Raw genomic sequence first — 144,179 nt, 5'->3', positions numbered from 1 at the left:
TTTACATGTATGTGACAGGACTTCAGGTTGAACAAGCATTCCTTATCTGTGGATATCACATTAGAGGATGATGTTATGAATGTGTAGCAGTAAACTTCAGATATATTATACCTTCTGCATGTTAAATATATACAGGTGTAGCCTGGAAATTCACTGTAAATATGCAAAGTGGGAAGTCTAAACACATAGACCATACGAGCCTACTCTCCCAGAAGTTGTGGGAGCCTCACCAATTATTGGGTAAAACCCCACACCCCCGGTAGAGTAGGCACTTCTCCCCATTCTGCCCACTTCCTAGTGAAATGTGCAGTATGGGGAGAATTTTCAAGGAGATCGGGGATCCACAAACTTACCGCAGCTGTAGGTAGTGCCCTCGCATGCGCTGGTTTTACGAATGTAACAGCGCATGCACAGCACTGATTACAGTTGCGGTAAGTTAGTGTAGAGAGGGATAATTATCTATTTCCTGAAAAGCTGTCATCGCAAACATGACAGTTTTTCGGAATAGATAGTTATAGGGAGGAGGAAGGATGAATCCTCTGGTAATTTGGTAGAACTCCATGTGAGTTCTAAACCTAATTACCTCCAGAGAAAGTTTAGGTATGATGAATAGGCCCCTAACAAACATAAAGTTTATTGTTTGCGCAAAACATGGTATGTGTTGAATTCACACCCAGCTGTAATGCTCGTACAATGTTACTTGTGCTATTATAGTCTTAGCGTGTTTATAAAATCCCTTACTTTTTCCAACAGATTGGCACCAGTATCAGTATGCTTCTTAGTGAAGCCAGTGATACAGAGAGTAGCCTGCTTGTGAATGAGTTGGCATTGAGGGGCCTATTCATCATCGGGGACTGTATGGCCCCCGATGATGAAGTATTCACCTCGCTGTGGAGAATAATTAAGTAACCATCTCGCTTCAGGGAATACTTAACGCCGGAGCAATTCATCATTGCTCCGGTGCAGGGACAGTTGCTCCGAAAAGCAGCGGTCCCTGCGATTAGTAACATTGCTACAGAAGTAGCAGCGTTACTTACCTCCACACGTGGCCAGCTTCTGCGCATGTGTGACCTGAGGTCACTCATGCGCAAAGCTGCTTGGGAGCCAGTAAGAAGGCAGAGGGACCTGCTTGGAAGCCTCTTCGCATCCCTGGAACCCCTTCCCATAGGAAGAAGCGGGATTTCGAGCACCATCTTCACACTTGTTCTTGCAGGCATACTCCGAAAACAGTAAGTTTCCAGAGTACACTGATTATCAGGTGGTCCTATCGGACCCCTGATGATGAATGGCCCATTACCTTTTATATATACGGAAACTAGCGTTTCCACATGTGTTTATGGGCCATTTAAGTTATGATGAATAGACCCTGAGGGCCAAATGTAATAGGTAGTCTGTTTTGGTAAATGGCGAGTTTGGTGCTAAACTCGCAATTTTTCACAACTCTCCAATGTAATAGGGTGTCTGTTCACTAAAACTCGCATTTTTCAGAGTTAATAAAACTCTCCATTCTCAAACTCGCATCCAGATGTTTTCACATTGAAAACAATCAACTCGCCCAATGTAATAAGGTGTCTGTTTCAGACTCGCAAAAAAAAGTTTACCAAAAGTCCCCAAATAATAGACCTGCTTCATGCTAGCGAGTACATCCTGAGCAGGTCAGATTAACACTGAAACAAGCACATATCCATGAGATATGTACATGTTTCTGTGTGTACTTATGTTAAAAGTTTTTAAATAAAAAAAAAATGACGTGCACCCACTGCCCAAAAACATAACCAGCCCCGGGCTTTATAAAGAACGCATAGGAGAGGTGAGTATGGATTTTTTTTTTTCAGGTACACCCCTATGGATTACTTCGGATACTAGGTGAGTATGTGTGAGTGTGAGTGTATGTTTTAATAAAATTTTACATTCATGGTGTATGTTTGTTTATTTACGTATTTCTTTAGTTGTGGAACTACAAGTGCCAGCGGGCCTGTAATGCCCCGCATGCTGGTATTTGTGGTTCTCCAAATACCAGCATGCAGGGAAGGCTTGCTGGTACTTGTGGTTCTACAACTAAAGACAATATGCAAACTTTATTTTTACACTTTACACTATCAACCCGGCACCCACCGCCCTAGGGTGCCGGGGATAGCCCCGGCTATCAGTCTAGGCCTGGGGTGCCCTGGAGAGGGGTACCCCTTTATTGGGGGGGTACCCAACTCCCCAGGGATCCCCGGCCTGGACTGACTAGCGGTCAGGGGTAATGCTTTGGCCAGGGAAACCGGTGAAAGGTTTTCCCTGGCTGTGGCATTATCCCCCCGCTAGAAAGAGTTCGGTGCTGGTTCTGGAATTTTCAGGGGACCCCTACTCGTTTTGTCCCCTGATTTTCCAGAACCAGGACCAGCTCAACAAAGCCCTGTGCTGGTTCTTAATATACAGGGGCCCCCTACGCATTTTGGCCCCTGTATTTTTAGAACCAGAACAGGCTTTATAAAGCCCGGGGCTGGTTATGCTTTTGGGGAGGGGGTGCACGTTTTTTTTTCTTTACACACACACAGAAGCCATCACGGATCTCACTGATCTGTGATGGCTTCTCTAAAACTCGCACCTTTTAATGCTACTAGCATTAAAAGGTGTCAGTTTACATAGTCCTAAACTTGCCTGCACTCGCAAATGCAGTAGCCTCGAGCTGAAAAGTTCGCAGGCTATTGAATTTGCGAGTTTCAGTACAAACTCGCACTTTTTAAAAGTGCGAGAAAGTGCGAGTTTGTACTGTTACTAAAACAGACTACCTATTACATTTGGCCCTGAGTGTTAGATACTGCTGCTGAAGGCAATACAGCCACCCAGTTTGCTGTCACAGCCATGTAATCTTTAGTCTGACTGATACCACTTGCTTGTCAACATATATTTAGTGAAGTGGATAGTTGGTACAATGGCATTTTCTAGGCAAGCAATATCTCTTTGTGTAACATACTGGTACAGGTGAGGACTTGCTGTTGCTGACCTCAACTAATTGTCTAAAACCAAGTGCATTGATGGTGGATATTGGATGCCAGGGACGCCACAATATTTAGTTGGGGGGAGATATAATTTCATTTTGGCGCCCCTAAATTGCTGATTGTTGCTCCCTCAGGCACAGCTGGAGTAACCTGCATACGGAACATCGTGATGCATCTGCAGAAGTCACATCTCACCATATACACCATACAGGCAGCAGCATGGGGGAGAGCTGAGCTGCCTAGCACCAGGTGTGGGTGCAATATCAGACCCCACACATGTACTGTCACACTGAGCCTGGCACTGATACACCTGGTGCTGCATCACCTCTATTGCCCAGTCAGTGTCAGATCACTCTTAGTTAAACTGAAACAGTGCATCATGTGTACAATTTTAGAAAACACTTTTCTGATGACTCCTTCTTTTCTCCACTTTGCCCTAGGTATATTCCTTGGACCCTCACCATTACTTTGTGTACAAGTGCTCCTCACAGGGATTGACATAAAGTAGCACACATGAAATCGGTGCTCTGAATCCCATTTGTGTGTAGCTGCTGGCTGTGCAGGGGTGATAGGCAGGGCAGCTCCTCTCCTCCGTGGTTTTTGTGCCACAGACATCAGATTCCTGCAAGCAGGGGCTGATTGGCAACTTTTAGTTTAAGGGGCAGACACAAGTAAGTGGCCCGGATTTTCTACCAGCGCATTGCAATGTAGTGATAATATCCTCTGTACAATTATGCCCAGCTACATCCTTGCCACTTGCATGGCAAATCGCGAGCAAATACATTCACCCGCGCCTCATAGGAATGCATGGTGCGATCGCAGTTTGCTCCATAGTGTACCGTAGTGTAAGAAGGTGCGGGAAGTCGCATGTCGCGATGCTTGCACACATTTGTGGCGCGATCAGCAACAATGTAACTGGGTGCATTTGTAGGTGTGGTTTGTCTAATTTGGGTGTGCTTTATATAGCCACTAAAATTGTTATGTCAAAGAGCTATATGCAAAGTGCACAGTCTGTCGAATGTTGTCAAATGTAGTGGGTCTATACAGGGAATCAGTATGTAATACCAGCGGCCAGATCAAATCCCGACACGAGAAGCCCGACAGCAGAAGATCCTGATGCCAGCTGGTAAGTACCCTGACCCTCCCCTCTCCCCCCGTAACACTAACCCTCCCTTAAGGGTGCCTAACCCTAAAACTTCCCCAGGGGTGCCTAAACCTATGCACCTGTCCCCGCACCCTAAACCTAACCCTCCCAGGGGGGGAAGGTGCCTAGCCCAAACCTACCCCTGGGGGTGCCTAACCCTAACCCTCGCCCCTAGGGATGCCTAACCCTAACCTTCACCCAAAATCTAACCCTAACCATGCTACACTCCCTAAACCTTACCCTCATCCCCCGCGGCTAACGCTAAGGACACCCCGGACTTACCTCGTTCGGGCTGTCGTCCTTCGGTGTTCCGGCATCAGGATTCAGATGGGCATTGGTATTTTGTGAAGTCCCACGTCGGGCTTCTCATGTCAGGATACAGATCGGCGGCATTTAGTCTACCAGTCTATAAACTGCAACCCCTATACGGAGCAGGGAAGCTGTGTAAGGATACCCCAGCTGGTCAGAACGGCAGCCAATCCATGAAGAGGGATAGTGCACCACAAGGCACTCAGGGTGGCCCTCAGAAAGCAGGGACAGCAGTGCAGGCAGCATTTGTGTCTGTAGGTCTTGCAGAGATGGCCGAGGTCACCAATAAAACAGGGACTGAGGCAGCTACGCATGTGCCAGGAAAGCAAGTGGCTGGGGCCCAGGTATAGTGAAGAACCTGGAGAGAACTTTGGTTCCACCAAGGGGAAGAGTCACCCAACTCCAACAGCCAGGAAGCAGTGTAATTAATTTCCAATTCATGACAGGAGCATTCTTACCATAGCAGGTAGTGTGGGAGCAGAGCGGATACCTAGGGCCAGGCAGGGGTGAAGCTAGTTGTCTCCCTCATGTTAGATAGTGGTCATCATTGGCCAGCTTGGATATAGCTGTCAACATTGTGAGGACTGTAGGTTGAGGGAAATTTTTAGTGCCGTTAAATTAAGGTGCCAGCGCCTGCTGCATTTTATCTGTGTGTCTGGGGTATCTACACTTTTCAATGGAGCATGCATTCAATGGAACTGCCTCACATCAAACTCAGTCTCTATAGGTAATGCTGGGGTGTCCACCACACCAATGGAGTCCTGAGCGGCACTCCATCAATTATGCAAGACAAAAGAAAGAGGGACACTCACCAGGCTTGTAAAAATATTAATCCAGTTTTATTTCAGGCAATATATCATGCTCAACGTTTCGGTCACAACTTGTGACCTTCCTCAGGAGAAGCAGCAACAGATAGCAAAACACAGCAACAGTAGCAAAGGATACAGGAGTATACACAGTATATATATATACATAATTTTATATATATATATATATATATATATATATATATATATATATACATATATACAGTATATATACAGTCAAGTGCACAAATATTGGGACATTGACAGAATTTTCATATTTTGGCCTCTAATCACCACCACAATGGCTTTGAAATGAAACAAACGAGATGTGCTTTAACTGCAGACTTTCAGATTTAATTTGAGGGTAATTACATCCAAATCAGGTGAACGGTGTAGGAATTACAACGGTTTCTATATGTGCCTCCCACTTTTTAAGGGGCCAAAAGTAATGGGACTATCAACTCAAAAGCTATTTCATGGACAGGTGTGGGCTATTCCCTCGTTATTTCATTATCAATTAAGCAGGTAAAAGGTCTGGAGTTGATTCTAGGTGTGACATTTGCATTTGGAATCAGTTGCTGTCGACTCTCAATATGAGATCCAAAGAGCTGTCACTATCAGTGAAGCAAGCCATCATTTGGCTGAAAAATCAAAACAAACCCATCAAAGAGATAGCAAAAACATTAGGTGTGGCCAAATCAACTGTTTGGAACATTCTTAAAATGAAAGAACGCACCGGAGAGCTCAGCAACACGAAAAGACCAGGAAGACCACGTAAAACAACTGTGGTGGATGACAGAAGAATTATTTCCATGGTGAAGAAAAATCCCTTCACAACAGTTGGCCAAATCAAGAACACTCTCCAGGAAGTAGGTGTCACAGTCAACAATCAAGAGAAGACTTCACAAGACTGAATATAGAGGGTTCACAACAAGATGTAAAACATTGGTGAGCCACAAAAACAGGAAGACCAGATTAGAGTTTGCCAAACAACATCTAAAAAAGCCATTACAGTTCTGGAACAACATCCTATGGACAGATGAGACAAAGATCAACTTGTACCAGAGTGATGGGAAGAGAAGAGTATGGAGAAGGAAAGGAACTGCTCATGATCCAAAACATACCACCTCATCAGTGAAGCATGGTGGTGGTAGTGTCATGGCGTGGGCATGTATGGTTGCCAATGGAACTGGTTCCCTTGTATTTATTGATGATATGACTGCTGACAAAAGCAGCAGAATGAATTCTGAAGTGTTTTGGGCAATATTATATGCTCATATTCAGTCAAATGCTTCAGAACTCATTGGACAGCGCTACACAGTGCAGATGGACAATGACCCAAAGCATACTGCAAAAGCAGTATTTTTAGCCTTAAAAAGAGATTTTTAAGGCTAAAAAGTGGAATGTTATGCAATGGTCAAGTCAATCCCCTGACCTGAGTCCGATTCATGCATTTCACTTGATGAAGACAAAACTGAAGGGAAAATGCCCCAAGAACAAGCAGGAACTGAAGACATTTGCAGTAGAGGCCTGGCAGAGCATCACCAGGGATGTAACCCAGCGTCTGGTGATGTCTATGCGTTCCAGACTTCAGGCTGTTTTTGCCTGCAAAGGATATGCAACAAAGTATTAAAAAGTGAAAGTTAGATTTAGGATTGTTTAGTTTTTCGCATTACTTTTGGCCCCTTAAAAAGTGGGAGGCACATATAGAAACCGTTGTAATTCCTACACCGTTCACCTGATTTGGATGTAATTACCCTCAAATTAAATCTGAAAGTCTGCAGTTAAAGCTTGTTTGTTTCATTTCAAAGCCTTTGTGGTGGTGAATAGAGGCCAAATGATGAAAATTCTGTCAATGTCCCAATATTTATGCACCTGACTGTATTTGTGTAGTGCCCTGGAGTGATTTGGCTGAGATGGTTTGGGTGTCCCCCATGCCCCAGACATTAACCCCCATAATGTTAGGGACTTACCCGATGAGGTTACCTTGACATTGGTGGGTAAGCTCATAACTTTGGCCAAATTTATGCCAAAAACCTTGTATATGATGTATAATTATTAATGGTTGTATGTTGCATCTGCTCTCCCCCTTTTTTTCTATGCTGTAGTTCTAAGTCTCAGCTAGGTAGTACATCCCATTTAGAAAGAGCTAGGGTGTGCAGTCCAGGCCCCCTTCCCCTAAAACAGTGGTTCTCAAACTCTGACCTCATGACCCCACACAGGTCACATTTTCCAGGTCACCGAGCAGGTGCACAGGTGTATTCATTACTCACTGACACAATTTAAAAGATCCACAGGTGGTGCTAATTATTTAACTTGCGATTTTGTGAAGAGACCTGGAAAACATGAACTGTTTGGGGTCCTGAGGACCGAGTTTGAGAACCTGTGCCCTAAAACATCCCTAAAACATATTCAGCTGATTACTAATGCTGCATACACACGTAAAGATTTTCTGTCCAACCATCCAACTGGTAACGTATGGGAGTAACTGATGATCAGCAATTTGCACCTAAATGCCAGAAAACAGAGGAAAATGGACGTTCAGACAAGTTTGTTAAATGTTTGATCTAAACAATTTGTCCAAACAACAGTTTTTGTCCATTTTCCGGTGTTTGGGAGCAAATTGCTGATTGTCATTTGCTTTCATACTTTACCAGATTTTCATTCCAACCAATCAACTAGTTGGATAGTTGGACAGAAAATCTTTACGTGTGTACCCAGCTTAAGAGGGAGGGGCAGTTTAGGAGCCCTGCAATGAGGTTTTGCAACAGGTCCAGTATTTGCATAGTCCAGCAATGGTCTATGATTTCCCCATTTCTTGTGCACAGAGAGGTAAAACCTGGCACTATGAGTAGCAGGTCATTACACTAATTTGCTAATTTGTATATGGGGACTGGGGATAGTGTTCCACCTCTGATATACAAAGCAACACATTTTCTGTTTAACAGATATATGCAATGTGAAAAATCAAAGTAAATGTGCTGTAAAGTAAAATAATGTCCATTAAACAACAAGTATATCGAAGAATAATGTTTTGGTAAAAAAAAACAATTTTATAATTAGCTGTGGTCAGTAGCGGATTTACTGTTAGGCAATCAAAGCTGACACCTAGGGCCCGACTGGACGCAGGGCGCCCGCCGACAGGGCTGAATAATGGTGGAACGCAAGCTCCACCGAAAATGCACAGTGCTGAGCTGGCTGAATACTCCCTGCAGGCTGCCAGTGATTAGAAAGCTGCCGGGTGCCGGCTCCAGCACTCGCCTGAGGGTGCGCGGGTGCATCAGTGACGGGGAAGGAGGGTCGCACTATGATCACAGCAGGGCACCCAGCGGCAACTGTAGGAGAACAGCTAGTGGGGAAATGGGTCGCTGTGCAGGCAGCTATGTTCTGTGTGTGGGCGCAGCAGCGGGGGCGGGCGGATACGTCTTTGCTGCAATCGGGGCCGTAACTAGGGTAGTGTGGCATATGCCACCGCAGAGCGCAAGGCAGGGGTGGGCGCCAGCTTAACAGAGCAGCTCCGTCCTCACTGAGATCTGGATTCCCCCCTCTATCCTTCCTTCTCCTTCTCCCTGTCTCTGCCCCCTCCTGAGTCATGTCCGGGCCTCTCACAGCAGGTGGCAATGTGTCATGCCTGAAGCAGCCCCTGCACAGCTCGCCTGCCCCTGCTGTAACACTACACATACAGCGCACCACGCAGACCCCGCTCTTATTGCTGTGAACCCTGGCAGAAAACGATCCACACAGGAGCCGGCAGCAGGCATGAGACTTGCTGGGGACTCTAGTCAGCCCCAGCCATGGACAGCTACTGCACAAATGTGCTGCCGAGACCCCGCCCCCTCCCCTGGCCTGTTCTATTCTGGCTGCTCCCCTGCAGCAGTCGGTGTGTGAGGAGAGCACAGCATCCAGTGCAGGCAGAGGTAAGTTCCTGGGGTGTGGGGGCTGTGTAAGCTTATTCATGTTATCTAAGGGGGAGGGGTAATACTAATAATACCTGGGCGGTGAGGGGGGGGCTGTATTAGTGTATGTGTAGGGGTGTATATTAAGGTGACCGAACTTGGGAGTTATAGTAATGTGTGTGTGTGTACACTAATATTACTAGGGGGGAGAGAGGTGAGGTTAGGGAATGTCTTCTTGTATACTAATAACTTATGGGTTTTTTTGGGGGGGGGTTGCAGTAATGTGTGTGTGTAGGGGGAAGGAGTGTACACTAATATTTCCTAGGTGGTGTTGTGGGTTGGGGATGTAGTAATGAATGGGGTGTGGTCTTCTTGTATACTAATAACACCTGGAGTTTGGGGGGGTGCAGTAATGCTTGTGTGTAGGGGGAAGATGTAGTAATGTATGGGGGGGTTGTATACTACCCATGGTATGATTATGGTTTGTTTTTTTTCAGTGTGCTCTGTTTTTCATTGTATATTTAGACTGGGGGCTATCTCCTGCATAGTATGATTTCTGATAAACTGATTATTGATGCTGTGTATTGATATGCTGTGCACCTTGTTGTAAGTTTTCCTATATGTACATTTGTCTTATGGTTGTGTATAGATGCCCTTCAGTATTTGTACCTGGAAGTGACAAGGAGTGAGAGCGGAAGTGCAGTTGCCCATAAAGGCCACCACAAGAAGAAACTTGTCCGCTCGCCACACTTCGGGCTGGTTTATATTTCCCGTCCATGTCCACGTGGATAGTAGGGAATGACGTCATGTTGGACAGTAACTGATGACGTCAGGGTACATCTACGGAAGGGGATCTATCCACAACCTTTGTCTTATATTATGGGTGTCATGGCAGCATCTGCATCTTGTTGTGACATCATTGCTAGGCACAGCTGATGCTTAATATGTTTGTTTGCAATTCTAATGGAATTGCTGATCTTTTTCGTGTTTCTCAGCGCATTGTGTAAAATATTAGATGAATTTAGTTAGGTGTAAATCTTTAAAAAAAAGAATAGACCCATCAAATTCAAGTTTATCCTGTGGCAATTGATAATTTACCTAATGGGTAGAAAATAGTCATTTCATCTCCCAAAAAATGTAAATCATATAAACAATAGTCCTGATGTGTGGTCTCAAATAGGGTAGGGCTTACATAAAGGAAAATAGGAGTGCCATGCCCTCTTAATGACCCTATTTAAAAAAATTGTGTGTGTAGGGGGGCACTGATGCGCTTTCTGGCACAGGGCACCAAAATGTCTGTTACGGCTCTGGCTGCAATGACTACCCACACATTCCTGACAGCAGGGCTGTAAACAAGAGAGTGCTTACTGCCTGTCTGTCAGTGCAGGGACACAGTTCAATTAATCAGCTCCGGCTATACAGTAATACAGTATATACAGGGCAGGCTGCACCGTGACTGTGTGCCATGCCCAGCATGTGTCCCCGCCCCCATCAGTGCTCACATGGCTCCCTAAGCATAACCCATTCCCTCCTGTCAATAAGCAATGGGAAGAAGGGAGGTTTTCAGAGGTGCTGCTAGGCCCCGCCCTCTTTCCAGAGGCTCTGCCCCTGTATCAAGGTCTTCCATGCACACTCACAGCAAAGTTGGGAGGTATGCATAGGGTTTTAAAATGAGGTACAGTAAGCTGTCATTATCTTTACTGAAGTGTAACCATCCAAAAATTATTTTAACTGGTATTTGTAAACTGTAATTGGTTTGACAATTAAACTAGTCTGTGTACTGATATAGGAGCATTAAGGTAACAACATTATTTTGTAAACAGGAATAACACATATTTTTGAGTGTGAGGGATCTTGTTGCCAGGTTTGAAAAATCATGTCACCAATGGTGATAGGGGGAGGGGTTTGGGGGGGATCTTGCCTCCAGGAGCCACAGTTGAAGCTCTATCCTGGATAATATGAAGGGTGATGATCAATCATCACCCTTTAGTTCAGCGACACTGTAGTGTGGCTGTCTCCATAATATTTTTTTTGCAGGCTGTGTGTCTGGCCCCACACATTCTGTGTAATCAAGCTGAAGAGCCTGCCTGAGTGAAGAGACAGTCAAGGACTGTGACATCCTCTGGATGTATCCCTGTACAGCTGCACAACCATACCATGGTAAAGAGGAGACACACAGCGCTGCCCATAATGGATCTGTACCGCAGAGGTGGGACGAGGCCGGGGCTCCACTAGTGCTGGACCCAGAGTAAGTTTCTGGCTGGGTAAGAGGGGCCCTAATTCGGTGTATTGCTTAGGGCCCCATGATGTCTAAATCCGCCTCTGGCTGTGGTAATGTTATTAGCATTTACTTACCAGCTGGTGTACTGTACAATGCATCAGGCACTGCTCTTAGCCTCTGTCCTATTAAATGGACAGATGTGTAAAGCGACCTGTGAAATAATGAAACAGACATAAGAACAGTGCTAGATATGAGTAGGGGTGAGCGGGTTCGGATTTCTGAAATCCGAACCCCCCCGAGCCCCCCCGATCCGAGTCCGATCCGAGTCAGGCTCGACTTTTCCCGCCTGACTCGGATCTGAAATCGAGGCAAAACGTCATCATCCCGCCTTCCGAGTCTCGCGGGTTTTGGATCCTATATAAGGTACCCGCGTCGGCGCCATTTTCTCACTCGGCTGTGGACAGTGAAGAGGGAGGGTGGGAGTTACTGCTGGCTGGGCTGTGTAGTGTAGTGTAGTGCTGCTGTTGTCCACTACTTCAAAGTCCATAGGGGCTGGCTGTGTTGTGCTGTGCTGCTGTTGTTAATAGGGGCTGTGTCCACTACTTCAAAGTCCATAGGGGCTGGCTGGACTGTGTTGTGCAGTCAGTTCTCCATAGGGGCTGTGTCCACTCCAAAGTCCTGTGCAGTGTCCCAGTCCTAAAGGGGTGCTGTAGTGTTGTCCAGGGGGTGCTCTGTCCATCAGGGGTGCTCCCCCCAAGTGCTAAAAAAATAATATATTTTCTGTGTTTGTGAATTGTGTGCGCAGTAGCCGCACGTGCATCAACAAAGTAGTGCCAAGCGTGCGCCTGTGTCATAAGTAAAGGGCCGGCTGGCTTGACCGTTAAAGGGTGCTGTAACCCCCAAAGTACACTCCAGTCCAAACCAAAAAAATATATATTTTCTGTGTTTGTGAATTGTGTGCGCAGTAGCCGCACGTGCATCAACAAAGTAGTGCCAAGCGTGCGCCTGTGTCATAAGTAAAGGGCCGGCTGGCTTGACCGTTAAAGGGTGCTGTAACCCCCAAAGTACACTCCAGTCCAAACCAAAAAAAAAATTATTTTCTGTGTTTGTGAATTGTGTGCGCAGTAGCCGCACGTGCATCAACAAAGTAGTGCCAAGCGTGCACCTGTGTCATAAGTAAAGGGCCGGCTGGCTTGACCGTTAAAGGGTGCTGTAACCCCCAAAGAACACTCCAGTCCAAACCAAAAAAAAAATTATTTTCTGTGTTTGTGAATTGTGAGCGCAGTAGCCGCACGTGCATCAACAAAGGAGCAGCGCCAAGCGTGCGCCTGTGTCCCATGAGTAAAGAGCCGGCTGGCTCATTTCTTAAAGGCTGGTGTAACCCACAAAGTGCACTACTCTCCAGCAAAAATAAAGAAATATTTTCTGTGTTTAGCCGCACGTATATATCAAATCGATATAACATAAATGGAGGACCAAACTTTCTCCGATAAAAATAAAATAGAGAAAGATCAAGAACCACTTCCTCCTAGTGCTGAAGCTGCTGCCACTAGTCATGACATAGACGATAACATGCCATCAACGTCGTCTGCCAAGGCCGATGCCCAATATCATAATAGAGGACACATACAATCCCAAATGACAAAGTTCAGTAAAATTACCTTGAAAAAAACATTTAAATAAGCTGAAGAGAAACGTAAACTTTCCAATATGCCATTTACGACACGGAGTGGCAAGGAACGGCTAAGGTCGATCCCTAGTATGTTCATGACTAGTGGTTCAGCTTCACATGACGATGGAAGCCCTCCTCCCACTAAAAAAATCAAAAGAGTTAAGCTGGCAAAAGCACAGCGAAGAACTGTGCTTTCTAAGAAGATATCACAAATCCCCAAGGAGAGTCCAAGTGTGGTGGTGGTTGCGATGCCTGACCTTCCCAGCACTGGACGGGAAGAGGTGGCTCTTTCCACCATTTGCACGCCCCCTGCAAGTCCTGAAAGGAGCACCCACAGTCCACTTGCTGATATGCAAATTGAAGATGTCACTGTTGAAGTACAACAGGATGAGGATACTGGTGTAGCTGGCGCTGAGGAGGAAGTTGGCGAGGAGGATTCTGATGGTGATGTGGTTTGTTTAAATCAGGCTCCGGGGGAGACAGTTGTTGTCCGTGGGATGAAAAAGCCCATCACGGTCATGCCTGGGCAGAAGACCAAACATTCCACCTCTTTGGTCTGGCAATATTTCTATCCAAATCCGGACAACAACTGTCTTGCCATATGTACCTTATGTAAAGGTGGAATAAGTAGGGGTAGGGACGTTAACCACCTAGGAACATCCTCCCTTATACGGCACCTGCAGCGCGTTCATAATAAGTTACTGTCAAGTTCAGAAACTTTGGCTAAGACCGTAAGCAGTCCAGGGACACCTAAATCCCGTTGTCCTGTTGTATCCAAGCGCCTGCAAACCACACCGTCAACTCCCTCCTCGTCAATTTCCTCCTTAGTCAGGATCGGAAGTAGTCCTGCAGGCCATGTCACTGGCATGACTGACTCTCCTATCCCGGATTCCTCCGAAGGATCCTGCATTGCTACGCCTCCTGCTGCCGCTGCTGCTGTTGCTGCTGCTGGGAGTCGTTCATCATCCCAGAGAGGAAGTAGGAACACCACTACTTTTACTAAACAATTGACCCTCCAACAGTCCTTAGCGAGGAGGATGAAGTACGACAGCAGTCATCCTGAAGCAAAACGTATAACTGAGGCCTTGACTGCTATGTTGGTGTTAGACGTGCGTCCGGTATCCGCCATTAGTGCAGTGGGATTTAGACAATTGCTGGAGGTAGTGTGTCCCCGGTTCCAAATCCCGTCTAGATTCCACTTCACTAGGCAGGCGATACCGAGACTGTACAGAAACGTCAGAAAAAGTGTCCTCAGTGTCCTGAAAAATGCCGTTGTACCCAATGTCCACTTAACCACGGACATGTGGACAAGTGGAACAGGGCAGACTAAGGACTATATGACTGTGACAGCCCACTGGGTAGATGTATCACCTTACGCAGCAACAGCAGCAGCGTCACCAGTCGCAGCATCTCAGAAACGCCAGATCGTTCCAAGGCAGGCTACGCTGTGTACCACCGGTTTCAGTAAGAGGCACACCGCCGACAACCTCTTAGAGAAACTGAGGGAAATCATCGCCCAGTGGCTTACCCCACTTAGACTCTCCTGGGGATTTGTGATATCTGACAACGCCACCAATATTGTGCGGGCATTACATCTGGGCAAATTCCAGCACGTCCCATGTTTTGCTCACACAATAAACTTGGTGGTGCAGAATTTTCTGAAAAGCGACAGGGGTGTGCAGGAGCCGCTTTGGGTGGCCCGAAAAATTTCAGGCCACTTTCGCCATTCAGCGACTGCGTGCCGAAGACTGGAGCGCCAGCAAACACTCTTGAACCTGCCCCGCCATCACCTGAAGAGGTTGTGACGCGGTGGAACTCAACCCTCTATATGCTTCAGAGGATGGAGGAGCAGCAAAAGGCCATTCAAGCCTATACATCCACCTATGACATAGGCAAAGGAGGGGGTATGCACCTGACTCAAGCGCAGTGGAGAATGATTTCCGTGTTGTGCAAGGTTCTCCAGCCCTTCGAACTTGCCACACGTGAAGTCAGTTCAGACACTGCCAGCTTGAGTCAGGTCATTCCCCTCATCAGGCTTTTGCAGAAGCAGCTGGAGAAAGTGAAGGAGGAGCTAAGACGGAGCGATTCCGCTCGGCATGTGGGACTTGTGGATGAAGCCCTTCATTCGCTTTGCCAGGATTCCAGGGTGGTCAATCTGTTGAAATCAGACCACTACATTTTGGCCACCGTGCTCGATCCTAGGTTTAAAGCCTATGTGGTGTCTCTCTTTCCGGCCGACACAAGCCTTCAGAGGTGCAAAGACCTGCTGGTGAACACATTGTCAGCAGAAGCGGAACGTGACACGTCAACAGCTCCTTCTTCATTTTCTCCCGCAACTGGGGCTGCCAGGAAAAAACTTAGGTATCCTAAGCAACCCGCTGGCGGTGATGCAGGGCAGGCAGGACCAAGTTTGGACATCTGGTCCGGACTGAAGGACCTGGCAACAATTTCTGACATGTCTACTGTCACTGCATAAGATACTGTCACCATTGACAGAATGGTGGAGGATTACATCGGTGACAGCATCCAAGTAGGCATATCAGACAGTCCATACCTGTACTGGCAGGAAAAAGAGGCAATTTGGAGGCCCCTGTACAAACTGGCTCTATTTTACCTGAGTTGCCCCCCCCTCCAGTGTGTACTCCGAAAGAGTGTTTAGTGCAGCCGGGAACCTTGTCAGCGAAAGGCGTAGGAGGTTGCTTCCACAGAATGTGGAGAAGATGATGTTCATCAAAATGAATTATCAGCTCTTCCAGGGAGACCAGCCTCCAGAACGTACAGAGGGACCTGTGGTGGTGGATTCAAGTGGGGACGAGTTAATACTTTGTGAGGATGAGGATGTACACACTGAAGAGGGTGAGGAATCAGTGGATGAGGAGGATGGGGATGACATCTTGCCTCCGTAGAGCCAGTTTGTGCAGGGACACATTAATTGCCAGCTTGTTTTGTGGGGGCCCAAACGAACCAATCATTTCAGCCACAGTTGTGTGGCAGACCCTGGCGCTGAAATTATTGGTTTGTTAAAGTGTGCATGTCCTGTTTATACAACATAAGGGTGGGTGGGAGGGCCCAAGGACAATTCCATCTTGCACCTCTTTTTTTTCTTTGCACTATGTACAGTTTGGGGCCTAGTTTTTCAAACTGCCATCCTGTCTGCCACTGCAGTATCACGCCTAGATGGGTCACGTGTTTGTGCCGCCCACTCGTGTCGCTAGCATAGTCATCCAGCTACCTCGGTGCAACCTTTTGGACATAAAAACACTATTGTGAGGTGTTCAGAATAGACTGGAAATGAGTGGAAATTAAGGTTATTGAGGTTAATAATAGCATAGGGGCAGAAAAACCTACAAATTCTGTGATTTTAGCTGTTTTTATGCTTTTTTAAAAAAAAATACAGATCCAAAACACAAAACCCAGAACCCAAAACACGGAAGGGTGGTTTTGGCAAAACCAATCCAGATCCAAAACACGAAGAAAGATCCAGATCCAAAACACGAAAAGTGGCCGGTGCACACCCCTAGATATGAGATACATAGATATTAGATAGATAGATAGATAGATAGATATGAGGGAGATATGATATGAGATAGATAGATATGAGATAGCTATATAGAGATATATGAGATAGATAGATAGATCATAGATAGATAGATATGATCTAGATAGATAGACATGAGCTAGATAGATAGATAGATAGATAGATAGATAGATAGATAGATAGATAGATGGATATGAGGTAGATATGATAGATATATAGATAGATAGATATGAGATAGAGAGATAGATATGGGATAGATAGATATGAGATAGATAGATACGATATGAGATAGATAGATAGATATGGGATAGGTATGAGATAGATAGATACGATATGAGATAGATAGATATGAGATAGATAGATAGATATGGGATAGATATGAGATAGATAGATACAATATGAGATAGATATATACAATATGAGATAGATATGGGATAGATAAATATGAGATAGATAGATAAATATGAGATAGATATGGGATAGATAGATATGAGATAGATAGATATGGGATAGATAGATAGATATGGGATATATTAGATAGATAGATAGATATGGGATAGATATGAGATAGAACGATACAATATGAGATAGATATGAGATAGATATATATATAATATGAGATAGATATGGGATAGATAGATATGAGATAGATAGATAAATATGAGATAGATATGAGATAGATATGGGATAGATAGATATGGGATAGATAGATATGGGATATATATTAGATAGATAGCTATGGAATAGATAGATATGAGATAGATAGATATGAGATAGATAGATGTGAGATAGATAGATAGATAGATATGGGATAGATAGATAGATAGATAGATAGATAGATAGATAGATATGGGATAGATAGATAGATATGAGAAAGATAGACAGATAGATATGGGATAGATAGATAGACAGATAGATAGATATATATGGGATAAATAGATAGATAGATATGGGATAGATAGATATGAGAAAGATAGATAGATATAGATAGATATGAGATAGATAGATATGATATTAGATGTGAGATAGATATGGGATAGATAGATAGATAGATAGATAGATAGATAGATAGATAGATATGGGATAGATAGATATATATATATGGGATAGATTGTAATCTTGCGAGCATGGCCTTCCTACCTATATATCTGTCTGTTATTACCCAGTTTTGTTCTATTAATGTTTACAATTGTAAAGCGCAACGGAATATGCTGCGCTATATTAGAAACTGTTAATAAATAAATAAATAAAATAATAGATAGATAGATATGGGATAGATAGATATGAGAAAGATAGATAGATAGACAGATAGTTATGGGATAGATAGATAGATAGATAGATAGATAGATAGATAGATATGGGATAGATATATATATATGGGATAGATAGATAGATAGATATGAGAAAGATAGATAGATAGATAGATAGATAGATAGATAGATAGATATGGGATAGATATGAGATAGATACAATATGAGATAGATAGATAATGAGATAGATATATACAATATGAGATAGATATGGGATAGATAGATAGATAGATATGGGATATATTAGATAGATAGATAGATAGATATGAGATAGAACGATACAATATGAGATAGATATGAGATAGATATATATATAATATGAGATAGATATGGGATAGATAGATATGGGATAGATAGATATGAGATAGATATGGGATAGATAGATAGATAGATAGATATGGGATAGATGAGATAGATAGATATGAGATAGATGTGAGATAGATAGATAGATATGGGATAGATAGATATATATATATGGGATAGATAGATTGAGATATGGGATAGATATGAGATAGATAGATATGGGATAGATATGAGATAGATAGATACAATATGAGATAGATATATACAATATGAGATAGATATGGGATAGATAGATATGAGATAGATAGATAGATATGGGATAGATAGATAGATATGGGATAGATAGATAGATAGATATGGGATAGATATTAGATAGATAGATAGATAGATAGATAGATATGAGATATATAGATAGATAGATAGATAGATATGATATGAGATAGATATGGGATAGATAGATAGATAGATATGGGATAGATAGATAGATATGAGATAGATATATACAATATGAGATAGATATGGGATAGATAGATATGAGATAGATATGGGATAGATAGATAGATAGATAGATATGGGATAGATATTAGATAGATAGATAGATATGGGATAGATAGATATATAGATAGATATGGGATAGATATGAGAAAGATAGATAGATAGACAGATATGGATAGATAGATAGATAGATAGATAGATAGATAGATAGATAGATATGAGAGAGATAGATAGATAGATATGATAGATAGATAGATAGATAGATATGAGATAGATAGAAAGATATGGGATAGATATGAGATAGATAGATACAATATGAGATAGATAGATATGAGATAGATATATACAATATGAGATAGATATGGGATAGATAGATAAATATGAGATAGATATGGGATAGATAGATATGAGATAGATAGATAGATAGATATGGGATAGATAGATAGATAGATAGATAGATAGATAGATATGAGAAATATAGATAGATATGGGATAGATAGATAGATAGATATGAGATAGATAGATAGATAGATAGATACGATATGAGATAGATATATATGAGATAGATATGGGATAGATAGATATGAGATAGATAGATATGGGATATATATGAGATAGATAGATAGATACGATATGAGATAGATAGATATGGGATAGATATGAGATAGATAGATACAATATGAGATAGGTATGGGATAGATAGATAGATATGAGATAGATAGATATGGGATAGATATACAGTCAGGTACATAAATATTGGGACATAGGCAGAATTTTCATATTTTGGCCTCTATTCAACACCACAATGGCTTTGAAATGAAACAAACAAGATGTGCTTTAACTGCAGACTTTCAGATTTAATTTGAGGGTAATTACATCCAAATCAGGTGAACGGTGTAGGAATTACAATGGTTTCTATATGTGCCTCCCACTTTTTAAGGGGCCAAAAGTAATGGGACTATCAACTCAAAAGCTATTTCATGGACAGGTGTGGGCTATTCCCTCGTTATTTCATTATCAATTAAGCAGGTAAAAGGTCTGGAGTTGATTCTAGGTGTGACATTTGCATTTGGAATCAGTTGCTGTCGACTCAATATGAGATCCAAAGAGCTGTCACTATCAGTGAAGCAAGCCATCATTAGGCTGAAAAATCAAAACAAACCCATCAGAGAGATAGCAAAAACATTAGGTGTGGCCAAATCAACTGTTTGGAACATTCTTAAAAAGAAAGAACGCACCGGAGAGCTCAGCAACACCAAAAGACCCGGAAGACCACGGAAAACAACTGTGGTGGATGACAGAAGAATTATTTCCCTGGTGAAGAAAAACCTCTTCGCAACAGTTGGCCAAATCAAGAACACTCTCCAGGAGGTAGGTGTATATGTGTCAAAGTCAACAATCAAGAGAAGACTTCACAAGAGTGAATATAGAGGGTTCACCACAAGATGTAAACCATTGGTGAGCCACAAAAACAAGAAGACCAGATTAGAGTTTGCCAAACAACATCTAAAAAAGCCATTACAGTTCTGGAACAACATCCTATGGACAGATGAGACAAAGATCAACTTGTACCAGAGTGATGGGAAGAGAAGAGTATGGTGAAGGAAAGGAACTGCTCATGATCCAAAACATACCACCTCATCAGTGAAGCATGGTGGTGGTAGTGTCATGGCGTGGGCATGTATGGCTGCCAATGGAACTAGTTCCCTTGTATTTATTGATGATGTGACTGCTGACAAAAGCAGCAGAATGAATTCTGAAGTGTTTCGGGCAATATTATATGCTCAAATTCAGTCAAATGCTTCAGAACTCATTGGACGGCGCTTCACAGTGCAGATGGACAATGGCCCGAAGCTTACTGCAAAAGCAACCAAAGAGTTTTTTAAGACTAAAAAGTGGAATGTTATGCAATAGCCAAGTCAATCCCCTGACCTGAATCCGATTGAGCATGCATTTCACTTGATGAAGACAAAACTGAAGGGAAAATGCCCCAAGAACAAGCAGGAACTGAAGACATTTGCAGTAGAGGCCTGGCAGACCATCACCAGGGATGAAACCCAGCGTCTGGTGATGTCTATGCGTTCCAGACTTCAGGCTGTAATTGCCTGCAAAGGATTTGCAACAAAGTATTAAAAAGTGAAAGTTAGATTTAGGATTGTTTAGTTTGTCCCATTACTTTTGGCCCCTTAAAAAGTGGGAGGCACATATAGAAACCGTTGTAATTCCTACACCGTTCACCTGATTTGGATGTAATTACCCTCAAATTAAATCTGAAAGTCTGCAGTTAAAGCACATCTTGTTTGTTTCATTTCCAAGCCATTGTAGAGGTGAATAGAGGCCAAAATATTAAAATTCTGTCAATGTCCCAATATTTATGCACCTGACTGTAGATAGATAGATATGAGATAGATAGATAGATAGATAGATAGATAGATAGATAGATAGATAGATAGATATGGATAGATAGATATTAGATAAATAGATAGATAGATATGAGATATATAGATATGGGATAGATAGATAGATAGATAGATAGATAGATAGATAGATAGATAGATAGATAGATAGATAGATAGGTAGATAGAGAGATAGATAGATATGGGATAGATATATAGATAGATATGAGATATAGATATGAGATAGATCGATATATAGATAGATATGGGACAGATAGATATGAGATAGATAGATATTGGATAGGTAGATGGATAGATATGAGATAGAGAGAGAGAGAGAGAGAGATGGAGAGGGAGGGACAGGGAGGAAGCTAGAGAGAGGTCATGAGCGAGTTAGAGAGAGAGGGGGGGAGGGAGGAATGGACAGTCAGGATCACATACATATTTCCCTACCTCTATTTACAGCGACAGGCAGCAGGGTAGGCTACTAATGGGGGCAGGCACTTCACGGCATCCTCTGCTGCTGTCACGCTGTGTGCTGTCACTGCAGTGCAGTGCTTTATGCTGCCGAGCCTGCCGGCTGTGATCAGGAGTCAGCCACAGAGGGACCATAGTGGCCCGGAATGTTTGTGGCAGTGAGGGGGCCCCCAATGTGTGGGGGCCCCTGGACGACCGCCCCGTCCACCCCGCCTAGAGTCCGGCCCTGTTCTTTGGAATGTAGTAATTTGTGTATTATGTGGTGAGTAGGTATTTATAGGCTGTATGCAACTGTGGGCCTGATTCATTACAGATCGCTATTGCGATCGCAGCTGCGATTACACACGCAGTTCTGCTGCAAAAATATGCTGTTTGCAACTGCTCAGCCAGCATAGAGATGTCCACTACCGCTTTCTCACATCCGTAATACCTTGCAATCCTGCGTATACATTGGTAACATAGAGTAACATCGGAGCCTCATGCAGAATTACAGCAGGTCTGACCTGCCTCAGATATTGCAAGCAGGGGCGCTGAGAGGGGGGGGAGCGGGTACAATTTTCCCAGGCACGGGCTTCCAGAGGGGCCCGGCGCCGGCCCTCCCTTCCTCTGCAGCAGCCCAGCACAAATGCTGGGATGCAGTGGGAGATTGCTCGAGGCTGCTAAGCAGCAGCCACAGCAATCTCCTATGCCTGAGGGGGGGAGCGATCACACTGATCGCCCCCCCCCCCCTGGCTTTGCACCGGGCTGAGGGGCTCACAGCGCTCCCTCCCCGGCGCTCAACGCCGCAAAAGTATTTTTTGTGGGGATTTTTTTCAAGGGGGCGGGGCCACGCCTCCTGCGATTAGGCCACGTCCCCTCTTTACCGGGGCCCAGCGCCGCTCTCTATGCCCCTGATCGCAAGTCCCATCGCACACAGTGAGTACTTAAGCTGTGAATGCCGTAGCTAATTAATGCACGCCCAGGAAACGATGTTCAAACGGACAGGCACGTCTGCATTCCCAACCACTCCCCCGTCACCACCACCAAATGCTGATGTCCCGTCACTAACTCTGCGATGGCTTTGTATCTGCGTGAGTGATCGCAGTGCAATCATAATGCTATCATGCGCAGGTGCACTGCAGTGCATGCGCAGTACGCACCATCGACTGATCTGCGTACGTGATTGCAATTGTGATCCATGCTGAATCAGGCCCTATATCAATACAGATGACAGTCCAATATCTTGTTTTATTTCTCCCCACACAAGCAGACAGGTGACCTCCTATGTAAATCACATTAAAGCAGAATTACAGGCAATAAACTCCCTATGGTTGATATGTACCCTATACCTTTCAGACTTAACACATCTAAAAACTTATCTAAAATAAACACACGGACAACAGGAGTTGGATTTAAAATTAAAGGTCAAATTTATTTGACATTAGATTATTAATAATTCATATAATATTGAATTTGGGCTATCTAATTAGATAATTAGAAGTTGCCAATCAAAATTGATTGTGAGCTTAAAGTTAGTATGGTGGCGGACAACAAAGAATGGACTCCCACAGACACATGCAGACCAAACACATCACCGTTGGTGTTCAACTCTCCAGCATAAAGCCGGACGGACTGTGTCATTTCCCAGTAGGGACGTTTCTGGCCTATCATTGATCAAGGAGAGCGCACCTAGCTAATTTGTATAACTAGAAGCACATTACCGTTCTTTCCGCCAAAGCAAGGCAACTCAAGCCGCAGCCTGCCACCAAACAAACTAAACCAACTCCACTCTCACCTTAAACAAAGCCTCCACCAACATAAACAAATCGACCTCCGACAGATGGTCCCCGTCAGACCAACAAATGTTCGTCTATGAATCTGAGAGCACTCTGAAACCACACTCCACCATCATCTCCACTTAAGTGCACGATCACACCATAGGCCGACCAAACAGTCGCACCGTAGACATAGACGTCCTTTTAATACTCGCCACCCCAACAAATGGTCCCCTTCAGACCAACAAATGCGCATCATGAATCTGAGTGCACTCTGAACCACAACTCCGCCATCATCTCCACTTATGTGCACATTCAAAAAACCGTAGGCCGACCAAACAGTTGCACCGTAGAAAGACGCTCCATCATTCACGCCACAGCATTCCTCTAAAAACCCAACCACTTAACACCATAGGCCGAAACAAAGAGCTTAAGCCATGCACAGCGGCCTACTTAGCGGCCCAATAAAAGGAATGACTTGTCAATAATCCAGACTGGCCTGTCATCGTAAAACCAGTAAGAAAATAACATAGTTATTTTAGAAAGGTATCGAAAACACAACACTTGAACCACACCACGCACACCTGCAAACCGCAGACAGGACGACATAAAACAACAATAACGATGTTAGTGACAAACACAAGCATGCCAACCAGGCTGGAGGTAAAAACAAAAACCTACTAGGATCTTTTCTACTTATATGGGGAATATTTGTTGCCTCCGTAGGAAAAATAAAAATCCCTCCAAACCCCTGAAATCGAGTAGTCTAAACCCCTGGTTAGCATGCCGAATAGTGCTAGCAATCACCCTACCTGTACGCACCACCGACGGAATGCTCCGGAGTTCCACCTACCCAGAGAATGAATCTCTGACACTGAAAAACCGGAAGCGGCAGCAGATGTAGCAGGCCCCATTCAGAATGAATGAGCGCCATATTCACGCTAAGGTAGACCAAGATCCGCCATACACCGATGCAAAAACTAACCAAATTGTTATTTACCAACTGGAACCCCCATCCTGATGCACCACCACACTTCTCCACATTCTGAGCGCAACTGCAAATATTCACACGCTAAAAAACACACCGGCAGGTCCCGGGGTCCTGACAGTTCTGCAAAGCTAGCCAGCAACCCCGCCCAATCTGGTAAGTGTTAGAGCGACGTATCCTGCGTAGAGATGGGAAATCTAGTTCATTTTGATGATTAGGTCATTATGATCTAGTTCACTCTGAAGAGTAGTTCTAAAATTCACTGACTCTGATACACTGCCAATAGAAGGGATAGGAAACGGAACTCTATTACACATACAGTATAGCATTTCTACTAGATGAGTCCTGTTCAAATGATCAGATATGTTTAATATGTCTGATCTTGTATTATTTAAAAGCAATCACTTATACTGCAAAGTAGTAGTGACATGTTTAGCTCTGCAATGTAAATTATTGTCGAGAAAGACCCAAATTAAGAATATTGTGACATGTCACTTTTTCATGCTTTGGAAAACACAGTTATTGGGAAGAAAAACAATTATAGGAAAACCAAATACCGTTACCCCATCTTTTATTTAATTGCACCCATTAATGTCACTGGATGCACACCTGTGCTAGATTAAAAATTAGTGGATGGGATTACAGCTCCAGGCCTACACATAAACGTAGATCCATCATTACAACATTATGATGCACAGTTTGTTATAAATCATAATAGTATAATTATTATTATTTATCATTATTATTATAAGTATTCTAATTGCATTTCTGTTTTCCTCTCTAAATTAACCATTTCTCTATTTTACATTATTTAGTGACATATGGGTGTTATAGTGTAGGGGTAGTATATGCCAGCTTCTGTCAATTATCTAAAACTGTCTATGAAATGACGGAAGTCGATTGGTTGCTATGGGCAACATTCCCCTTTGATCTTTCTGAAGGTTTGATACATCTCCCCCCATGTCTTGTAGAATAAACAAAACTACAGCATATAGCATGCAGCACTCAGCACGTGTCTTTAGCTGATGGGGAATCCCACGTGTTGTAACTCATGATGAACTGATCATTGCCAGAGCTGTGAACTGATTGAACTAGTTCATTTTCAAGATCAGCTCATTTGAACTGATCATTTGTGAACTACTCATAACTAAACCTGCGCAACAGAGGTTCCTTGCTGCACAATACGTCCCGACAAAGCAGCGCAGATGCCGGAGTGCGTGCGGTGCCAACAACTCACTAACCCGAAATGTGCCATTGCAAATGCCAATTTGAGCAAATTAAATTCAAATTGCTATAAGCACACACCTTCGACTGCCGTCAATAGTTCAAGATCTATCACCTATCATTTCCACCCAGCTAATGTTACTCATTTAAGCAACACAACCAATCTATTCAGCAAACCACCGCGTCATCAATCTGGTCAGCAGAGGTCACAGCCGCAGCAACACCTGCAGAGGAGGGAGAAGGGAGAACAGGCACAAAATCCATATCCACATTCGCAGACGTAGAATGAGAAACCAAAAAGCGCAGCACCAGGACTTAGCACCCCTATCAAATGGTAAACGCGCAAAAATGGACTCGTGATTGGGTTGGGGGGGCAAAGTTTCCTGCAAGTGTGCAGACGCCTGCACCGACACTTGGGAGGCTGACGAAGACTGCGCTGCCAACAAAGATGCCAAAACATCTGCCAAAGCCACTGCATTAGTGGCTGCTGCAAGATCCGTGTTTGCTTCAGGTAGGGAAGGCTGCGAACCGGGAGGAGCAAACATAGGCGCGGAACCCGTGAATAAGGGGTGGAAGGAAGGTAATGGAATAACATTAGAGGCCCCTCTGCCTGAGGCCTTAGCACCCTTGGACCGCTTGATGCATAAGCATGCACATTAATACTAAGTACCCAGCAATTGTCTTACGTGCCCAGCCAGCAGTATGGATTATCCTCCCCCATTTTGGGGGCAAAGGTCATTAAACACTATAAAGAAGTGGCCTGATGGTAATGTACCATCAGGTATATAATTAATTAATACTAACATAATTTGTAGTGGCAATATCATCCAGCTACACACAACCAACTTCTACATCTGTATGCTAATTGGCTGTGAGTGAATATTATTACTAACTGTTACATTCGCATGTTACTGGCTGTGATGGAATATTATGCCACATCTCTGCTGCTTATACTCCTGCTAATAAGAACGGCATTCTCTATGGTTATGTGTACTCAGAGCCGGATCCGCGCTGTACAGATATGTGTCATACATAGTGACCAGCGATCACAGCAACCCATTATGTGTCATAGTGACTAGCGATCACAGTAACCCATTATATGTGTCATACATAGTAACCAGCGATCACAGTAACTCATTATATGTCATACATAGTTACCAGCGATCACAGTAACTCATTATATGTCATACATAGTTACCAGCGATCACAGTAACCCATTATATGTCATACATAGTGACCAGCAATCACAGTAACCCATTATGTGTTATACAGTGACCAGCAATCACAGTAACTCATTATATGTGTCATACATAGGGAATTGGTATGAAATACCGCCGGCCGCGGCAGCCCGACATCAGCAGAGATCCCGGCAGCGGAAGCCTGACAGCGCTGGAAATCCCGATCGTGGATAAGTAAGTATTGTCTAGCCTATCCTAACCCTATCCCTCCTTAGGGGTGCCTAACCCTAACCTCCCGCCCAAGTGCCTAACCCTAATCCCCCCTCTAAGTGCCTAACCCTAACCACCCCCTTCCCCGCTGCCTAAACCTAAGTCCCCCGGGGGGGTGCCTAACCCTAAGTCCCCCCCCGGGGTGCCTAACCCTCCCTCCCCTAGCCTAACCCTAACCCTCCCTGGGGGGTGCCTAACCCTAAGTCCCCCCCCAGGTGGCCTAAACCTAACCCTCCCCCCCCCCCCGCGGCTGTCCGCTCGTGGCGCCCGGCATCTCTACGATCGGGATGCCGGGCGCCGGTCTCCCATCGTAAGGGAAATGCCGGGCGTCTACATCTAGACGCCCGGCATTTCACCCTTGCCAGGATATGACAGTCGGGAAGCCGGCTGCCGGTATTTAGGCAGTCGGCTTCCCGATTGCTTACCCATACATAGTGACCAGCAAACACAGTAACCCATTGTATGTCATACATAGTGACCAGCGATCACAGCAACCCATTATGTGTCATACAGTGACCAGCGATCACAGTAACCCATTATATGTGTCATACAGTGACCAGCGATCACAGTAACCCAGCACAGACGGTGTAATGGTTAGCATTACTGCCTCACAGCACTGAGGTCATGGGTTCAACTCCCACCACGGCCCTAACTGTGTGGAGTTTGTATATTCTCCCTGTGCTTGCGTGGGTTTCCTCCGGGTACTCCGGTTTCCTCCCACACTCCAAAAATATACTGGTAGGTTAATTGGCTCCCAACAAAAATTAACCCTAGTGTGTATGTGTGTGTGCATGTGATAGGGAATATAGAGTGTAAGCTCCTCAGAGGCAGGGACTGATGTGAATGGCCAAATATTCTCTGTAAAGCGCTGCGGAATATGTGTGCACTATATAAATAACTGGTAATAATAATAATAATTATATCTATATGTGTCATACATAGTGACCAGCGATCACAGTAACCCATTATATGTGTCATACATAGTGACCAGCGATCACAGTAACCCATTAAATGTGTCATACATAGTGTTAATATGTAGAAGGGACTAAAGCACCCTGCTGCGCCACAGTTGTGGCGTCACTCAGGGAAAGTCGCCTAGGAAACGCACGCGAATTACGGAGGTGTGCCCGCCTCACTCGCTGCGCCAACAGAGGGGGGTTTGTTTGTGTGACCTAGCGCAAATTACCAAAAGCCGCCCTCCCTGCAGCCACCACCTGACTCTACAGTGGCACAGGGAAAGACATCTGGTTGTGTGCAGAACCCATGCCCACCTGCGCAGTAGCACTCTGCAGCACTGGGGGCTCAGAGCCACCCTGACCAGCATGTTGGTCCATGTGGGCCACAGTGGGGTTCTTACTCCTGCTCCCTGTCCTATTGCTCCTGCAAGCTGGGGCAGCCGCGCTCCGGAGCCCCGCCCCCATGACCCAACAGCCAAAGGCCTAACAGCCCTATTCGCACTAGCAGTGGAGGGAAGCGGAGGTCCCACTGACCCCTCCGCCCCCATTATGCAATGCCCCTAGAGACGCACCCACAGCAGCCGCACGGGCCGTGTCTCTCATCATTAAACTGCGCTACGGGGTCCATTGATCGCGTAAAAGCCGTCGTGAGGCTGGCTGCTGAAGCAGCCTCCAAGCCCAGCGCTGCTGTCACGGTAATGTCTAAATCCCCTTCACCGAGAGGACCCTAACGTCATTAGCCAGTGTCCAGCGTCATTCTCTGCCATCCAAGTGGGCATAGAGGGGGAATATAAACATGTGGCGAGCGTAGCGAACCACCGTGCCCGAAGCATGGCGAGCGCAGCGAGCCCGCGAGGGGACAAAAAATCTGTGTAAGTGGGGACAAAGTACCTCTTTAGCTGGCTGTCATGGGCAGGAACTGCACTTCCGCCCTCACTCACGTCACTTCCAGGTCCCTAGCGTGAAGGGGAAATACAGCCAACCCTGCTGTCACCGGCGGTGACACGCACTGCGGACGGGCCACGTGACCGCCAGCCACGCGGCTCCCGTCTGGTCCCGCTACGGCAACAGAAGCTGAGCGGGCGGCAAGGCATGGCACTAGGGCAGGCAAAGATCTCACAGACGAGGGAGGGGGGGAGAAAAACAGAAAAGGGCAATCTTAGGGACACTGGAGCAGAATAAGGAAAAATCAAGAAATAGAAGAAATAAAGGAATGACAAGAGATGACGTAAAGAAATAAAGAGTAGGAGAATAAAAAGTAAGAAAAAAAAAGACAGCAATATGCACTGATAGGTCACTATACACAGACGACCTGCTGGAAATTTCCAGAAACAAAAGGTGCGTACACCTGGGCGATATTACTGAGCGATTGCACGATTACGACATCGTAACCGTGCAATCGCTCAGTAATCATGCACAAATCGTGCACTAAAATGTAGGAAACGACCAGCGATGCACGCGCCCGGTGGTCGTTTCCGACATTGTCCATCGCCTGAACATGCAGGCCAATCTGCCGATAACGACAGATTGCCCATGTTCAGGAATGATGGAGTGTGCCTCCACTGAACGACTGATCGTTCAGTGTAGGCACTGCAGGGGATCAGGAACGACGGTACAATTACAATGTCGTAATCGTACTGTCTTTCCTGATCGCACAGTGTGTACGCACCTAAAGAGGAGGAGTCTTTGGATAACAGACCTAATATACCAGCAAGGCCAAGCCCCCAAGGCAGCCTATAGGCCAGTGTTGGCTAACCTTGACACTCCAGCTGTTGTGGAACTATATATCCCAGCATGCCCTGCCACAGTTTTAGCATGCCCTAATAGCAAAACTGTAGCAGTGCATGCTGGGTTATGTAGTTCCATAACAGCTGGAGTGTCAAGGTTAGCCAACACTGCTACAGGCTAACACTAATGACTGACACCAACATAACTCTTAAAGGTATACTGCTCCCACAACCACGGTGTTTAAACTGGCTCAGTCAGATTGCACTTGCCTTATACTGTCCTACTGTATATATCATATGATATTTGGTGTAACTGATCTGAAATGGCAGAACATATATTTTTATGCCCACAGGAGCATTTAATATGTGCTACCTGTCTATTCATGCAGTTACAATCTGGATAAAATCGCCACTTGAATGCTAGCATATTTTAATAAATTGATCTAATGCAGTTGTGCATACAAAGGCGTAGCAAGGATGGAGCCAGTGGAACTCATGCGCTAGACACCTGCTTCGAGCCAGAGTGCAATCTGCAGCTCTTTAAAAAAATGAACCCCCGCAGTCACTACAAACTGCCTAGGACCACAACCACCGGGCACTAGGACCCAACGGCTCATCACAGAGACATAACATCCGTTATGCCCCTTCTGTGCATATCACCCCCTCATCTTTCCTCCACACAGCACCTCTGAGGAAGAGTCAGAGCATGCAGGGTGTCAAAGATGGTAAGTTGGAGTTTGCTGGGGAGGGGGTTGGCTCTTGAGGTGACACAGGAGGCTGGAGTGACAGGAGGCAGAATGCTGGAGTGATAGAGCAGAAGAGGCTGGAGAGATATTGGGCAGGAGAGGCTGGAGAGATATTGGGCAGGAGAGGCTGGAGAGATATGGGACAGGAGAGGCTGAAGAGACATGTGGTAGAAGAGGCTGGAGAGATGGAGCTGGAGAAGCTGGAGTGACAAGGGAATTAGAGGCTGGAGTGACGGGGCAAGAGAGGCATGGGGCATGAGAAGCAGGAGTGAAGGGAGCAGGAGAGGCTGGAGTGAAAGAGGGCAAGGGAAGCTGGGTGAAAGGAGGGAAGGATGCTGGAGAAACAAGGGGCAGCATGCTGGAGAGACACGGGGCAGAAGGATGGAGTAACAGGGGACAGGAGGTTTGGAAGACAGGGCAAGAGAAATGAGAGACACAAGGCAGGAGGCTGGAGTGGGCATAGGGAAGAAGGGGGCATAGGGGGCACAAGCCTGCTTGAACCTCTGCTGTAATATGAGATTGGCTATATTTCTACACAAACAGGCATCTTCTTGACCATGTGATTTACATGAATATTATGTAAAGACTGAAGACACTGTCTGTACAGAAACCACCATATAGGTAAGGCGTATTTTTATTTTAGTACACACAAAAAACAACACAGATTGTTTTTAAAGGAGGCTTCAAGGGACTTTTCACCTTGGCCTATACTTGGTCTAGAACCTCCTCTAGATGCCACCCATCCAGGATTGTTATGGTTCAGAGTTTCCCAAACTCCACCATTACAATGCAGATTTTAAGGATATCCATGATTGAGAATAGATAACTTAATTAGTACCTCAGTGAATTTGATTAACCATCTGGACTCAAGCTTCGATATCCTTAAAACCTGGACTGTAATGGTGGAGTTTGGGAAACTCTGTTCTGGAGGGTTAGCAATTCCAGGAGCCTCCTCTGCCCCATCCCATCTCCACCTGGTTCTGACCCGCCTACCCCTAGGTCTGTTCCACCTTTTAAAGGTGAGGTCGGTCGGAGGGTTGATCTCCTGTATGCAGCCAGGACTGCATACAGAAGCTCCCGGCTGCATAGAGGAGTTCAGCCATCTGATGGAACCCAGCTTTGCAGTGAGCCAACAACTCTTTCCCGTGCTTACAGGCTTAGGATTAATACCAATAACGGAGAACAATTATTATTGTTATTACTAGTGCCTCTGATGTTCATTTTTATCTCCCTTTAATTTCCCTCCACATGCTGGGCACAGCCCCTCACTGGCACACCTCGGGTGTGGGAGTTGCCATGGCATGCATGTGCTCCTCGCTCCATGGCTACACGCTACTCTGGGTGCATATCATTTTCCCAAAAGATATCGCGATGCCCCGCAGTACCTCTGTTCCCCCAATGGTGCTGCTCTCTCCAGTAGTGCTACTTTCCAGTCAGTCTGGTTTCATATTCTGTTTGATAATCCAGCAATCCTGTGTTAATTATCTAATTATTCAGCTATGGGTTGCATCTGTGACTGTCATATTTAAACCTGCTCCACAGTTCCATCTGGGCCAGATCATCATGTCAGGTTCTAGTGCTATCCTGGAAAACTGCTCCAGTATTGCTTCACAGCTTTCTGCTCCAGTGCTATTCAGAAAACCTGCTCCAGTATTGTTTCAAATCATAATCTGGAAAACCTGCATCTGTGTTTCTAAACTGGACATCTTGAAAACCTGCAGCAGTGTTCCCTCATTGGATATCCTGAAAACTAGCATTTATTCTTTAGTGCTTGCATACAGGCAATCCTATAACTCAGCATGTTTGCGGACATATCTACAGCAGTGAGTTACATTATAATTATGTTCCTGTGTCTCTGACCTGACTGAAGTAGCTCAGTATTGTATAATTATCACCACCTGTTTTTGGACTTTTAACTAGAGGCAGGGCTGGTGTGATACTGTAAACTGCCACCTTCTCCATTTGCCAGGCACCCGCTGAGATTTTGTTACCAGCGGGTGCCCGGTGGCTCCTTCACTGCATCCAGAGTCTGGAGCTCACTCCTGGGCTCTGCCTTCATGCTCCCTCAGTGTGTTTAGGGAGAAACATCATGACGTCTCTCCCATAGTGCTGAGCACAAGGAGCTTTCAGATGGTGGTGGGCCAGGAGTGGGGCTTCAGATAAGTAAAGTGTTTTGAGTCTGTGTGTCATAATGTGTAAGGGGCACTACTACTGTGGGCATTATGTGTAAGGGGCACTACTACTGTGGGCATTGTGCAAGGGGCATTACTACTGTGGGCTTTGTATAAAGGGGCACTACTACTGTGGGCATTGTGTAAGGGACACTAACACTGTGGGCATTATGCAAGGGGCACTACTACTGTGGGCATTGTGTAAGGAGCCCTACTACAGTGGGTATTGTATAAGAGGTACTACTACTGTGGGCATTATGTGCAAGGGGCACTACTATGGGCATTGTGTGCGGGGCACTGTTATGGGCATTGTACAAGGGACACTACTACTAAGGACATTGTGTAAAGGGCACTACTACTGTGGGCATTGTGTATATAGGGTCACTACTATGGGCATTATGTGTACAAGGGGCACAAACACTGTGGCATTATGTGTATAAGGGGCACTACCACTGTGGCATTATGTGTATAAGGGGCACTACCACTGTGACATTATGTTTATAAGGGGCACTACTACTGTGTGGCGTAATGTGAATAAGGGGCACCACTGTATATCGCAACGTGAATAAGGGACACTACTATGTGGTGTAATGTGAATCCGGGGCCTTTTACGGGCTCAGAACCTCCTCTTCTGGGCTCCTGGACTGCACATGTGCCCACTCCTGAGACTCTCCTTGATGCATTATTGGGATGTCTTTGATCTGTGTCTAAATAACCATGGCTGAATTAGGGCACTGAAAAATTCTGATGCAGGGTGACTTCTGTGCCGCTCACTAATGGCGCCTCTAGGCACGTGCCTCAAATGCTTATTGGGATATCCAGCACTGCCTATACTACAGTAGTGCTTGTATTATGCCTTGCAGGGGCACATACAGGGGAATTCCCAGTGACCTGACAAGGAGATCCCCCTGTTCTGGAATATTAAGTGCTTATTACTTATTCACAAACCTTGCATTCAGTACCACACACACTGTTAGCATCAATGCTAAGCCTCGTAGGTCTAATCCCACATTCTATACTGCAGTTGATAAATGTTAATCACGTCACAGCAAACCCTGATATGCATTTTACTGACAATGTTTTGTCTTGTGCTATAAAAATATATCAAATATTAATGTCATAAATCCTCGGGTCCACTTTGTTTGGTTTTGGTACAATTAAATTACCTAAGGTGTCTACAATTGTTTCAAGTACAGCCATAAAATACATTATTCTGTTCAGCTGGGGATATATTAAATCCTTCGGTGATATATTTTATTCGATATTACGTCACAGTAATCTGCCGTTTGCTCCCAAATGTCAGAAAATGGACAAAAACGGTTGTTCAGACAAATTGGTTAAATCAAACAGATTTAACTAATAAATGGTCTGAAAGACCATTTATATCCATTTTCCAGTGTTTGGGAGCAAACGGACAATTAGCATTTGCTCTCATACAGTACCAGATTTTTGTTCCAACCAGTCAACTAGCTGGGGTCTATTCATTAAAAAACATGGTGCCTCCACGCAGATTAGGTATCCATCTCACTGCGGTGGATAGAAAATCATCGGAACAATTCAACATTGCTCCGGTGCGGGGACAGCTCTCTCGAAAAGCAGCTGTTTCCGTGATCTCTAACACGCTGATTCCTCCGCTGGTTAATAGTGGCAGAATTCTACACTGCTGGGTGTGACCTGGCGTGTTAGTGGTCACACACTCAGAGTGAGCCAACAAGGGTGGAATGATCCAAATGGATTCCTCTTCGCAACCCGGGCTGCCTTTCCATACAAAGTAGAGTGGCTTCAAGAATGGATTCCATCTGAAGATGGCCCCCATTCTTGCAATCAAATCCAGAAAATTATGTATTTTTGGAATTTGATAAATTGGGAAATGAGAAGGTATGTGGGGCTCGTTCGTTCCACTTCGCAGATGACTGGTAAGCAGGAGATTTCAGGGAAATTTCCTGCATTACCTCTTTAATGTTTTACAAAAGTATGAAAAAAATAAATATATTCACCTACTTTTATGGATAATAAATAGGCCCCTAATAAGTCTTATTCTTAAAGGGAAAAATTGTGAAGATGTCTTTACATATTCCTGCCCTAATTTTCTAGTAACTTTAGCATTGCACAGCAGCAAGTGGAAATATAGGGTGTGCAAAACCCTTACCATTTAACAAAATAGAAAAAGAAATTTACCATTGCTAATGAAATTACTTAATACAAAACAAATCAAGTGCTACTGTTACCTCTTTTACATCTGAAAGCCAGGTCACACCTGGGATTATGTCCACATGCCTTTCCCAGGTGCGACCCGGCTGAGACCCCTTTCAGACTGACGGCCCGACCCGGCATTAGTGACGTCATCTGCATCACGTGATGAGCCGACGCGTGGAGATGATCCCACTGCATCACCAGCAAGCTTATTTCAACCTGGTCCTTTCACACTGCACAGTAACCCGGGTTGCTGCGTATTCACGTACAATATGGGTTATTGCTGCAAGTGAAAAAGGTATAAATTAGGGATGTGTTCACGTACAATATGGGTTATTGCAGCAAGTGAAAAGGGTATAAGTTAGGGATGTGCGCCGACCTCCGTGTTTTGTTTTGATTTTGGATCTGTATCTCCTTCAAGGTTTTGGATCTGGATTTGGTTTTGCAGACCACACTCAAGTGTATTGGTTTTGGATCTGATTTTTTTTTATAAAAAATAGATAAAAAGTTTTAAAAACAGCTAAAATCATATAATTTATGCAATCCAAAAGCCGAACTTCGGATTTAAAATCTGAATTTCGAATCGCAAAAAGATCACAACCGCGACCCGGATCTCCTCAGGAGATTAGAACCGCGACTCGGATTTACCCGGATTCACGAAATTCGGGTGGATTCGGATTTCTGGAGAACCGAACCGTACATCTCTACTATAAGTGTCAATAAGCAACAGATTCACTAATGTATATTTGTACAAAACCTAACAACCCACAATGAAGCATGTAATATTGTTACAATATACAATTCATATTAAAATAATTGACATCTGCAACAAATTAAGAAATCTGGATTTCTTAATTAATACATTGCAGGTGTCAATTATAATATGAATTGTGTATTGTAACAGTGTTATATACTTTTTGTGTTTTTATGTTTTGTTAATTAAATATTTTACAAATATACATTAGTGTATCCTTTGCTTATTGACATACACTGATTTGTTTTTTAAGTGATTGTATTAGCGCAGTGGTAATCTTCTTATCGTATGTTCTTAAATGGAACCATTAGCATTAGGCCGGGTACGCATCAGGCGATATATTGGACAATATATTGTTCCAACGTGGATTGAAAAAATGTATCGTCCATATCGCTCAGTATGTACCCCCAATCACGAGTTCACATAGGCTTGCCACCTTATCCCTTTAAAACTGGACACATATGAATTACACAGATTCTGTGGCTGGCTGACTTCAAGTCTCCATTTCACCAGGTTTTAATCAGCTGTGTAATTCACGTGACCAGTTTTAATGGGATGAGGTGGCAACCCTACGTTCACGTTTGTCATCAGTGATGTTGTCCTATCTGATGTGCTGTCTGTCAGATGGGATGACGTCGCTGACAACCGCATGCAGCAGGATGGAAGGGTGTATAACACGGTCGTACACCCAGGGACAGGGTGTGCAGTGCACACGGGGCCCCAGGTTCAGGGAAGGCCCGCACAGCACACCCTGCACCCATATTACTTAAAACCTACCTCTCCGAGGTCCCGCGCCGGGTGTCAGCGCTGTACAAAAAGCCAGCAAAATGGCGGCCGAGGCCATTTTTTCAGGCTTTTCGCGCATACGCAGTAGACTCCGGGCACACTCTAGTGCCCAGAGTCTACTAATGCTCTGGTGGCTGGCCAGCCACGTTAGTCGGCTGCCGGCTGTCGAGAAGAGAGGAGGGGGCCCTGGACGGGGAATGCATACGGGCCCCCTCCTCTCTAAAGGTGCCCCTGCGTACACCAGATCGTGCAGTGTGTATGGTCACCCGATATATCCTTCCATCTAGCATTGGGTTGTCTGGGATACATTGTTCTGATGTGTATCCAGCCTTAGCATGAGGCACATTACAGTTGTGACCAGGGGCGTATCTACCCAATGGCTAGGATGGCACTCGCCAGGGGCACCAGCCAAAGGGGGATGCCATCCGGCAATGCCACCATTACATTGACATGACGTCTCTCCCAGCCCATAGTGCAGAGCGAGAGTGGACCCGGAGGAGTGGACAGCGATGGTCGTCGCCAGGAGCGGAGATCGGATAAGTTGCTTCTTTTTTTTTCTGGCACAGCACAGGGGGGGGAGGAGTGTGGCTTCTAAGGGGCACTGTATAGGGAGTGGCCGCTACTGGGGGCACATTATGGGGGGGATGGACGCTACTGGGTGCATTGTATTGTTGGGGCTGCTACTTGGGGCACGTTGGGGAGGGGGGTGGCCGCTACTGGGGGCACTGTATTGTGGGGGCCACTACTAGGGGCACGTTATGGGGGGGGGGGGGGCCGCTACTGGGGGCACTGTATTGTGGGGGCCGCTACTGGGGGCAAGTTATGGGGGGTTGAAGGCCGCTACTGGGGGCAATGCATAAGGGGGACTACTACTGGGGGCACTTCCTGAAATTATGGGGGAGGGGGGCGCAAGTCCATTACCTTGCCAGGGGTGCTCGGATCCCTAGATACAACCCTGGTTGTGACCTTAGAAATTAACCCTGTCCACTCCCAGAATCTATGATGTCAGAGCCCAGCCTCCGGCATAATAAACATCTATAGTATAGTTAGTTACTACTTACAGACAAGTTATTGAAAAACAGAACACTTTAGTTTTACAACATATAACACATTATAGGAGGGCATATGACGTCATCAGTAGAGCATCTCTGCACAGGGTGGATTGATTTACTATTAGAAGCAGACAGTGACACCTTATGACAGGGGTACAACAGATAATCAGGAGGGAAACACCTTGCACACCTATATAGAATACGCACAGTGCCCGTGCCCAGGTGGTACCCGTGTCGGGTCCTGGAACTTGGCTGCACTGCGCCAGCTGCAGATCGTTACATGACTCGGTTTCCACGGAGATGGGAAACAGCTCAGAGACGAATAACAGAGGCCGCCTGGAGGTGTAACGTGATCCGGGCCCAGCTACTCAGCGGCAGCAGCAGGAGGCCCAGCCATTGTGATATGATGTGACCAGCGGGGGAGGACGTGAGAGGATCGGGTGGATCAACTGCCACAGGTGGGTACACAGTTACCACGTAATATCGGTGTACGATAAGCGGTGTCTCCGATAGCGTGCACCGGAACAGCGCTCATACATCACTGCTGTGCGGGGACTGAGCTGCCGGAGACCCCGGATGTATGCTTGTTGTTATTAGTGAAGATTCAGCTTCTGGACACTTTTGCAGTAAGTTTCTACCACTATCCGTTACAGTCTGTGGATGCTCAGTACCTGTGATTATGGGGCCCATTTATCAAAATGTATTTGAGGTAAAATCCCCCAAAACACACGTTTTCGGGGGTTAACTTCAAATACTAAGTATCCCACAGATGTATTAAGGAGGGATCACAGCAGGTATCGATACCTGCTGTGATCCCTCCATTGCCGCTGGCAGCCACATCCCCCATAGATTCCTATTGGGGGAAGCGATGCAGCCAAACGTACCGATATCCGGAATGCGATGCATTCCAGATATTGGCCCTGACAGCTAACGCCATCTGAAGGTGACGTTAGCCGCTGTAGCCTATGGGCTACACCGCGCATTATTAGCCGGCGGAGGGATCTGCCAGAATCCCCCCCGGCTATGGCGGATGTGCATGCGCAGTGCAGTCCATGGGACTATGCATGCTCACCACCCTCTGCAGTGGCCGGCCGCACTCTGGAGACATCGCAGGGATGGGCTCGTCCCTGCATGTCCCGGATGACACATCCAGCCGAAGAGATTGTTTTTTGTGCCCTGATCGCATTGCAAAAGCGATCAATGATAAATGGGCCCCTATGTCATTATCATAAATTACCTTACATAGGTGAGCCTTATGGAACACAACAGGGGATCACTATTGTAAGTGATCAAATTATCACAAAATTATAAGGAGTTACCATGATGCATATCACTCTCCAAAGACATTCTAAAAGTAAATCATGACGTAATGGGGTAATTCGGCCTATTACCATGGTATGTAGGTGGTTGCTTATACACTTGATGATTTTGAAGGCTAATTAGGCAGTTTAGACTTGACTGGCACAAATTGTAGAGTGTACAACGTCATACGCACTGGACGGGAACGCGCATCGTTTGTTGTTAAGTTCATACACACTAGATGATTTGAACAATATATCGTTCAACAATATCATTATTGTTCATATCAAGAATCGAAGAAAAAGAAACTCTATTTTGTGAGCACTCTTGTAAAAATGAAATAATTAAAACATAACTTTTAATATAACTGGACTAATATATCTATGGCAAAGGACAAAAGACAAGACATATAACATGAATCCACCCACAATGTGACCAATAGGGAGGTCTAAGGATGTACAACCCCTTTTAAATCAAAATTAAATTAAATGGGTGATAATAGGGAATCGATATATCAAGAATAAAACATAATCACATAATTCAAGGAATTATTTCATCATAAACAAACGGCGAACATCTAAAGCAGCATAATTATCACATAATAACTTAATAGTAATAATTGAAGTCACACCAGTCTCAGTAACAAGCTACCTAATTAGAATGAAGTAACAGGACGGTCAGGGTGAAGATTAATCCACCTATAATTCTACTTCCCCTCACTTAGCAAAAAGGCCATCAATGAGGGGTGAGAGATCATCCAGTGGCAGGTAAACCCCTAGAAACAACAGTGTAACCGCAACGTTACTCACTATTTCGCTTTTGCTGTTAAAGGTCTTACATCATGCATTGGACCCTTAAGGAGAGAGTTACTTTGAATGAGATTGTCATCAGTTAATAGAGTAGATAGGAAAGGAAGTGAGTAAACTATCATAGATAATGATGCTGTTAAACTTTAATCACCGATATTTTAACAGTGATACATAGTGAAGGTCTCGTCCTGTAATATTGTATGCGAAAAGTCTTTTGGTTGGTATTACGGATAATATATTAACAGATTAAGGGCCTGATTCAGACCCACTCGCGAGCGGCTGTCCGCTCGCAAGTGGGTCGATGGTCTGCACTGAGCATGCGCACGACGGAGGGAGCTCCGTCGTGCGCATGCGCCAGACACGACGAGCGAAGGACTTTCCTTCGCTCGTTGTGTCCGATCAAAGGGGGCGTGCTGTCAATGTTGATTGACAGCACGCCCCCTTTGGTGGGCGTGCCTCCCTGACGGGGGCGTTCCCACGGGAACGCCTCCCGTCAGAAGCCGGCCCACTGACATCACTAGTGATGTCAGTGGGAGTGATTTTGGCTCTGATAGAGCCAAAATCACTCCGGAGCTTGCGGTTGAAAACCTCAACCGCAGGCTCCGGCTCGCAATTTCGATGGTCGCGATGGTCACGACCATCGCGGCCATCAAAATGCACGCTCGTATAGCCTGTGGGTGGTGACCCACAGCTATACGAGCGTCCAGGAGGACGCTCCATGAAAATGGAACCCGGCCCTCATGCAGAGCGTGCGCTCTGCTCAGAGCGTACGGCTCTGAATGAGGGCCTAAATCCTTTATTAATAAGGCCCTTCACAAGCAAATAGTACTGGAAGCATGGAAAAATATGCCTTATTATTAGGGATGTGCAGGCTCGGATAGGTTCGAGTTTGCACGTTGAGTTCGGATTTTTCCCTCCAGAAAAACGGAACTCAGAAAGAGGCAAAACGTCATCTTGCATGGACGAACATCATCATTCCTGGACTGTCCAGGAATGATGATGTTCGTCCATGCAAGATGACGTTTTGCCGCTTTCTGAGTTCCGTTTTTTTGGAGGGAAAAATCCGAACTCAACGTACAAACTCGAACCTATCCGAGCCTGCACATCCCTACTTATTATACATTATAAACCCGGACTGTGAGTTCACAAATGAAGATACCCGGTGCTAAAAAATTACTGACACATTGATAAACATTTTTGTTTGCTTATGATAGACTTGGACTAATAAAAATTAGGAAATCATATACAGGTTTTAATATACATACACACAGTTTTTTGAGATAGCATTAACTACCTTTTGATAGTGAAATAAATTATAAAGTAATGTTGGAGCAACGTCTGACCTTCAAAAGGTCAGCTAAAACATAAAACTGGATGAACATGGGAAACAATAAATGACAAGATACAGCCTTAAATAAGGCAATTCCTTGGTAAATAGGTGCCCTGTCACATGGTAACCGCGTAAATAGTAATTCCAACGTACTAACCAGGTCCTGCAATAATTACAGCAGTGTACCTAACAATGATATCCTAGATAAAAAGTATCTCACTTTCAATGTATGTAAGTACAGAGTGTAACAGACATATTAACTATAAATAGTTATATAATCATATGAAGGGTAATGTTCTGATCCAGCCCCCTTGCCTAAATGATATCACACTTTGAATGTGTAGTAGTCAGAAACTGTGTATAAGCACAATACCTATAGGTATATATTGTGGTCCAAGTCGTTAAATGTAAACCTCCTACTATGGCAGCCGATCACATCCCCCATACCTGAACGGGGCGGTCGCCGCACAGCGACTCACCATGTCTTTGCACATGGGACATGCAGTCGCCAGGAAGGAGCAGCAAACAACAATAAACCAACGTGTATACTGACTGGTAGATGGGGTGTCCTGCATGGCGCCAACGCAGTCACCCTCCCGCCGACGCGCATTTTGCCGGAATGGCTTGTTCACGGAGGAAGCAGCTACAATTGACGGACGTCTGGGTTTATGAGCCAGAAGTCCCTCTGCGCATGTGCAGAATGCCGTGCGCGCCGCAGGGGGCACTGGGAGGGATCCTTTTGGATCCCTTCAGTGCTGAATGTGAAAAGAAGCCCATAGGCTTCTATTGGGTAATGCCATCTGAAGATCGCATTGCCCACCGGCTCCAAGCTGCAGAAAGCTTTGCTTTCCAAAGCTTGATGCATATGAGTAATGCACTCAAACCCCCAAAAATGGCATTTACAGGGTTTGACTACAGAATAGAGGATAGTGCATCCCGCCCTTGATCGCCAAATGGCAGTGAGCACAGACAGTAAATGTGGATTAGGAATAATAACTGCTACTGATGGTTTGTGCAGGCAATGTCTGAATGTGGTAATGCAGCCATTTGTCCTAATCTTTAAGATTTGGCCACACACCAGTGACGTGAGGCAGAACCTTTCCTGTCATAGATAGCTATACTCCACAGTTTTTACTATAAAAATAAGGAACATTTTAAGAAAATATTATAAATATCTTCTTTGTATTATTCTAATAATTTTTATAGTCAAAACTTTGGAGTAATTAGTGTATGGCAGGTGAGGCACTGCCTCCTCTGACTACCTTTTCTGCACATCCCTGATCAAAACACACCAAATTATCAGCACTATATACTGCTGCTCCTTTGTATAATGCCCACATGAACCATCGGGTTCATATATGTATCTGTAAATCTGTCTTTGATACTAGCCAGTGCCTCCCCACCCATTTACCTCACAGCACGTCACTGCCATACAAGCGTATGTACATGTACATATGACAGGGATAGAAATGCAGAGCCGAAACTATACATTTTAATGCTCTGGGCGATAAAGAACAGCACCATATAGGGCCATTGGAAGTACGGTACACTTCCTGCTGGGCCAGACCCTCTCTCGCACCAATGCAGTGCCTGTTTAAAGGGGAGACACTGGGGCATGTGCCCTGGGCCATCCTCTCTCACAGGGCCACCCTCCGCCAATTGTATTGGCAGCCACTGTTACATAGTTAGTGTTCATGGGTGCCGCTCTCTGCTCTGGTGCTTCTGATATACAGACAAATGTGTGCTAGAAGCACCAGAGCAGAGAGCGGCACCCCAGGCAGGAAAGAGGAACTGCACAGGGTTGTGACAGGTGCAGGGTTCTAGAATGAACACTAATCTATGTAACAGTGGTTCTCTGAGCTGTGCATGCAAGCAATTAATACAGCAGTGACAGGCAGCCTGCAGATCTGCTCTCTGACAATGATTGAGCAACAACTGTGAGGGAAGGAGAGTGATGAAGGAAAAGATGTGGCCAGGGTGTGAAGTAAGGAGGATGATGGAGGAGAGAATATGGTCAGGGTATAAGAAATGGTGTATAATGGAGAAGATGTGGCTGGGGTGTAAGGGAAGGAGGATAATGGTGGAAATGATGGGGCCAGGGTGTGATGGAAGGAGAATGTTATAAGAGAGGATGTGACCAGGGTGTTCTGGTAAGGAGGATGATGGAGGAAAAGATGGGCCGTGGTGTGAGTTAAGCATAATCAATCATGGACAACTTGGAAATGCAGCCATCTCCTCCCAGTAGTTTCTGAATACAGGGATAATGGTCCAGAACCAGTGTTTCAGAACTCAGGGGTCAGAGCAGCGAATAATACAGATAATCGGTAGCCTGCCTGGAATCTGCTGCAAACAGATTAACAGAGCTGTGTGGCTGAAGCCTACACCCTCAAAGAGGAATCTAGATCCAGTCCCCAGCAACTGGAGTGAACACTGAAGCAGAGACTCAACACAAACCCTAACACTCAAATAGAGGACACTCAGTGCAACAACCACCATCGATAGTAGTACTGATGGTATGGTGAGTAGAGAGTTCTGAAAGTAGGTTAGGAACTGTAATGCTGAGAATGAGCAATACAGGTAAAGTCCACTTGAACCTGCAATAAGCATGAGAGATCTACTCGGAGGACTTGCTTGAAATCAGGATCACTGTAGGCCAGAGGTTCCCAAACGCTGTCCTCAAGGCACCCCAAACTTTCAAGTTTTAGAAATATCCATGGATGAGCACAGGTGGTAAAATCAAATTGACTGAGGTACTAATTAAGTCACCTGTGCTCAACCATGGACATCTCTAAAACCTGAACTGATGGGGAGCCTTGAGAACCGCTTTTGCGAACCTCTGCTGTAGGCTGAAGACTTGGCACTTGAAGCACTAGGATAGTCTATAATACACCCAGTGGACTACAGACTACTGCACAGGCTGGAACCAAACTGTAACACATAGGCTTGGACATGATTGGGACCGGAGGTAACAGTAGTAGAACCGGAATGGAACCGGAGGTTTGAACCAGACTGAGGGACTGATTTAGAAATAGCAGAGCCGCACACAAGCGGCTGTTATATCTCGTCAATCTCAGAAGCAAATGCAGAAGGAGGTGTCAGATATCTTGCTGCATTTGTGTTCTCCGCATTGCGACCGACGTCGCAGGCTGAGATCAGCATCGCTGCCAACACGCCCCTGTTTCTGGGAATAGTGACCAGGCACGCCCCCACTCCGTTCCCCAAATGCTGCAGCATGTCAATCATGCTGCAGCTTGGGGAGATCACAGGACCAGGTCTGCACACTTTTTAAACGAGGCCAATGTAATGGAGTCCAAGAACATGCAAACTCGCTCAGACTCAAAAAACCCTCACGATTTAAACTCTCATTCAGATGTTTTCCCATTTTGAAGATAAAACTAGACCAATGTGAGAGTTTACTGCTAAATGCTCACATTTTCTAAACTCTCACCCTATTACATTTGGCCCTATATATCTACTGTACATAGATATCTATCAGTTTTAACCAGCCATTTACTGCTCATTAAAGTGACCAAAATAGTCAACACATACTGTAGGCTCCAAATATCTGTCATGCTTTGCTCAAAGAAATGTAGGAAAATATGGTATATGTTCATCATGTCGACATTTAGAATTGCAATGTTGTCTGAATGTCAACACTGACAGAATGTCGATATTGTGAATGTTGGCAACCACTGTTAGGGCTAGGCTGCAGTTAGGGATAGTTGATAAGTCTATAGCAAACCGCATTGTGGACATGCCGATTGTCAACATTATATCACTGTCGACATTTTACATGTCGGCATTCTGGTGGGTGTCATTTTAAATGTCAACTTTATGTACCACACCCGAAAATATGAATTTACTTTGCATAAAGAGCGTGCTAACCATTCCAAAATTATCTCCTTAGCAGGTATTATTGTGTATATAGAATATAGAATACAAATAACATGTTTAATTCGAAGAAACAGTAGACAATAGTAGATCTTAAGATTTTCTGGTAGGTCATTAATACTCTAGTCCAATGCAAGATTGCTAAATATTTTCTGTTTAATGCAGGTTTTGGAGACAGCATGGACAAGTATGAGAAGATATTAAAAATTGGGAGAGGTGCTACTGCTGAAGTATATTTAATGAGGAATAAAGAGACCAAGAAAATGTATGCCGTGAAAAAGATTAAGGTAGATGCGTCCAAACGAATGAGAACTAAGGAGTCTATACTTCAAGAAGCAACTATCCTGAGTAAGATTACACACCCCAATGTTGTAATATGCCATGAGTACTTCTGTGACCCTGAAGATGTCCATGTTTTTATTGTCCAAGACTATTGTGATGGAGGGACCCTTGATGACCACATCCAACAGAGGAAAGGTGTTTTCTTCTCAGAAGACGTCATCATGGACTGGTTTATTCAGTTGACTATGGCCATCCAACACATTCATTCTATGAAAATTCTTCACAGAGATATTAAGACTTCTAATGTCTTTCTTACCAAAAAAGGCATGATTCGACTTGGGGATTTTGGCATCTCCAAAGTAATGAACAGTACTATGGATATGGCTAGTACATGTGTAGGGACACCATATTACCTTAGTCCAGAACTGTGTCAAGACATTCCATATAGCTCCAAATCGGACATTTGGGCACTTGGGTGCTTACTTTATGAGATGTGTGCCTTCAAACCAGCATTTGATGCAACAAACTTAGTAAGCCTCTTCTACAAAATAGTTAAAGGGGAATATCTTCCACTGCCTGATTGCTACTCCACGGACTTACATTTCTTGGTGAGAACTATTCTAGATAAGAGTCCGGAATCTAGACCTAGTGCAAACAGCATCCTTAGTTTAGGTTTTGTTCAGGGACATTTGAAGCAATTTATACAGAAACATGAACTTAAGTTGTATAAGCAGAATTTGGAAAAGAATGAAAATAGAGAGATGCATTCATCAGAAAATAGGAGCAAAACATCACTGGCCTGTCGTGAAATCTCTAAAGTGGAATTCAGACCTAAATCTGCTCCGCCAAGCTCATACAAACCAGATGTCAGTTCTTGTGAATTGTGGGATCATGACGAATTATTGAGCTGTGGTGACAGATCTGACTATTCTGAGGACTTTGACAAAGACAGCCTTTCTTCTGTTGAAGAGGACCTAGAGGGGGAAACGTGCCTTCTATGTCAGAATGATGATATCCCAGAGGAAATCGGTAAGCCATTCAAAGTAGTTGTGGATTTCAGATGTAAGGGACTGAAAATTTCTCAACCTAACTGGTTTTCTGCAATTACTTTGGGAGAGTTTCAAATACCGGAATGTATTCAAGGCAAAATAGCTGTAAATGTCAAGAAAACTGTGGTTTCAAAACACGAAGAATCCTCCTGATTGTTTTCGATACAAGTCACTGAATGTAATAAGCAAAAAGCTAACAAGTCACAAACAAATATGTCACAAAAAGTAACCAAGCAATAGAGATGGTTGTGACAAGCAAGACAACTGCAATCACAGCAAGCTTGCTAGCCTTTCCTAGTAAACCCAGGGTCATGGCCGTATTAACCCATGGCCGGGCCCCTAGGCTTTCAGGTATTTCGGGCCCCCTCCGGCACTTCAATCTTTCACTCCACTACAGCTGACAGCCTGACCCTGGTACGGTAGGTAGTAGACCTCAGTACATAGCCCTATATTCATTTTAAGGATGTCTTGAAGAATTCTATTCACAATTTTTTTTATATTTTTATTTCGCAGGTAGAACTTTTCAGGAAAGCACATTTTGGGGATATAATTGTTCAATACTGTAATATCCTTGAAGTGAATAAAATGTTATAAATGTTTAAAAAATATATTATTTATGAATAATTGTTTTAATAGAAGAGACAAATTGTTTCACTGCAATAAGGAAGCAGTTAATTATCTTATTAAACTTCGGTGGACTAGGCGGGGTGTGACATACCCATAGCCGTATCCATATAATTAAACTTACCGCTTCGGAGTCCTGCACCAACCGGTGCTGCAGACTAAAATCACCAGGATAATGGACGCTGCGGCCATCTTGCTGGCGATTTGGACAAGCGCTTTAGAGCTGTCTCATTCAGACCCGCTCGCAAGCGCCGATGCGCTCGCAGCGGGTCGATGTAGAGGCCCAGCGCGAGAGAAATTCTCTCGCTCTGGGGCCTACTACAAAAGGGGCGGCTGTCGACAGCTCGCACCGTTTTGTAGGTGGGTCGGGGGGGTGGCTTGCCAAACAGAGGCATTCCCGACGGAACGCCTGCCGTTTGGGGGCGGCCCCACTGACATCACTCGTGATGTCAGTGGTGAGCTTCCGGCTCTAATAGAGCCGAAAGCTCACTGGGGCTTGCGGAAAACGAGACCCTACCACAAGGGTCTCATCGCAAGCCCCGATGTTCGCGATGGTCTTGACCATCGCGACCATCAACATAAGGGCTCCCTCCTCTCTAAAGCTGGCAACACACATGGCGATCTGCACACGATCTGCCGATGTGTACGATTTATGTACGATTTCCCTTGAAACTCTCCCCGACAGCTCTGCACACGATCTCCACACGATCTGCACACAATTTGGTGTCCAATCTTGATACGATCTCTCCTGCAGCCAGACTTTCACAGTGCATCGCCTCCTAGATTGTCAGATCTGCCCTACTGCATGGCAGATCTGACGATGCGATGTGCGACCAGCAGGGACGCGCATCGTGAGTGGGGACTCACGATTTACTGAGTATTTGGCCATATTTTACACGATCTGTTGTTCCAATGTGTCGGGAATCGGCCAGATCGGGTAAAATATCGCTATGTGTGTGACCAGCTTTAAACCGCCCCTGGACATAACCCAGCAAGATGTAAACTCCTTTAACTTTAGAAAAAATATCGCGCTCCGATTGCCAGTTTGCATAGTGACGGCGGTTTAGTGTGGCGATTGCTAGCGTAGTGAGTACACATGCATAACTAGTGTTCACTCTAGATCCTGTGTCGGACTTGGAGAAAGGGCACATCTGCTCGCCCTGCCCGAAAAGGGGGCGTGGTCAAAGGAAAGGGTGTGTGTCTTTAAGATGTGTCCCCTTTTTGTCACTCTTGGGGGCGTGTCCTGCACTTAAGGATATGCCGGGCTGCCCTCAAGCGCTGCTCTCGGTGTAAATGGATTCTGGGCGCATGCGCCCGACATCCATTCACCAGCGGTGACGGCTACACCGCAGTTTTTCCCATCCACTGGACACTGCGACTCGTGGGTGAGGACGGCACCCGCAGGCTTTTTCAGCGCGGCGCCATGACGGAGGGCAGGGTGCTTTTTGCCCTTTAGAAATGGGGCAGGGCAATACGCCCCGCTAAAATAGCCTAGTGGGAAAGCTAATAAAGTTCATGTACTCCTTGCCCCACCTAGTTCATCGGAGGTTAATAGAGGTTGTTGGGTGTGCTCTGGATCTGCAATCCAGTTGGCTCTACTCCTATGCGGGGTATCCGTGCTCTACACTCAGTAGTGGTTCTCTGGTGGGTGGCCGGAATTCCCGCAAGTCCTGCGGAATTTCCTGTCCCTGTGTGTGCTGAGGTCTGGAGGAGAGAAAACCAGTAACGGCGGTGACAGTAGCTGTGATGGCAGTGGTCTTGTGTCCTCTCATGGAGGTGTACCAACCCTGACGCTACTGCGCTATTGGTCCGCTGTCTCTCTTTCTCCCTATTGTTTAAGAACAAACCTCAGCTAACAACAAGTGTGCCTTGCAACTTCTCCCTGCAGGCCCACGAGGTCCCTAGGCCTCAGCCTAGTCAGTCTTATGAATAATATGGCCCTGCCCAGGGTTGTGGGTACCAGGGAAATGGAAAAAAATCATGTGACCCTTAAAATATGAATAGAACTTATATGCCCCTTGTAATACGATTAAAACTTGGGTAGTCACATATAAAGTAATTAAGAATCTGTTTCCCTTTTAAAATAAATAATATAGTGCCCCGTTATAATAAAATAGTGCTACCATATTAATAAAGTAAAAAAGTAGAGTCTCCATTTAATGAATAAAGAAATGCTACCTTTACTTAAAATTTTTTTAAAAAACCATCCTTAAAAAATCAGCCTTGATTAATGCTCAAATGTTCTCTTGTTCCTTCTTAATCCACTTGAACCGAGTTACTTATGAAGAGCCCAGCTGTGAAATAATTAATAAAAATCACACTACTTTGTAGCTAGACAGCCAGTCAGGAGTTACTTAAGGGGGGCACATAATTGCTGCACATAACAGCTTAGAGCCCAAAGCTATGCATTTCAGGATTGCTTATCATTAGGTAGGAGGGACTGCACATTTGTATAGAAAGTAGCAACTGACTGCGCATATATGCACCATAGAAGAAGTCTCTAATATTGGATATAAGAGCTGCGTCTGACATAAAGCGCAATATGGACGGATTGAGCAGACTTCGCATGCACCAAAGAAAGACATTTCTACAAAATAGTGAGGGCATTGTACACCCCTTCTTTACCTTCTAACAGCTGCAAATTCACCAATTGTTAGACTAGAGATGAAGTGTCATAGTCTTACAGTTCCCCCTTCTAATTCCTCGTTATACCCCTACTAGAGAATCAGACCCAATGCTGAATTGTAGGGGCCTATTATAGAAAGAGAGAGACGGGGCTATTTGTTTTATGTCACTTAATTATTTATTATTAATTATGGTATGAAAGCCCAAAACCATTGGCAATGTGAGGTTTTAACTTTGCCACACATTGATTATATGAGTTGCATGTAAAGTGGCTGTATTTATGGGCAGCCGTGGAAGCCCGATCTACTACCTTATGTTCAGCTAATGCCAGGTTCCGTGCGTCTGCAAGCGTAGAGCCGCGTCGTTCATCAATGTTATGCCAGCCGATGCAGCCATCATCACCAGCCTTGTGCTAGGTTCAAGAGATCCAACCTATGTCTTATTAAATTACCTAACTATATAGCTGCTTACTAAATAGCAAACTTCAAGGGCAATAGATACAATATGACAAATCCTATTTACTAACATGTAACACATAAACCACAATAATAAATTGCAATAATCAGTAAGTGCAAATTTTAAAAGTACAATTGTGATTTATATCTATATATGAAGATGGTATAAATCCTTTCTATAGTTCATATACTGTGTCCACATGGGGAACATAAAAGTCGAATCGAATATAAATGCAGAAATAGTATTTCATTGTGTCCGGTAATTAGAGGAATTAAATACTATTTCTGCATTTATATTCGATTCGACTTTTATGCTCCCCATGCGGACACAGTATATGAACTATAGAAATGATTTATACCATCTTCATATATAGATTCTTTGTAAAGCAACAATCTTTGCTGTATCAATGTTTTATCAGCAATATCATCCACACTAGGTTGACTTTGCCTTTTTGAGGGCTGGAAAAAGCAATTTCTACAGGTAGTTGTGTAAAAATGTTTATTGTTCCTTCACACTCCAGTGCTCCTTGCTCCCCTGAAAATAACAAGTGTGAACACACTGCTTGTAGTGTACCTGTTCCTTAAAGTCACTCTCCAATTGTGATGCAAGTCCTGTCTTATGTTTAGGTTCTGGTGATGATGAAGTGCAGGAGTACTCTGATGATTTTGAGGAGGCTGAAGGGAACACTCTGGAGATGGTTGTCAATCATGCCAGGTCAGCAATGGATGTGTCTGCTGATAATGAAACCTTCCAAGATGACCACGGTGATCAAGATGCCAACTCTTTGTCAGAAACGCTTAAGACGATACGCCAGCAGTGTTTAGGTACGAAATGATGATCTAGACCTCGATCTTTAATAGGTATTTCGTGGCCCTGAAAATGTCACAAAACAAAGCTTAAATATGACATTTAAAAGGCAACTAAAGTTAATTTATTACTTAACCCAATATTGGAAGCCACCTTGTTTCATTCACAAACATTTTTTTTTCTAAATCTGCAACATATTATGCAGTTCTGGGGAATAAGCACTACTTCAAGTAGGTGACCAAAGTAGCAACTGCCAGTGAGGATATTGTGAGTGGCTACACTAAGCGAGTTTATGTTAAGAAGAGGAAGTGTATAGAATTCTTTGCAGAAATTAGTCTTTATTCAGAAGGTTGAGCAAAGTCTGATGGTGGGGGAGATTTCTCCTAAAGAGGACCTGTACCAGTGAAAGCTAGCTGCCGAAAGTAGGATGAGGTTCTGAGAGAGAAAGACATTAGAAGGAACACGGAATGGCTGTGAAAGTTTTAGATGGGTGAGATTGAAAATCTAGTTGGAACAGGAATAATGGAAAGACTTTTAAGCAAGGCTCGGTTTTGACTGTGTTCTGAAGTTTATAGGAAACGATTGACGGGCGACAAGTGAGGAAGAAATGGATCTTTTAATGAGTTTTGCAGCAGCATTCGTGATAAATTGCAGGGGGTGAGTGTTATTGCCTCGCCAGGCAGGAGGATGATGTGGTCAAGGGTGACACCAAAACATTGAACTTGGGATGTACTGTAGGTAAAATTATGCTGCTATTGTTGAGTTGATATATTATTATGAATGGACACCGGACATATGCAACAGGCACTCATGAATTTGTAAACACTGTACATTATTAAAGCTCCACACCAATTTATATTTGCATCCAAAGAAAGGGTTGGGTAGGGAATCCCGACCGGTCAGTATCCAAAACCCTCCCTCCCCGGTGCCTAAACCTAACCTCCCCCTCCCTGCACCCTAAACCTAACCCTCCCCCCTTAGTGCCTAACCCTCCCCCTAGTGCCTAACCCTAAGCCCTAACTCTTCGCTTAACCCCAGTACTTACCGTTGGGATGCCGGCGCCGGGATTCTGACAGATGTCGGGATTCTGGCTTTGGCATTCTAAGCGCCGGTATCCCTACTGTCTGGATTTTGACTGTATCCCCAAAGAAATAGGAAAAGGATTTACAATGCACTTTTATAGCAAAGCTGATTATTTGAGACTCATGCCAACCACATACAGTTCTGAACAGGTGAGCAACCTCATATCCTGTTGCAGCCTCCTTTCCTATACTTCTCCATTTTTACCTATTTTTCCTTCCTCTGTGGTAGTTCGTGTTCTCTTGACATTAGCAGTGATAAAACCAACCAGCTAGTGTAGTGAATAGATTCGCATATACTGCATACATATGTATTATGGTTAATATATGGTTGTTTTATTTATACTCATGTCTGTATAATTGTTTAACCCATCAATATATGTAGACGTGTAGAGAGAATGTTTTTTATATTTTAGTGCATCTGAGAGTAGTCTAATTTGTACTCTTGTCTAGCTGCAAATTCAAAGCAAGGATTTTCTTACTGTCACTATTGCTCTACCGTAACATTTTTATTATTCACATGACTGGCATTGATTTTACCACAACACAACTCATTATTGTTAGTGCTAGCCAACCTAAATAATAACGTGGCACAAGCATGGGCTTCAGGCTTGCATTCTGACCACATCTAACATCTAAGGATTTGATCCCTAGATTTATCCTTAACAACCTCAAGAAGCATCCACTGACTAAAAAACATATTGTTATGAAACAAACCAAGTCTTGGGAAATAAATACTTTCTATTTAGTATAATTTGTGCTTTGTGTTTTTCTCCTAGGGGATGTTGGTCAGACTCTCTACAATGAGATCTCCAGCCATTTCCTAAAGGGCTTGACACCCGAAGATCTTCAGCCACAGTTTGAATACAAGATGGGCCCAGAGAGACTTGAGACCTGCTACCTCCTCTTCAATATGGATCAGGACCCTTCCAAGGAGACATGAGCATATTAATCCAATTAACATATTTCATTGTGAGGATATCCAAGATATCATTTAATTCTAAGGAGCAGGTCATAAGTGGCCATATATACATATTTGGGGTTATTGGGATTTAGTAATAAATGCAACAGGACTTTTCCTTGAATGCGATTATAAATCTACGTACATATCATGGAAAATCTTAGCAGAAAGTGCTGTGGCCTTACAGCCATTGATGCATAACACAGAATTGCCTTAAATTACCAGAAATGACAGACCGGGTCTGTTTCTCTTTATGTTTTAATAATCCTGGTTTTGGAGCCATATCTTAGTTGCAACTTGAGCAATTAATCCGTAGTTCTATTGTTGAAACCACCAAATATTGCTGTATGGGCAATGTTGTAGAGGCACTGGGAGTTGTTTTATGTTTTATTTGTAAAATAACAATTTACGTAACTGCAGTATTACGTTATATATGTTAATTGTGTAACGCTAGGAAGATAAAAAAAATCTGAACATTGACATTTTACTCACTTCCAAACCTTGTAAAACATATGAAAGCTGACGCCTTTCCCATGGTATCACAGTGAAATTGGGCCTCCACAAAGGTGGCTGTGATGCTCATATTGTTGGCCCCTTCCCTTCCACATTGTTGGCCATGGCTTCGCTCCTCCAGTGTAATTACCAGTTACCATGCCCATGGCTTCTAAATTAGATTTTAGAAGCCATGAGCATGGTAACTGGTTATGCTAATTAGATTGGAGACGATAAGCAATGATGAGCAACTCAATACTGGACCTGCTGCTCAGAGGAAGAGGTAACCAGGGATGAAACTGAGGTTGTCCACAAGATTAAATGCTAACTCCTGTCCTTTACTGTCATGATCATAGAGTGACCAGGATGGTTCAGAAAATGATGTGTTACTTTTGTCATGTTATATCCTATATGCAGATGTTTCTTTAGTACAGATATTTTCTAGCAAGTCACTGTGTTAATGTAAAAAAGGTGTTTTTGTATTTTGATGAATGAAACAGAAACACTTTATAGACCTGCTTCTGTCACCTTATTGTATTGTTTACTCACAGATTTATTTTAGTGTTATCTTTTTATTAATATAGCGCACACATTCTGCAGCCCTTTATTGAGAATATTTGATCATTCACATCAGTCCCTGCCCAATTGAGCTTACAGTTTATATTCCCTACCACATTTACACACACACTAGTCTTATATATACTGTATATATATATATATATATATATATACATGCGGAAAATGACAGCATGTCTCATGGGACTTATGTCATATACCTGATATGTTCCAGAAAGGAGTTAGAGTATATTTCGGGACACACTTATAGAACTGCTCTTGGACAAAAGGGCAATAAACAGGATGTAGAAAGGTTTCACTCAGCAATATTCCACTTTCAGTATTGTCACAGTGGAGGGCTTTGGGGCAAGGCAGAACATTTTTGTTGGGAGATTCTCAGGATTTTGGTTTGAGTTGATTAAATCTGTCACACCCATATTTCTCAGATGCCCATCTGGTGTCACTGAACTCTGCATTCTTACAGATAAACACAGGTACTATGTTAGATGTGGTCGATAGATATATATATATATATATATATATATATATATATATTTTTTTTTTTTTTTTTTTTTTTTTTCCCTACATATACCCATTTATACTGTACATGTAGCTCACAAGATGTGGTCTTCAGCAAACTACAAATAGCATATATTGTTTATCTGAAAACAGATCATTCATAACACAGAGAAGAGTTAGTAGGAGAAGGTTAATGGGCTTTTCTCCTCTGTGTACATGTTTCATGTCCAACCTCCCAATATATAGACCAGTGTTTCCCAACTCCAGTCCTCAGGGACCCCCTAAAGTGCATGTTTAAAGATTTCTTTAGTAGCAGAGGTGAAATAATTAGCGCCACCTGTTGATCTTTTAAAATGTTCCAGCCAGTGATGAATACCCCTGTGCACCAACTAGGGGATCTGTAAAACATGCACTGTTAGGGGTCCCCGATGACTAGATTTGGTAAACTCCTCTGATTTAGATATACAAAATCAGCCAAGCCCACGATCCACCCAGATTCATTCCAAATGCTCTCTTTTCGAATGAAACTCCATTTTCATGTAAATTCCCCCCACCACCTTCATGACCTAGAATCTGGAACGTTAGGAGGTATGCTACTATACTATGTTAGTTTAAAAAGATTGGGATCTGGGCAAAATACCGACAGTTGGGATGACGGCGCTTAGAATGCCAGCGCCAGAATCCCGACACCTGTCGGAATCCTGGCACCAGCATCCAGTTGGTAAGTACTGGGGTTAGGGGGAGGGTTTGGGGTTAGGCACTAAGGTGATGCGGTTGGCATGAGTCTCAATAATCAGCTTTGCTATAAAAGTGCATTGTAAATCCTTTTCCTATTTCTTTGGGGATCCGGTCAAAATCCTGACAGGATACCGGCACTTAGAATGTCAGCGCCAGCATCCCGAAGGTAAGTACTGGGGTTAGGCAGAAGTGTTAGGGGTTAGGTTTAGGGTGCGGGGAGGGGGAGGTTAGGTTTAGGCACCAGGGAGGGAGAGTTAGCGAGAGGGGTAGGGTTAGGATACTGACCGACAAGTGTCTTGGGATGCCGGGGGAGGGATTCTGACAGGCGGGGTCCCGAGTGGCGGTATCCCGTACCCAACCCAAAAGATAAATTACTAGCCTATACTCTATCTAAATATGTGTATGGTTTTGTGTTTGTATATTTATATACATATTTTATCCGACTGAGTAGTTGTATTAGGATAAATGTTAGACAATTATATATTAATTTAAGAGTTAAGATGATTATCTTGCTTATGACACTAATTCCTATCTTTACTTTCTGCAGAGGCCTAGGCTGTTCATGCACACAATGATTTCATTGTTCAATCTAGTCATTTTAATCCACACTGCCACCCACTACTGTCTATAAGGTCAACAGTGGATTTAAAGTGGTCCTGAAAAATACTCTGAAATTGACTCGTGTAGTAGAAATGTGCAAGTTTAAATCAACAGGAGGCAGGCAAACAGTGTGGGTGCCACCAGGCAGTTAGATGTGGGAGTAATCAGCAGGCAAATGGTGTAACTATCACTGTAGGCAGTAGACCATTCTCCAAATCACATCCCTTTCAAACATACTGGCAAAGCTGCCAGGCCCACTGGTGTTTGTGGAGCTAGCACACAGACCTGTTTGGAAAAGCTTTTCCTGCCAGCACCAATTGGAGAAGACAACATTGAGGAAGGCAGACTGGAGGAACCTGTTGATCTGTGGTATCTGTATCTTGCAGCACTCAGCAGCTCTGTTCCGCAGCGGCCGCACCAGACACCATCATTATCACAGGCACATTAGAGGACTACCACTTCTAGTGGCAACTGTGGCACCAGCTTTATCTCACTCGGGGGCCTATTCATCATAACTAAAATGGCCTGTTAACCATGCGGAAACACTAGTTTCCACATATTTAAGGTAATGGACCACTTGATATTCAGCAAACCTGAAGCCTGTGAGAACAAACGCCATCTTCAGATGGTGCATGTTCTCGAAGCACCACTCCTTCCTATGTTCCTATGAGATGGAGTTCCAGTGATGCGAAGAGGGATCAGATTCTAGCTAACATTTCTCTATTGCATACTAGAAAATGATAGACAGAATTAGATTGGTTACTATTAACAACACCACAACTTGTCTGTTTTACAAGCTTTAGTAAATCTACCCCCTTGAGTGAATTTCAAGTTTTTGTTGATGTACCAGTCCACAAAATGTTAAAAAGTGGGAGGAACATATAGAAACCGTTGTAATTCCTACACCGTTCACCTGATTTGGATGTAATTACCCTCAAATTAAATCTGAATGTCTGCAGTTAAAGCACATCTTGTTTGTTTCATTTCAAAGCCATTGTGGTGGTGAATAGAGGCCAAAATATGAAAATTCTGTCAATGTCCCAATATTTATGGACCTGAATGTATATATATTAGTTCATCAAAAGGAAGCACTCCATGTAATCAAAACACCAGCGTCGGTGACCTCCTTGTAAACCTTGCAGTTAAGCTATCACATATAGCCAATGTATAGACAGCACACCGATCAAATAATCTTCATGCACAGCTGGATTCAAAGTATCAACGTTTCGAGATATTTTATTTTCTCGTCATCAGGATAACAATGAATATAAAACACTCACCTTAAATACCCTCCACCATCACCGCATGCAGCGCCGGCTCGCGGGGAAACAGGAAGTCGCACCACTGGTGACGTCATCCACCTTCACCCGTCGCCATGGCAACTGCGCTTTGTATACATAAAACATAATGTGCATTCCAATTAAGAACATATGGCATATAACATATAACGTGTACTAGTAATTAAAATACACAGGACCAAATAAGGCTGACCAAACTAACTTAATCATACTGACTACCACCAGCATTAAATCGTAAACATGGAGACGCATAAAGAAAAATCTAAATACATGAAAAACCTCCAGACCTTTTACCTGCTTAATTGATAATGAAATAATGACGGAATATCCCACACCTGTCCATGAAATAGCTTTTGAGTTGATAGTCCCATTACTTTTGGCCCCTTAAAAAGTGGGAGGAACATATAGAAACTGTTGTAATTCCTACACCGTTCACCTGATTTGGATGTAATTACCCTCAAATTAAATCTGAATGTCTGCAGTTAAAGCACATCTTGTTTGTTTCATTTCAAAGCCATTGTGGTGGTGAATAGAAGCCAAAATATGAAAATTCTGTCAATGTCCCAATATTTATGCACCTGACTGTATGTGAAGGCTGCTTGTGTGTTCTACCTGTTTGAAAAAGGGTTAATATAAAAAAAATTATGTAGGGTCCCCCCTAAAAAAGAAAACCAACCCCGGACTGCTCAGCCAGTCCTGGTTCCTAAAAATAAGGGGAAAAAAACATGTAGGATTCCCTTGTATTTTAGGAACCAGCATCTGGCTGCTGACCAGTCCTGGTTTTAAAAATAAGGGGGAAAAATTGTGTAGGGGTCCCCCTATTTTTAAAACCAGCACTGGACTCAAATCCTATCACCAGGTCTCCCTGGCCAAAGCCTTAACACCCCAAGCCGGGCATCTCAGGGGAGGTGGAGACCCTCAATAAAGGGGTTCCCCCTCTCCTGAGCACCCAAGGCTTAGTCTGAAGCCCGGGGCTCTTCCCTGCACTCCTGGAGCATTTGGTACGGGGGTAATAGTGTTGAAAATAGTGATAAACTATTGTTTTTTACCGTGGAACTACAGGTGCCAGCGTGTCTACCCTTTGGCACTTGTGGAACTACAAGTGCCAGCAGGCGGCCGCCACCCATACTCCCGCTGTAAAAAAAATAGTTAAAAAATCACAAGACACACACACTGTAGAAAGTACAATTTTATTACACATACCACGCTAACATATACTTACCTGCTCCCTGTCGTTCGGTCCACTTCAAGTAGAAATCCAATGGCTGTACCTGTGAAAAAAGATCTTATACTCAACTCCATCCTGGCGCTGGTCTCTATAGCATCCCTGGTAAGTCCCGACTGTAGTTCTGTATGTGTTGTCACAACCACCGCTAGCCGGCTTCTGACGGGACACACACCCCACGTGTAAACTGTCAGAAGCCGGAGCCGTCAGCCAATTAGCAGCCGTTCTACAATTAGCGGGCGCTGATTGGCTGACAGGTCCGGCTTCTGACAGTTTACACGTGGGATTACAGTTTTTTTAAAAACCTGTGAGAGGGGAGAGACGCATCAATGGATTTATTGTTGAGCGCTGCATTATCCCCAGGACTTTTAAATATTGCACTGTGGATTTGTTCAGCCTGCCTCTACTTATCCATTCTATCACGGCTAAAAGCTAAGGCGGAAACCAGGCAAAGTCACTTTACCCACACAGCCAAAGACCACCCTAATTTTTGGGACTCTATGTGAACATATACGGCAAGTGGCACCACAGTGTGCGGAATCTTCACTCCAACTGCCCCTATGCCATTACCGGAGGCGGAGTATACATCGTGCCTTGTGTCAGGAGACACATCGTGGCCACACTGATTAATAATGCTGACTGCCTCTCAGGATACTGAGACTATAATTATTGTTGTAGGGTAAGAAGTGAGTGATTTCAGCCTAATAAACTATCGGTGCTCTCCTGTGGGAACGGAGAGACACTCAAGTTGATTTGTATGGACTGTGCAATTGTTAACTTTAAAGCATTCAGTCATATATCATCAATCTTACTGTAAGCGGGACTTTATCCATCTACACGTTGCTTTGATAGAAAGTTGTCCCTAAGTTGGGATTTAAAGATCAATTGGAATTAATAATATCTTTGTGTCTATGATTGAGACTATGCAAGTTTGTATTTATATTTTATAGGAACTGCAGTTCATTTTAATGTGTATAATACATTGTTTCAAAATAAATTAAGATTGACAGCTCTGGAGTGTATGTTTATTATTGAGTGGTTATAAGCGCAGACATGTCTTTTGTCCTAGTTCTAGTATATTGAAGGGGTTCTCGGGCAGTATCCCCTATATGTCAGCTGCTCATAATCTCTGGATAACAAAGAGCACCACTGTATTGTCTGATTTGCAAAGATAAACTGGCAGCTTTATAAGATAAAACTTTGCTATCTATCAGCGATATGCAGCATGGATGCAATGAAAATAGATCCTATGCTAAAAAGACAACTGTTCTTCTTGAGATTTATGCAATACCGATATTTACACAGGTCGAGCAATTGTTAGCCAATGCGCATGCGTGAAACCTGTACTGCGCACGCACAGCGGTTGGTTTGAGATTACGCTCACACGGGATTCATTCTCAAAGTGAGTGACAGGTAATCAGCATTTGGGGAAGGTAACGTGGAGGGGGGGGGATGGCTAAGAAAACACAGGCATGTTGGGACCATTTCAACTCCATTTCATGGGCTTGCACAAATTAGCCATTGCCATCTCCTTCACAGCATGAGAGCTCACTGCGTGTCAGGAGGGGAAGCAGTCGGGAAGCGGACGGACGTAATCCCGTCTGCAAGGTTCCCGACTGTCTAATCCCGGCAATCGATAAATGACAGGCGTCGAGATCCCGACGCCTGTCATTTCACCTACGTCGGGAGCCCGGCATCCCGATCAAAGGGAAGCTGGGCGCGGACAGCCGCGCGAGGTGGGGGATAGATTAGTTTATACTTACCTTTAGTGCAGTCGGGATCTTCACCTCTGTCGGGCTTCCGCTGTCGGGATTTGAATCGCCGGCACTACTGGAAGAGTCATTGCAAAGGGCACCACTACAGGGGACATTGTATATGGGCACCACTACAAGGGGCACTGCATATGGGCACCACTACAGGGGACATTGAATATGGGCACCACTACAAGGGACATTGCATATGGGCACCACTACAGGGGACATTGCATATGGGTACCACTACAAGGGGCACTGCATATGGGCACCACTACAGGGGACATTGAATATGGGCACCACTACAAGGGACATTGCATATGGGCACCACTACAGGGGACATTGCATATGGGTACCACTACAAGGGGCACTGCATATGGGCACCACTACAGGGGACATTGCATATGGGTACCACTACAAGGGGCACTGCATATGGGCACCACTACAGGGGACATTGAATATGGGCACCACTACAGGGGGCACCTGACCGCCCACCTCCCCAGTGAAGAGGGCGGCACAGGTGGCCGATGATACAATTCACATGAATTGCGTCATCTATCGCCCCCCACAGTGCCGACCTGGCCGAGGCAACTAAATGGTCGGCAACTATGATTCAGCAGCATGGCATTGTTCATCGCATAGTCCCTTCTGATGTGCTGCTCAGCAGATGGGACTATGCGATGAACAACCCTTGGACAAGCGTGATCGAGTGTACTCACTATGCGTTCTGCGCGATATATCATTCCGATCTGCGCAGTGGATCGCGTAGTGTGTACCCAGCTTAACTATTATAATTATATTTTCAAGTACTTAAAAAGTACTAAATTGTTGTGCTAATGCAATTGCGTTTACCAAACACTGACATGTTTAACAAATCTGTAACAGAATTGTATTCACACAGTGACACTTTACTGCTAGTGACAAAGGGCCTGATTGAGAGACGGACGCTACTGCGACCTCAACTGCGTCTCCGTACGCAACGCAATTGCAAAAATATGCTAATGTTAGCAAAGATCACCCGAGCATAAAGATGCCCACTACTGCCTTCTCACCTGCATACAACTACGCATACCTACTTAAACATCGGTACCATTGAAGTTCATCGGTGGCCATTTTACCCTTGCGGAAGGTCTGACCTGACGCAGGCCGGGGAGCTCTTCTGCCACGGAGAGCTGCGTATGCAATTGTAGTGGCTAATTTATGCCGGCCACATAACAGCGTTCGAACGGCCAGGCACACCTGCGTTTCGAAGACCACCCCCTGTCAACAGCCCCAAACGGTCACTTCCTGTCAATCAATCTGCAATGGGCCTACGTGGTCTGCGTGAACGCACAGCAAATGCACTGCTGCCTTCGCGCACTGTGATGCATGCTCAATGGTAAAAAATCGCTCGACCTGCGTGCGATTTTGCAGTTACGTTCATCTCTGAATCAGCCCAAAGTACTATTGGATCTCCACCATCGATGGCAAAACCATTGACCATCAGTGGTTACACATCAATGGTTTGTAATCACTGATGATCGATGACCATTCCTACTTGCAACTGCATGCAAGACCATCAAAAAATAAGAGTCAGTTCTACCAAAATCTGTATTTGTTTTTAAAATTACCTAATTCTTTGATTTTAAGGTCAGCCAGGAAAGTGGGCGATGCAGGGGGTGTGGAGGTATGATTGCGTCAGGCACTGTATAGCGAGGGGCAGGGCTACGATGACGTGATTCACTGCGAATCGCCATATCCCCCCCTTGGACCACCCACTTGGGCTCTGTAAGTGGGCGGCATTTTGACTGTTTGGACTGGGAGCCAGATTGTCTAGAAACGGCCCTGGGTGGGAGTAGTTGAACAGTACAAGTGGCAGCAGGAATTTAGTCACTAGCTTTTTTTGCACACTGATCACTGAAGGAAATCATACAGAGACAATAATTTTGTACGTTTTGATTGTGTTAACTTTTAACCAAAAGGAACGGAAATGGATACAAAAATTTAATTTTTATATTTTGACCAGGGAATTCTGCCATTGCAGAGTGGAAACATTGCCCAAAGCTATAAAAATATATCACTGTATAAAAGGTGCATTAGTAAAACAAGGAATAATTACAGACTCAAAAATCCTCAGACCCTGAGATGTGGCACATTGATTTTCTGGGTCTAGTTCTGACAGCTCTATGGTATGAAAATGGCCAGTAAGCTCTAGAAAGGTGTTATATCATATAGTAATGACAAAGCACATCTACCACAATCAATTGAATCCTAGTTAAATGTAATAAAATACACCAGCTTCATTCCGTTGTTAAGATTACTGAATATACATTATATGTTATATTGTTATTGCATATAAAGTGCTCTTATTTAGGAGCTGTAACTGCTTACAATAAGGATAGCCACTCCTAGCTTACAATAACGCAGCGAGGGTTAACCTGGCCTAAATTGCAGTACACTGTAGCTCAGCCGGAGAGTGGCATCCTGGGAGTTTTAGTTTCATCTGCTGCTCAGGGAAGCAGCATGGACTGGATTCTAACTACAACTACCGACATGCCCCGGGCTGCAGTCTGTCAGTGGCTGAGAGTATAGCTCGCACAAAGGGCCCAATTGCGGCAGGTATGAGGTGAGCTAATGCAAGGTGTGTATCTAGATCTATGATGTTTATAATATAACGTGTTAAGCAGTTATGTGCATACATGTTAAATGTTGTTTATCTACAAGTATAAATAGAAACACTTAGTGTATTCATGCATATTCATCTATATATGCATTTAATGTCTAAACATTCCTAGAAATAATACATATGGTACCTACAGCTGTCTTAGATGCCTGCGTTTGGCTGAATCATTTATACATATATATAGCAGCTCTGTACTTTTTCATTGAGCTTTCCAATTGAAACTGAACAATCATCTGCTGCCTTTAGATGAACTCATATTTAGGGACTGACCTGTTAGTTGCAGTTATCCCACCTCTGTCTTACAAGGATGGTTAGCCTTTTATACATGTATTTTATAAAACATGGAGCACATAACCCTATATGTTATTTACTGATGTTTGCATCCGTTTTGTTCCTAAGTAACTGATGCATTGTTCTAAAACTTTGAGTTAGTTATACAATGCATTGTATTCTGGAAAAATGTTTTGGTATTTAATTTACAATGTTAGATTTTTTTCTGATGACATTTTTTATCTTAATATAATATTTTGCACATGCCACTGTTATTGATATTTTTATCTATATTAATTGTCCTATTTGAAAAGACCTTAATTTTATTTAGAAACTATCAAATCAAAGAAAAAGTAACATTTTGTTCATATTCTAACTGCCAGCAAAGACAGTACATGTGGTAAAGAATTCTACATCTAACTTCCTTACAGTAAAGGGGCACATCCACTATGTGATATTAATGAGCGATTGCACAACTACGACATTGTAATCGTGCAATCGCTCATTAATTGTGCACAAATCGTCGGAAACGACCAGCGATGAGCGCTCCCGCTGGTCGTTTCCGAAGCCAATCATCGTCCAAACATGCCAGTCAATCTGCCAATAACGACAGATTGCCCATGTTGGGGGATGAGGGAGGGTGCCTACACTGAACAGTATATCGTTCAGTGTAGGAACTGCAGGGGATGGGGAACGACGGTACGATTTTGATGTTGTAATCGTACTGTCTTTCCCTAGTCGCCTAGTGGATGTGCGGGTTTAGAGCCCCTTCCTATGTTGATTGCAAAACCACCTTTCTTTCATTTACAATTGAAGAGACTTTATTTTCTGTATGGTCCTGGGTGAGTACAGTATGTGAGACACATTTTTATGGGTCTCTAATATTTTGTCACATATTTGTACAGTTTTCTAATCTCACTTTATACATTGAATCCATCCTTTTCCCTTATTGAACTTGCCCACCTCTAATCCCAATCAGACTTTCCTACTGTATGTCATCTTTTAAAGTGAGTTGCCTAAGTAAGTACAGCATTGGGTTCCTGAGTCTGATTCAGAACAAATGTACTTCAGTGTCTTCCCACTCTCCAAAAACATACTGGTAGGTTAATTGGCTATTGGTTAATATATACTCTAGTTTGTTTGTGCTTGTGTGTTAGGGAATTTACACTATAAGCTCCATATTAACACTACTACTACTACTAATAATAATAACTACTGTACCCAGGGGCATCTTAAGAGAGGAGGGGGCCCGTGTGCATTCTCCGTGCAGGGCCCCCTCCTCTCTCCCCGGCGGCCGGCAGCTGACTGACGTGGCTGGCCGGCCACCGCAGAAGCAGTAGACTGTGGGCACTAGAGTGTGCCCGGAGTCTACTGCGCATGCACAGAACGCCAAAAAAATGGCTGTGGCGGCCATTTTTCGGTGTTCTGTGCAGCGCTGAAACCCAACACGGGACCACGGACAGGTGAGTTTTAAATTCTATGGGTGCAGGTTGTGCGGTGCGGGGCCACCCTGGACCAGGGGCCCGTGTGCCCCACACACCCTGCACTCATTATAGATACGTCCCTGACTGTACTCCATTTTGAAGATGAGATTTACCTGTAAATTATGTAGTGGTGATACTAAGGGGCAGATTCCAGTGAGGTCGGTGGCTGGGGAGGCACACATGTATAAAAAAAAACAGTTTTTATATAAGAACTCTGGAGCATGACAGGGAGTATGATAGGGGAGGGAGTATGACAGGGGAGGCTCTGCCTCCCCTACCTACCCTGACTGCACGTCCCTGGCAGATTCAATAAGCCGCAAAGTTTGGACTGTACTAGGGATCAGACAATTTCAGAACTTTAAAACACTAAAAAATGCTGGAGTTCTCTTTCTTTTTTCATGTCCACATGTCTGTTCAATCTGCCAAGGACCTTCATCATCTCTTATCAACACCTCCCATTCCTGCTTGTAGGGCTTCTCTTATGCTGCATCTATTCCCTGAAATGCTATGTTTTGTTTTTCCATTGCCTTCAAAGTTTTAGGTAGTGTCGAAAAACACACCACTTCAATGAAGGAAGAATCATATTCTGTCACTTGGTCATCTACCAATCACCTCTTCTCTTAGAATGCACATTACATTTCTCTATGCTAATTCCATAAGCTGTTGTAGTGGGGCACCACATCCTGCCCGATTTTAAAAGGGCAAAATACGTCCTGCCCTTTTAGCTGTGCCCCACTAAAATAGTCTGCCCTGAGCCTTCCCCACACAAGGGCTGCAGTGTCCCACTGGTGGGAATAGTTACAGTGAACTATCATCACCGGGTGAATAGATGCCGCGTGTGCATGGCATCTATTTATCGTAAGAGGAGAGCTTAGGGGAAAAAGTCCAGCACCTCTGTAAGTGCTGGGCACGCCCCCAAGTGTGACAAATTGGAGGCGTGTCACGCCCCCTTCCCGGCCGGCCACACCCTCTTTTCGGGATTGAGCACGAAGAGGCTCCCTATCGGCACCTTCAGCGTCCTGTCCTGCCTGCAGTCTAGTGAGAACACTATACAATATATATATATATATATATATATATATATATATATATTTAGTGTTCCCTCTAGCTTGTTTTGGTGGGGCGCCGCACCCTGCTACCCAAGCTAATTCAGGGAACCTTTTTTTTGTAGCTCTCACAATGGGGCGTTAGAATGCTAAAACAGAAAAGGGACTTCCCCAAACTATTATGCAAATTTGGAACTACACAATTAGGGAGGCCAATCTCGGGTCATTTGTTTTGATCCAGGGATTCGGGAGTTGGACAATGTGGTGGGCGAGCGCCGCTGAAGGGGTGTGGCTGCATGGGGCTGCGCAGCATGACCTCTGACTTCACTTCATGCTGCGTACGGCCAGGGCAGTTGTGCAGCGTCTAATCGAATGCTGCAGGCATAAAAAAAATAGTGCATGCGATCATTAGTCCATGAAATCCCACTATTGGAAGCTCCAATCCCGGGATTCAAATCCTGCCAATTTTATGCCAAAATCAAATCAGCTGATTCGATGGATTGGAAGGATTTGGCTGCTATATCACACCGTGTATGGGCATGATGTCGGACAGAGCATGCACCTGTTGGGGTCATACACCGCACCCCCAGATCTTATTGCAGGCTCAGTCGATCAGGGGATGCGATGTGCGATCCCATGCAGCACTTTGTGGTTGATGGAGGGGGGAGAGGCATATTGGACGTCGGATCCCCCGTCGCATCGCACGGTGCCTATCGCACCGTGTATGGGTAGCTTAAGAGACTGAGGCCCTGATTCAGAGCTGGACGCTCTGACACAGCGCTCACTCTGAATCAGGGCCGTCCCTCTGTTTTTTTTGAGCGGCCTCCTGGCTGCTCACATAGCTGTGGGTGACCACCCACAGCTATAGCGCGCGGCCAAAAAGATGGTCACGATGGTCAAGACCATCGCGACCATCGGGCTTGCGACGAGACCCTTGTGGTAGGGTCTCGTCTGCCGCAAGCCCTGGAGTGCTTTCGGCTCTGTCAGAGCCGAGAGCACTCCCACTGACATCACTTGTGATGTCAGTGGGGCCGGTAGGCGTTCGCATGGGAATGCCTCCGTCTGGCCAGCCACGCCCCCGGCACGCCCATCGACAGCACGCCCCCTTTGTAGCGAGACCCATAGCGACGGCTTGGCCGTCGCTATCCGGGTATCGCGCATGCGCACGACGGAGCCGGCTCCCTCATGCGCACTTGACCAACATCAACCCATTTGCGAGCGCTCGTGAGCGGGTCTGAATTAGGCCCTGAATCCAAACCATGAAAACTTGCCAATGTTTGGGATTTCCCATGGAGATCCGAGGTTTATGTTCGGTCATGGAATGCCATTTCATGAAGTACTCAATGAAGTTGTTTTGCTTGACATTGCTTCCAGAGGTGGGATGGAGTCATCATGTCAACAATCATAATGTTGACATCAAATTGTCGAAAGTTATGTCATCATTGTTGAAATGTCGACATGGAGCATGACATGTTCATAATGTTGACAACTAAAATATTGTCATGTGAAATACCGACATTCTCAGGATGCGTTAAACTGGGTTATGCTGCGGGACCGGAGGGTTAGGCACTAAGGGGAGGGTTAGAGTTAGGCTGCGGAAGGGGAGGGTTAGAGTTAGGCACTAAGGGGAGGGATAAGGTTAGATTTAGGAAGTCATCATCACCTGGTCATCTGACCCGGAAAACAACGCTGGAGCTGCCATACTATAAATGCCAAGCAAGGGAAGTCGCCCATGGACCACCAGGAACGTTTTGTCAACATTCTAATCTTATTGACCATTCATCAGTGTCAATGTCGGCATGTCAAGTATGTTGACCTTATGACCATGTTGACATTATGAATGACGACAAAATATACCCAACCCCTGGAGGCAGTTTGTAAATCTGTAGTGAATGCTGCAGCTGAGGGCAGCACTCGCTGTGAGCTTGTCTGCCCTACCACTCCATGAATGAGTTGTTGTTGCATTAAGGCCGGGGACACACCTGCACGATATCGGCCCGATTTGGCTGATTTAGCCAAATCGGAAAGTCAAATTGGGCATATCGTGCAGTGTGTATGACTGATTTGCTGGCTCATGTGGACACATGCGATATCGTGTGATTGCACGACCAATCACACGATATCGCATACGGCCCCATACATATTAATGAAGGATGGAACTAGTAATCGTTCCGTCATTCATTAAATCGTGTAGTGTGTACTAGCAATCATGCAATGTTCAGGGTGAAGGCATGATTGCCGGTCGTTCAGTTGTGTACCCACCCTTAGACTTTTCCAGATTACAATAGAAGCACTTAACAGTTGACTGGGGCTCCTTCATGTAAAACAGTCTTGTCTCACATATCAACGGCAATAAGCATCCTCCTTATGCTGTGACACATGCAAAAGGAAAAGAAGAATAGCTTACAACATTTTAATGATATCAGTGGATTGATCCCGAGAAAAAATAATAAATGTATTGCAGGCTAATGCTGCTGCGACTGAGTCTTTGTATGCAGCGACTGTGCCAAATAGATGATGTTTTTTAACTGCTGGTGTACAAGCCCCGAAGAAGTTTTTTAAGATCATTACTCATAATAGGCCTGATTCAGATATGGACGCTGAAGTTTCCGCAGCTGCGTCTATTGGCCTGTCTGCAATTTAATGCAAATGCCGATTTAAAGTCCTTCCTTTGTGAACATCCGTGCGCCCGAATGTTCAAGGACTGAGTCGCCCACTGTCACAGTTCCTACAGGCAGTAATACAGATTGGTGTGTACTTAGATTTCACCATCGATTGCACCATTGAAACTTGCCCCAGCTCTATGGCAGGTGTAATGTTTCCATCCGAGTATGGCCTGCTGTCACTGTGTCAGAATCCCAGCACTGGCATCCCGACCGCCGGCAACCCGAAAGTAAGTAGTGGCATTAGGGGGAGGGTTAGGAGTTAGGGTAACGCACTAGGGTGAAGGTTAGGGTTAGGCACTAGGGGGGGAGGGATAGGTTTAGGGTGCGAAGGGGAGGTTAGGTTTAGGCACCAGGGAGGAAGGTGTAGGGGTAAGAGAAGGGTTAGGATATCTACTTACAGGTGTCGGTATCCTAACCCTTTCGGATGCCGGTGTCAGGATTTTGGCTGCCGGGATCCTGAGCGCCGTCATCCCCTACCCAACCCCTTGTCACTGCCCAAGGAATGTCAACTACATTTTGAATATACTTCTCGTAGCATACGCCTGAAATGACAACGGCGACCTGTATGGACACAATTGCGACGGTATGCGGTCAGGAAGCTGGAGGTCAAAATGCCGACCGCTGGCTTCCCGGCAAGGGATTTAACATAGGCGTCGAACTATTGAGCCTATGTTAATCCTGATGCCGGAACACTGACCCCCGCCATCCCGATCATCCGTGACAGGTAAGTAGAACACTTAGCCCGGGGATGGTGGGGCTAGGTTTAGGGACCCCCAGATGGACCTAGGGTTAGGCAACCCCCCGGGGAAGGTTAGGGTTAGGCTAAGGAAAGGGGGTTATGCACCCTCTCGGGAGGGTTAGGTTTAGGGTGCGGGAAGGGGGAGTGTTAGGTTTAGGCACACCTAAAAGAAGGGTTAGGGGGGAAAGGGTTAAAATAAGTTAAAATACCCTGTCGGCATCATCCTTGATCTGTCTTCTGGCGTCGGTATTACATCCGCCGGGTTTAGGTCCGGCGGCATATCATACCGATTCCATTACGACATATGTGCAATAGTAAAAAATGGCTCACAAAGTCATTATGACATGTATAATATCAATGAACCAGCTCTAATCCAAAAGCAAAAAATTGGTATCTCTGAGAAACTAATGTGTCAATAAAACAGTATTTTATTAAACCTTCATAAAATAATAAGAACTTGAAAATGTATAAGATTTGTTTCAAATCAAACATCCTGTAGGGAATTTGAAAAAGAGGTGAGGAGAAGACTTCTTAGGGCGCGTTACCCAGCTGCCCTTAATTTAGTCAATATTCCACGAATTTCACCACAATTCAAAAGAAACAGTACATAACACAGAGATACGAAATAGACGATAATTATGGCGCTAAATGGGTATGGCAATGATACATCCCTTTGGTGTAGAAGCTGTAGTCTAATAGAGGATGCAATCAACTGGAATCTTTAGTCTTCTTAATGCAGTCCCAAAATTTGATAGTTGCTTGGTTACAGCATGCAGAAAAACATTAAAGAGATGAAAGAACCAATGTGTAGTAGTGTCTTGAAACCACCAATAGAAAATCAATTGTTCAAAATGGGATATCCTCTATATTAAATAATGTATTATAGCGTACCCCACTCACATCACATGTGGTGGGAACACGCGTAATAAAGGTATCTTTGATGTGGAAATTTCCCCTTAATAGGGGAATGCCGCTTGATGTTGTATTCATGAATGTTGAATGGCAGGAGTTCCATATCATAATATGGACTACATATCCCATGATCCTTCATTACTTGTCTTTCGGACTTTTAACAACGATACGTCACTTCCGGTATCGATGTAAATAGAAGTTAGAAATTTAATGCTCCCTGAACAGGTAACAGATCGCTGACCACCATATTAAGTGAGGATACTTCTCTGTATATCCCGGATTGATCATCACCATTGCAGATATTATGTTTTAGTGGTACCATCTGCGTGCAAATTTTGGACTACATTTCCCAGAATCCAATTACCGGAAGTTTGATTCTTTTCTATTAAGTTAAATTACGATTCACTTGTTAAAATGTAATATGCTTCGTCCATAAATTATGTGTACAGATAAGAAGCAAAAACTATATGTAAACAAAAAGTTTTAATATGTAATAAGAGTACACTTATAAATTTTACACACCTAACAGCAATGAATGATTATACGAATAGTGACCATTTCCTGTGAGCAATTGATAGGTACATTCTCACATAAATATCGAGCTCCTCACACCAAAAGGATGTCTTGAAAAAGGTCCTAGTGACCGAAACGCGTTGACAACTATCCAAGGTGTGAGTAGCTCAATACTGGGATTTTATTTCCATCATTGGAAAGTTTTTTATTCAACATTGAATTTATTTAATTTTTTTTTTTGTCTTTTCTTTTTTGATGTTATTTGTTTTTTAAACTGTGCTGTGTATGCACATTTTATGATTTTTTTTGTGCTGCTATCTGTCTTTATTGGGGACATTAAATTAAAATGTTATTGGATTGAAATATTTTTGTGGCTGCTTATTCACATATTCTGGAGTAATATCATTGAAGTTCCATACTGAAGGTTCGAAGTTTGATGGAAAAAGATACCTTGATAGGAGTTCCATCGTCGTACTCTACGTGAGTTGGGGTATGCACCCACACCTTTTTACACAGAGATACCTTTATATAATTTAACAGCCACAACAGAGTGTGAGTAGGGGTACGCTGTTTATCATCTCATAGCTGAAAAGATTTACATCCATCAGGAAAAATCATGTCTATTTCCTTATGATATATTGGTCAGAAGGATTAAAGATACCTTTATGCATTTTATCCACAAAAACAAGAATTGAGTTGGGTACTCCAAACCTATTAAAGATACCTTTATTACGTGTGTTCCCACCCCATGAGTTGTGAGTGGGGTACGCTATGATACATTATTTAATATAGAGGATATCCCATTTTGAACAATTGATTTTCTATTGGTGGTTTCAAGACACTACTACACATTGGTTCTTTCATCTCTTTAATGTTTTTCTGCATGCTGTAACCAAGCAACTATCAAATTTTGGGACTGCATTAAGAAGACTAAAGATTCCAGTTGATTGCATCCTCTATTAGACTACAGCTTCTACACCAAAGGGATGTATCATTGCCATACCCATTTAGCGCCGTAATTATCGTCTATTTCGTATCTCTGTGTATCTCTGTGTATCTCTGTATATCCTGTAGGTAATAAATGTCTCTCCTGTATAGTAGATGGTAATAGGACTTGCTCCCAAACTGACTGAATATCTGAACACAGCAATAGTTACCAAATGGTGGATTGAAGTAAAACAGTCCTCTTAGCATGTCCTGTGCAGATCCTGGGGCTGTAAGATAGTCCACTAATGGTTGCTGGTCCGAAGTCTAAAATGGAAGCTTGTTTAAACGTCCAGAAAAATCCATGGAGAGTCCAAAACGTCCTAGGTTACTTGTCAACCTCACAGGTCTTTATGGTGAAACCTGCTTAATGCGTTTCGCTGGATCAATAACATCCAGCTTCATCAGAAGCATAATACAGTTAAGCACAGGAGCTCTTTTTATACCCTGTAAATTACAGGAATCCAGAGCAGCTGTGCAAAATCATTAACTGACACATCCGTTTTTCATAGATTTTAGCATTAAAAATTAAAGGAGGCAATCTTACCTGTTAGAGATATATAATACATAAACAACCATATCATTATTTTTTATATTTTTAGTTTTTATTAACTTTGAAAATACGGCTATATGCCGATCATGTGATCATACTGCAATCACGTGGTACAGAGGGGACCAATCCTGGGCTTTGTTTATCCCGCATCCAGGTAACACAGCCTGGAGTACACAAATAATCTCCACATGACTAAAAAACTCAGATCATGTGATTTCACCAATCACATGATATATGACGTTTCCCCTCATCATAGGCTGTTCCGTTACCCGGCAACCTCAACATATACATAGCGCGTCATTGCCAGCTAAAGTAAAAAATCTGAATGATTCTTATTGGTGTTCCTTGATGTTTAGAGTCCCTATTTATTTTATATATGGGCTGTTTATATCCTGGATGCGGGAATTCCATACCCACAGTGTTTATACGGAGATCGATCTTAAAGTAATTATCCACACCATATTGTTTATATAGAAGATCCATAACCCGTATAACATAACTAGTATGTATTATTTTTACAAGCACACTAATACAATTAGATGTGGGTATCTATATTCCGCCTGGTCCCTTCCACCAGTGGTGGCGAGAGAAGCTTGGCTCCGGGCGTAAGCTGAGCGGAGCTCACGGCGGCGGTTGTTTGGCACTGGCCGCGCGGTCCAGCAGCCAATAGGAGGCAGACGCGATGAGCCAATCGCGGCTCGCCGCGTCATAGCCCCGCCCACTCGCGGCATCTTGAAAAGACGCGACTGAGCGGGAACGTTCAGTCCATCAGCGGAGGGGAGGAGTGAAGACCTCCCGAAGACAAGAGAAGAGCGGCGCGGCAACTGTTCCAGCGGCCGCGCAAGAGGCCAGAAGACGCCGTGATCAAGAAGGAAGAGGCGGTGCCGCTGGCCAGCGGCAGATAACTGAAGCTGAGGACCGAGGAGGACTGCGGGGGAGGAAAGCAAAAGAGCTAACGAAGCTCCCCACCGTACCGGTAGGCGGCCTTGGGCCACCGGTATTTTACTCCTTCCTAGACCACCAGGGTTGTCGGGCACTAGGCTCGTGGGATAAATTCAGGCGATAGGCCTGTGGGTCTATAGGCGGGCACAAGGCCCGGGCAACATAGGGGGCATTAGGCCCAATTGAAGGTATATGCCCCCAATTAGGTGTGGGACTTGGGCATTAGGCCCAGGTCACTAGAGGGCCCACCTATTTGCCCTTTAGTGGACTGGGCCTAATGCCAAGGTCACTCACACCTATTAGGGGGGCAGATACCTTCATTGGACTGCATAGGTGGTCTGACAGGCAAACTGGGGGCACGGCACAGGGGCACTGCACAGGGGGACTGCTACTGGGGGCACTGCACAGGGGGACTGCTACTGGGGGCAATGCACAGAGGGACTGCTGCTGGGGGCAATGCAGAGGGGAACTGCTACTGGGGGCAATGCACAGGGGGACTGCTGCTGGGGGCAATGCACAGGGGGACTGCTACTAGGGGCAATGCACAGGGGGACTACTACTACTACTACTGGGGGCAATGCATAGGGGGACTAAAGGGCATTCATGTGTGGCATAATGTTTAAAGGGCATTAATGTGCGGCATCATTTTGTAAGGGGTATTGCTGCATGGCATAATGTGTAAAGGCTGGGCTTTGCTGTGGCATAATGTGTAAAGGGCATTAATGTGCGAAATATTGTGTAAAGTCTCAGCATTTATCCTTTGATAAATATGCCTATTACCAAAAGTGGCTAACCATAATATCACTTTAAAACGGGACACGTGAATTAATTACAAAGGTTCTGTGACTGGCTGACTTCATGCCTAGATTTCACCTGGTTTTAATGAGCCACAGAACCTGTGTAATCCATGAGTGTCCCAGTTTAAAGGGATGATATGGTAAGCCTACTTATTCACTATGGGTTTTGTGAACAGACAAGTCATATTACCTGAAAGATCATGGAGGCATTAAAACATGCATTTAAGGTGCTTGTGGGGATATCTGATGCTGTTGGGGGTATCAGATCTGCATTTTAGGGGCATGTGGGGATGTGTGGTGGCATGTGGGGAGGTCTGAGGCATATGGGGAGCTCTAAAGCATAAATTATGATGGGACCCAGAAATGATCAGGTAGGACCCCATTTTTTTAAAGACCCACAAATTTTGTCGCTCACCGCGATCACTGATATATATATATATATATATATATATATATATATATGTCAATTGATAATTAACCACATGTCAAATATTATAAAGAGATAGCTACTTCATTGTTCTAGTATAGTAATGATAACACATATAAATTAATATTCTGGACCTACAGACAGATCGATGTATATATAGATTAACACAATAGGGCATATTTATATTAATCATTCAAACACATAGGTTTGTAAATGTATATATATAAACATATTAAGTACTGTTAAACATCATACAAAATATGATATATACAATTGGCATTGGTCAATTATAATAAGCAATTGCACATATACGTGATTAATCTAAATAAATCAGTCGAATGATGTTGACAATTATATCCTATTCTATTACACATGTGTTCTACCCTACATGTCCTTGGTTTCCTCTCTCTCTTACTATCCTCTCCCTCTTAATCTTCCCTCCACCATACTATAATCTATCATTCATATTGTTTACTGAATAGATTAATTGATTCCTATAAACTCATAACAATAGGTGTCTATACTAATAGGATATCTTAGATGGTGAATTGATGTGATCTATCTGAGGTATAGGTGAAAGGAGGGTGGGTAAAATGTCTCAATCGTCATAGCACTATACAGTGGCGGGCTGGGCTGGGGGGCAGGGTGCCATCTGCCCCCCGGGCCGGGACTATTTCAGTCCTGTAGGGCCGCCAGCTGTTTGCAGCCGAACGCTGCATGGTTGCCTGCTGGCTTGAGACAGGCAGTTGCAGCCTGCCTCCCCAGCGGCCGTCCAAGGCCCCGCCCACTAAAACACCGGCAGCACCCCCCTCTCCCAACCTCCCGTCCACCCGCACTTCAGACATCACGGAGCGGTGCATTGGAGTGGATGGAAGGCTCCACTAGCCCGGCCCTCACTGTGCAGCATAGCGTCTTGGCATTTCCATGTGACGTCACCTACAACCAAGTACAAGCAGGAGCTCAGCATCAGCTCCGTGGAGGCTGCTCGACTATCTGGATGACTGATTCTTCCTGACTCCACTGTCAGTCCTGCAGTGCTGCTGATTGGGGTGTCGATTCCTGGTGGCTGCTGCCACAACTTGGTATGCAATTACTTCTAGAAATTATATTTTTGAAGCAGATACATATATTTTTGGACTGTGGTGTTTGTGTGTATATATATATATATATATATATATATAATATCATATATTTGTGGACTGTGGTGTGTGTGTGATATATATATGTATATATATATATATATATATATGATAGATATATATACAGTGGCGTATCTATAATGGGTGCAGTGTGTGCGGGGCACACGGGCCCCGCACCGCACACACTACACCCATATTTTTTTTAAACGTACCTGTCCATGGTCCCGCGTTGGGTGTCACTGCTGCTCAGAACACCGGAAAAATGGCCACCGCGGCCATTTTCCGGTGTTCTGCGCATGAGCAGTAGACTCCGGGCACTAGAGTGTGCCCGGAGTCTACTGCGAATGCACAGAACGCCGGAAAATGGCTGCCGCGGCCATGTTTCTGGCGTTCTGCGCATGCACAGTAGACTGCGGGCACATTCTAGTGCCCAGAGTCTACTAATGCTCCGGTGGCTGGCCAGCTGCATCTGTCGGCTGCCAGCCACCAGGGAGAGAGGAGGGGGCCCCGCACGAGGAGTGCACACGGGCCCCCTCCTCTCTTAAAACGCCCCTGTATGTATATATATATATGTATATGTTTGTGTGTGCGTATATATAATATAATAATAACATATAATAAAATATATCTTTATCTGCCTATATAGTTTAACCACCTGGTCACCTCAGTATCCGAAACCCCAAACCCCTCCGTTGCTCTGCTCCACCTTTTGTCTGGATGGTCCCACTCCCTCTCTGCTGTCCTCCTCCTCCACCCCCGCCTCCTTCCCCGTCATGGCCATGTCCCGACCCCCACCCCATCACGGTTCCGTCCCAACACCCACCTTCCCCCCATTGCTCCCATACTAACCCTGGCGGCCAATCTTCCTCTCCTTAGACTGTCCTGTCTCCCTCGCAGTGGGAGCCATTAGACGTTGCACACTGATGTGTATGTATGTGTGTATATAGATATATATATATATATTTTTTAGATATTCATATACTATATGTGTTTGTGTGCATATTTAAATGATGCACTGCAGCCAATAAGTTCTGGCTGTGTCAGTTCCCATTAAAAGTCACAGAAGAGTGGCTGGACCATGGCTCGGTCATTTCCTCTCAGCTTCAGCCCTGCTTTGACATCCCCCAGTTACCTGACTCTTATCAGTTATTGTAAGGCACAATCACTGGCGGCTCCCTGAGCAGAGCAGATGATGCTGTGATGGCAGGGTGACAACCGATAGGCCACACTGACACAGAGCCTGTTGGATCAATAGTTGTCTACCGCCAGAGCCTTAATTAGACCTTTTGGTGCCCTGTGCCAGAGAGCGCATTGCCGCCCCCCCCATTTTTTAAATAGTGCACCTGAAAAAAGGCCCATGGCCTCATGGGGAAGGGCCAGGGAAGAGATAGGGGTACTCCTGGGGCAGCTAGGAGATGCTGGGGATAAAAGGAGAGGAAGCTACAAGTGAGAATGATAATAAACAGGAAAATTGACAGGCCCAAACAGCGCCCCCGCCCTGTGCCATGGCACAGGTCGCACTACCCTAGTTACGGCCCTGTCTACAGCTGACATATTCAGTGTAGATGGGAGACTCCTGTATCCCCCGTCTCTTGCCCCAGACTCTGTGAAGCAGCCAAGACAAGGCTGTTTTGTCCCTTTTCAATCTGCTTCTCACTCCCTCCCCAGTGGTGAGCTTTCTTGGACACTCTGCTTCTTTCACTTTGCCTGTGCAAAGAATTAGCACCAGCTGGCTCACCACAGTATAACGGCAACTCGATCCTATCTCGGACTGAGGAATGTGTTACGATCAGGGGCACATATTTGGGCAAGCTTTAAACTTTTATCCTCCACCACCCCCTCTCCACACACCGCTGTCAGTGGCTGAAATTTATGCTGCATCCTGGCATTCTAGTTGATGCCCTACAGAACTGTTGTGACATGCAGTTTCACAACAGCTTTATGTGTGTGTATGTGGGAGAGTCTAAGCTGGACAAAATTCCCTGTTAAACGGCTTGTGCTTTTCAATGTGGTATAGTATGTATTGGGGTCAATAAAATGTGGCATCATGTGTATTGGAGGCACTACAATAATGTGTATTGGGGCACTATGATGTGGCATAATGAGTCTCAGGGCACGGCGATGTGGTATAATGTGTACTTGGAGGACTACAATGTGTATCAGTGGGCAGTATAATGTGGAATGTGTATCGGGGAGGCACTACAATTTGCCATTGTGTATTGGGGGCACTACGATGTGGCATATTGTGTTTTGGGGCACTACAATATGGCATAATGAGTGTTTTTTTTCTAGAAAACCTGGGGCCACTCACTTGAGTTTGCCCCCCAGTCTGAAAGTTGCCAGCCAGCACCTGGCACTATATTATGGAATTAAGTTCAATGGTCTCATTAAGACCAACAGGATACATAGAATCAAATTGTAGGATCCAATAGGCTTCCTGACGACAGAGATTAATATATCTATCTCCCCCCTTGATGTATAGGGGATCGATTCCAAACCTGTTATTGAAAGACATTTGGGATCACCTGCATGTACCTTAGTATAGTGTCTAGGGATACTGTGGTTAGCACCCTGTTTTAAAATGTTCCTTCTATGCTCCATAAAGCGTATGCGTAAGGATGTGGTGATGCGTCCCACGTAATGTAGGCCACATCCACATGTAAGTAAATAAATAATATATTTAGTATCGCAATTCATTAAGCTTTTTAGGATATACTGATCTTTTTGTGTAGGTATAAACACGGTAGTGATTTTCCTATCCATATGGGAACACATTTGACATCTATTCTTACCGCATTTATAGGAACCTCTCGGTCTCTGTACTAACCAATCAGTACCTTCATTTACCTTGGTTGGTTCTTTAATTGTTTTCAAGTGGCTAGGTGCTAATATAGTTTTTAAGGATTTATTTTTCCTATAAACAATTTGTGGGATTGATGGAATGAGTTCTCCCAGAACCCCATCCTGTCTCAAAATTTGATAATTATGTCTTATAATATTTTTAATCTCTTTTGCTTTATTGTTACATTTGCAAACAAATGCCAAATGTTTATGATCTTTAGCTATCGTTTCTCTGTCCGTAAGATTTTTCAATTTAGGTTTAAGGAGTGTATCCCTATCCATAGTTATGACTTGTGAATAGGCTTGTTTAAGGATACCATCTGGGTATCCGCATTTTCTAAATGAATCCAGCATTTCTTTCGCTTGTATTTCAAAAGTCTCAATTTTAGTGCAATTGCATCTTAATCGCATAAGTTGGCCCTTTGGAATATATTGTTTCCAGGGGCCATAGTGTGCACTTTTATAATTCAAATATGAGTATGTATTGACACTCTAGACAAAATTAGAAGTAATGATAGTGTTGTCAACTATTTCTAGTGTCACATCCAGAAAACTAATGCAGGTCATATTATAACAGTATGTGAACTGTAAATTATAATCATTTCATAATCGCATAATCATTTATAATCAGAATTAAGAGAAGTGACAAAAGATGTGGCAGAAGATAGATCCCATACCAAATAATAAAGAGATCATCTATATAACGGCCATAGAAGACCAGAGACCTGCCCCAGCAGCCACCCCACACATGGGCCTGTTCAAAATTGCCCATGTATAGGTTGGCATAGCTGGGTACGAATCTGGTCCCCATGGCTGTTCCCATCACCTGTAAATAGTGCTTGTCCAGAAAAAGAAAATAGTTGTGCGTTAAAATAAAAGAAATAAGATCTAGTATGAAACCCTGGTGGGCTCTACTGAGGTCACCATCCTCACTAAGTCTTTTTGATATTACTGCACATCCCTTGTCATGTGGGACGTGAGTGTACAAAGCAGTAACATCCAACGTAAGGAACGCATAGGATTCCCTCCACTGGATGGACTGATTCTGGTTGATGAAATCCATAGTGTCCTGATGTGTGACCTCAGAGAGCCCACCCTGGGCTGTAAAAAGGAATCTACATAAAAGGATAAATTAGAAGTGAGGGAATTAATACCAGAAACAATCGGTCGTCCCGGGGTGAGGTAAGTGATTTGTGGATTTTGGGCAGGCAGTATAAAGTTGGAATAGTGGGGAAAGAAATGGTTAGGAACCTGCGCACTACTCTGGATATGAGATCTGTTGAGACTGCTAGGTCCAAATTAACCTTGAGAAGTGCTAGATACTCCGTAGTGGGATCCCTATCCAAAACCTTGTAAAATTTAGTATCTTTCAATTGAGAATGTATCTCATTGATATAATCACACCTCTTCATAACTATCAGGGCACCTCCCTTATCCGCCTCTTTAATAATCACAGATTATTGCTGAAATCACATGATCGGCGTACTTAAGTCATGTGGAGATTATTTGTGTACTCCAGGCTGTGTTACCTGGATGTGGCATAAACAAAGCCCAGGATTGGTCCCCTCTGTACCACGTGATCGCAGTATGATCACATGATCGGCATATAGCCGTATTTTCAATGTTAATAAAAACTAAAAATATAAAAAATAATGATATGGTTGTTTATGTATTATATATCTCTAACAGGTAAGATTGCCTCCTTTAATTTTTAATGCTAAAATCTATGAAAAACGGATGCGTCAGTTAATGATTTTGCACAGCTGCTCTGGATTCCTGTAATTTACAGGGTATAAAAAGAGCTCCTGTGCTTAACCGTATTATGCTTCTAATGAAGCTGGATGTTATTGATCCAGCGAAACACGTTAAGCAGGTTTCACCATAAACACCTGTGAGGTTGACAAGTAACCTAGGACGTTTTGGACTCTCCATGGATTTTTGTGGACGTTTAAACAAGCTTCCATTTTAGACTTCAGACCAGCAACCATTAGTGGACTATCTTACAGCCCCAGGATCTGCACAGGACATGCTAAGAGGACTGTTTTACTTCAATCCACCATTTGGTAACTATTGCTGTGTTCAGATATTCAGTCAGTTTGGGAGCAAGTCCTATTACCATCTACTATACAGGAGAGACATTTATTACCTACAGGATGTTTGATTTTAAACGAATCTTATACATTTTCAAGTTCTTATTATGTTATAAAGGTTTAATAAAATACTGTTTTATTGACACATTCGTTTCTCATATATACCAATTTTTTGCTATTGGATTAGCGCTGGTTCATTAATATTATTTATTTCTATTCTATAGGGATTGATAATTCCCTGCCGGCTGCTACGTAGTACAACACTGTATTACGTTCTATTGATTATGACATGTATAGTTCAAATTAAATTACATGGAATCTTTTGTATTAGCGTTAAATGCACATTCCTGTGTGACAAGTTCATTGTTATTACAACACTTTTCTTGTTTAATCATTGCTAGGGATGTGCGCCGGACCATTTTGCTGGATTTGGATTTGGCTCTGATTCGTCGTCCGGCTTTGGATTTGGATTTGCCAAACCTGCCGTGACTGGATTTGGATTTTTTTTACAAAAACTGCCAACAAAAGCTAAAATCACTTAGGGCTCTATTTATTAATATTATTTTTACTAAAATAAAGTGAAAAAGGGTGTAGTCTAAACAGACCGCAAGCTGATTACTGGAAAAAAAAATGTCAAAATTTTTTTTTAATTTACCTGACTCCATGGACCGGTGATCGGGCCTCCGGTGATGTCTCCCCTCCGGTCAGCTGGTCTCCCATAGTGCACTGCAGCCCGGTCATCAGGTGATCGGGTCCCAGTGCAGTATGGGAGATCACCTGATCGGAGGCATGGAGGACATCACTGGAGGCCCGGATCATGCAGGTAAGTGTAATTAAGGGAGAGGGGGGTCGCAGGGCGGCGTGATCATGGGGGGCGGGCTTAGCGCCGGGGGCAGAGCGGCGGCCAGTCGGCACATGCGTGGGCACTTTGTCAGGGTATTTTTTGCAAAAATACCGTGACAAGTGTGCGGCGGGGATTCGCAGGGACAGAGCTTTATCGCAAGCTCTGTCCCTGCAAGGGATTTGTAGTAAATCCCTGTGATATTCCCTGAATTCGCAATGCGAATTCAGTCGATAATATCACACTACAATCTGCATTCAATATGCAGATTGTAGTAAATAGAGCCCATAATGTGGGCTTTTTTTTTCTTCCTAGAGTATTAACCTCAATAACATTAATTTCCAGTAATTTACAGTCAATTTAGACCACCTCACAGCTTACAATATTGTTTTCACCATTATTGGCCAAAGGCTGCAGTGAGCTGGCTGGTTACTAAGTGACAGAGCAGTGGCACAGACACTGCAGTTTAAAGTACATGTATGAAACATTGCCACACAGCAGTGGCAGAAATGAAAGGTAGTGCAAGATGGAACTGTCCTTGGGCCCTCCCACCCAGTGCGGTACGGCCAGCAGAGTCACAGTACTTTTATACACAGTGGGCTATGGCCCAAGGAGTCACAGTGCTTGTATACACATTACAGTACAGCCAGCAGAGTCACAGTACTTGTTTACACAGTGTGTTACGGCCCAAGGAGTCACAGTGCTTGTATACACAGTGGGGTACGGCCTGCAGAGTCACAGTACTTGTTTACACAGTGGGCTATGGCCCAAGGAGTCACGGTGCTTGTATACACAGAGGGATAAGGCCTAAGGAGTCATGGTGCTTTTATACACAGAGGGATACTGCCCAAGGAGTCACAGTGCTTATACACAGAGGGCTATTGCTCAAGGCGTCATGGTGCTTATACACAGATGGCTATTGCTCAAGGAGTCACAGTGCTTATACACACAGAGGGCTATTGCTCAAGGAATCATGGTGCTTATACACACAGAGGGCAATTGCTCATGGAGTCACGGTGATTATACACACTTTGGGCAATTGTCCAAGGAGTCACAGTGCTTATACACAGAGGGCAATTGCCCAAGGAATCATGTGCTAATACACAAAGAGGGCTGTTGCCCAAGGAGTCACACTGCTTGTATACACCGAGGGCTACTGCCCAAGGAGTCTTGGTGCTTGTATACACAGAGGGCTACTGCCCAAGGAGTCACAGTGCTTGTATACACAGAGGTCTATTTCCCAAGGAGTCACAGTGCTTATACACACAGTAGGCTATTGCCCATGGAGTCATAGTGTTTGTATACACAGAGGGCTACTGCCCAAGGAGTCACAGTGCTTGTTTACACAGAGGGCTACTGCCCAAGGAGTCACAGTGCTTGTATACACAGAGGGCTACAGCCCAAGGAGTCACAGTGCTTGTATACACAGAGGGCTACAGCCCAAGGAGTCACAGTACTTTTAAACACAGAGGGCTACTGCACTTCACAAGGAGTCACTTTAATTAGCAGAGTAGCACAGCATCAGCATGCAGTGAGCCCCCCCTACAGTCACTTAACAGCACAGCCAGTAGCCACTAGTCTGAAGTCTGGACATAGCTAACTTCCTTGCAGAGCTCTGCGCAGCGTGCATGCGAGTGAGTCCGACTAACAAATGGCTCTGAGTCTTGGCCGCGCGGCGCTTTATATAGAGGCCAAACGTCACCCAAGTCTCACGAGTATCCAACATCGGAAGGATGACTTTTGGCCTCGAAGTGGGATCTGAGTCAGATGGGAACACCCGAGCCGCGGGTGGACTCGGATCCCCGGTGTTCAGAGCGGTTCGGATTCCACAGAATCCGAACCGCTCATCTCTTTTTTTTTTTCAACAATAAATTTTTATTGAATTCAGACAAAATTTTAAAAATATGAGTCACAGAAAATACAAAAGAAGGGATACAAAGGAAAAAACACAGGCACAGACATAAGGTACACATTATCAGGACATATATAAAATATATCATTACAAAATGTTCCCATAGCAACACGAACAATATATTGTACAATAAAGTATCTGGAATATACTTAACATTTCATTGAGGGATCACAAGCTTACATGGAAAGCAGTAGTTAGACCCTCAATTTTGATTCCCAATATTCAGACCATCTAAGCCATAGGAGGACCGGAGGCAGAGGAGGAGTAAAATACTCCCGCTGTCTCAAACTCGCAGTGTGATTGCACCTCTTTCTCGATAGCATCTAAGCTGGGAATATAAGGTGTACGCCATTGACGTGCCAACAACAGTTTTGTGGCCAGGAAGATATGACCCATAATATAGCGATCATTGTTGGTCAAGCTACCATGATATAGATGGAATAAAGCTATTAATGGATTAGGTGGGATAGAGACATTAAGAATTTTAAAGATTAGGTGAAACACTGATGACCATAACACTTTGATACGAGGGCATGACCAAAATATATGGATCAAAGAGCCCACATTTCCACAGTCACGCCAACACAAGTTGGATTGAGAGGGCCAAAAAGTATGCATTAGCACCGGGGTGAGATATGTACGATGAAGCAGTTTATAGAACTGTTCGGTGTGGGTAATACACTTAGAGAGATTAAAACAAGTTCGAAATATGATATGCCAATCTTCCTCAGGTATTATACATGAGAGATCTACTTCCCATTTGAGTAGAGATTTCAATTTGGTACCACCAAGTAATATCTCCTCTGCCTCTAATCCTACACAATTGATCAATAAGAAATTTGGGTAATCTCTGCACTATATATGGAGAGGGAGTAATACTACCGAGCCAATGTCTCAATTGTAGGTATTTGAAAAAGTCTCTGGAAGGGAGAGAAAATAATGATTGAAGCTGGGTATATGATAACAGAGAATCAGAGGTGGTTACATCATCTAAGGTTAAGATTCCTTGGGCCTTCCAAGTGTCAAAGGATAGATTCGGAATCAAAGTAGATAATCCCTCAAGGGAAAAGTTTGCAGAGGGAAGGACAATGTCAGATGTTATCGTGGATAATTCAAGCCATGCTTTACGGGAGTTGGAAACTGACACTGACCTTCCCAAAGCCCTCACCGATACCGATGCAGGAAGCCATAAACAGTCTGTAAGAGGGAATGGGAAAACCATACTACGCTCCAAGAGAGCCCACGATTTTGGATTATCCTGATTGAACCAAGCGTTAAGTTGGGAGATCATTGTAGCTAATTGATAACATCGTAAATCTGGGTAAGGTAATCCCCCCTCCGATTTTGGATAAGACAAAGTCTTTCTAGCTAATCTAGGTTTCTTGCCCTTCCATATGAACTTAATAAATACTGCGTGAAATCTATTAAGAGTTGTTTTGGGGACTAATATAGGAATTGGCCGAAATAAGTAAAGAATTTTCGGCAGGATCACCATTTTTATGGCCAATATGCGACCTAACCAGGATATATTTTGCATCATTCAGTCAGTTGTTAATGATGTTACACTTCGCAACAGAGGTAAATAATTAGCCGATATTAAATTATTAGTAGTGGGAGTTAAATGAATACCAAGATACTTGATACTATTCTCTTGCCAGGAATATGAATATTCTAATGTTACGGATTGTATCATTGTCGATGAGAAATTAATAGGTAAAGCTTCGGTTTTGGATCTGTTTAATTTATAATAAGATACTCTAGAGTAGGTTTCTAGTACTGAGTGTAAGTTAGGTAGGGAAGTAGTAGGGTTCATGAGGGTCAGAAGGACATCATCCGCACACAAACTGACTTTATATGTCTGATTAAATAAAACTGGTCCTTGAATTAATTGGTGAGTTCGTATAGTTTCCACTAGAGGTTCAATCGCTAATGCAAATATTAGTGGGGATAAAGGGCATCCCTGCTGCGTACCATTAGTAATTGGAAATACTGATAATAAAATACCATTAACAAAAATTCTAGCTGAAGGGTTGGAATATAATGCAGCTATCGATGAGAGTGCTAAGCCCTTGAAACCAAATTTGCCAAGGACAGCATGAAGGTACCCCCAGTGCAACTTATCAAATGCCTTCTCGGCGTCTAATGCTAACAACAAAAGGTGCTGCTCTATTTCGGAGAAGGCATCCACTATATCAATCACTCGTCTTGTATTGTCAGAAGACTGACGTCCTTGAACAAATCCTACCTGGTCCCGATGGATAAGTGTAGGAAGTAAAGGATTGATCCGATTTGCAATTAGTTTAGCGTAAATTTTGACATCTGTATTAAGGAGTGCAATTGGGCGATAATTTGGTAGTAAGGTCTGATTTTTCCCAGGTTTAGGAAATGCTACGATCTTCGCCTCAAACATTTCTTTTGGGAAAGATCCCACCCTGGATGCCTCATTAAACAGCTGAACTAGCAAGCGAAGCTAGTCGGGATCCAATGAAGGTAGGTTAAGTGCTTCCTGATTCACATGTGTTTGCCGGTGTACAGATACACCTCTCCATCTGGTACGTTACCTAAACCCCCAAGTGCTGGAGGATAATATGTTTTAAATTGTTTTTCAAATAAAAAGATTGTACTTCACTATATTTGGCAATCTTTTTCTCTTTTATATACGTCTGAAATATATGCCTGGTGGCAATTAATGTGGAAAAAGAAGAAGAACTACTTATAAAGGGACTTTCATTCTAAAGAACCTGCAGGAGGGAATTATACTTCATACTGGCCTAGGAGGAAGCGCTGGGACTTTATTGTTTATGTTTTTATGTCTATGAATATAGAGTTTTGTGACCTCTATTTATTGTTCTAGCTGCATCCAATATTGAAGCGCATTGTTATATCAATATATATTTTTGGGATTCTATATCAGCCTGAAGTGACGCTGCCATCTTACGCATACGTGCTGCGGCTTGAATGGCCGATCCCCTTACCACTGCTTTTGAAGCACACCAGAATGTAAATAGGGATGTATCTTCTGGCTCATTAGTCTCCAAAAATAATGAAAGGGAGTTAGCTATAATATGTTTAGCTTCTAAATTTAGGAGAAGATGTTCACCTAACCGCCAGGGACCAGGAGGGGTTCTGGAACCGATAATATTCCAACATAGGGGTAACGCTGCATGGTCGGACCAGGTGACTGGCAATATAGAGGTTCGAGTGATAAATTGAAGTGTCCATTTATCCGAAAGGGCCAAGTCAATACGCGAATAAGATTTATGGACGTGGGAATAGAAGGTGTAATCTTTTTCACCAGGGTGTTTGGCCCTCCAGACATCGTACAAATCGTATTCACATAAAACGCGCTTAAATAGATGGGAATTGTCTTGGGTGGGTCGAGAGTGGGCTGTGGTTTTAAGAGATGATTTATCAAGAGAGGGATCGAGAACCATATTAAAATCTCCCAGAATCAGTATTGACCCTTTACTACAAGATTGAAGAGACGCACAGAATTTCCTAATAAAAGTGGGTTGTTTGGTATTTGGGGCATATATTGAGGCAATTGTCACTTGTTTATCATCTAAAAGACCTATGAGTATTAAATATCTGCCTTCTTTGTCTGTGATTTGTTCTTGCATAACAAAGTTACAAGAATTAGAGAAAAGTATTGCGACCCCCGCTTTCTTAGAGGGTCCATTATGCATGTAGCATTTAGGAAATTTAGAATAAGAAAACTGGGGAGGGGAAGAGAGGAGGAAATGGGTCTCCTGTAGTGCAACGATGTGAGCCTTTGCTTTGGCAAAATATTTAAGGTCCAATCTCCTTTTATTAAGGGAATTGAGAGCATTTGTATTTAGTGAGAGAATCTTAACCATTGGGCAAGAGTAATGACATGCTGAGGACCATTGCACATATAAACATAATGCAAGCACATATATCTATCAGTGTACCAGAAAAAAAAGGAAAAAAAAGAAGATTATTGAACATAATGGATAGTGAATACATACATAAAAACAGGAAAAATAGTACCAAAAAGGAACTACAAAAGACCGCCACCAGTGGCGGCACATTGGGGGGTATGTGGCGGAGGATATGGACCTCCATCATTCAAAATCAGCTATACATATAGATAAAGAAGTAGTACAAACTACAACGCTAAAAAATAAAAAAAAAAGATAAACAGATGTTGTCCCTATATTTCCTGGTCCCAGGAAAACTAAAAAACTGTTATCAATCTACAGATTAATATTAATATCATCAATATCATCAGGGGGATATGGACTGTGGGTCTCCATACGACAAAAAAGGATCTATTCTGAAAATAGTGGGATACTAGATAACACATTAAACCAGTAAAAGAAACCATAATATAATTAACTATCCTCTGTGGTAGAGAAGAACCAAAAACAATTTTAAACCCCCTAGGATCAAGTTTAGGGTATATTATAATTAACATTTCCACATTTGTTGCGGGGGAGAAAACACTTAAATTCTGATTACAGTGGTTGAAAGCATTAGAGACAATACGTATGAGGTTAGTATTCCTAACAATGATTGCAATCAACTATACAGCATGCTCGCTCATGTGAAAACATTAAATTACATAGAAATCCCTCCCCCTGAAAATATAACATAAATTTAGGACAACATAATTGTAGTAATGGTGAGCAGAGGCGAATATGAAGGATATTATGTCGACGAGGCCGCCTGTGATCATTCCCTTTCGATCTGCGGACTGCCTGGTAACCTCAATGATATGTCCTGTATATTCCAGGATACTAACTGTTGTATGCCATCTTCGGGGGAAGAAAACGTTAATGGAGCCATTTCGCCTTATTAGCAGCTTGGTGGGAAATCCCCAACGATAAGGAATATCCGCTTTCTGAAGGGCTCTGGTGACCGGTAGGAAGGATCTTCGGAGGGCCAAAGTAGCCGCAGAAAGGTCCCCGAATATTTGGAGGTCACTTAGAATCGGAGTAGAGAAGTCTGATGGCCTAGCTGCACGTAGTATAGATTCTTTAATATGGAAATAATGGAGACGCATTAAGGTGTCTCTTGAGGCTCCAAGGGGAGCGGTACGTTCCTTGGGTAGGCGGTGTAAGCGATCCAGGAGGAAATCGGTAATCAAGGTGGTCGGAATCAGTCTCACAAACAAATCTGTTACATACTGCTTCAGGTCTGCATTGGAGACTGATTCCGGTATACCGCAGATTTTAATATTATTGCGTCTGGACCTGTCTTCGAGGTCGCCCACTTTGCTCTTGAGTGAGATTACTTCTGCCTGAAGTTCCTCGTGTTGGTTGATCAGTTCGTTGTGGGATTTAACCACTTCCTCTAATTTGTTTTCGAGATGATCAGTGCGGGTTCCCAAATCATCAACCAATCTTTGGCACGTTTGTAGAGCACCTTTAGAGTTGGCAGAAATATCTGCTTTAAAAGATGCTAATAGCAGCTTCATGGATCCCATCATAAGGGGAGCATCATCCGCCATATTGCTCTGTTGCGTCAGTAAGGGGGGAGGAAAGCCAAAAGGTGCACTGAGAGCAGACAGTTGTTTAGAACTCCTATCTTGTGCTGGACCTGTTTTAGGTGGTTGAGACGGTGGTGACGGCTTAAAAAAGCTTACTGGAGGGACTGCTGGGGGAGGTTTCTGAGGTTTAGGACCCATAATGATACAGGCAGTAATCCGATGGAATAGTGAGAGCTAGTGATAGTCAGCAATACATATATCAGAATCAATGCAGATTGCGGTGCAATTTGTACTTCAATAAAATATCATATCATAACAAGAATGATGGCGTATTTAACGCAGGAACATTTTCCAGATAGCTAGCTCCTGGAAGATAGTAGTAATAGTAACAATATGGAGGGCTTGTAGACTGCTGATAAATGAGACCTCACCCTGCACAGCACTTTATGTTTGGTCAAGGTTGCCACTATAGATATACCAACAGATTATTTCTGTAACAGCCCTTGTACTGTAACACTGTAAAGGAAGTCCAATTCCTACAAAGGCATATGAATTAGATGAAAAACTGCCTCTGATTGAGTTGGAGATATTGTGGGAAAGTACCTGTGTTTGCAGGAGATTAAAATCTCCTGTGTGTGCCCTCTGTGCAGCGATGGGAGAGGAAGATGGCCGCCTCCCTCTGTGATCAGGTGCTGAGCTCAGCTGAGCTGATGGTCCCTGTTGTATGCAGTGGGGGACCTGGGCAAACTATGTAGGGCCACCTGTCCGACAACAGAGGCCCGGACTTCAGACAGCGCAGCTGCCGCTGTCTCTCAGCGGGTGTCCCACAGCCAGCCGTCGGTCACGCACGGCGCTGCTTAAGGTATAGGAAGGCACTCCCGCGGCCTCCAGACTCCTCCGGGTCGTGTCACGGGTAGGAGAGCCGGCCGCTTCACCCCTCCAGGTATGTGGACCAGCGGTGGAAGGTCCCATCAGCAGCACCGCGGCGGGGCAGGCTGCGGATGTCACCAGTGGGAAAGGCCTCAAGGTCCAGCTGTCCGGGTCAGACACGTGGCGGAGGTTCCCCCGACACGGTCAGAATAGTAGCTGGGTACTTCAGTGAGGCAGCTGGGGTATAGGTAGGGGGATCCCGATGGGATGGCAGCGTGTACCCTCCGTTTAACCGGGACCTACTGTGGAGCTCAGAAATAAGCATCCACCATCTTGGGCTACCAAGCCACACCCCCCCGAACCGCTCATCTCTAATCATTGCACATCATTGTTATCACATAAATGTTTACTTTATCAATATGCCATACTTTTTATTCATTATAAAAATAATTATATGAAATTTATAATGATAGAGCAAATTTTACATACTATATGGGTCAATTTAATATGGGAATCTTTTACAACACATTTATTGAGAGATCTAAACCTTTGCATAAGAGAGACATAAGTGAGACTTTATTGCAGTATGATGTGCTTGTTAGCTGCTGTTCAGCATCCTGCTTTGTGCTTTCTACTTCAGAGTCCATAGGGTATCCACAGGATACCTTGGGGTATAGGTGTGACGTCAGTCATCGGGCACCATAGAGTTAAGCTTTCAGCCTCCCAGGATGCACTAGGGTCCCCATCCTATACCCCGCCCCCGAGCCAAGGCATCCCAGTTTAGTTTGGTGCCCGGCCGGAGTCGGGTGCACCTGTTGGAGTGGGGGCTAAGAAGAGCCCCTGAAGTTTTCTTCATGCAGCTGTGGCTGCACATCTGGAAGTACAGCATGGACAGTCACTCCTGAAATCCATGCTGTCTTCCCTACACCCCCGCCGGTACCAGAACGCCGGTACCGATCCGGGGATGCTGGTGAGCAGATGTTCCGGACCATGGCCGGAATCAAGGGGGACAGCAAGGTAAGCAGCGGGGTTCCGCGGTGGGTCCCCACTGTTACATGGTCCAGAGTCCCCAGGCAGGGGGCTCCCTGGGGACTGGCTGCAGCGTGGAGCCAGGTAATAACCTGCGCTTCCACTACCCCCCTGGGACAGCAGACCGCAGCAGAGCGGTAGCGCTGCGGCGTCCCGGGGGTTAAATGCATGCCACGGGAGAGCGCCTTCCCTGTCTCACAGCCGGCGCCTCCCCCGCTGTACACAGCCCTCTCTGCAACACGCCGACTGGCTCTGTGGCAGCGCTCCTCCCCCAGGCCAGCCTCCTCTCTGCTCCTCGACGGCCAACTTCAAGAACGCATGATGAACGCTGCTGGAAGTCTGGACGGAGGCATCGTGGTCTGGGTCCCCCCGCATACCTCTCCTCCGCTGTGGTCAGGTCTGTGTATGCAGCGCTGTGTCCTTCCAGACTCTGTGTCTGTGTAGTTGATTTATCAGCGCTGGTTAGTGCAGGAATTGAGTTTCTTTGCATTGTATGTGACTAGCGCTGCTGCCTGTACTTTCCATTTCTGACTGTCAGCCTTATTACTGTCCCTGTTCTTTCTGCTAAAGCCCTTGCGGGGCGGTTCTGCAGGGTGGTCTCTCGCCTTTTTAAAACAATTGTGAAGAGGGGTCACATACTTTCTACCATCATGTCTGAAAGTGACTTTCCTCTCCGGCTACAGTGTACTACGTGTAAAGTACCTTTAGCGGAGGGGGAGGGTAGCGCGGAGGGCCTCTGCCGGCAGTTTGTCAATGGCGCGGCCTATTATGGTTACAGCACCGGTACAGGAGCCGCCCTGGGCTTGTTTCACTCAGGCGCTTACAACCTTAGTGGGCCAGTTAGCTCCGCAGCCCGCGTTTACGCAGATAGTTTGTCCCAATCAGTGGTGTCGTCACCCATGCAGGGTTTCCCAAGACAATTGGTGGTACCCCGCAGTCTCCCTATTTCCCCTCTCCCGGTTTCTCAGGAGCCGGCGTGGGTTAACTCCCTGACGAGTTCTGTACAGCTCTTGTTGGATGTGTTGCAAGGGGAGCCTGTGATGCGGCCACATAAACGGCCGGTGGCGTCTCTGTCGGCTCCTTATGAGGATGACGAAGGGACGTCTGATGATGGGGAGATTCTGGATCCTTACGATCAGGAACCTCTCCATACTAAGGACGCAGACGCTAGGTCCAAGGTGTATATTCCTGGACTTATTCGGGCAGTCCGCACAGCCTTGGTGATTGAGGACGAAGTTCCCCCAGCGGCTAAATCCAAGTATGCCTGTTTTAAGGATGTGAAGGGTGACGCCACAGTCTTTCCTCTTTCGGGTCAGTTGGTGGACCATTTAGAGGAGGAGTGGAAACAGCCTGGCAAGCGATACCAGCCGCAGAGGCGTCTGGCGGTGGCTTATCCGTTCGCGGATAATTATTTTGCTAAGTGGGAATCCCCTCCACAGGTGGATTCTCATGTGACACGTCTTGTCCGTAGTGCCACATTACCAATGCCATCCATGTCCTCCCTTAAGGATGCTACGGACCGCAAGGTGGAGATCTGCCTGAAGTCCGCTTATTCCCTTGTGGGGGGGGCAGCGCGGCTGGCTATGGCCATTTGCTGGGTTGCCAGAGCTATGGAGTGCTGGGCGGATTCGTAGGAGGCGTCCTTCGATTCCGACTGTCCGGCTGAGCAGGCGGAGTTGATTGGTAATCTCCGTGATTCGGCCACTTATATCAACGAGGCGGCCTTAGACATTAGTACCCTGGTGTCTCGAATTTCTTCAGCAGCGGTGGCTGCTCGTCGCACCTTGTGGTTGCGATCCTGGAAGGCGGACGCTGATTCCAAAAAGGGTTTGGAGGCGTTGCCCTTTAACGGAGAAGTTCTCTTCGGTCCAGATCTGGACAAGATTGTAGCCACACTGGCGGCAGCCAAATCGGCATGTCTCCCGTCGGCCGCTGTCCCTTCTGGTTCAGGGCCATCGTCCTTTCGGTCTTATAGGGCCCAGGGCAGGCCCAAACCATAGTCTTTTCCCCGACAGGCTGGTCCCAAGAAATCGGCCAAGCCCCGGAAGCAGGCCTGGAGTACCAGACGTCCGGCCCCTAAGCCAGATGACAAGCCTGCGGCCTGACGGCCCGGGCCTCCCTTTGGGGGATCCCAAAGTAGGAGGCCGCCTGCTGCAGTTCGCACGGTGTTGGTCGGTCACCACGACAGACACTTGGGTTCTCGAGGTGGTCTCCCATGGGTATGCCCTCTCTTTCCGGCACAGACCCCCGGCTCGATTTTTCACCACGGGTCTACCATCAGACCGGAACAAGGCCACGGAGCTGCGGAAGGTCTTGCACACTATGCTCCAGGCTGGAGTTATAGTGCCTGTTCCATTCTCCCAGAGGGGCCAGGGTTTCTATTCCAATCTCTTTTTGGTGCAGAAACCCAATGGGTCGTATCGTCCGATTCTCAACCTCAAAGCTCTCATCAAGTCTTTGCGGGTGCCGAAGTTTCGGATGGAGACCCTACGGTCCATCATTCTGGTGCTAGAACCTGGGGACTACATGGTTGTCATTAGACATACAGGACGCTTACCTGCATGTCCCTATTCTTTTGCGCCATCAACAGTTCCTCAGGTTTGCAATCCGCAGCGACCACTTTCAGTTTTCGGGCGTTGCCTTTTGGCCTGGCGACAGCACCGCGTGTGTTCACCAAGGTGATGGCGGTCATGGCGGCTTCTCTGCGGCTGCAGGGAGTCCGCATGTTGCCGTACTTGGACGACCTTTTATTAGTGGCAGGATCTCCGGAGCTCCTTCTGCGCCACTTGGACCTGACCATTGCGCTATTGCAACGGCACGGCTGGTTAATAAACTGGCAGAAGTCCACTCTAATCCCGTCTCGGCGGATTCTGCACCTCGGAGCCTTATTGGACTCGGGACAGCAAAGGATCTTTGTGACGGGGGAAAAGATCTCTGCTTTACAGTCGAGGGTGCGCAGTTGTCTGCACAGTCGCCGGGTATCTCTCCACTTGGCGATGAGGTTACTGGGCTCGATGGTGTCGGTGTTCGACATGGTGGAATATGCCCAGTTTCACTCCAGACCTCTGCAGCATCTGATCCTGTCCAAGTGGAACGGGCTGCCTCAGTCTCTAAAATCCCAGACGATAGTGCTCACCCCGGAGGTTCGCCTGTGCCTTGCCTGGTGGTTGCAGATGACCCATCTCAACAAGGGACGTCCGTTCTGGGTACCAAATTGGGTCCTGTTGACAACGGACGCCAGTCTTCGGGGCTGGGGAGCAGTTTCGGGTCCACACTTGTTCCAGGGCAGGTGGACTCCGACAGAAACGGAGCTTCCAATAAATATCTTTGAACTCCGAGCGGTCTTCAATGCCCTCCAGCAGGCACATCGGGTTCTCCAGGGTCGCCCAGTGCAGGTTCAGTCGGACAACGCTACCACCGTGGCCTACATAAACCGGCAAGGAGGAACCCGAAGTCGGGCGGCTCTCGTAGAGGTGTCTCGGATCCTGGTATGGGCGGAGTGCAATCTTCCGGCAATATCAGCCGTCTTCATCCCGGGAGTGCTAAATTGGGAGGCGGACTTTCTCAGTCACCAGGACGTTCATCCAGGGGAATGGTCCCTGCACCCGGACGTTTTTCAACTTCTGGTGGACAAGTGGGGTCTTCCAGAGATCGACCTCATGGCGTCCCGGCACAACAACAAGTTGCCGGTGTACGGGTCTCGCACAAGAGACGAAAAGGCGTCTCTGGTGGATGCTCTGTCCGTCCGGTGGACGTTCCGGTTCGCTTACCTGTTTCCTCCGGTTTCCCTTCTTCCACGAGTAATCCGGAAATTCAAACAGGAAGGAGGGACGCTCCTGTTGATAGCTCCCGCGTGGCCCAGACGGCACTGGTTCTCAGACCTTCAGGGTCTGTCCGTGGACAGTCCTCTGCGGTTGCCGCTACGACCGGACCTTTTGGCGCAGGGTCCTTGTCTTCACCCGGACCTGACTTGGCTGTCTTTGACGGCGTGGCTGTTGAGACAGCCATGTTAAGGTCCAGGGGGTTTTCCAGCTCTGTAGTGCGTACCATGTTACGAGCTCGGAACTGTCTTCCGCGAGGATATATCATCGCGTGTGGCATACATTCTTCCAGTGGTGTCAACCGAGAGGTTATGCACCGCGGGAGTTTCGTCTGTCTCGGATACTCGCATTCCTACAAGCGGGACTAGATCATGGGCTTCGCCTTGCTTCTTTGAAGGTACAGGTCTCGGCCCTGTCTGTCTGGTTTCACTGTAGGATTGCTACAATCCCGGATGTGCGCACCTTTATGCAAGGTGTTCTCCGCATTCAGCCACCCTTTGTTCCACCTGTGGCGCCTTGGGATTTGGCTGTGGTCCTGAGGGCTCTCCAGGGACCGCCGTTTGAACCACTGGGCTCAGTGGATCTTAAATGGCTAACAGCTAAGACTGTTTTCCTTCTGGCCATAGCTTCGGCCAGACGTGTTTCTGATATAGGGGCTCTTTCTTGTAGACCCCCTTTCTTGATTTTTCATGGGAACAGGGCAGTGCTCCGCACTCGGCCTGAATTTCTTCCCAAAGTTGTTTCCCAGTTTCATGTTAACGAGGAAATAGTTGTTCCGGCCTTTAACTCACCTGGCCTTTCAGTGAGTGAGGCCACTTTGGATGTTGTGCGGGCCTTAAGGACTTATGTTGACTGCACTTCTTCGTTTAGGAAGTCGGACGCCTTGTTTGTCCTCTATGGCTTCCGTAAAAAGGGTTGGCCTGCTTCAAAGCAAACTTTGGCAGCCTGGATCCGTATGGCTATTTCTGAAGCTTATCTTCATGAAGGTCTGCCGGTTCCTCCTTCTCTGAAGGCTCATTCCACTAGGTCTGTGGGTCCTTCGTGGGCAGCTCGACGTGGTGCCTCTGTAGTCCAGATCTGCAAGGCTGCTACGTGGTCCTCTGTCCATACCTTTGTGAGGTATTATAGGTTTGACACCTTCGCCTCTCAGGATGCTTCCTTCGCGCGGCGGATTCTCCTTTCAGCACAGGAGCGTCCCCACCCTTAAAGGATACTGCTTTGGGACATCCCCAAGGTATCCTGTGGATACCCTATGGACCCTGAAGTAGAAAATATGAGATATGGTAAGAACTTACCTTTGTTATCTCTATTTCTACGAAGTCCATAGGGTTCCACAGGACTCCCACCCTGTCGCACCTGTGCTGCAGATGGGCTTTGCTCTGGTCACCGGTTTTTCCGTCTCCCTCTGGTGAGAATGTGATTCTTGTGTGTATCCAGATCTTCTTTCTCTCTCTTCCTTCTCCTCCTCCGGCCTATGGCTTGGTACAAAACTGAGATGCCTTGGCTCGTGGGCGGGGTATAGGAGGGGGACCCTAGTGCATCCTGGGAGGCTGAAAGCTTAACTCTATGGTGCCCGATGACTGACATCACACCTATACCCCAAGGTATCCTGTGGAACCCTATGGACTTCGTAGAAATAGAGATAACAAAGGTAAGTTCTTACCATATCTCATATTTTACTTATATTAAGCTGCTTTATTAATATTTATCCTACTTTGTTTTTTAGTAATATTAACAAAGCAATAAAATGCAATATACTCTGTGAATTTAAGTAATTTAGGGACACTGAAAATACTGTTACAGTATGAACAGATATTAATTTTTTTTATATATATATATATATATATATATATATATATATAATTATCCAATTCTGGGGTGCACAAACTTTTAATACCTGAGGGCCAATTTGACTTTAACTGCACAAAGGTGGGTCACAGTGTAACCCCCCCCGACCCCTCTGTCAGGGTTCGGCCTAGGATCGTCCGCTACTCACCCCAGCACCGGCTTCCCCTGACTTCTCGTGCGGTCAGACGTCAGGTGTGGCGGCGGGTGACGCACTGAGGATATTAACTTAGGTGCTCTTGGACTTCCATGTGTGGCTCCGTGTCTTGGTTTCCAAGGTTGCCGTCATGGGCACTGCCATGTTAGTCATTCTCACCTGACTATTACTTCAACCAATGGTAGCGTAGTCTCGGTCAGCTAACGCTTAACTCCAGTTAACTGTTACCTTAGGGTATATAACTGGGTTCTGGACACCAGGAAGTTGCCTGTGCAATGGCGTCACTACTGGTGAATGCTTGTCGTCATTCCTTTCCAGGTTCCTGTTCCTCACTCTCGAGTTATTTCCAAACATCATCTCGATACCATCCTCCTGTGCATCAAGATTCATTCTCTGGTGCATCTGGATTCGCACATCGTGTACTCTGTGCACACCAACCGAGTACAACCACTGAATCACCTTCTTTACCAACGGTGCACCAGTATCCGCACTCCGTGCAGTCAGCGCAACCACCACCCTCCTCCAGTGCCAGCAGACTATCCTACTCCTCAGTGGACCTTCCCTCTTGTCATTCTTGTATCACTTCTGGAAGCAATCCCCATTGTGCTAACTCTGTACCGATAGGTAATGAATACGCATTAGTACTTCTCCAAAGTACTTCCTCTGGGCCATAGCGGTCTACCTCTCTCCATTTCCCACTCGTATCAGATACCTGACCAAAGGGCCACAACCTGCTTGATTAACTAAACCATATCCAGCTTGGAGGGGTCACTGGTGAACACCTTCCGGCAGGTTAGACTCCGCTCCTTTGGTCAGGTCTCGTCAACATCGGTACTTGTGGAGGAGGAGAACTTACATTCAGGCCCCTCGCCTCCGATTCCTCCCTCAATCCGGGACTTCAGCTTTCAGCCCCTCAGTAGGGGATTCCTTGGAGCGGGGCGTGACACCCTCCCAACACACACCAGAACGTTTTCAACAACTTACGAGAAATAATGGGGCTCGCTTTATTTTTTTTTTAATAGACATAATTAAACACTGAAGCTATATAAATAAATCCTGTTGAACAGGTCTAACCTCAATCACTAAAGAACAATAGTGTGTTGTGCACATGCCCATATCCAGGTAAGTAGAACAGGCGAGTGTCGGAGGAGGCTGCATCCACGGAGAGACAGTTTGAAAGCGGCTCACCTGATAGATTATGATCCAGCCGCGTCTCAATCCCAGCCTCCACTCCGACAGCCAGTTAGTGTCCTCCGGGGCCGCTGGATACTAAGTCCCAGCTGTTAGACTGCAACAATAGGTTGTGCTCCACAATACTGGGGCTTTATCAAAGAGTGCACAGAGTAATCTATCAGTTGTGCTTCAGGATTTTCACTTCACTGCACGGAGCAGACTGTCAGACTTATAATACGGTCAGCACATTGGTGAGATCATTATTTCAGGAACACACGTTCAGTGTGAATTACCGCAGATCTTTATCCCTGTGAACTGGATGTTACACTTATATATTTTATATTGAGACTATCTATGAGAGATATTTATATTTAGATACCATCTACATATTATATGTTTATTTATTTGGATCCACCTCTCTCAGTGATACATTTTGGATTTTGTGATATTATATTTAACAATTAAATCATTGTCTTATTGATATTTTTAAATTGTAATATATTTGACCGGTCAATGTGAAAATGTTTTATTATTAGTAAAGGTTTATATTTAATATAAAAGTGTGTGACTGTCGGTTCATTTATATCAATCCTCTTGCAACACAATTAGCGCAGAGATTTTTCACATTATCATATTGGATACACCTGATACTCAGGTGCTCATTTGTGTTACCACTAGCACATTTTGTCTTTGCTGCTGTATTATTATTATTATTATTATAATTATCATATTGGTATTTCACAATATGGGTGATTTTTTCTTGTGTTGTGCACATGCATCACTGTCTGTGCACTCACCAGGGGTCATCTGACTTTATCAAGGTCAAACCGTTCAATTCTAACAACTGATTTTCTTTATCCTTTCCATGGGCCACAAATAATGAGGTTGTGATCCATAGGTTGTGCACACTAGGGAGCTGCTTCTGAGTCAGACGTAAAGTGGCTTGCTAATACAAGATTCAATTCAGCTAGGGCAACGGTCAGTGCATCGGCAAGCAGTAAGCTGAGCTGCCCACTGATTTTACTACAGCTGTCGCAACCATTATCATTAGTATCGGCACCTGCACAGCCCCATGCTAGGTGCAAGAGATCCATCAGAAATAGGCTTTCCCCTCACCGTGCATGGGACTATGGGGCTTTAGATGCATGATTGTGATGCTCCCATGGCACTGCCACAAATCAGGACAGATGCATGTGACCATTGGTCACCACCCAATGCCCAGTTACACGGAAAGACAGATCCGACAAAGATACGTCCGACTCAGAATAGGACGGAGATGTACAAAAATGCTTAAATTTGCATCTGCGCATGTGTTGTATGCTAACACTCGCCATTTGTGTCCGTGCATTAGATCTAGTCAATTCAGTCCCTTCATTAATAACATTGCATGCCTCTAAACCTTCCTGAATTGTTTTATGTTCTTCTTTTAGACACGTGCTCAAAACTTTCTGATGTTTGCATTATGTGCATCTATCCCACGTTTATGGATGCCGAGGTTATTTAGACTTTCTGACTTCTGCTATGTATCTTACTGCTTATTTGGATGATAGAGGTACCCTCATCACATACAGACAGTCAACAAAATAATACAGATGGTCCCTGCAATGCACTAAATTTATCCCTGTATCCTTATGGGAAGCATTCTGTATATTTGAATGAAGAATATAACAACAGAAAAATAGAGAAGCATGCCTCTGATAAGGCTTGATTTATTTTTATAATTTAAGCTTTATTTCAGTCAATGGGTCTGATTCAGGGGTGGACGGAAGAGTTATCGGAGCTGAGTCTTCGACAGCAGTGGATCTGAGAAGTTGAGCAACTGCTGCAGGTGCCGTCTTTTGAAATGAGATGTCCACTGCGGGTTCTCAGATTCGCTGCATTCGTCTGAAGACGCAGCATCGAATCAATATTGGGAACATTGTCTGGACCATTGGAAATCTGAGAAACCCATTGCCACACATACACACTGCAGCACCATTGCATGGGCAGAACAGAAAACATTGGCCATTTGCAACCGAATTGGAACAGTGCCTACCTCTAAATCAGGTCTGATGTGCATTATCTCACCTAGCAGCAATTACTATTTGGTGGAACTGTACACTTGATTGACAAATCTTTGAATAAATACAAACTTTTACCTGCTGACTTTCTAGACAGATTTAAAATTGTCCGTCAAATAGGGGTGTGCACCGGACACTTTTCGTGTTTTGTGTTTTGGTTTTGGATCTGGATCTTTCTTCGTGTTTTGGATCTGGATTGGTTTTGCCAAAACCACCCTTCCGTGTTTTGGGTTCTGGGTTTTGTGTTTTGGATCTGGATTTTTTCTTAAAAAATAAAAAAAAACCGCTAAAATCACATAAATGGGCCTTTTTTTGTTCCTACGCTATTAATAACCCCAATAACATTAATTTCCACTCATTTCCACTCTATTCTGAACACCTCACACCTCACAATATTGTTTTTAGGCCAAAAGGTTGTACCGAGGAAGCTGGATGACTATGCTAAGCGACACAAGGGGGCGGCACAAACACGTGGCCCATCTAGGAGTGGCACTGCAGTGGCAGACAGGAAGCCAATCAGCGTTATGGTGCCCATTTGCATGTAGCACGAACCCGGGAGATCCGTGCTACATGCATCTGTGTGATTGGCACAGAGCAATGACAGGTCCGTGAGACCCGTCTGTGCTGCTGTGGTAAAAAAAAAAAAAAAAAACCTGTGTAAAAAAAGAAAAAAATGGCGTGCACCCCCCCAAAAAAGAGCAACCAGCCCCGGGCATTAGTAACCCAGTGCTGGGTGTGCTTAAATACAGGGGACAAACGACGTAGGGGTCCCCTGTACTTAAGCACAACCAGCACCGGGCTAGTCAGAACCAGCGCTGGTTGCCAAAATACGGGGGACAAACGACGTAGGGGTCCCCTGTATTCTGCGCAACCAGCTCTGGGCTCTGATCCGGTCCTGGTTCTGGAAATATAGGGGACAAAAAATGAGTAGGGTTCCCCTGTATGTTCCAGAACCAGCACTGGACTTTTTCTAGCGGGGGGCTGATGCCACAGCCAGGGGAGCCCTTTCACCGGGCCCCCCAGCCGCAGCATCAACCCTGACCGCTAGTCAGCCCAGGCCGGGGATCCCTGGAGAGCTGGGGACCCCCCCAATAAAGGGGTCACCCTCTCCAGGGCACCCCAGGCCCAGGCTGATAGCCCGGGGCTATCCCCGCCACCCCTGGTGGCGGTGGGTGGCGGGTTGATTGTGTGGTGTGGTGTAAATAAAGAATATCAAACATTGTCTTTACAAGTAGAACTGCAAGTCCCAGCTAGCCTGCCCCGCATGCTGGTACTTGGAGAACCACAAGTACCAGCATGCAGGGCATTAAGGGCCCACTAGTACCTGTAGTTCACCTGTAAAAAAAATGTTTAAAAAAACACAGGACACACACACCGTGACAGTATAAGTTTATTAAACATACATACACACACACACATGTACACATACTCACCTATGTAACCTGTAGCATCGGTCCACTTGTCCGGTAAAGTATCCCTAGGGGACCTGTGAAAAAAAACATACTCACCATCTCCTATGCGAGGTTCTGTCCTCTTCGTTCCAAAGTAGGCATCCCCGGACTTGGCAAAAAAAAAAAACGAAAACGCGATCCACGAACTTAGTACCGTTCTATAGAACGGTACTTCCCGAATGAGAGCTTAGCGGCGGGGTATCACCATGGAAACCCCGCTGCTAAGCGTTCATTGGCTGAGAGAGGTCATCTCCCGTCTCTCAGCCAATGAACGGCTCCCTCCATTGTAGTCAATGGTGGGAACCGCAGGGTAAACTTTAATAACCTTGCGGCTCCCAGCATTGACTACAATGGAGGGAGCCGTTCATTGGCTGAGAGAGACGGGAGATGGCCTCTCTCAGCCAATGAACGCTTAGCAGCGGGGTTTCCATGGTGATACCCCGCCGCTAAGCTCTCATTCGGGAAGTACCGTTCTATAGAACGGTACTAAGTTCGTGGATCGCGTTTTCGTTTTTTTTTTTTGCCAAGTCCGGGGATGCCTACTTTGGAACGAAGAGGACAGAACCTCGCATAGGAGATGGTGAGTATGTTTTTTTTCACAGGTCCCCTATGGATACTTTACCGGACAAGTGGACCGATGCTACAGGGTTACATAGGTGAGTATGTGTACATGTGTGTGTGTGTGTGTGTATGTTTAATAAACTTATACTGTCACGGTGTGTGTGTCCTGTGTTTTTTTTAAACATTTTTTTACAGGTGAACTACAGGTACTAGTGGGCCCTTAATGCCCTGCATGCTGGTACTTGTGGTTCTCCAAGTACCAGCATGCGGGGCAGGCTTGCTGGGACTTGCAGTTCTACTTGTAAAGACAATGTTTGATATTCTTTATTTACACCACACCACACAATCAACCCGCCACCCACCGCCACCAGGGGTGGCGGGGATAGCCCCGGGCTATCAGCATGGGCCTGGGGAGCCCTGGAGAGGGTGACCCCTTTATTGGGGGGGTCCCCAGCTCTCCAGGGATCCCCGGCCTGGGCTGACTAGCGGTCAGGGCTGATGCTGCGGCTGGGGGGCCCGGTGAAAGGGCTCCCCTGGCTGTGGCATCAGCCCCCCGCTAGAAAAAGTCCAGTGCTGGTTCTGGAACATACAGGGGAACCCTACTCATTTTTTTCCCCTGTATTTCCAGAACCAGGACCGGATCAGAGCCCAGAGCTGGTTGCGCAGAATACGGGGGACCCCTACGTCGTTTGTCCCCCGTATTTTGGCAACCAGCTCTGGTTCTGACTAGCCCGGTGCTGGTTGTGTTTAAGTACAGGGGACCCCTATGTCGTTTGTCCCCTGTATTTAAGCACACCCAGCACTGGGTCACTAATGCCCGGGGCTGGTTGCTCTTTTTTTGGGGGGGGGCACGCCATTTTTTTCTCTTTTTACACAGGTTTTTTTTTTTTAATTTACCACAGCAGCACAGACGGGTCTCACGGACCCGTTAGTGCTCTGTGTCAATCACACAGATGCATGTAGCACGGATCTCACGAGTCCGTGCTACATGCAAATGAGCACCATAATGCTGATTGGCTGAGAGCCGTGACAGACGGCTCTGTCAGCCAATCAGCACTTTGCCCATTAAAGGCAAAGGCATTTTTTTTAAAATGGCCGCTCGAGGCAAAACCTCGAGATCCGACAGCAGATCTCGAGGTTTTGCCTCGGGAGAGGGATCCGGGGCAGACAGGGAGATCCGAGCTTGGGCTCGGATCGCCCCGGATCCCCGAAGTTCGGGTGGGTTCGGTTCTCAGGGAACCGAACCCGCTCATCCCTACCGTCAATACATCTTTATTGCTTACACCAGACTGTGCCTCCTTAGAGACCATCGTCTGTGTTACACTTGGCGGATGTACTATAGCTTTTGTTTGCGGTTAAACTTCCAAAAATAAAGTTTTCAGAGGTTTGGCCGTTCACTCCATATGCACCAGTCCCCGGAACGCGATCCATTCCCGGGCCTTGGATGCGGTGGGTATGGGCTTCTATTTACAACTCCTCCCGGGAGGGATCCCATCGCATGTGCAGAAGGATGCCAGAGGGACTTCTGAGTTATAAACCTGGAAGTCCCTCTATAACAAAGGACAGCTCTTACTAGGAGAGCTGTTATTTGTGATTTTATTCATGCATACCGGCGTTATTTGTGCAAGTATGCATGCGATGAGTGGAGGGATGTATTGAATGCAAAATGCGTTGCTTGATGCATCCAGCACAATATCTATCACAGGGCTTGACAAATCCCAGGGGCCAGGTCACCATGGCTACCAGGTTTTGCTGCCTGGCTACCAGATTTTGCAGTGAGGGAGGAAGCAGATCCTCATCAGCCCCTGCGGAGATGCGTGCCTATAGTATTGCGGCATTCATTTCATGCACGGTAGTGCATGTGCTGAGTGTCGTCTGCGGTGACTGCTGTGCCTGTGTCCGTCCTGGCCTGCGCTGACTCTTCCTGTCCGTCCCATCCTGCGCTGACTCCTCCTGTCCTGCTCTGACCCATGCTGTCTGTCTCAGTCTACACTGATCCTCCTGTATGTCCCGAGTGTCTACTGTTGCCTATCTCTGGCTGCATAGAGCTCCCCGGTAATAGGGTCCATGCATGGCCAGGGATTGCAGAGCGGCTTCAGAGGGATAGTGGTGTGACCACGAGGGGACGGGAGTTCTGTTGTACTTTCTGGCACCATTGTTTTATATAAAATGTGGTCTGTTATTACTGGAGGGTGGGGGGTGGAGCAGGGGAGCTGGGCAGAGCAGTGTGGGGGCTCATGAGTATGGAGACTGCCAAAGGGGGGCTTATAAAGCCGAGACTGCCAGAGGTGGGGTCATGAGGCTGAAGGCAGAGGGACTTGAGACTGGAGAGACTGAAAAGTGTCTGATTGATGTCAGTTTCCCTTTCCATTAGCTGTAAGTGCCAGCAAGAGAGGTGGGGGTGGTTTTCAGGGTGTAGACTTCTAGCCTAGAAAGGTCTGGAGGAGGGGCGGGAAGCTATGTGGTACTCAACAAATAAAGCTGGAGAACCCCTGCTATAAACTCTTCAGATAGCTCTGAGACTCTCTTTCTCTCTCTCTCTATTCTATAATAAAGCAGCTATTGGGGTAAATGTAATAGCCTGAGGATTACAAGCATTGGCGAGTTCCGTACGAGACTGCCCAATGTTTTAAAGTAGGAGTCATTTAAAATGCATAATAAACCTTGCTTTGCCTTTTAAACTATTTCTACTTTGGGCACTGTCCGTAACCTATTTTATTTACCCCATAGAATTTCAAATTACAGTGGCAACATTTTTTATTCAGAATACCGTATATACTCGAGTATAAGCAAATTTTTTGTGCTGAAAAAGTACCCCCGCTGCTTATACTCGAGTGAAGTGTGTAGCGCTGACCGGACGGAGTTCGGTCAGCGCTACACAGCACAAACAGCCGCCGGAGCCGGCAGCTGTGTGTTTGTTGTAATCAGCAGCCGCTGAGAGTCTGTCAGACTCTCAGCAGCTGCTGCTGCTCCCACTGCGGGAGCCATCTTCCGGCTCCCGCAGTGGGTAATGGGAGAGACGTCATGAGTAATGACGTCTCTCCCATTCAAAGCGGCCGGAGGAGCTGTTAGCGACGGGACCAGGAGCGGGGGTTTCAGGTAAGTGATTTTTTTTTTTTATTCTTATGTCTCTCTCTACTGGGGGGGGACTACTGGGGGCACTACCAGGGGGCGATTACTACAGGGGGCACTACCAGGGGGCGATTACTACAGGGGTCACTACCTGGGGGCGATTACTGCAGGGGTCACTACCAGGGGGCGATCACTACAGGGGGGGATTACTACAGGGAGCACTAAAAGGGGGGATTACTACTGGGGGCACTAAAAGGGGGGGATTACCACTGGGGGCACTACCAGGGGGGGATTACCACTGGGGGCACTACCAGGGGGGGATTACTACTGGGGGCTCTGAAAGGGGGGGTTACTACTGGGGGCACAACCAGGGGGAATTACTACTGGGGGCACAACCAGGGGGAATTACTGCTGGGGGCACTACCAGCTGCTGCATATCCCACCCTAGGCCTATACTCGAGTCAATAAGTTTTCCCAGTTTTTTGTGGTAAAAGTAGGTACCTCGGCTTATATTCGGGTCGACTTATATTCGAGTATATACGGTAAGCCCATAAGCCCACAAAATCATATATGCACGATTAATGAAGAAAGCACCGGCTTCAAATTTGTATCAGCAATCAGTAAATTAGAAGAGGCTAATTAGTGCCAGCAACAGTCATCATCATTAGTGTGTATTTGCATCAGCCCCAAGGTAACATCAAGTAATACGGCTGCAGACAATTCTAAAGTTAGGTCCATATATATTTGGACAATTACACAATATTTGTTATTTTTCCCTGTTTACCAAAACATTTTCAAGTTACAGTTATATAATGAATATGTTTTTAAAGTGCAGACTTTCAGCTTTAATTTGAGGGTATTCACATCTAAATTGGAGGAAGGTTTTAGGAATTATAGCTGTTTAATACGTAGCCTCTTTTCCAAGAGACCAAAAGTAATTGGGCAATTGACTCAAAAGCTGTTTTATGGACAGGTGTGGCCTATTTCTTCATTATTTCTTTATTAATTAAGCAGGCTTAAGGTCTGGCGTTGATTCCAAGTGTGGCATTTGCATTTGGAAGCTGTTGCTGTGAACCCACAACAAGCAGTCAAAGCAGCTCTTAGTTTCTCTAAGAGGTTGTCGGCGATACACTGGTGAAACTGGTGATACACAGCATTGCCTGCCTTGGAACGAACTGGCGTTTCTGAGATGTTGCTACTAGTGATGCTGCTGTTGTTGCTGCGTAAGGCTATACATCTACCCAGTGGGCTGTCACAGTCATATAGTCCTTAGTCTGCCCTGTTCCACTTGTCCACATGTCCGTGGTTAAGTGGACATGGGTTACAACCGCATTTTTTAGGACACAGAGTACATTTTTTCTGATGTCTCTGTACATTCTCGGTATCGCCTGCCTAGTGAAGTGGAATCTAGACGGGATTTGGTACCGGGGACACACTACCTCCATCAACTGTCTAAATCCCACTGCACTAATGGCGGATACCGGATGCACGTCAAACACCTACATAGCTGTCAAGGCCTCAGGTATCCGCATTGCAACAGGATGACTGCTGTCGTACTTCATCCTCCTCGCAAAGGACTATTGGATGGTCAATTGCTTAGTAAAAGAAGTAGTGGGATGATGTAGGCGGAGCAATGCAGGATCCTCCGGAGGAATCCCAGATAGGAGAGGAGTCAGTCATGCCAGTGACATGGCCTGCAGGACTACTTCCGATCCTGATTGAGGAGGAACTTGACAAGGAGGGAGTTGCTGGTGTGGTTTGCAGGTGCTTGGATACAACAGGACAAAGGGATTTAGGTGTCCCTGGACTGCTTACGGTCTCTGTGCAGGTGATGCATAAGGGAGGTTGTAACTAGGAGGTTAACGTCCTTACCCCTACTTATTACACCTTTACATAAGCTACATATGGCAAGACAGTTGTCCGGATTTGGATAGAAATAATTCCAGATCGAAGAGGTAGATTTTTTGGTCTTCTGCACAGGCATGACGATGGACTTTTTCATCCCACGGACAACAACTGTCTCCCCCGTTGCCTGATTTAAACAAACCACATCACCATCAGAATCCTCCACAACGCCAGTTACACCAATATCCTCATCCTGTTGTACTTCAACAGTGACATCTTCAATTTGAATATCAGCAACTGGACTGTGGGTGCTTCTTCCAGCACTTACAGAGGGCGTGAAAATGGTGGAAGGAGCCACCTCTTCCCGTCCAGTGTTGGGAAGGTCAGGCATCGCAACCACCGACAGACTTGGACTCTCCTTGGGGATTTGTGATATCTTCTTAGAACGCACAGTTCTTCGCTGTGCTTTTGCTAGCTTAACTCTTTTCATTTTTCGAGCGGGAGGAGGATGGCTTCCATCGTAATGTGAAGCTGAACCACTAGTCATGAACATAGGCCAGGGCCTTAGCCGTTCCTTGCCACTCCATGTTATAAATGGCATATTGGCAAGTTTACATTTCTCATCAGACAATTTAAATTTATTGTTTTGGGTCATTTTACTGAACTTTGGCTTTTTATGGAGTGCATTATTTTTATGGAGTGAATAGCCCCTATAAAAATTATTGGATGAATTAAATCACCCCTTTTTATTTGGAGTGAATATACACAGGGCAGCATACCCCTACACCACACATGGGAAGGCCTTTTAAAAATTATTTGGATGAATTAAATCACCCCTTTTTATTTGGAGTGAATATACACATGGCACAGGTCAGCGTAGCCATACAATACACACGGGAAGGCCCTGTAAAAGCGGTTGCAGTATTATATAAGCTATAATAATCACAGCTTTGAATAATAACAGTATAAGCTAATTTAATGTAACCCGGTTATATATCTGAAGAACTTTGGAGCACTATAGAGTAGTTTTTAAAAAAATATTTCAAGCTCCTTGCTCCGACACTGTTGAAGCCTACGATAAGCCTTGTGTCACCTCCTTCCCCTGCCATCCCCCCAAAAAAGTTTAAATGGTGGGCTTGAATGAACAAAGTGAGTGCAAGTATTCACTTGCACAATTGTAATTTAATATGACAGTCTGGTCTCATTTATAATCTATGAAAGTTTGGCTCTGTTATATGTGTAGTCTATGCTTGGGTTGTATTTAAAAATATCAAGTTGAATAATTCGAAAATAAATTCATGTACATTCAACTTTCCATTGTTTAATTTACAAAATTGAAATATAGTTTGAAATAAAGTAAAATATTGATAAAACTAATTTTTTAAACGTATTTGTCTCTTTTCTAGGTCATGCAGAAAAAAATATTTCATGAATATTTAAAGGATCATGGAGAAGAATATTTCACAATGTGATCAAGTCGATAAAAAATTTCATAATACAAATTTTAATACCCATGAATGGGAAACATCTGTGTTAGATGCTTTAGAGAGCCACAACCAAGATGAGAGGTACAAGTCTACTGTTTCCCCGGCACAAGAGCCAGAGAAAATATTTGGAACATCTCACAAGAGCAGCACTGATCTAGAAATTGAAACATATATAGTTGACGATGTTCTGTCCTCACGGTATAAATGCAGCACTAATAAACCAGGAAGGAGAACGAAATACAGACCGTGGTCCGGACACAGGCAATATGTGTGTCTGGACTGTGGAAAATGTTTCACACACAGTTCAACACTTGCAACACACCAACGAACTCACACAGGTGAAAAACCATACGCATGTTCCGACTGTGGCAAAAGCTTCACCCGAAGTTCTACTTTGGCTACTCATCAAAGGATCCATACTGGGGAGCGACCGTACTCATGTATAGAGTGTGGAAAAAACTTCATCCAGAGCTCACATCTTGTGTTACACCAGAGGATCCACACAGGACACAAGCCTTATTCATGTAAGGAGTGTGGCAAATGTTTCAGTGACAGATCACATTTTGTCATACATCAGAGGACTCATACTGGAGAGAAGCCCTATACATGTACTCAGTGTGGGAAAAGCTTCAGTAGTAACTCAAACCTTGTTGCCCACCATAAACTCCATACAGAAAACACCATCTATATATGTAACCAATGTGGAAAAAGCCTCAGTAACCGGCTAACATTTGCCAGTCATCAGAAAACTCACTTAGCAGATAAGCCATTTGTGTGTGTGGAGTGTGGAAAAGGATTCACTCGCAAGCTACAGCTGGTGTTACACAAAAGGATACACACAGGAGAGAGGCCATTTGTGTGTAATGAGTGTGGTAAACGCTACACTCGTAAATCTTACCTTATCATACATCAAAAAATTCACACAGCCGAGATCCTGTATGTCTGCAGCAACTGTGGAGAGCGCTTCCATGAACATGCCCATCTGAAAAGCCACCAGACATTACACATAGTGGACAAGCCAAAATCTGGCACAATCTCATGTGCAGAGAAATAACAATAGTAATAGCAGTCTTATCATTGCAATACGTTCAGGAGAAATGATATAGACTAGATGTGCACAGACTCCCATATTTTGGTTTTGACAAAACCACTTTCAAATGTTATGGTTTTGGTTTTGGCAAAACCATCCTCAAGTGTTTTGGTTCAGTTTTGGTTTTCTTTAAAATTGAAAAAAAAAAAAAACAGCTAAAATCATGTAATTTGGACCTGTGTACATGCAATCCAAAACCCGAGATTTGGTTTTCCAAACTTACGCGAAGACCCGAGATGGGATTCCGTTCTACTCAGAACCTCAAAAGTGATCCGAGCTGGGACTCAGTTTGACTCGTTACCCCATAATTCAGGTGTGTTCAGTTTTCTGCAAAAACGCACCATACATCTCTAATGTAGACAGTTACGTAATAAAGTACTTATTTAGTTTATCATAACAATATTGCTGAAATTAAATTTTAAAACAATGTGCAGCTTTGTATAACCGTTAATTACTAATATTTGTGTGTATCAACTGCCATATAGCCCCAGGACTTTTCAGTATTATAGTACAAACTGAATGTGGCATAACTGTAAATTAAATTACAGAAAGTGACTAATCCGGCGTATTATATGGAACTTTGTAAATGTATGTTACATAAAATATTCTTGAATGCATTTCACAATGTAAAAAACTGAATGATGTTTAGCAAATGAGTGGGGCCTGGTTAATGGCTACATACAGACTAACAATGTGGGCACGCCAGGCTTTAAATAAACCATTTAAATGCACTGTCCCGCAGCAGGGCATACCGTAAAATAAGCCATACAATGGTAAATTTATAAGAGATAGCGATTAAGAGTAAGAGATTAGATCTTGGTTATTGTCTTAATTTATTCAAAAAGAGGTGGTACCTAGAAATATTCTGTTTCGCTAATGGACTAAATGATCAGAATTGGATGGATGCTTTACTAGAACAGTCCTATGCCTTGACACTTTATAATATATTGCAGCTTTAAAATACATGGCCCAGTAATTGAGTGAACTTTTGTATCACAATTATCTCTACGTTTACAGTGAAATTTCATCATACCCATACAAATGTTTTCTGTCGGTATTGTGTCAGTATGAAGTGTGTAAAAATACATTGTATACTTGACTTCTATATGGTGTGCAGCCTTTGTATCTGTAACAATAGAAAGGAGTATTGAATGTGTAGCTAGAGTCAGGCAGTGGTGTCGTGCAGGGGAAGGCACAATAACGCTCAATGATCATGTACCCATCATATGAGCAAGCAGACAGCGTCAGAGTCACTGAAGGGTAGAAAGAGACAAAAAACAATGAGCACAGGTGGTAAGGATAGTGCATGAGGAGAAACAAGAGGGCTATGCCAAAGAGCTTACACTCTTCAGGTGTGGTAAATGGAAGGTAAACTGGGATGGAGACAAGGTGGGTAGGAGGAGGGAGTGAGAGAGAAGTGAAGAGGGGGGCTGTTAGGCTTTAGTGAAAAAGTGTGGAAACGTGTGTCTTATGGGGAAGTTTAAAGTTAGGGAAGGTGGAAGAAAGTGGGACTTGGCGAGGGAATGCATTCCAGAGAATCGGGAGAAATCTTGGAAGCATACATGGGAGGACATGACCAGAGTAGAGGTGAGGCAGCAGCAGAAAAGCGTGAGGGAGGGAGTGTGGACAGAGATAAGGTTGGAGATGCAGTGTAGGTGGCTGAGGAGAGATTAATAGTTTTCAGAGTGATGATCTTAAATTAAATTCTGTAGGAAGATAAGAAATTAAAGGAAAGGAGAAGTCAAATCAGAGTGCAAAGACAAGAAGATGAGATGAGCAGGTGCATTATATATAAGGGTGGGTAGTTTGAACTGGATTCTAAGGGGGACATGTAACCAGTGATGGAGTTTGCAGAGGGGGAGGCAGATGCCGTGTGCTGAGAGAGGAAAATTATATGAGCAGTAGTGTTAAGGATAGTTTAGAGATGGGAGGGACATCATAGAGGGAGGCCACAAAGGAGAAGGTTATTGTAGTCAAGGCAGGAAATGATGGATGCATGGATAAGGTTTTAGTAGCCTCTGGTGTGAGGAAAGGCAGAATTCTAGAGATGCTATGGTTGTGGAAGCAGCAGGACTGAGAGATGGCCTGAATGTAGGGAGAGAAGTAAAGAGCAGAATTGTGAATGAGCCTGAGGCAGAGCCGGATTAAGGGGAACACAGAGGGCAAGTTCCCCTGGGCCCTCCTCTCTCAGGAGGCCCCCAATCCCTTAATTAGCTGCAGTGAAGAGTAGGACTGCACTGCTAGCTGGAGAACAGAAGAAAGACGTGGTGTCTGATAAGGGGATGGGGCTACACAGCAATGTATAGTCAGTGTTATCACCATCAGAGAGAGGCGGGGAGGAGACCTGACTATCCAGCAGCCAGGCTATATGGTAAGAATGACTCAGGGAAGGGTATTCTGTGCAGTGCAATTTTCTCTCTCACTGCTACTGCCCCACTCCTATTTTCTTTGTCTACAAACATGCCAACTAGCAGCTACTGGAGACTTCCTAGTCTAAGAAAAAGGATTGCCGAAATCGCTAACTATATAAAATTGTGTATTATGCATTTCTCTATTCTTGTCACTACTTTCATGCATTCTCTTTTGTTCTCCATTAGCCTGCATTTTAGAAATCCTAGCTTTAGTGTACGGCCATGGCCAAAAGTTTTGAGAATGACAGAAGTATTGGTTTTCACAAAATTTGCTGCTTCAGTGTTTTTAGACCTTTTTGTCAGATGTTACTATGGTATACTGAAGTAAAGTTACAAGCATTTCATAAGTGTCAAAGGCTTTTATTGACAAGTATATTAAGTTTATGCACAGAGTCAATATTTGCAGTGTTGACCCTTCTTTTTTAAGACCTCTGCAATTCGCTCTGGCATGCTGCCAATCAACTTCTGGGCCACATACTGACTGATGGCCGCCCATTCTTGCCTAATCAATGCTTGGAGTTTGTCAGAATTTGTGGGTTTTTGTTTGTCCATCCGCCTCTTGAGGATTGACCACAAGTTCTCAATGGGATTAAGGTCTGGGGAGTTTCCTGGCCATGGAGCCAAAATTTCAATGTTTTGCTCCCCAAGCCACTTAGTTATCATTTTTACCTTATGGCAAAGTGCTCCATCATGCTGGAAAGGCATTGTTTGTCACCAAACTGTTCTTGGATGGTTGGGAGAAGTTGCTCTTGGAGGATGTTTTGGTACCATTCTTTATTCATGGCTGTGTTCTTAGGCAAAATTGTGAGTGATCCCACTCCCTTGGCTGAGAAGCAACCCCACACATGAATGGTCTCAGGATGCTTTACTGTTGGCATGACACAGATGATGGTAGCACTCATCTTTCCTTCTCTGGACAAGTGTTTTCCAGATGCCCCAAACAATCTGAAAGGGAAATCATCAGAGAAAATAACTTTACCCCAGTCCTCAGCAGTCCAATCCCTGTACCTTTTGCAGAATAGCAGTCTGTCCCTGTTGTTTTTCCTGGAGAGAAGTGGCTTCTTGCTGCCCTTCTTGACATCAAGCCATCCTCCTAAAGTCTTCACCTCACTGTGCGTGAAGATGCACTCACACCTGCCTGCTGACATTCCTGAGCAAGCTCTGCACTGGTGGTGCCCCGATCCCGCAGCTGAATCAACTTTAGGAGACAGTCCTGGTGGTTTCTGGACATTCTTGGGGACCCTAACGCTTTCTTCACAACTATTGAACCTCTCTCCTTGAAGTTCTTGATGATCTGATAAATGGTTGACTTAGGTGCAATCTTGCTAGCAGCAATATCGCCTGTGAAGCCCTTTTTGTGCAAAGCAATAATGACTGTACATGTTTCCTTGCAGGTAACCATGATTAACAGAGGAAGAACAATGATTTCAAGCTCCACCCTCCTTTTAAAGCTTTCAGTCTGTTATTCTAACTCAATCAGCATGACAGAGTGCTCTCCAGCCTTGTCCTCGTCACCTGTGTTAACGAGAGAATCACTGACATGATATCAGCTGGTCCTTTTGTGGCAGGGTTGAAATGCAGTAGAAATATTGTTTTTGGGAATAAGGAGCTCATTGAGACCCACTCGCTAAGATGCAAACACTCGCTGCTGCTGATGGCATACATTGTGTATGCATTGTGCGCATGTGTATGCATTGCAATGCATGTGTACATACCTTAACGAAAGTTCTCAATGTGTTCGCTGGCTACACATAGATAGCCCAGCAGAGTGAGTGACAGGAGAGGCCGTTTGTAGGTGGTAACTGGGGCTGGCCATGAAAAACAGAGTGGAGGTGCAAATGCAGGCATGTCTGAACATCTCAATGGCGTTTTAGAGGTGTGCATAATTAAAAGACAGCATCATAGTACATGTCACCTGGCTTGTTTTTACACTGAAGTGCTCGTAGTGCTTGCGGCAAGGTATGGTCAACCTCAAGTGCTACGATCGCTTCCGATGTTACCCGATGTACCTATGGTTGCATACACTTCTTGGACATGATGTGCACAAGTGTGCTTTTTAAGACAGGCTGGTGGGTATCTGCATACACTATGTGATTGCTCTGTAAGAAATACTGGGCGTGCTAATGCATTGCTGTGCGATTGCACTGCCTACGCAATTTGCATACACATTTTGCGAGCGATCGCATTTAGCGAGCAGCTCTGAATCAGCTCCTAAGTTCACTGTCATGGCAAAGAGGGACTTTGCAATTCATCTGATCACTCTTCATGACATTCTGGACTATATGCAAATAGCCAGTATAAAACTGAAGCAGCAGACTTTGTGTAAACTAATACTTGTGTCATTCTCAAAACTTTAGGACTATATTTTGCCAGAGGACTGGCTGTTCTTGCCTGCCGACTTCTGTCACTGCACTTCACACAGGTCACAATTAAATGTATAGCCCTAACATGATATACGTTTCCTAGTGGACATTCCATTGCTATGTGAAAGAAATATCATTGCATACAGCGTGCCTGTTCAGAGGTGGACATTAACTTGCCTTTGGCACAGTTATCATTTGCTACTGTGCATGTGCAAATTTTTTTGTATGTACAAAGGTGCTATTGTGTATGGAATCACTGGTACCAGAAATGGCGGAACCTGAAATCGTACAAAGGTAAGCAGTAAACTGCTAGAGGTTAAATAAAACTGAAGAATAATGTAATTTTCAGAATTATAAATAAGGGAACAAGTAATAGCTAAAGAGCTTACAGCTGTTCTGCAGCAATGATAAAGTCTTGCTTGGGGAGATGTACTGTAGGTATGATGCTGACAACACAATGCTGTCATTCATAATGTTAATACCACAGTGTCGACCGTTATGATGTCGACATTAAACATGTTGGCATCTGTAGAATGTCAACATGTGAAATGTCGACATTCTGCAGGGACCGAGGGTTAGGCTGTGATAGCAGAGGGTTATGCTGGGCAGGGCCGGCTCCAGGGTTCTGAGCACCCTGTGCCGGCTCTTGAGAGAGCGCCCTACCCCCGCGCGCGACCGAATGTGAGGGCGTGGCCAAATTACCATAGGCCACGCCCCCTGTGCGACATTATTTGGCGGCGTGCCCGCATGGCACGCCTCCAAATTATGTCAGGCTGGGGGTAAAGCCCAGCACTTCGTCACTGGCTGGGCTTCCCCCAGCCCTCTCCCGTCAGTGAAGCGCAGCATCCTTTCACTCTCTGGGGGTCCGGCACCGCCACACAGCTGCAGCGGTGGGGGTCCCCAGCCTCCCTATTTGACTACCCGCGGGCCGAAGTGAAATCTGGATGCTGGGGAGGGGTACTGCCCTCTACGGGTGGCGCCCCTGTGCGACCGCACTGGTCGAACACCCCTAGAGCCGGCCCTGATGCTGGGTACATACTTAGCGATGTGTACCTAGCACGACATCGCTGGCGCCTGCATACACACTTGCCAATGCCAGGTCTGATGGGGGGAGGAACGTGTCATGCTGTATTCTGCAGCATGGCATCGTTTGCGACATCCCTCATCAGTCCTGCAGTAGGGCCGATGGGAGATTTTGCTAGCGACCCGCGAGAGCGTGCATATTAAGGATACACACTAGACGATGTACCCGATATGCCACTCCGATCCGCGGGATTGGACGACATATCATCTAGTGTGTACCCAGCTTTAGACTGCAACAGCAGAGGGTTAGGCTGTGACATCAGAAGGTTAAGCTGTGACATCAGAAGGTTAGGCTGCGGGAGGAGAGGTGTCAGCTAGGCACTAGGGGGAAGGGTTAGTGATACTCACAGGCGGAAGCACCAAATGATGAGACAAAAGTCATCAGGATGTCACTGCCAGACCTGGAAGACACAGCTGGAGCCAGTGTACCCGCCAAGTCACCTCTAGTTCACCAGTTACATTTTATCAACATTCTTATCATATTGACATGATTAGCAGGCAAAAGGATTGTACCTCAGTGTGTAGAGTTTATTTAGTAAGCGGTCGCTTGTAAAAGCCAATGCTTCCTGGCATGTTTAAGCCAAAAATTTAAAAGAGCAATACTTTTAATAGCAAAACACCCCATGTTTTGCTATTAAAAGCATTGCTTTTTTACATTTTAGACTTCATCATGCTGGGAAGCAGCTGCTTTTATAAGCTGCTACTTAGTAAATAAGTCCCTATGACACCAGTTGTTAAACATGGAGGAAGAAGTGTGATGGACTGGGGCACCTTTGTTGGGGCGTAACTAGACCTAGGGGGCCCCATTTAAAAATGTTCACGGGCCTCCCTTGGTCCCCGGCCCCACCCCTCCCCACCCATATCACTCCCCTCTCCTCGACTTACAGTACCAGTTCCGTGGTCGCGCTGCGCAGGACAGGCATACCTCCTCTCCTGGTCAACTCCATCTCTCCTGCTCACTGACTGATGCTGGGAGGAGGCGGCCACGTTGCCCAATATCAGTCAATGAGGAGAGCCAGAGGCGGATCCGACCGGGAAGGCGTGACCACGGAGGGAGGGGGCTGGCGCGACAAGAAGTAGGTAAATCGATGAGAGGGGAGTGAGAAGGGTGCAGGGGGAGTGCCGCAGACCGAGGCCTGGCACAGTAGGTGCAGGGGTAGGGCCAGGCCCCGAGTTTGTCCGGGCCCCATAGTAGCCGCACCCCTTGCACCTATGGTAGTTACACCACTGTACAATGTACCTGATTCAGCAAGCAACGCAAGTGAGAGAACACACGGTGCAAGCCGATGTTTGCGATCTGCGTATGCATTGCATGTGCGCGAACTACGGAACAGGTCCTGCATGCAGGGATCTCCCAAGTCCTGCGGCAGGGTCAGGTCTACCCTTAGTTTACACGCAGCTTTGATGGCACTCAATGTTCCTGATGTTTCCACTGTCAATCATTGCACAGGTGGGCGGCTTTATGTTTTGCTGGGTGTCTGCTTCTTGTGCTGCGGTCTCCGTATGTATGCATTGATTAGCATATTCTGGTAGCGGCTTGGTGCGTGCATCTGCTAGCGTGTTTCTTCCTAAATCAGGCCCAATGTCTAATGGGAATCTCAGTTTTTCTGCATTCACAGATCTGTAGCTGGAGCTGGTTCAGAGAATTGAACAGTTCACAGCAGCTTTATAATTAATTATTATTATTAATGGATGGATGAGTACAGCACAATGTCCAAGGTGAATCTCAAAACCTCTGTCAAGTCAAGGATATTTAAATTTCTTATTCAGCAATAAGATGCAAGAGTATTATTATTACCAGTTATTTATATAACGCATACATATTCTGCAGTGCTTTACAGAGAATATCTGTCCATTCAAATCAGTCCCTGCCCCAGTGGAGCTTTCAATCTACAGAGCACTCGCTCTGAATCAGGGCCGTCCTTCCTAATTTTAGAGAGGCCTCCTGGCCGCTCGCATAGCTGTGGGTGACCACCCACAGCTATAGCGAGCGGCCAGGAAGATGGTCTTGTGAAGGGCTTGTGAAGAGACCCTTGTGGTAGGCCTGGAGTGCTTTCGGCTCTATCAGAGCCAAGAGCACTCCCACTGACATCACTTGTGATGTCAGTGGGGCCGGCCCCAGATGGTAGGCGTTCCCATGGGAACGCCTCCGTCTGGGCAGCAACGCCCCCGGCACGCCCACCAAAGGGGGCGTGCTGTCACTCACCATCGACAGCACGCCCCCTTTGTAGCGAGACCCATAGCGACGGCTTGGCCGTCGCTATCCGGGTCTCGCACATGCGCACGACGGAGCCACATCCCTCGTGCGCATGTGCACTGGGCCAACATCGACCCGCTTGCGAGCGCTCAGCGCTCGCGAGTGGGTCTGAATTAGGCCCTATGTTCCCTACCACATACACATACACACCAGGGGTAATTTTTGTTGGGGACAATTAACCTACCAGTATATTTTTGGAGTGTGGGATGAAACCGGAGTTCCCAGAGGAAACCCACGAAAGCACAGGGAGAATATACAAACTCCACACAGTTGGGGCCGTAGAGGGAATTGAACCCATGGCCTCAGTGCTGTGAGGCTGTAATGCTAACCATTACACCATCTGTGCTGCCCAAGATGACCTTGAATAGCAAATATCAGAGGCAGATTGCTCAACATGAATCCCAAAAATACCTTAAGAATGAAACCTTGGTAACTCTACCACTGGAACTGTAATGGACTTCTGGAACAAGATAAGAGACCTCACATCACCATGTCAACATGTTTTAAGTAACGCCCACTCGTCTTTTTCAAGGATAGTCTCCACAGGGGCTGATGATGTGTTTATTCCAACTACAATCTGGTATGATTCGAGTCCTATAAGTGTTTAATTATTTTTACAATAAAACTCTGGCATATTACGCTATGAGGTTTATTTGTTTTATTGCAGAGAGTGGAAGTTTGCTATCTTTCCTGTGAGGCTATTGATGAAGCACAAATCTACCTTTTATATGAGTTCCACTACTATGCACATGTAAGCATTCATTTGAGCATCTATTTTATTTGTTCTTTGATTCTGGGGTGTGCTTTTTAATTGGGAGAGTGTGGTTCTATTGTGGAGATCACTTTACCTGGAAGCTCTCTTGATACACCATGGCGTAATGATACTCCATTAAAACAGATTACACTATGAAATATAAATTCTGCTTTATTACGGAGATTGAAAGTGGGCATATATCCAAGTGGAATAACAGGAATGAAAATGATAGAATTGTGTGAGGATCCATTGCATTGCTGATGTAAGCATAAATGTGAGCATTCACATATTCACTTGGTGATTGTGCACCGTATGAGGATAAAAGCAAATTATCATGGAGGACACATCTCTTATACTATTAACCATCACTGAGGTGTTGTTGTTAATGTTATAAAGTGACATTACAAATAATATCTATCTCTGTTTTGTTACATATATGAACAGATTTAAGATCTCCCTGTAAAAAAGAGGAGCCTGTGGTATACATGGACATTTTATGTGAGACAATTAATTAGTGCACACACTGCCAATTATTTGTGTTTCACCAAACGTGCACCTATGGTGAAGGCGTAGATGGTTGACCGGAGACCAGCAACATTGGAAGTAGCTTGACAGACGATCGATCAATATGTGGTTCGTAATACTGGCAGAGCTGTAAGTCTAATAGCCAACCCAAAAGGATTGCATAAACAGTGGAACACAACTCTACTGATTTTCCCTTCAACAAGTTTCCACATATTTGGGTGCTACTTTACATACACCAATCCAGATTCCAAATGGAAGAAAAGTATTATAGCTGCAGGAAAATTAGATACTTAAGGATGATCTGTCTCACAGCCCAACAACTCAGGCTCATGTCCTGACCCCTACCATCTCTTGACTACTGGACTGTGTGAATGGTTTAGTGGGAATCTAAAGTAAATGTTACTGGCATTTATGACTTCAGAGGGTGAAGACTAGGAGAACTACCTGCTGCATCTCCTGTTTGCTTTTAGAGAAGTGCCACAAGAGTCCACTGGTTTCTTGCCCTTTCAGTTACTATGTGGCTGCAGAATCTAGAAAATCTTCTATCTGTTGTGGGAGTCTTGCAGGATATCTCTGTGGTGGGGTATATATTTAAGCTCGGAGATCAGTTAGAACATCTCGGGGCTTATGCAAGCTAATCAAGCAGCAGACTGATCAGGGTGTGTATGTCATAGTTTTTGAGATTGTCTTGAAGGTACTTGATCTGCTGTTTACACATCTAAACAAGTTCCAGGTTTCCATGGGCTGGACCATACTCGGTCATATCACTCATGTGGTGTCATTAGATAGCGATAGTAGGTGTCAGCATACCTACGATGTAAATACTGTATATTAGGAGGTATTCTACAAGCAGTTTTCTGCTTTCTAATGGAGAAACCAAGAAGTGACCCACAACCTAATCTTCTCACAGATGCCAAAGAAGAAGGTTGTATAGAGGATGTATGCTGAGATGAGCTGCCAAGTAAGTGAGAGCAAGTACAGTCATTGCTGCAGTCCTCTGAGGCCCAGTTCAGTGGAATGTCTGGATCTAACTTCCCTTGTTTTGCACTACAAAGACACTGGTGAGAATAGTCTAGTCAGGAAACCTGCCTACCATGTCTCACCAGAGGCAAAGGAGGTCCAAGAAATGCTGGCACAAGGCGTCATTCAGCCATTGCACAATCCATGGGCAGTATTGGCTGTAATTATTTGAGTAAAGGGTATTGGCAGATAGTGCTTACGCCTAGGCTGAGGAACAGATGGTGTTCATCATGGCAATTGGCATGTTACAGTTGAAGGTCTTGGCATTTGAGCTTCCAGCTTGTTGTCTATGACCTACATTACTAGGGAGTTTTGAAGATTTTGCTTAGGCCTGCTTGGATGATGTTGCTATTTTCAGTAAAATCTTCAGTGGGCATCTCTGACAATTAGGAGAAAATTTAAGGCAGACAAGTACCAGATATGGATTTCAGAGGTGTAGTGCCTGTGTTGAGGAAGATTTAGGCCCAAACCAGGCATGGTGTTATGGTTCTTGCTTATCACTAGATAAATCCCTTAAGTAAAAAGTATCAAGACCGTTCCTGTAGAATGCAATATGCTCACAGGTACTTGGATGCATTCACCACTTCAAGTTCAGATACTGTAGTAAACACTTCTATGAGTTTCAGCTAGTATAGAAATATCAAGACAGGCAAAGTACTAGATGGACTGCAGACTAAGTGATACACCAGAATCAAGGCTGACATAAAAAAAGAATAACAGGAACAGGCCAAAAATCAAGACAGGTGGCAAGCAAGGGGTATCTAGTAAGACAAGCTAAAGGTCTGAGCAGTCAACAAATTAGATTAAGCCAGTAAATGTAGACAAAGGTTAGGACAGGTGCAAGACTGCAGGCAAGAAAGAAATCCAGCAGTAATTCACAAAGAGACACCTGTTCAGCTAATGGTAACCCCACAGACTGCGGAACTAGGAGCGAAATCATGGAGAAATGACCCGCTAGTGGTCTGCATGGACAAAGGTAGGAGTTGTGCGACTGCCCCCCCTCGACGAATGTGGACAAATGGCTATGACAGCATAGGAAGAGTTGATGATCGGCACTGTGGTGGTGAATGGTGCGAAAATGGTGCATGAAATTTTTATTTAATTAAATGTATACATATTTAGTGTATGGAAAACCAGATGGCTCCTGCAATGGCAGCAAGGAAACAGCTGCCTAGTTTATGGCCAACCACCCATTGGAGCTGATTTCAAGCTTGAGCAGGTCTCCTGGAAGCATTTTGGGTAGATTAAAGATTAACCGTCTAATGCAAAGTTGTGAATAAATCTGCCACATGTTGCTCCACAGCTGTATGCGCAGAATTTTTTATATATTTTCCCATATGCAGAGTTTTATGTATCTTGTGATGAGACCGGCCAAATGAATACGCCTGGCATGCTACTAATCATCATCATCATCATCATCATCATCATCATCATCATCAGTACACCTACCCTATACCTGCTGCAAACAATATGCCTGATAACAGGTGATTTTTGCTTTCATCCAAGTCGGGGTTCAAGTTATGTTAACACCCCTCACTGAACCATGCCTATGTGAGAACACCCCATTATAACCTAGTTACATCACTTTGGTCGTAAGTGTAGATGCAATTGAAATATGTATGACTCTGCATCACCATTACTTGTGTGTACTCAATTCCAGAGCATGCACAATGGATGTACACTCAATATACACTCTTCAAACAGGCATTCGTTCAAAATAGCATCAGTCTCCCACCCACATATAGAAGATGAGAGTAGAAGGAGGTGAACCTTCATTACCTTAGCAGTGCGTGGACAATGAAGGGGAGCAGAACCTCTTGCCACTGAATATGCTATTACAAGGTGTGAAATCCTCTAGGTCTAGTCAAGTGTAAGATTCATGAGATAACCTGGATTAGTTAAAGGGACAGGGTCTGTATTACCTTTTGCCAAAATAAAAGTAGAAAATAGAATTTAAAGGGCAGAATAGCTCCATGTAAAGTGTGTATCTCTGTGACTTCTAGATTAATACCAGTACTTCAATATGGTGTGTAACAGCTCTTCAGAGCCGTCTTCTGAACAATGAGCATCACTGTGCTTCAAGATTCTGCCTGACACCTAGGGATAAATTTACTAAGAAGGGAATTCTATTTAAGAAGTGATGTTGCCCATAGCAACCTATCAGATTTCAGGTATTATCTTCTAGAAGGTGCTAGATAAATGAGTAGTAGAATCTTCTTTTATTGCGTAACCTGTAACCTAAACTCTCTAACCCATTCCCCGACTGTCCTGTGTTGGACCAAGCTTCCTGATACAATGCTATGCCTAATACAATAATAAGTAAACAGTTAGTAGTTACCAGTCAGAGGTGCTGCAACAGCTATACCACATACCCAGAAGTGAATTATTCCCAGAGCCATGAAGGAACATGGTGGCGGCATTGAGTATTCTTCTACAAATAATGCCCAGTTGGCCTTGCAGATAAACTGGCAGATTATCTGTCACAATTTCTTTGTCATTTTTCTGTTCAAGCAGCTAGGATATTTATTTTTCCGTCTGCACAGATCAATCTTGATAAAGTTAGTTAGCTGTTCCACAGTTATCTTCTTTGTTGCTTTGTGTCACTGACATTGGTGTAACATATAGGCCCGTATTCAATTTGGAGCGAAAAGTCTGAACCCGGACTTTTCGCCGTCATCGGAGGTTTTACCTACGAAAAAGTATCGCGCACGTCCCCGCATATCTCCGGATTCAATTGCAAATGTGCAAAATCTAGACTCGGCGAAATCGGCGACAAGTTCTGGCAGTTTTGGGGAAATCAGCTTGAGACCCTCCAAAAGATGTTCTGACATGGGGTTTCATTATGGGTACCCCCGATTAGCCCTGGGGTCTTTGAAAATTGCTAAATACTAAGAAGCTAATGACAGTGGTGAAGAATAGTATTTAGCAATTTTTTTGGAGGGGGAATAAGTATTCCCATCAAATTTGGGGTACATAGAAATGGGTGCAAATATATTTTCAAGTTGCTAAAGTAAAGCATTAAATAGTGCCAAAAACGCACCTTCAGCAAGTATCTGCAATTAAAAATACACCTCCCCCATACTTACAGACACCCCCAAAATATATTTTGCTAATTTTTGATTTTGTACCCCTACTTTGATTTTTTTCGACCATTTTTCAAAGTGCTTTTTTGGGGTGTCTTTAGTGGGGTTTTTTGCGTTTTTTGACGCAATTAGCGTCAAGGGGGTGTAAAAAGGGTTTAATGGGGTTGCCGCAATTTTGCCCCCCAAAACCCGATTCTGCACTTTTTTCCGCCGGGTATCCATTGCTGATACTTTTTCGCTGGTTACAATGCGCAAACTTTTCTCACCGACGAAAAGTCGGAGAAATTGAATACGGGGATAAATGAAATAGGCGAAAAAGACGTCATCGGCAAAAAAGATTTGCCGAAACAGATTTTTTGCTCCAAATTGAATTCGGCCCATAGATGCATAACATCTAAACAATACTGCTTGGCAGTGCTGACAGCTCTTAATGAAACAATTCATCAGTCATTTTTCTTTCTGCAAGAGTGTAAATCTCTTCTGTGATAATACAGTTGCCAGCCTTTGATAACATTGCCTTGCTTTGTGAGTTCAATCACTGCCTGCAGTTTTTCAAGACTACTACAGTTATAGTAAATATATTGGTATCTTTATGAGAGATTGTACAGTGAAGGTAATCTTCTATTCCTCCTGATGTCAGTCCAACAGCTACAGCAACTCTTTCCATCTAACTTTGCTGACAATAAGTAACGTTTTTACTGTTAGTCATATGATTTCCAGCTCTGACATCAGAGCACTATGCAGCTTTAATGATGTAACTTCAGGTGACCATGTACAAAACATACATGGTAATAAGTGTTTTTATTGTAATCTTAGGCTAGGTACACTTTAGATGATATTTCGGTTGATCCAACGGATAGGTCTGATATATTGTCAAAATCGCAAATGTGTACCCTCTATGTCGGGCCATGCGCGCTCCCATTTGGTCGTCAGTTGCATCATCAGGTCAGCCCTACATGTAGCTCAATCTGACAATTCGACTGACTACCCCATGCAGCGGGATTCGGTTGGTGCCAACACAGCGGGCAGTCTGGCACAGATTGTCTAATGTGTACTGATATGTCGGCCCGTCGCATTGCTGGGTACACATACTGTCTAATGCAGGGTTGACCAACCAGTCAGGGACAAAGAGAACAAAAATATCCGTAGGTATGTCAAAGAGCCGAGATCATGTGCACACCGAAGTGCATGTGCAAAGAGGGGCGTGGACAGCTAGGCCACGCCCCTGGTATGATGTTTCTAGGAGCATTTAAAAGCACATGCACACAATCACCTTAGAGGTAACTATTAAAGGGAAAGAAAAAGCCACAACAAAATATAAAAACATTGAAAAAAACAGATCCACATAAAAAAACACTGAAGAAGCCACATCCACGTACAATATACACCGAAAAAGCCACCTCCACATAAAATACACTGAAAAAAGTCATACACAAATAATACACTGAAAAAGCTACATCAGCAAATAATACACTGAAAAAGCTACATCCACATAAAATACACTGAAAAAAATCCACATCCACATAAAATACACTGAAAAAAGCAACATCCATGTAAAATACACTGAAAAAGCAACATCCGTGTAAAATACACTGAAAAAGCCACATCCAAATAAAATACACTGAAAAAGGCACATCCACATAAAATACACAGAGCTACATCCATAAAAAATTCATTGAAAAAAAAAAATACAAAACAGATTCACATAATACAATTCAACCCCACCTGGTGTTACTCCAGCCACTCCATGTATTACTCCAGCCCTCCATGTGAAACTCCAGTCCCCCTCATGTGTCACTTCAGCCCCCCATTTGTCACTCCAGCAGCCCCTCCATGTGTTATTCCAGCAACCCCCCATTTATCACTTTAGCAGTCCCTCATGTGTTGCTACAGCCCACCATATGTCACTCCAGCAGACCCTTGTGTCACAACAGCAGACCCACATGTGCCCATCCAGCCCCCCCTTTCTTCCCCGGCCACTCCAGTCCAACACCTTCCACCACACTCCAACCCCCCCACATGTCACAAGTCAAATGAAAAAATAAATAAAATAAACACAGATCTTACCCTGTTACAACTCTCTGTATCACATAGGTAGGCTCTGGCCTCAGGTTTAGTCACAAGTTGAGCTCCGCTTCCTGTTTGCGGCGTGACATCACCACATCCCCCATACATGCCTCCGGAGCGGAGCAGACTGCTGCCACAAAGGACGAGCCTCCTCTGAACAGCTGCGCACCTAGCAGAGGAGGTAGTCAGTGTCAGTCAGGGGAGCCAGCAGAACAATGGAAGAGCCACAGGTTGGCCACCGCTGGTCTAATGTGTACTCAGCTTTACATCTTTAGTGCTGATTCAACACTATTTTTTGGCACAAGCATATTAAATCTGTCTGCGACTTATGAGTAGCGACACCGCAATATGGAAACTTTGTATTTATTCTCAAATGCTACATAGATGCCTTTACGTGTCTAAGGTGCGTTCTATGTTGGGCTGCATATGCTGCTCTTAATCAATTTAGTTTGATATAAATTTCTGTTTAAATACAGTTTAAATAGCTAGAGTGGCCCATTATGTAAAGTAAATCCCGGTGGCTGACTCGTACATACGCCCATATTCAATTAGCCGTGAAAAGTTGGAATCCGCAAAACAGTACCGCCGATAGCGACTTTTCGCCTGTCGGAAAAGTATCGCCATATTCAATTGCATCCGCTTTTTGCGTACGCGAAAACGCAATGCAATGTATTAGGTCGAAAAACATTCGCCTCTGAATAGGTGGAGAAAAAAGAGCAAAATCGCTATTTTTGGGTGTAAAGGTGGGGATACCACTCAGCACCCTTGGGACAGCCCCCCAAAGGATATTGCATCAAAAAAAACAAAAAAATTTTGAGAAACACCTTAAAAAAGCACTTTGAAAAAGGGGGTGAAAAGTGCAAAGTGGGGGTTCAAACTTAAAAACTAGCGAAATAGACTTTTGGGGGATCTGCAAGTATGAGTGAGTTGGTTTTTGGTTGCAGGTGCTTGCTTCAGGTGCATTTTTTTATGTTTTTTTTTACTTTTCTTTAGTGACTTTAAACCATGCTTATACCCATGTTCAAGTACCCCAAATTTGTCAGGACTACTTTTTTACCCCAAAAAATTGCTTAATGCTATTCTTCACCACTTGTGAAAAGACGCTAATTAGAAGAAATTGACACACCTTAAGTACCCCAAATAGCTTTATTAGGACTATTCGGGGGCAGTCCTAATTGATCTCCAATGTTAGAGCATCTTTTAGGGGGTGTCAGGCTGATTTCCTCTTTTCTGTCAGCACTTTTCGCCTGGTTTGCATTCACACTGTTGCATTTCCGCATTTTTTGGAACTGAATACGAAAAATAGCGGAGGCGCACACAATAAGTTTCCGCGGCTAAAATACAAGATGTCTGCGAAAAGTACGGCATGTGCAAAAGTATCGCGGGTGCAGAACTAATTGAATACAGACCATTGTGTGCGATTGCATTCAGTATTGGAAGTACTGTACAGATGTGGGCAGACCCTCGTGTTTTGGTTCAAAATTATCGCTATGTTTTGGTAAAACCACCCTCAAGTGTTTTGATTTTGTATCTGGATTTCTTTAAAAATGTATAAAAACAGCTAAAATCATGTAAGTTGGAGCTATTTTTGTTCCTACAGTATTATTAACACCAACAACATAAATTTCCAGCCATTACCACTCCATTTTGACCACATGACAGCTCACAATATAGTTTTCACCAATATTGGGCAAAGACTGCAGCGAGCTGGCTGGCTAAACTAAGTGACAGAGCAGCGGCAGAAGCACATGGCAGATTAAAGGAATATAGCACAGGGCTGGCGAAAACCCCTAACAGCTCATATTTTCCAGAGCACCTGTGGTTCTGTAGAATGTGGCAGATAGAAATAAATGCAGTGCTTTTTTGGGGTGTCTTTAGTGGGGGTTTTTGCGTTTTTTGACGCAATTAGCGTCAAGGGGGTGTAAAAAGGGTTTAGAGGGGTTGCCGCAATTTTGCCCCCCAAAACCCGATTCTGCACTTTTTTCCGCCGGGTATCCATTGCTGATACTTTTTCGCTGGTTACAATGCGCAAACTTTTCTCACCGACGAAAAGTCGGAGAAATTGAATACGGGGATAAATGAAATAGGCGAAAAAGACGTCATCGGCGAAAAAGATTTGCCGAAACAGATTTTTTGCTCCAAATTGAATTCGGCCCATAGATGCATAACATCTAAACAATACTGCTTGGCAGTGCTGACAGCTCTTAATGAAACAATTCATCAGTCATTTTTCTTTCTGCAAGAGTGTAAATCTCTTCTGTGATAATACAGTTGCCAGCCTTTGATAACATTGCCTTGCTTTGTGAGTTCAATCACTGCCTGCAGTTTTTCAAGACTACTACAGTTATAGTAAATATATTGGTATCTTTATGAGAGATTGTACAGTGAAGGTAATCTTCTATTCCTCCTGATGTCAGTCCAACAGCATTTTATGTTTTAAAATGTGACAGTGCACCTGTGCACCAGCTTGTTGGTCTGCAAAACGTGTAATATTAGGGGTCCTCGTAGACTGGGTTGGCCATCCTTGATATATCACATCTACTGTATCAAACATAGTGGCATAGCAGTGGCACACAGGATAGCAGTTTAATAAACTATATGACCCTATACAATATTTTCATTAATCAAGAACTAATAGCCTAAGGGTCGTTTTCTGGGGAAAAGTTTTGCCGGTGCCGTCATTTTGCCAGGCAAAAACTTATCCCCGTATTCAATTCCAAAGACTTTTAACCGGTGCGATAGTCAATGTATTGGAATAGGATAAGAAAAGATTTGCCTATGAAACCTGTCTAAAAGATTGCAGAATTGGGGTTTTGTGGTGCAAGGGTGCACCCTGCACCCTTGGGACAGTCCCCCCAAGCTAAACTGTGTCAAAATGTTTTCAATAAAATACTTAAGACCCCAAAAAAGTACTTTCATTTTGGGGGTGAAAAAAACAAAGTTGGGGGACAAACTTAAAAACTAGCGAAATAGACTTTTTTTAAATTTTTAAAACTTCACATTAGCAACTTCAAAATATGCTAGCACCCATTTTCATGTACCCCTAATTTGCTGGGACTAGTTATTTTGCTGAAAAAATATTGCTTAAAGTACCCAGAATAGCTTTATAAGGGGTACTAGAACACCCCTATAGTGATCCCCTATGTTAGTGCAGCTTTTCATTTTTGACAGTACTTTTCACCAGATCCAAATTCGCCGGGTGCCGTTTCGCTGATTTCTAATTGAATACGGGGATAAGCTGGGACGTGCGCAATACTTTTCCGCATGGAAAACCAGCGATGACGGCAAAAAGTCCGGCATGCGAAAAGTACGGGACTTTTCCCACCTAATTGAATATGCCCCTAAAAGTAAAAGCCTAGTAGAAAATAAAATAATTGTAGAAAGTAGAAATTTATAATTAATAAGTCAACAACAATTTTCTCCAACTAACAAATCACAGACAGGTGGAGTACTATTCAGTAGAAGGTAAAGTATTAAATTATTACTACTACTATAAGGGAAAGTAAATAGGAGCCATGGAAAAAATTAAACCAAGCTCCAAATGTGAGTTTTTATAGGCAAACTGAGCAATGGTATCCAGAAGCTAAACAATCATTACATGCTATATAGTGAGGACAAATGCGTTTATTACAGCCAGGGGTGTAGGGAAAGCGGTTCCGGTGGAGCGCGAGCTCCAGGCGCCAGAGAAGGTGAAATAGCGCTGCCGCTGGACTCACTGTGACTCCAGTCCTGCGGAACCGCTGACAGGACGCGATCGCGCCCCTCACAAAACCAAGTCCCCTTGCAGTGATGCGAGCTAGTCAAGTTACTGCCTCTCCACTTACCCAGCCATCTTCCTGCCTTCCCGCAGACTGACGTCGCCAGGAGGTGGGGCTTAAGTCAGGCGGCAATTTTAGATGGGGCTTAAGTTAGGCGCAGAGCTAAAGCCCATAGCTGCTTGTCCTGGTACTGCACATGAACGGAGAGAGGATCCGTGGATATGCCGATGCCCACCATCTATTCAAAAAAAGAAAAGAGGTGTGTGTTGCTAAATGTAATTGTTTAAATATTACTAAAAATATATAAATTGCATATATATATATATATATATATATATATATATATATATGCAATTTATATATTTTTAGTAATAAATTGTTTACATACATATTTTATTTTTACTCTAAATTTTATTTATATCTTTATGGGTTATATACTACATTTTGCACTTTCAAATTATATATATATATATATATATATATATCTATATATATATATTTTAGGGGTGCGCGGGATCGGATTTCTGAAATCCGAGCCCCCCCGATCCGAGTCTTTTCCCGCCTGACTCGGATCTGAAATCGAGGCAAAACGTCATCATCCCGTCTTCCGGATCTCGCGGGTTTTGGATTCTATAAAAAGGTACCCGCGTCTGCGCCATTTTCTCACTCGGCTTTGGACAGTGAAGAGGGAGGGTGGGAGTTAGGGCTGGCTGGGCTATGTAGCGTAGTGTAGTGCTGCGCTGTGCTGCTGTTGTCCATAGGGGCTGTGTCCACTCCTCCAAAGTTCATAGGGACTGGCTGTGCTGTGCTGCTGTTGTCCATAGGGGCTGTGTCCACTCCTCCAAAGTCCATAGGGGCTGGCTGGGCTGTGTTGTGCAGTTTGTTGTCCATAGGGGCTGGCTGGGCTGTGTTGTGCAGTCAGTTGTCCATAGGGGCTGTGTCCACTCCAAAGTCTATAGGGGCTGGCAGGGCTGTGTTGTGCAGTGTCCCAGTCCTAAAGGGGTGCTGTAGTGTTGTCCAGGGGGTGCTCTGTCCATCAGGGGTGTTCCCCCAAGTGCAAAAAAATATAAATTTTTTTCTTTGTTTGTGAATTGTGTGCGCAGTATCCACATGTGCATCAACAAAGTAGCGCCAAGCGTGCACCTGTGTCATAAGCACCTGGCTCATCCGTTAAAGGGTGCTGTAACCCCCAAAGTGCACTCCAAAAAATATTTTTTCTTTCTGTGTTTGTGAATTGTGTGCACTGTATCTGCACGTGCATCAACAAAGCAGCAGCACCAAGCGTGCGTCTGTCTGTTACAGGGTGGTGTAACCCCCAAAGTGCACTCCAACAAAAATAAAACATTTTCTTCTATGTTTGTGAATTGTGTGCACTGCATGTGCATCCTCAAAGCAGCAGCGCCAAGCGTGTGTCTGTCCGTTAAAGGGTGGTGTAGCCCCCAAAGTGCACTCCAACAAAAATAAAACATTTTCTTCTGTGTTTGTGAATTGTGTGCACTGTACATGCATCCTCAAAGCAGCAGCGCCAAGCGTGCATCTGTCCGTTAAAGGGTGGTGTAGCCCCCAAAGTGCGCTTCACAAAAAATAAAAAAAATCTTTTTTTTCTGTCTTTGTGAATTGTGTGCACTGTATCTGCACGTGCATCAGCAAAGGAGCAGCGCCAAGCATGCGCCTGTGTCCCATAAGTCTGTTAAAGGGTGGTGTAACCCCCAAAGTGCTCCAAAAAATAAAAAACTATTTTTTTCTGTGTTTGTGACTTGTGTACGCTGTAGCCGCATGTGCATCAACACAGTAGCAGCACCAAGCGTGCGCCTGTGTCATAAGTCAAGGGCCGGTTTGGACATCTGGTCTGGACTGAAGGACGTGCCAACAATTTCTGACATGTCTACTGTCACTGCATATGATACTGTCACCACTGACAGAATGGTGGAGGATTACATTGGTGACAGCATCCAAGTAGGGATGTCAGACAGTCCGTACCTGTACTGGCAGGAAAAAGAGACAATTTGGAAGCACCTGTACAAACTGGCTCTATGTTACCTGAGTTGCCCCCCCTCCAGTGTGTACTCCGAAAGAGTGTTTAGTGCAGCCGGGAACCTTGTCAGCGAAAGGCGTAGGAGGTTGCTTCCACAAAATGTGGAGAAGATGATGTTCATAAAAATGAATTATCAACTCTTCCTGGGAGACCAGCCTCCAGAACATACAGAGGGACCTGTGGTGGTGGATTCCAGCGGGGACGAGATAATACTCTGTGAGGATGAGGATGTACACAACACTGAAGAGGGTGAAGAATCAGTGGATGAGGAGGATGAGGACGACATCTTGCCTCCGTAGAGCCAGTTTGTGCATGGACAGATTCATTGCCAGCTTGTTTAGTGGGGGCCCAAACGAACCAATCATTTCAGCCACAGTCGTGTGGCAGACCCTGGTACTGAAATGATTGGTTTGTTAAAGTGTGCATGTCCTCTTTATACAACATAAGGGTGGGTGGGAGGGCCCAAGGACAATTCCATATTGCACCTCCTTTTTTCTTTGCATTATGTACTGTTTGGGGCCTAGTTTTTCAAACTGCCATCCTGTCTGCCACTACAGTGTCACTCCTAGATGGGCCACGTGTTTGTGCCGCTCACTCGTATCCCTTAGCATAGTCATCCAGCTACCTCGGTGCAACCTTTTGGACATAAAAACACTATTGTGAGGTGTGAGGTGTTCAGAATAGACTGGAAATGAGTGGAAATTAATGTTATTGAGGTTAATAAAAGCATAGGAGCAGAAAAACCCACAAATTCTGTGATTTTAGCTGTTTTTATGCTTTTTTAAAAAAAAATACAGATCCAAAACACAAAACCCAGAACCCAAAACATGGAAGGGTGGTTTTGGCAAAACCAATCCAGATCCAAAACACGAAGAAAGATCCAGATCCAAAACACAAAAAGTGGCCGGTGCACACCCCTATTATATATATATATATATATATATATAGGGCAGCACAGGCGGCCCTATCTGTGCAGAGTTTGTATATTCTCCCTGTGCTTGCGTGGGTTTCCTCCGGGTGCTCCGGTTTCCTCCCACACTCCAAAAATATACTGGTAGGTTAATTGGCTCCCAACACAAATTAACCCTTGTGGTATGTATGTGTGTGAGCATGTGATAAGGAACAGAGTGTAAGCTCCGCTGGGGCAGGGACTGATGTGAATGGCCAAAATATTCTCTGTAAAGCGCTGCAGTATATGTGTGCGCTATATAAATAACTGGTAATAATAATATATATATTTATCATCATTTGAAAGTGCAAAGTGCAACAGATAAATAGCGACCGGTGTGTTTAAAACACACATATATATATATATATATATATATATATTAGTTCATCAAAAGGAAGCACTCCATGTAATCAAAACACCAGCGTCGGGTGCCCTCCTTGATAACCCTGCAGTTAGGCTATCACATATAGCCTATGTATAGACAGCACACCGATCAAATAATCTTCATGCACAGCTGGATTCAAAGTATCAACGTTTCGAGATATTTTATTTCCTCGTCATCAGGATAACAATGAATATAAAACACTCACCTTAAATACCCTCCACCATCACCGCATGCAGCGCCGGCTCGCGGGGAATCAGGAAGTCGCACCACTGGTGACGTCATCCACCTTCACCCGTCGCCATGGCAACCGCGCTGTGTATACATAAAACATAATGTGCATTCCAATTAAGAACATATGGCATATAACATATAATGTGTACTAGTAATTAAAATACACAGGACCAAATAAGGCTGACCAAACTAACTTAATCATACTGACTACCACCAGCATTAAATCGTAAACATGGAGACGCATAAAGAAAAATCTAAATACATGAAAAAACCTAATATATCACATCACATCATAAACGGATCAATAAATCAGACATGACCAGAAGGATCTCACACTTAGACATCATATCTATGTAAATTCATTGAGACCTCTCGGGGATAATGTCCCTAATTTATAGATCCATTGTGTTTCACAACATAACAACCTGCCAGCTCTATCTCCTCTACGGATTACTTCAGGAAATGCCTGGCCACCGTTTGGTCACTACCTTTATTCGCCAAATATATCAATTCCACCAGAAAAATGATTTTGGGGGTAAACTCCCCCTACAAGTGTACTCACACCCAATAAGTATAAACCATGCACATCAAGTGATCCTTTTGTCAATCTGACTCCCTTATTTTTCCTGTTGGTGTGTCAATTCCACCCAGTGTGAAGAATAATCTTGGGGGATATCTCCCCCTGAATACGTACTCACACCCAATGTAAGTATAGCAGGCACATCAAATGATACTTTCTGACCGTCCGTCTCTCTCTCCCCTCTCTCCGAGTGGGATCCCCTACTCTTGGTTTCCCCACCGGAAGTGAATGTCAATCGGAGGAGAGATTTAAAAATAATTTTTTATTGCACAATTCTTCACAAAAATGTTTCAATAAAAGTAAACTGGAGGGACACCTACCCGGGTGTTACAAAAGAGATTCCAAGATGTCAGTTGGATGGTAAGAAAAAAACGGGGCCCCGTTATTCATACATACTCCTAACTCCTCAGGTAAGGCTCCTCTCCAGTAATGATACACTTGACCACCGTCACCAATGCGTTTCGATCTTAACGATCTTTTTCACGGTGTGAGGCTATGTCAAGCGTCTCTCACTTAAATACCCTCTAAAATTGGCTAATACACTTCAGGTGTATACACAATTGTATCGCCTCCAAGAGGCATAAAACATATATTCCTCCATAATCTTTATGCAGCGGTATACATAATCCATGTTCCCCATAGTCACATCATTTCCGGTCCATCCGTGACCAGAAGTGATGTATTCAGTCCGTTTTCAATATCCATTCCCCCTTCTCAAGATCCGTGTCTTTGTGTTCCGTGTGTCAAAGCTGGTTTTTTCTCCCGTATCATCAAGGACTTCCGGAATCTTCTCTTCACCAGAAGTGACGCACTGTCTCTCCACGGACGACGCATCTCCATGGTTATCATCTGCACACACAATTTAACCCATTGTCTCTCCATTCCAAGTGTCCAAAGGGCAACCATATATAAATATAGTTTCTAGAAGAAGGGGAAAAAAGGCAATTTAACAGTGGGTGTATAATATAACGCAAAAAAGAAAATTTTATCCCACTGAAATATTTCCAATAATACATGAAATCCATAAAGAGTTAATTAGCTCAGAAGGAGAAACCCTAAAATAATCTTCAATAAATAATTAAGATCAATTTAACAATAGATATATAAGAAAAATAACATTAAAAGAAAATTCTATCCCACTAAAATATAAGAACCATAAAGACTTATTTAGCTCAGAAGGAGAAACCCTAAAATAATCTTCAATAAATAATTTAAAATACAAGGATATATTTTACTGATCATAAAAACCATTGTAGCTCAAAGTCTTCATTTAGACCTATCGGGCTTAAAGTTTTAAAATTATATATAAACTTCATTTCCATCTTAGCCAGTAATGTAGTTATATTTTTTACTCTTTCAGTTGTTTTAACTAGTTTTAGCCCAAAAAAATCTTTAATTTCTCCAGTTGAGCATTTGTGTTCTTTCTTAAAATGGGATGACAGGGAGTGAGACTCTAACCCCTTTCTTATGTTCCGGAGGTGCTCTCCGATTCTTACTTTAAGGGGCCTAGTTGTTCGACCAATATATACCTTGTCACAACTGCATTTTATTCCATAAATCACATTTGCAGTGTTACAGGTTATAAACTCTTCTATTTTGTGTTCCAAGCTATTGATCTGTATTGATTCATATTTCATTGTTGTCACTACTCTGCCATTTTAACATCCTAAAAATTGGCCACATCTATAGAAACCTCTTGATCTATTATAACTCAATATTTCCAGTTGGCCAGGATATAAACTCTTCACCAGGCTGGTTTTTAAATTAGCTGCCTTTCTATATATATACATCGGTTTCACTGGTATATGTTTACCTATAATCGGATCCCTTTTTAAAATACTCCAATGTTTCTTTATTACTTTCTCTATCTCCTTGTGTTGTGAATTATAATTTGTTATAAAGGCCCATTGGAATTTGTCATCTTTTTCCTTCTTGTCTTTTAATGATAGCAGATCTCTTCTATCCGTGGCCCTTGCGATGTTTAAACCACCCTCTATCCTTCTATCTTCATAGCCGCATGATTGAAATGCTTCCCTCATCTCTTTCGCCTGTTCCTCAAAAACTGAATCCTCCGTACAGTTTCTTTTCAATCTTTTAAATTGGCTATTTGGAATGGATTGTAACCAATTAATATGATGACAGCTATCAGCATAAATATAGGCAGAGGAGTCCGTCGGTTTCTTAAAAGTTTTTGTACAAATTTTCTTATTTATGGTATAAATAGTGATATCAAGAAAGTTAATAGACACAGTACTAATATCAAACGTTAGATTAATATTAAATGTATTCTGATTAAGATACATACAGAATTCATCTAAAGTACTCCGATCACCCTTCCAGATGAATAATATATCATCTGTGTACCTTGACCATGAGACCAGGTTTGCCCCGTATGGGTTATTGGTGTTCCATACGGTTTCTTCCTCCCGTGTACCCATAAATAAATTTGCATAACTCGGGGCAAACCTGGTCCCCATGGCTGTTCCTGTCAACTGAATGTAAAAATCCCCTTTAAATAAAAAATAATTATGTTTTAAAATAAATGAAATTCCCTTAATAAGGAATTCCTGTAGAACGGGGTCTAAGCCTGATTTATTCAAGTGTGTTAAAGCTGACTCTAATCCTTTCTCATGTTCAATAATTGTATATAATGAACTTACATCAGCGCTTACAAAAATAAAATCCTCCTCCCATACAATATTCTCCAATTTACTTAAAATATCTCGGGTATCTTTTAAATGTGATTTATTTTTTATGACCAAGGGCTGTAGAAAAAAGTCAATAAATTATGATAAATTGGCACTTAATGAATCGATCCCTGACACTATCAGCCCTCCCGGTGGATTAGTCAGGTCTTTATGGACCTTCGGCAATATATATAGTGCAGGGATCTGGGGAGTTTCATTTATTAGAAATTTTGACTCTTTCTCACTAAACGTGCCATTATTTGTGTATATTTCTACTAGAGTTTTTAATTCCAGTAAAAAATTTTCAGTGGGGTCTGTTCTTAATTTCTTATAGGTCTCCCCATCTCCCAATTGCCTAAATACCTCCTGTTCATATTTCGTAACATCCATTATTACTACTCCTCCTCCCTTATCGGTGGGTTTCACAATAATATTTTTATTTTCTTTTAATCCATCCAAAGCCCGTCTTTCCTTGTAAGTTAGGTTAAAATTGATTTTTTTAGATCTTATTAATTTACTATCCTCCATAACTTGTGCGGCAAAAGTCTCTAAGTAACTTCCCTTCATATATTTTGGAAAAAAGGTTGATTTTGGCCTGAATGCGGAAGTGGACCCCTCCTCCATCCTGGGGTTAGAATCTTCCTCCTCTTTTGACATAAAGAACTTTTTAACCGTCAGTTTTTTAATGAATTTTTGAACATCTATAAAAAATTCAAAATCATTTATTTTCCTTGCAGGTGCATATTTAAGGCCCCTTTCTAAAACCTTTCATTGTGTTCCAATAAATGGGAGCTAATGTTAAAGATTTTTATTTTTCCCTTTTCTATTTCTACTTTCTTGGTATTTTCTCCAACATTGATGCTTTGGTCCCCCTCTAATTCATTATCCTTTTTATTATGTTTCAACTTCTGAGTTTTCCTTTCTTTTACTTTGTTCTTTCTTTGTCTCCCTCCTCATTTCCCTCTTTTATAGTATATTATCTTTGAAAATTTGTCCTCCGCCGCTCCTTTAAAAAAGGAGACAATGGAGGAACATAATTATTTTTTATTTAAAGGGGATTTTTACATTCAGTTGACAGGAACAGCCATGGGGACCAGGTTTGCCCCGAGTTATGCGAATTTATTTATGGGTACATGGGAGGAATAAACCATATGGAACACCAATAACCCATACGGGGCAAACCTGGTCTCATGGTCAAGGTACATAGATGATATATTATTCATCTGGAAGGGTGATCGGAGTACTTTAGATGAATTCTGTATGTATCTTAATCAGAATACATTTAATATTAATCTAACGTTTGATATTAGTACTGTGTCTATTAACTTTCTTGATATCACTATTTATACCATAAATAAGAAAATTGGTACAAAAACTTTTAAGAAACCAACGGACTCCTCTGCCTATATTTATGCTGATAGCTGCCATCATATTAATTGGTTACAATCCATTCCAAATAGCCAATTTAAAAGATTAAAAAGAAACTGTACAGACGATTCAGTTTTTGAGGAACAGGCGAAAGAGATGAGGGAAGCATTTCAATCATGCAGCTATGAAGATAGAAGGATAGAGGGTGGTTTAAACATTGCAAGGGCCACGGATAGAAGAGATCTGCTATCTTTAAAAGACAAGAAGGAAAAAGATGACAAATTCCAATGGGCCTTTATAACAAATTATAATTCACAACACAAGGAGATAGAGAAAGTAATAAAGAAACATTGGAGTATTTTAAAAAGGGATCCGATTATAGGTAAACATATACCAGTGAAACCGATGTATATATATAGAAAGGCAGCTAATTTAAAAACCAGCCTGGTGAAGAGTTTATATCCTGGCCAACTGGAAAGATTGGGTTATAATAGATCAAGAGGTTTCTAAAGATGTGGCCTATGTTTAGGATGTTAAAATGGCAGAGTAGTGACAACAATGAAATATGAATCAATACAGATCAATAGCTTGGAACACAAAATAGAAGAGTTTATAACCTGTAACACTGCTAATGTGATTTATGGAATAAAATGCAGTTGTGACAAGGTATATATTGGTCGAACAACTAGGCCCCTTAAAGTAAGAATCGGAGAGCACCTCCGGAACATAAGAAAGGGGTTAGAGTCTCACTCCCTGTCATCCCATTTTAAGAAAGAACACAAATGCTTAACTGGAGAAATTAAAGATTTTTTTGGGCTAAAACTAGTTAAAACAACTGAAAGAGTACAAAATATAACTACATTACTGGCTAAGATGGAAATGAAGTTTATATATAATTTTAAAACTTTGAGCCCGATAGGTCTAAATGAAGACTTTGAGCTAAAATGGTTTTTATGATCAGTAAAGTATATCCTTGTATTTTAAATTATTTATTGAAGATTATTTTAGGGTTTCTCCTTCTGAGCTAAATAAGTCTTTATGGTTCTTATATTTTAATGGGATAGAATTTTCTTTTAATGTTATTTTTCTTATATATCTATTGTTAAATTGATCTTAATTATTTATTGAAGATTATTTTAGGGTTTCTCCTTCTGAGCTAATTAACTCTTTATGGATTTCATGTATTATTGGAAATATTTCAGTGGGATAAAATTTTCTTTTTTGCGTTATATTATACACCCACTGTTAAATTGCCTTTTTTCCCCTTCTTCTAGAAACTATATTTATATATGGTTGCCCTTTGGACACTTGGAATGGAGAGACAATGGGTTAAATTGTGTGTGCAGATGATAACCATGGAGATGCGTCGTCCGTGGAGAGACAGTGCGTCACTTCTGGTGAAGAGAAGATTCCGGAAGTCCTTGATGATACGGGAGAAAAAACCAGCTTTGACACACGGAACACAAAGACACGGATCTTGAGAAGGGGGAATGGATATTTAAAACGGACTGAATACATCACTTCTGGTCACGGATGGACCGGAAATGATGTGACTATGGGGAACATGGATTATGTATACCGCTGCATAAAGATTATGGAGGAATATATGTTTTATGCCTCTTGGAGGCGATACAATTGTGTATACACCTGAAGTGTATTAGCCAATTTTAGAGGGTATTTAAGTGAGAGACGCTTGACATAGCCTCACACCTTGAAAAAGATCGTTAAGATCGAAACGGGTTGGTGACGGTGGTCAAGTGTATCATTACTGGAGAGGAGCCTTACCTGAGGAGTTAGGAGTATGTATGAATAACGGGGCCCCGTTTTTTTCTTACCATCCAACTGACATCTTGGAATCTCTTTTGTAACACCCAGGTAGGTGTCCCTCCAGTTTACTTTTATTGAAACATTTTTGTGAAGAATTGTGCAATAAAAAATTATTTTTAAATCTCTCCTCCGATTGACATTCACTTCCGGTGGGGAAACCAAGAGTAGGGGATCCCACTCGCAGAGAGGGGAGAGAGAGATGGACGGTCAGAAAGTATCATTTGATGTGCCTGCTATACTTACATTGGGTGTGAGTACGTATTCAGGGGGAGATATCCCCCGAGATTATTCTTCTCACTGGGTGGAATTGACACACCAACAGGAAAAATAAGGGAGTCAGATTGACAAAAGGATCACTTGATGTGCATGGTTTATACTTATTGGGTGTGAGTAGACTTGTAGGGGGAGTTTACCCCCAAAATCATTTTTCTGGTCGAATTGATATATTTGCTGATGAGCCCATATTATTCACACAAAGTGTGAGTGTTTGGTTAAGGGGATATCCCCGAAAACTGATTTTATACTTAAAGAAAACAAGAACTCTCTCATATATACCTCTCAAATAATACACAAGGATATTTTTGCCCGTGTTTTGTGCTTCCTTTTCATATAAACATTACCATTGGCATGTTGGTGGAAGAAACAAAGAAAATATCAAACATTAAGGGAAGTAATATTATATAATATCAATAGCGCCAGTGTATTATCTTTTCAAATATTTTTGCTGTGAATAGTGTTGTTTTTGTGGGATAGAGGTGATATCCCATTTTGTGTTAAGATTCCACATAGGCAGCTGTTTGTGCGCACTAGTGATATACCCAAATTCTACATACTTTATTCGCCAGTGAGGCCTTAATCGCGGATCTATGTTATGCCATTCTTTCACGAATAGTGCGTTTCATTTTGCCCGCATAACTTAATCCGCAAGGACAAGTTATGAGATATACCACAAATTCAATAAGACAAGTGAGTCTATATCGAATATCTAACTTCGCTCCACTACGTGGATGTCTAAAATACATACCCGTTTGCATATATCTGCAAGTGAGATAATTTAAACATCTGTAGCAGCCAGGTTTTAATGATAAAAAAATTGCTCCACTACTCTGTCCAACCCGTATATCAGTGATATCAGTGCGCATGACCAATCCTTAATATTACGCCCCCTGGTATAACAGGGCATAATTCTTGTTTTCTGTAGATTCAAAGCTGAATCCGACTGGACAATAGGTCAAAGCCTTCTGGACGCACTATTAATCCTTGTACAATATGGGTTAAAATGGTTAACCCATGATATGCGTTTCTTCATCTCTCTTACTTTTTTGCTACCTAATAGTGACTTTCTTGGAATGGCCATTGCATGACTTTTTGCGTCCAATAATAATTCATAGTTATACCCACGAATCAAAAAATTCTGTAACATATTATCCATAATGTCTCTCAGCCTCCTCAACCTCAGAACAAATGCATCTTGCACGCAAAAATTGGGAGAAAGGTAATCCTCGCCAGGCGAAAAGTACTCGACTTTTCGCACCTAATTGAATACGGCCCTAAATGTTTTTTTTTATATAGAGTAATGGTTCCGGTACTTACGTAAACTGTTCTATTCTTGATGCAACATAATCTGTTAAATTTTTTTTTTAAATCCCTCACTTAATAGAAACGGCTGTATCTGCTGCCGTCCCTCCTTTATATATTCGGGGGATCCTTAATATTAGCGAGTACAATCAGTAAAGGGGTGTTTTCAGGGGATATGCTGCAAATATTAATTGATAAATATGCCTCACTGTCACAAATGCCTGAACATTATACATGTTCTGTTAAATCTAGCATGAAAAGCATTTGTTTTTCTCTAAGTAGATTTATAACTTCAATAAAAATATTAACATCAAAGTTAAACTTCTAAAAAAAAAGTGATAAAAAAAATTAGGAAAGTATATAAAAACACAAATCGCATAGTGATACCGTAATGATGGTGTTTATTTATTATCATATAACATACCTCCCAACATTTTGGATCCCTAAGGCAGGACCCCTGCAAGTGCCAAAGATGCTCGTGTCTGAAAAGAGGTGTGGCCTAATTTCCACAAGGACACTCCCACTGTGTGATACTGTCATGGGGCATGTCCACAAGTCACGCCCACATTTCACATCATGCTGGGGGCGAGCCCAGCACTCTGTTCCCTGCACTACATGGATACAGGCCTCATGCGTGCTGTATCCATTCAGCTTCGCGGCACCGCTGCTCTCTGCTAAGCAGAGCCACGGTGGTGCCTGAGTGTCCCCAACTGCCCGTGGGTGAGACTTGTGGACCGGGACAGTCCCCAAAACATGGGACTGTCTTGCTGGAAACAGGACACTTGGGAGGTACATACTGAATATACAGCTTTTCAGCTTGGTAATTGAATCACATGTGTAATTTTGCGTTTTGTCAGTGCAGGGATTTTTTGGGATTACAGTGTTGTTTTTCAGCACATTATGTATTATTTATTGGCATTTTTCTGTCTTAAGATATTGTCACTTATTATAAAACAATATTACTCTATATTTTATTGTTTTTTATTTTTGGATACCCCAGAGAGTAAATGATGGTTTAAGGAAGAGTTATTAATGCTAGTAAAGGTAAAAGGAACCGGTTGATAACCTATTATAATTCCGGTACACTTCCAATTGGATAGATTTATGGTGGTGGGCACATGTTTGGGTTATATTTATAATGTGATACACTAGATAGAGCTATTTTTTCACACATTTTTATATATATATACAAAAATATATAAAGAATTTTTAAACAGTCCATGAATTTTTTCAAATAAGGTCCTAGCCACTTCCTAGTTATCATTATTACATCACATGACCTGTCATAATGGAGCTGTGGCCCAGGGTGATGTCACAGACGTCATCAGTTTCAGTCTTTTCAAAGGTAGTATTCAGTGGAGTGAGACATATAATCAAGTTGTTCTTTTTATCGACATTTTTTAATAATTTGAAATTAGCAAAGGAGAAGCAATTAAGACAACTGTAGGTAAGTGGTCATTGTAATTATTTACGAAGCAGAAATAAATCATTATATTTGGAAAAATAGAGCCACAGACACATGCATACATCAGCAGATATCAGGATACAAAGTACATTGTAGATAACTTACTATTCAATATAACAAAAGCTTACACAGGTATACACTAATACACGGAGTGATATAATATTGAATATATTGTGTGAGAAAAGAATCAGGGTGGTGTTTGTTTTTGGGATGATGACTCACTTGTGTCTAGGGGTTAGTTATGTGATAATATAATACATAAATGACCTCACACAGGACCTCATTCAGAGCCGGACGCAATTAGCGCTCGCTCGTCCAGAAAATAGGGGTGGCTATTCAAATGAACTCTTCGCTCTTTGCGGTCTGTTCACGCCTCTAGGTCTGAACGAGCAAACAAAACTTGCGGTTGTTTTTTGGGAAACTACGCCCCCTGGCCGCTCGCATCCTACGTCATGTCCGCTATTTATTAGATTAATCGAGTACATCGAACAGGGTATGAATGAACTGCTCGCTATTCTTGTGGTTGGTTTTTGCTACCACAATTTTGCGAGCAGTGCTGGCTATAAAATAACCTAGTGACGTGGTCAATGATGCTGCTGTTTTAATTATGCACACCCATAAAACGCCCGTTTTGACCTTTAGGCACGCCTGCGTTCTGATCTCCACTCCCCGTTTTCAAGCACCTTCCCCTGTTACCACCCACATACGCCTCAATCTGTCACTCAAATTATCAGGCATTCGCTATTTTGCGAGCACATGAATTTTGCGAGCACATGAATTTCGACCGCACTGACTCGATCCGTACGCATGCGCAGTTGGGCAAACATCGCTCAGAGCGAACGAGCGTCCGCTTATGAGCGGCTCTGAATCAGGCCCACAGTCCCCTCCTCTCTTTAACCACCCCCGCTGGATCCCATATATAGCTAGCAGGCCCAGAGTGTTAGCTCAGAGATTATACAAGGTGTACCATGATGTCTTATTTTACTTATTACTAGGGGTGTGCACCGGCCACTTTTCGTGTTTTGTGTTTTGGTTTTGGATCTGGATCTTTCTTCGTGTTTTGGATCTGGATTGGTTTTGCCAAAACCACCCTTCCGTGTTTTGGGTTCTGAGTTTTGGATCTGTATTTTTTAGAAAAAAAGCATAAAAACAGCTAAAATCACAGAATTTGTGGGGTTTTCTGCTCCTATGCTATTATTAACCTCAATAACCTTAATTTCCACTCATTTCCAGTCTATTCTGAACACCTCACATTAGTGTTTTTATGTCCAAAAGGTTGCACCGAGGTAGCTGGATGACTATGCTAAGAGATACGAGTGGGCGGCACAAACACGTGGTCCATCTAGGAGTGGCACTGCAGTGGCAGACAGGATGGCAGTTTGAAAAACTAGGCCCCAAACTATACATAATGCAAAGAAAAAAAAGAGGTGCAAGATGGAATTGTCCTTGGGCCCTCCCACCCACCCTTATGTTGTATAAACAGGACATGCACACTTTAACAAACCAAACATTTCAGCGCCAGGGTCTGCCACACGACTGTGGCTGAAATGATTGGTTCGTTTGGGCCCCCACAAAACAAGCTGGCAATTAATCTGTCCATGCACAAACTGGCTCTACGGAGGCAAGATGTCGTCCTCATCCTCCTCATCCACCGATTCCTCACCCTCTTCAGTGTTGTGTACATCCTCATCCTCACAGAGTATTAATTCGTCCCCGCTGGAATCCACAACCACAGGTCCCTCTGTACGTTCTGGAGGCTGGTCTCCCTGGAAGAGTTGATAATTCATTTTATGAACATCATCTTCTCCACATTTTGTGGAAGCAACCTCCTACGCCTTTCGCTGACAAGGTTCCCGGCTGCACTAAACACTCTTTCGGAGTACACACTGGAGGGGGGGCAACTCAGGTAAAATAGAGCCAGTTTGTACAGGGACCTCCAAATTGCTTCTTTTTCCTGCCAGTACAGGTACGGACTGTCTGACAAGCCTACTTGGATGCTGTCACCGATGTAATCCTTTAACAGACAGACGCACACTTGTCGCTGCTGCTTTGAGGATGCAAGTGCGGCTACAGCCCACACAATTCACAAAGACAGAAAAAAAAAGAAGAATATTTTTATTGTTTGTGGAACGCACTTTGAGGGTTATACCACCCTTTAACAGACAGACGCACGCTTGTCGCTGCTGCTTTGAGGATGGAAGTGCGGCTACAGCCCACACAATTCACAAAGACAGAAAAAAGAAGAATATTTTTATTGTTTGTGTAGCACACTTTGAGGGTGTCACCGCCCTTTAACAGACAGACGCACGCTTGTCGCTGCTGCTTTGAGGATGCAAGTGCAGCTACAGCCCACACAATTCACAAAGACAGAAAAAACAGAAGAATATTTTTACTGTTTGTGTAGCACACTTTGAGGGTGTCACCACCCTTTAACAGACAGACGCACGCTTGTCGCTGCTGCTTTGAGGATGCAAGTGCGGCTACAGCCCACACAATTCACAAAGACAGAAAAAAGAAGAATATTTTTATTGTTTGTGTAGCACACTTTGAGGGTGTCACCACCCTTTAACAGACAGACGCACGCTTGTCACTGCTGCTTTGAGGACAGTATCATATGCAGTGACAGTAGACTTGTCAGAAATTGTTGGCACGTCCTTCAGTCCGGATCAGATGTCCAAACCAGCCCTTGACTAATGACACAGGCGCACGCTTGGCGCTGCTACTATGTTGATGCACGTGCGGCTACATCGCACACAAATCACAAACACATTAAAAAAATCGTTTTTTATTTTTTGGAGCACTTTGAGGGTTACACCACCCTTTAACAGACAGACGCACGCTTGTCGCTGCTGCTTTGAGGATGCAAGTGCGGCTACAGCCCACACAATTCACAAAGACAGAAAAAAAAGAACAATATTTTTATTGTTTGTGTAGCACACTTTGAGGGTGTCACCACCCTTTAACAGACAGACGCACGCTTGTCGCTGCTGCTTTGAGGATGCAAGTGCAGCTACAGCCCACACAATTCACAAAGACAGAAAAAAAAGAACAATATTTTTATTGTTTGTGTAGCACACTTTGAGGGTGTCACCACCCTTTAACAGACAGACGCACGCTTGTCGCTGCTGCTTTGAGGATGCAAGTGCGGCTACAGCCCACACAATTTACAAAGACAGAAAAAAGAATATTTTTATTGTTTGTGTAGCACACTTTGAGGGTGTCACCACCCTTTAACAGACAGACGCACGCTTGTCGCTGCTGCTTTGAGGATGCAAGTGC

At 44.1% G+C, this 144,179-nt stretch overlaps 2 protein-coding genes across 6 annotated transcripts; both read left to right on the top strand.

Annotated features, from left to right (window-relative positions):
* The first annotated feature begins 37,390 nt into the window (after positions 1-37,390).
* Positions 37,391-54,112, top strand: LOC148508650 (uncharacterized). Of its 3 annotated transcripts, XR_015869564.1 has the most exons (5): positions 37,859-37,979; positions 44,848-45,993; positions 50,345-50,542; positions 51,094-51,182; positions 52,384-52,459. XR_015869564.1 is itself a non-coding variant. In XM_088444217.1 (4 exons), the coding sequence occupies exons 2-4, from the start codon at positions 44,862-44,864 to the stop codon at positions 52,545-52,547; spliced, it is 1,494 nt and encodes a 497-aa protein (XP_088300343.1). In that variant the 5' UTR covers positions 37,391-37,811; positions 44,848-44,861; the 3' UTR covers positions 52,548-54,112. The 3 variants fall into 3 exon arrangements, 2 of the variants coding, with proteins under 2 accessions (XP_088300343.1, XP_088300342.1); XM_088444217.1 differs by lacking the exons at positions 37,859-37,979; positions 51,094-51,182 and adding an exon at positions 37,391-37,811 and having other exon boundaries at positions 52,384-54,112; XM_088444216.1 differs by lacking the exon at positions 51,094-51,182 and having other exon boundaries at positions 37,860-37,979; positions 52,384-54,112.
* An 8,135-nt stretch (positions 54,113-62,247) lies between these two features.
* Positions 62,248-109,523, top strand: LOC148508649 (uncharacterized). Of its 3 annotated transcripts, none has more exons than XM_088444215.1 (2): positions 62,248-62,348; positions 107,304-109,523. In XM_088444215.1, the coding sequence occupies exon 2, from the start codon at positions 107,344-107,346 to the stop codon at positions 108,436-108,438; it is 1,095 nt and encodes a 364-aa protein (XP_088300341.1). In that variant the 5' UTR covers positions 62,248-62,348; positions 107,304-107,343; the 3' UTR covers positions 108,439-109,523. The 3 variants fall into 3 exon arrangements, with proteins under 3 accessions (XP_088300341.1, XP_088300338.1, XP_088300339.1); XM_088444212.1 differs by having other exon boundaries at positions 62,248-62,363; XM_088444213.1 differs by lacking the exon at positions 62,248-62,348 and adding an exon at positions 85,001-85,051.
* Positions 109,524-144,179: the final 34,656 nt, after the last annotated feature.

This window comes from Taudactylus pleione, unplaced genomic scaffold (genome assembly GCF_031769625.1).
Source record: "Taudactylus pleione unplaced genomic scaffold, aTauple2 ptg000352l, whole genome shotgun sequence".
In the NCBI taxonomy this organism is placed as follows: Eukaryota; Metazoa; Chordata; class Amphibia; order Anura; family Myobatrachidae; genus Taudactylus; species Taudactylus pleione.
The sequence above is the reverse complement of the archived record's forward strand: the minus strand, read 5'-3'. Positions and strand labels throughout refer to the sequence as shown.

What these genes read in the sequence shown, in the direction of transcription:
- LOC148508650 (XM_088444216.1), top strand. Translation starts at nt 37,934, where the DNA reads ATGCTTGTTGTTATTAGTGAAGATTCAGCTTCTGGACACTTTTGCA. An exon ending in TGATATCCCAGAGGAAATCG is followed by an intron (nt 45,994 to 50,344) that starts GTAAGCCATTCA and finishes TCTTATGTTTAG; the next exon opens with GTTCTGGTGATGATGAAGTG. An exon ending in GATACGCCAGCAGTGTTTAG is followed by an intron (nt 50,543 to 52,383) that starts GTACGAAATGAT and finishes TTTTTCTCCTAG; the next exon opens with GGGATGTTGGTCAGACTCTC.
- LOC148508649 (XM_088444215.1), top strand. Translation starts at nt 107,344, where the DNA reads ATGGAGAAGAATATTTCACAATGTGATCAAGTCGATAAAAAATTTCAT.